Source organism: Acomys minous (assembly GCF_964271855.1).
Source record: "Acomys minous genome assembly, chromosome: 4".
NCBI classification, from domain to species: domain Eukaryota; kingdom Metazoa; phylum Chordata; class Mammalia; order Rodentia; family Muridae; genus Acomys; species Acomys minous.
In genome coordinates this window covers 39,678,902-39,823,080 of record NC_140486.1, presented here as the reverse complement: position 1 = coordinate 39,823,080, position 144,179 = coordinate 39,678,902, and the positions used below count along the sequence as shown (strand labels likewise).

General features: G+C 42.5%; 3 protein-coding genes and 1 long non-coding RNA gene across 7 annotated transcripts; 2 read left to right on the top strand and 2 right to left on the bottom strand.

Annotated features, from left to right (window-relative positions):
• Positions 1-40,342: 40,342 nt before the first annotated feature.
• LOC311595910 lies at positions 40,343-51,661 on the top strand. Of its 2 annotated transcripts, none has more exons than XR_014778611.1 (3): positions 40,343-40,569; positions 47,038-47,117; positions 51,365-51,661. It is a non-coding gene; the product is annotated as an uncharacterized lncRNA (long non-coding RNA). The 2 variants fall into 2 exon arrangements; XR_014778612.1 differs by having other exon boundaries at positions 47,003-47,117.
• An 8,091-nt stretch (positions 51,662-59,752) lies between these two features.
• On the bottom strand, positions 59,753-73,896 carry CDO1 (cysteine dioxygenase type 1). The gene is made up of 5 exons (XM_084779615.1): positions 73,497-73,896; positions 69,227-69,304; positions 66,377-66,531; positions 62,210-62,379; positions 59,753-60,473 (listed from the first exon to the last, which is right to left on the bottom strand). The coding sequence occupies exons 1-5, from the start codon at positions 73,664-73,666 to the stop codon at positions 60,444-60,446; spliced, it is 603 nt and encodes a 200-aa protein (XP_084635741.1). The 5' UTR covers positions 73,667-73,896; the 3' UTR covers positions 59,753-60,443.
• Positions 73,897-78,559: 4,663 nt separating this feature from the next.
• ATG12 (autophagy related 12) lies at positions 78,560-88,408 on the bottom strand (the record flags this gene model as incomplete). Its single annotated transcript, XM_084779616.1, has 4 exons — positions 78,560-80,690; positions 82,067-82,129; positions 84,547-84,683; positions 88,084-88,408. 4 exons carry the CDS (start codon positions 88,406-88,408, stop codon positions 80,631-80,633), a joined length of 585 nt encoding a protein of 194 aa, XP_084635742.1. The 3' UTR covers positions 78,560-80,630.
• A 94-nt stretch (positions 88,409-88,502) lies between these two features.
• Positions 88,503-142,251, top strand: AP3S1 (adaptor related protein complex 3 subunit sigma 1; the record flags this gene model as incomplete). 3 transcript variants are annotated; one of them, XR_014778801.1, is made up of 11 exons in its annotated part: positions 88,503-88,805; positions 100,681-100,772; positions 104,143-104,254; positions 112,906-112,977; positions 115,473-115,580; positions 130,863-130,996; positions 131,682-131,867; positions 132,618-132,711; positions 134,412-134,511; positions 139,680-139,773; positions 141,850-142,251. XR_014778801.1 is itself a non-coding variant. In XM_084779614.1 (7 exons), the coding sequence occupies 6 exons, from the start codon at positions 88,503-88,505 to the stop codon at positions 118,558-118,560; spliced, it is 723 nt and encodes a 240-aa protein (XP_084635740.1). In that variant the 3' UTR covers positions 118,561-118,565; positions 124,550-124,687. The 3 variants fall into 3 exon arrangements, 2 of the variants coding, with proteins under 2 accessions (XP_084635740.1, XP_084635739.1); XM_084779614.1 differs by lacking the exons at positions 130,863-130,996; positions 131,682-131,867; positions 132,618-132,711; ... (1 more) ...; positions 139,680-139,773; positions 141,850-142,251 and adding exons at positions 118,525-118,565; positions 124,550-124,687; XM_084779613.1 differs by lacking the exons at positions 130,863-130,996; positions 131,682-131,867; positions 132,618-132,711; ... (1 more) ...; positions 139,680-139,773; positions 141,850-142,251 and adding an exon at positions 124,550-125,157.
• Between the last annotated feature and the right edge of the window lie 1,928 nt (positions 142,252-144,179).

The window sequence follows — 144,179 nt, the reverse complement described above, 5'->3', positions numbered from 1 at the left end:
TCTGTATTTCCAAAGACCAGTTCATTGTCTATGCCATAATAATAAATAACATTACAGATTATGCCAGTGATAATGCATACACTGATGATATGCAAACGCTAGTTGCATAATCTACATACATTAACTCATCTCATGAAAACTATAGGATAGGCACTACGATTGTATTTGTTTCATGGGGATAGGGGAATCAGTGAGGCTAATGGATGAGAGAATGTGAAACTACTGTATGATTTATGTGGACTCCTGGGAGCCTGTACCTCACTTTGGAAGTGATCTGTAGACAGACTAAGAGGAAGAGTGACAGACGTATATGGGACTGCAACAGGGAGGACATGTCTTTGCTGTCCTTCCATGAACATATGCCGGATGGACTTCGACAGTACTTCCAGGACCTCTTCTGGTCTGAAAACCCTTGTTTCTGACATGGTTTTTTGTTTGTTTGTTTGTTTGTTTGTTTGGTTATCTTAAAGAGTACCAGGAGCCACAGAGGCTGCATGTACTTGCCCAGGTGTGGGGAGTTCCACGAAGAACTTACAGCTCCAGATGGAAGGATCCTAAGGGCTTTGTTTGGGCTGAGTAGTGGGAATGGCTCTAACCAGATGTGCGAGCCTGCAGGGCACTGCTTAGCTACGGCCCTTGCCCAGAGAGTCTCTGTGTCCATTCTCTGGCCACAGAATAACCACAGAATCAGCAGCCCAAAGCAGTAGCTTTTTTCTCCTTACAACTTCTGTGCTTCAAGCATTTCAAAGTTCTTTATCTATCTCTCTGCCCCGAATGCCAGCCAACCTTCATTCCCCTAGAGACTGGACTGGCAAAGCATCTATCTCTACACTCACAGGGCTTGTTGTTGGACTACAGTTTCTTACCTGTAGGACTGAGAGCTTCTGCCTCAGATGCTTGCCACATGGGTGCTTTATATGGGTATTTGCTGTTTCATGGTTACCCATAGATCAACAATGGCTCAGACAGCACAGTGGAAACATACACAGCAATATGATCACAGAGGTGGCAATCTGTCACCTTGATCTAATTTAACTGCTAGGAGAAGTCACCAGTTCTGCCTACCCTCAGGTGGAGGAAATGCATGCCAGAAGATGGCATTGCTAGAGGCCATTTAGAGGCTGTCAGCCAGGCTCTCAGGACACCCTCAAAGGCAGCTCCAGCAGGTCAGGCAGAACTGTTGTGTACACTGCACTGCCTTCCTCTAGCATGCAGATAGGGGGCATTGGCTCCTCTGGGTGACTTGTTTGTGGAGGTTTTTCCTGCCTAGAAGAATGCCTCCTCCTCTGGAAATGTCTGTCAGGAATGAGTAAATGACTCTTGTTATCATGTTGGTAGTAAATATAAAAAATGGCCAGGAGCAAGGCTAGCAAAATCAACTTTCCACCACCTTCATATGTAAAGGTTGATTCTTTGCTACTAGTTATCCCTGGGTGACTAGATCAGCAAATAAGTCGTTTTGAAAATTTGTTAAGGAGAGCGAGTGTGGTGATGCCTGCTTCTAATTCCAAGCCTAGAGGGAGGGCCAAGACAATCTCTGTGAGTTTGAGGCTAGCCTGGTCTACATAGTAAGTTCTCTGTCAATCAGAGGTACATAGTGAGACCCTGTCTTTAAAATGATAGCAACAACAACAAAGAAAAGCAAAAGAAAGGACAGTGAAGCAGGAAAAGCGCTCTTTCTGGAGCCGCTTTGCTGGCAGATGGAAACCCAGTCCGTTCCTGGGGGAGAGTGAGGCACCCAGCAAAGAACTGGCTCCCCTCGACTGTTGTTCAGAGGGAAGCAGCGGAAGAGCAGGAAGGATGCTCACAAGAGTGCTCGTGCCTTTCTCATAGTACTTTCTACTTTGCAAAACTCCCTTAGATAACATCTCTTAGGGTCCCAGTTTCTAGGAGGCACAACTGGACACGGAAATCAAATGAAGAGACAGATTGCAAAGAGAAATAGAAAATGTCAATATTGAAGTAGCTTCTAAGAGCCAAGCAAAGGGAATAGAGAAATGACTCCACTGTCGAGAGCCCTTGCTTCCTTCCAGGTTCAATTCCCAGCACCCACATAGTGGCTCACAACTATGTGTAACTCTGGTTGCAAGGGGATCTCAGACCCTCTTCTGGCCTCTGAGGGTACCAGCCACAAAAGTGATGCACAGATACACATGGAAGCTAAACGGCTACCTATACACATAAAATAAAAATTAAAAAAAAAGAGAGAGCCAAGCAAACACCACAGGTATATGTTGCATGGAGCTCCCAGTACCTGGCTGTTCCTCCTAGGAGCAAACACATAGAGACTTGAGCATAATACATGCTCAGAATGTTAGTTTGTCATTAATTTAAAACAAATAGAAGCAGGAAAGTGCCTGAGCATAAATAGCTACATAATAGGCAAGTTGGGCATTTAAAACATTGATTGTTTGTACAACCAAGCTTGGGTGAAGAAGCACAGAAATACTTGTCTGGCTTCACTTCCTATAAACTGTTATTAAAGGAAACTATTTATTTATTTACTTATTTTTATTTTTAGGTTTTTCAAGACAGGAGTTCCCAGTGTAGCCCTGGCTGTCCTAGACTCCCTTTGTAGACCAGGCTGGCCTTGAACTTACAGAGATTCAACCTGCCTCTGCCTCCCAAGTGCTGGGATCAAAGGCGTGCACCACCACCTCCGCCTCATAAAGGAAAAACACTTTAATGGGAAAGAGAAACTAAGTTTTCTCATCACAATACTCTGAGAAGCATGAGGACAAAAGAACCAGAACACAGAGGTAGTCTCTGCTCTTCTTTTTAGTATATTTCCAAACTCCTATTGCACAGAAACTTCAAAGCAAGAAAAAGGAGCCATTTGTAGGCTATGGTTTCACTAAAATTTATGCATCAGAACATAATATGTAACTAAGAGGTTCCAGCTAGGACATTTTTTAAGATGAAGAGATTTGCTCTTTAAAAAAAGGGGGGGGGAGTGACCATAAATATCTAAAATCTCAGTGAGTAACCATTCTGGCCTTTCTGTCCACAGTGGAGCTGCTGTTCACACTAAGGGTCTCTAGAGGCTTCGAGCACATTCCTGTGCTCACAGCTCACTGGTAGCTCTCTGGCTGATGGGCGTCTGGAGGCTTCCACTTGTCCCTTTGCTCCTGTGTTTGCCTCCCAGCTGGCCATGGGTCATGCTACTGTTTTTGGCTCTGAGTAATGAGATGAAGTCTTGGACTGCCCTCTCAGGACACAGGCAAAGACAGAACAAACAAGAGAATGAGAAGGAGCCAGAAGATTAGAACAGATTACTACAATTAGTTTGAGGCCAAGCAGAGCTATTCAGTGAGAAACTGAAGGAAGCCAGTTTGAATCAGGCATCTTGGAGAGGAGCTTGAGCCAGAATAGCCGAGTTGAACCAGCCAGCCAGAGTTCAGAAAGAGCTAGAAAGAGTGAGCTTATTCAGCAGCGAGTCTCAAAGTCTGAAAACACTCTTGGCCTTGATTAGGTTGTACGGAGGCTAGAAGCTTCCAGGACTAGGCCTAGGTTAGCAGATGGAGGCAGTAAGCCTCAGAGATGACAATTACATGAGGAGAATAAAAGTTACTTTTACAAGCCCTCATCAGATCTTAGTACCTAGGTATTGAATTTTCAGTCCCCAGAACTCCAAAATAAAATAAAATAAAATAAAATTTCTTTATAAATAACTTGGTCTTTAACAACACAAAAAAGACCAAGATAACCAATATGGGTGCTGGGAACCAAACTTGCATCCTCTAGAAGAGCAGCAAGTCTTCCTAACTGTTGAAACTCTCTCTTCAGCTACCAAACTTACCACTTTTAAGCCACCCCATTTTACCCCTAGTGCTCAAGGCCATCTCATAATGCACAATAACTTTAGTCTATGTCTAAAAGTCTCCAAAGTCCTACTTTTCCAACATTGCTCAAAAGTGTATGTGCAGAACAGTGTCAGTGTTGAGCACTGCGAGATTTAGAGGCACTCCCTGAGGAACTTTACCATGAATCTGAGGTTCCAGAATCCTATAGCTTTTCTACTGTGCTCACTACTCAATCGCATCCTTTCAGTTTCATCAATGAAAACAAAAGTAGATTCATAAAATGCTAAGTGCAGAGTCTGGACATTCTAGCAGTTTCTAAACCATGAGAACCCATAAGTTTAAAAAAAAAAGTTATATTGGTTGTCTCACAACCACTTGTAACTCCATCTACAAAGCACTTGACATACTCTTCTGGGTTCTACAGTGACATCCCCGCCCCCACACACATACACAGTGAGTATACACACACACACACACACACACACCAATACGTCTTTTTTTTTTTTTTAAAGTGGTATGTTCAGGTGTGTTGAGTTGTGAAGGGCTAGACTTCTGATAATTTATCTTTATTGTTGTCCTGGCTAGATTTGGAGACACACCTCTGGGTGTGTCTATTAGGGTATGTCCAGAGGGGTTTAACTCAATGTGGAAAGTACCTGTGAGTTTAGGGTCTTAGTCCAAATAAAAAGGAGAGAAGATTAAGCCAGGAGTGGTGGCACGTGCCTTTGGTTCCATTTAATCCTAGAACTCGGGAGGCAGAGGCAGGCAGATGGCTGTGAGCTTGAGGCCAGCCTGTTCTACAAAGCCCGTCTAGGACAGCCAAAGCTCCAGAGAGAAACCCTGACTTGAAGAGAGAGAGAGAGAGAGAGAGAGAGAGAGAGAGAGAGAGAGAGAGAGAGAGAAGACTGAAGGCAGCCAATCACTGCCATCTTATCTCTGCTCTCTGGAGACACATTGACTGTAAGCAGCTGCTTCACATCCCTGCCGCCGCAGCCAGAGCCACTCTTGTCATGATGCCTTCTCCACCAGGACAGTCTGTATCCTCAAACAATGAGCCAAAATAAACCCTTCCTATCAGAAGTTTATTTGTCACACATTTGATCCTAACAAGGAGAAAGGTAAATACTGACAAAGTCCAGCCTTTTGGAAAGTACCAATAAGCTCTTAGATCAATATTCCCTATGTGCCACCCCCTACCGCACAGTATCTTGATACCCTGATGTCTTCAGGAGCGATGCTTCCCCCACACCTAAGCAGAAATGATTGAATCCCTTCCAGAAGCCACTGTTCACTCAACCACTCTATCCAGCAGCAATTTTTTTTTATCATAATCAGCTATTTTAATATCCTGCAGACTATTGGGTGCCACCACATGGTCACACATAGCCCCTTAGTATTGTCTGAGATGGCAGGTAGTGAAAAAAAATATGAAATAAAATTCTTTTACCTGATTTTTACATTTATAAATCTCAAAGTAACTATATATACTTTAAAAATAAAGCACGTCTGTCTGAGGCACACAATTTCTTCAGTCTAACAAACAAACATCTTTTGAGAAAGTCTCCCCAGGAACTGTCAGTCTACAGATTGAAAAACAGCATTGTATTACAAGCACCTGGAAGCAAAGACTAGGTTTTATTCATCTTTATGTATTCAAGGCCTGATCCAGAGCCTAGCATAAAGCAAGTATTTACTAAAAAGTAGCTATTTGAGAGATGGTTTGTTTTAGCTGAGCTTTAATATTCATGAGATACTTATCACACAAGAGAGTATGCTAAGTACTTAAGCTTTGTATCAATCAGCTTCACTTTACTACAGTGAGACCCCAGCCAGGCTATTTTTCAAGCAAAGAGAGGTTTATTATTGGTTCATTCTTCTGGAGGTTCAAGTGCAAGATTTGATGGGCCCCATGGGTTTGGGGTCCTGGAAATGGTAGCTCATCAAGGAAAGAATGTGTGTTGAAGCAGTTACATCTCAAGCCGGTAAACGCAGAGATAGGCTCTAATGACCTAAAGGTCTTCCAGTATGTCCCACCTCTTCTGACTCCAAGGCATTTCTCAACACTGTCATGTGTGAGCACACCTTTACACAGGGACTGTTTTCAAACCATGGTCCATAGTGTAGAATAATAACTCAATTAGTTATCAAATAACTAGGAGGTAGATGACACTATCGTACGTGTTCTGCAGACTGCAAGGCAGGTTCAGAGAGCTTTGGGGATTTATTCAAGGTCACATGGCAGGGTACAAAGCAAGACCTGATTGTATGCTGTGAAATGTGACTTCCTGGCAGATAAGGGGTCTGCGGGTACTGATGACTGGCCATGTGAACAGAACGACATGGGCCCAAGCTTTCATAGAGCCGTTGTTCCCCTTATTCCTAAGCAATTTACAAGCCATCTCGCAAGCATGTAGCATAGTTTATGTACACCCAATCCTAATCTGATGTGTTTTGTGCAGTACATTCTGACCTAATCGTTGACAGGGTAAAATACCATATGAGTGAGTGATCGAAGAATAAAGGAGCCGGGCGTGGTGGCGCATGCCTTTAATCCCAGCACTCGGGAGGCAGAGGCAGGTGGATCGCTGTGAGTTCGAGGCCAGCCTGGTCTACAAAGCGAGTCCAGGATAGCCAAGGCTACACAGAGAAACTATGTCTTGAAAAAGAAAAAAAAAAAAAAAAAAGAATAAAGGAACGAATGCCCATTCCCTGAAATCTTTACACAGCAGCTTTATATAATCATTTTCTGACCTGGAGGGTTATGGTTATAGTATGAGGGCCCAGTGAATGAAAATTATACTAGAGCCTTATTCCAGTGACAGACAGAGCAAAGCTCATTGGTAGAAGAAAGGACTACATAAGGCAGAGTGGAGGGCAGCAGAGAGCAGCCCAACACAGACACGGCTCTGGGGACTGCCAAGTGTAGATGCTACGGGGGGAACTCAGAGAGAAATGTGGTAAATGTCCTGCTCTGGGGGGGGGGGGTTGTTCATTGAGGAAAAGAAAGCCGAAACCTCAGCTATACTCATGTCAAATGTGGCCTGAGCTAAAACCCTAAACAGAAAGCCTAGAACTGAGGTTTTGGGAAGCACAGACAGAAGCCAGATGGCCTCCCGCTGCAGGAAGCCGGAAATGCCAACCTTAGAACTGGCTGTGTTTCCATTCAGAGATCAGCAAGGACTTTCTCCATACACGTGGGGTAGGGGACAGGGGAGAACTGACAGTTTGTTCCAGTTGATTAAATACCAGCTATTCTCCGGCCAGCTCTTGGCTAATCTTTATTTGATTAGAACATTACTGAAAAAATTTTTCAGGACAAATGTTATATTCGAACGCGTGGAGGGAGGGACACAGGCGTCACGTTCTCCACTGTCCTCTATACTGTCTGATTTATTCAGATTACTGTCTCCGTGGGCTTAAGGATGAGCGACACTAAATTAAAGCTTACTTGGGTCTAAACCAGGGGTGAAGAGAACACACCCTAGAGGAGGAGGGAAGGGAGAGGCAATGCGGAGGAGGGCCGATGTCAGGCACACAAACAGCACACTGTTGCTTTCACTCATCTCTGACTGAAGGTTAGCAGCACCTTTCATCTAGTTATAGAGGAAAATTCACAGCAGAAACAGCAGCATCTGTGACTTTGACATCACTGAAAAAGAAACATAGTCTCTGGGGGCTCCAAGGATGGTTCAGCAGTTAGAGCTCTGGCTGCTCTTGTGGAGAACCTAGGTTCAGTTCCCTGGACCCTCATCAGGCAGCTCACTAGCAACTGTAATTCCAGTTCCAGGGGATCCAACAGCCTCTTCCGGTTTCCAAAGGCTCCTGGTTGTATGTGGTTCACAGAAACCACGTGCACATAAAAATAATAATTAAATAGATCTTTAAAAAAAAATCCTGTACCTGCCAGATGCGGTGGCACATGCCTATAATCCTAGCACTCAAGGAGGCAGAGGCAGGCAGATTTCTTAGTTCAAGGCCACCCTTGTCTACAAAAGTGAGACCAGGACACCCAGGGCTACACAGAAAAACTTTGTCTCAAGAAAAAAAAAACCTGTGTTATGCCCAAAATTTCGAGAGACTCCCCTAACAGACGACCCAAGAGCCGAGTCCAAGTGCAATGGCAAGGAAGTCTTTAATGCTGGTATGAACCTGGGCCACCCCTCCAATGCACTGACAAAGCAGATCCAGGGAAGCAGCCTTGAGTCTCAAGTGAGAGGAGTTTTTATAGGTTTTAGACAAAGAAATGGGTTTTACAGTATATGGTTAGATGGCATTTGGGCAGAAAAGCTGCAAGCAGGGAGTTACAAGCCTTGACGTTTCATGGTTGGGTAATAGGTGTAGGGGCAAGTTGGCCTATAGAAAAGATTGGTTGAAGCAGTCATGGGGCATCAGGAACTTTAGCCTGGCTTCTCCTAATTGGTTGTTGCTATGTGCCAGACCACCTGCTGGTCAGCTTGACCAGCAGAGAGTATATTTGGACTTTCCCAAGGTGAGCTGATTGTGTTGCTAGGGAATATTTCTTCTGTTTAGACTAGTTTGTGGTTTTTCTGGAATCTGGGTTCAGCCCTTGGCTAGGTTTAACGCAAAACGGAGTTTCTTTTTCAAAATGGAGTTTGTCTGGTCTTTTTACCTGTGTAGTGATGTAAATATGTTTTTGTTTTGATCCCAAGTGTCGATGTGAAATAGACTTGTGTGAGGGTGTGTGGTGATTTTGCACTGGAAACAGACTTGTGAGAGAACAGGTGATGTTTGTCCACTGCAAGAGGAACCAGCTCTTGTGGGCATGGTCTTTACTGATTAATAAACATCCAAGTATGGACTCTGAGAGGGGATATATATATATATATATATATATATATATATATATATATATATATGACCAAAACAAGAGGCATCGCTTTTGGTCTTGGCATTATTTCCTATTGTCTGGCTGTTCATCGCTCCCCTTTGAAATGCTCCTAGAGAGAACCACTCCAGCAAACGCTGGTAGGTTCTGGCTGCTGCTCTGTGTTCCGGTGGTTGCAGCTGCAGTCACCTTTGCTGAATTGCTACTTTGCTGTTTAATGGGTCTGCTGGAATCCTCCCAACCATGCCAGCAGACTCACTCCAAGAAACTGAGTCTAAAAAGGTCCCCTGTTCCTATTAACCTCCTTTCTCTCCTGTCTAGTGGACTGGAAGAGAGGTATAAGCATTAAATAACCCCAAGTAAAGCAGGTTTGAAAGACTTCAAAGCCTACAATTCTGTACCCAGAATTAATGGACTCATCAAAAGGACCATGTCACAAAGTGGGTTAAAAACATCATTGAACATAGTTTGAGACTACAAGACATAGGGCTTTAAATATTATCTTACCAGTTAAAAAGTGTCAAGTTGGGGCTGGAGAGATGGCTCAGAGGTTAAGCGCACTTGTCTGCTCTTCCGGAAGTCCTGAGTTCAAGTCCCAGTAACCACATGGTGGCTCATAACCATCTATAATGAGATCTGGTGCCCTCTTCTGCCATGCAAGCAGAACACTATATGAACAATAAATAAATAAATCTTAAAGAAAAAGAGTGTAAAATTAATTTCATAAGCAAATGACGTCCTTTGTTGTTAAGGGGAAATTACACACTGATGTACATGCTAACTTGAAGCATGAAGCTTACTTAGTGAGCTTTCACAAACGTTCCATCAACGCAGCCAAGCACATATCATCTAGAGCCAAGCTTGGTGGTTCACTCCTTTAAGCTCACCTAGCACCAAGAGGCAAAAACAAGAGGACTGGGAGATGTAAACTAGCCTAGGCCTTGTAATGACGCAGAAAGACAGGGGAGTTGGTAGCAGAAAGTACAACTTGGAAAGTGTACCTTCTTACATCCTACTATCCTGTGCTTAAGCTCACAGCTCATGGGTGCACAGGACATACTCTGAGGGAGCCACATCTTGGGTTCTAGTGAGTAAGAACAATTTCTAAGGCAATTCATCTCTATAAAGGGACAGCCTATTGAAAATTTGGGATTTCAGTACAAACGTTGTACAAACAAGTTCAAGATCAGTCTTCAAATATCTTTCTTTCTTTTCTTTTTTTTTAGGTTTTTTGAGACAGGGTTTCTCTGTGTAGCCTTGGCTGTCCTAGACTCGCTTTGTAGACCGGGCTGGCCTCGAACTCATAGCAATCCGCCTGCCTCTGCTTCCTGAGTGTTGAGATTAAAGGAGTGTACCACCACGCCTGGCGGCAGTCTTTAAATATCTTAAAGGAAGTAGCACCATCAAATTCTAGCATTTTACTAGTTGGAAGAGGGTGGGATTTGATGATCCATTTTTAAAATTTTATTTTATTAATTTATTTTTATTACATCTCAATGGATATCCCATCCCTTGTATCCTCCCATTTCTCCCTCCCTCCCATTTTCCCCTTACTCCCCTCCCCTATGGCTGTGACTGAGGGGGACTTCCTCCCCCTTTATATGCTCATAGGGTATCAAGTCTCTTCTTGGTAACCTGCTATCCTTCCTCTGAGTTCCACCAGGTCTCCCCATCCAGGGGACGTGGTCAAATATGAGGCACCAGAGTACGTGTGAAAGTCAGACCCCACTCTCCACTCAACTATGGAGAATGTCCTGCCCATTGGCTAGACCTACAAAAAGAACATTATGATAGGCAGATTTGGGCCCGGGGGTCCCCGCTCAAACTATGGCACCAACCAAGGACAATACAGGCCGTAAACTTCAAATCCCTACCCAGATCTAGCCAATGATGATCCATTTTTTATTGGCTGATGACAGAGGACAATGCTAACCATCTCACACGTGTTTTAACAAGTATTTTATAAGTTTTGGTGGTTTGAATAAGAATGACCCCATAGGCTCACACATTTGAATGCTTAGTCAGGGAGTGACACTACCTGAGAAGGATTGGTAGGTGTGGCTTTGTTGGAGTAGGTGTGGTCTCGTTGAAGGAAGTGTGCCACTAGAGGTAGGCTTTGAGATTTTTGGGGTTTGGGGGATTTTTGTTGTTGTTGTTTTTTGTTTTTCGAGATAGGGTTTCTTTGTGTAGCCTTGGCTGTCCTGGACTCGTTTTGTAGACCAGGCTGGCCTCAAACTCACAGTGATCCACCTGCTTCTGCCTCCCAAGTGCTGGCCACACCCGGCATGAGCTTTGAGGTTTTAAGAGCTCAAGCCAGACCCAGTGGCTCTCTCTTTTTGCTGCCTGTGGATCTAGACACATCTGCCTGTGTTCCACCAAATTGATAATGGACTAAACTTCTGAAACTGTAAGAAAACCTCAGTTAGATGCTTTCCTTTATAAGAGTTGCCATGGCTATGGTGTCTCTTCACAGCAGCAGAACAGTGACTAATAAGCTGGCCATGGTGGCGCACAGATCTGACTTCTTTCCATGCTCTCACTTATTTTGTGATGTATTTCTTGTTACTGTACTTGCTACAATTTAATTCTGTTTCAGTATCTGATTTCACAACATCTGGGTTTAAAGGAATAGAGTCTAGTTTTTCAAATGATCATAGGATCATCTTTCTTTCTTTTCTTTTTCTTTTTCTGTTTTTCTTTTTCAAAACAGGATTTCTCTGTGTAACAGCTCTGGCTGGCCTCACAGAAATCTGCCTGCCTCTGCCTCCCAAGTGCTGGGATGAAAGGCATGTGCCACCACCGCCCATCAACTTTGCTTTTTAATCTCAGTATACACATAGCTGTCCTTCATCAGAGGAAGTTTCTAGAACATGTACAACAGCTGCAGGCACTGGCTATAGCATAACTGCAGGAGCACTTTATTGCTGAACAATCAACACACACAAAGCACATTTGTGGGAAAGAACTTTAAAAAACCTTGAATCCCAGCACTCAGAGGCAATGCATTTTCTGTGAGTTCAAGGCTTGACTGGTCTACATAGTGAGTTCCAGGACAGCCTACATTTAAAACAAACAAATAAGTGAACAAGCAAACCCAAAAAGTATGTCTCACAAAAGCAAAACAACAACAACAACAAAAAAAAAGGGGGGGGGGAGGGAGCCGGGGTAGTAGTGGTGCACATCTTTAATCCCAGGGAGAGGCAGGTGGATTTCTGTGAGTTTGAGGCCAGCCTGGTCTCCAAAGTGAGTCCAAGACAGCCAAAGCTACACAGAGAAACCCTGTCTTGAAAAACCAAAACCAAAACCACACACACAAAAACAAAAAACAAAAAAAGGAAGGAAGGAAGGAAAAAAAACCTAGAAGATGGTCTGCTGTCACTTTAAAACTTGCTTGCTATACTAAAAGAGAGACAGACTATTAGGAGTGCGGGAAGGGGAAGGGGGGACGGGAACTATAATAGTAGAGGTGAACGCGATCCAAGTACATTATGTTCATGAACCCTCTACTTCCTATAATTACTATGTGCCGATAAGAACATTCGTGTGGGTTGGGGATGGAGCTTGGTCCGTGCAGTCCTTGCCCAGCTTGCCTTGTCTGCGCACTGCTCTCACTTCACCCAGCTAGCCGCCTAGGCTCCTGGACTTAGAGCAAGCTGGGGAAAGAGTACAGAACCTTCTTTTTTCCTTTTTCTTTTTTTTTTCCTGCTGCCACTCTAAAGGGCTTTGCACTCCCTAACATGGCAGCTGCTGAAAGCTGATTCTCCTTTGGGACTGCAGCTGAGTTCTTCAGAAGTTCCCTTGATGTTGCTCCCACTGCAACTCTGCTGGAGGAACCAGTTCTCCAACAGTCGCTCTGCGTGTTGCACTTCAATCTGCCTCGCTGCCTTCTCTGGTATCTGAGAGCGTTTATGGGTCAGAGACTCAGCCAGAGTTCCCATGTAATGGCCTAAAACATTCGCCGCTGCGTTCGTCCTGTTTATTACGCCACGATCACTTTAGTGGGTGGGAGAACAGAAGGCTACTTCCTTTCAGCAAATAAAGCAATAACCATCTCGGGATTGGTTTCTGGGTCTCCCAAGGACAACAAAGTCCACAGATGCTCAAATGCCTTCTAGGAAATTCTGCAGTATCTGCAGATAACGTTTGCAGATTCTAAGCCTCAAGTCACCTCTGGATTACATAGAATACAACAGCAGTGCTATTTAAATGCTTGTTGGTACTATACTGCTTTGGGAATAATTGTGAGACAAAAATCTTGTTCTCTAAAGATCTAAATATTTATTTCAAATATTTTCCATCTGGTTTTCAAAATATACACATATGGTATGATGCTTTATATAGACGGCCAATTATATATGATGAATGCTGCCTGCTTTTGCCACAGTACTGAAAACATTATTATAATTTACTAGTTATTACTGCTCATTTAAAGCTTTATTTTTATTTCAATTTGAAAATGAATTGTAATACCTACTCCATAGGCATTAGTTTTTTTTCTATTTATCCCATATTTTAGTGGTTTTCAATTAATATGTAGTTTTAGTTCTGTTTGTTCCATTTGTATAATTGAAATCAATTCTGTCTTTTCCCACTGACGGAAGTTTTTCATACGAGCTTACCTTGGTTTACATCTTTCTATACAAAAATTAAGAAGACAGCATAAGAATAGCTTTCTAGTTTGTAGAAGGATTACATTCAAACAGAGAAATACGGTGCCATTTCTGGTCAGTACCATTCATGCATTTGGTAAATATGATGGAGACTCATTGGAGTTACACATTTTAAAATAATAGTAATATTCACTTTTAAACATCCTCATCCTCAAAAAAAAAATCCTTATCCTCTTTCCCTGGCTGTCTCATCACACTCTTGGGAACATAAAAGATATTTCCATGGCAGTGGTATCACTGTGACCATGGCTAAAACAAGGGAGTGACCTAACACATAGGTGAGGTGCTTTTGAGACAGGGTTATACCGTGTAGCTCTGGCCATCCTGGAGTTTACTGTGTAGATTAGGCTAGCTTCTAACTCACAGAGATCTGCTTGCCTCTGCCTCCCCAGTGCTGGAATTAAAGATGTGTGTCATCACACCCAGTTCCATACAAGCTTACCACCTTCAGTACCTGCCTCACGCATCTTACCCTAGACTTGACTTCAGCACTAGGCCTGCGCTCCCTCATTCCTTCAGCCAAACATTGCTCTTGATGCTAGACATCCCGACAAGGAGCAGTCAGATAAACGGTACTGGCCTCAGAACTGGGTATCCATCGAGTACTGTAGAGAAAGAGGAAGCAGAGGAGGATCAGGAAGTGCCACAGTGGGGAGTGGGGGGAGGGGGGCTGCAAATTGAAATGGAATCCTGGGAAGTCTTGACTGACAAAGTGACATTTGGACAAAGAAGTTCTGAAGGCTTCATGAAGGACTGGTAATTATTTACTTGTCACTTGCTTATAATAAGGAGACATCACCTCCACCCAGCGGCTGATTGAATCCGATGCTGAGACTCACGGCTAAGCATTATTAGGTGGAGCTCGGGGTGTCCTGTAGAAGAGTGGGAGGGAAGGATAGAAGGACTTGGAGGGGACAAGAATGCTGCAAGATGACCAACAGAGTCAACTAACATAGACTCATGGGGGAATTACAGAGATGATGGAAGCACCAACCAAAGAGCACGCATGGACTGGACCTAGGGTCCCTACACATATGTACCTGATGGGCAGTTTGATCTTCGGGTGGGTCCCCTAGGAAACTGAGCGGATGCTGTCTATGGCATGGACCCTGCTGCCTGCTTTCTATCACTTCCCCCTAACTGGGCTGCCTGGCCTGGCCTCAGAGGATGAGGAGGAGCTTGGTCCTGATGCAACTTGATGTGCTGGGGTGTTGGGAGGGCTCCCCTTTTCTGAGGATAAAGGGAGGGGGGAGAAGGGTGGGAGAGTGGGAGGGAGGGCCCAGGAACCAAGGGGAAAGGGTACTACATTTGGGATGTAGAGTGAATATACAAATTAAAAAGAGAGAGAGAGAGCGAGAGAGAGAGCGGGGGGGGGGGGGGAGAGAGGGAGGGAGAGAGAGAGAGAGAGAGAGAGAGAGAGAGAGAGAGAGAGAGAGACGTCACATGAATTTTGGACTTCACTCAACAAAATCCAAAGATCTGACAAAATGAAGCCGTCCATATTCCATGTGGCAGCAATTAGACAGAGAGGGACTGAGTGTTTTAAATCAAGTCAGCACCTTAATAGTGGGCAAGGAGGCTCCAGTTTCCCAAGTCTTCATAACATCTGTCTCACTCAATCACATCACACGTCTGTCCCTTGCAAACAAACACCCCCCCCCCCGCCCTCAGAGTTTGCAACCTTGACTAAAACCTGAAGGAAACACATATCTTGAATTCTGCCACTCTCCTTTCCCATAATGCCTAGGCTTGACGTCCTTGGAGCGCAGCATCACCGAACTGTGCTGCAGGGGAATAGCTGCTCTGGTGAGCCCCTAGCCTGGATCCTGAATGCCAGATGAATGGCATTTGCTTAGCTGCTGGAAGCCTAGAGTGACAAATGCCAGTGGGTTAGTCTGATTGATGTTATCAGAACTATGTTAAGAACCCGCTATCCTAGTCTACACACATTATAACTTTCAAACATGTCAACTAAAATATGTTAATAAGCAGATTCTGGGCTAAAGAAGGCATATTTTTAGTCTCAGCAGAATCTCAATACAACAAGTTATTGCAGGCACTTGAACTCCACCTATCTGCTGGCACACAAGAAGGACAGAAATTTTCCACATGAGGAAGATCTTGTGTTGTAGGGAATACCAGCAAAGAGCTCCTGACAGGTGTCAACACCATTCCCAACACCAGAAGTAGCAAATGTGATTTGTCACGGCAACGACTTCACACTTTCTATACCAGGTAGATTTTTGTTTCTGTAACTATTTGTCTATGCCTTAAGAATCTTGTAAGCTGAAACCCAGTAGAAGAGTTACAGTTTCTTGATCCCACTGCAATTGCATCTAGCTAGCTTGTTATAAAATAAAAATAGCCGGGAGCATGGTGACTTTGAGGTACACATGCCATGCATGGTTGCGTGACAGACTCAAAGGCTTCTGGGTAGGTTTCAGCCCATTGCGTTTGCACCAGATTAGAAAACCTTAAGCCCAGAGGAGTCTGCAGAGCACAGGGAGTCTCCATTGTATTTCACAATCAGTTAAAGGAAAACAAAGTGGAGGGCAAGGGATTCTCAACCCTGACTCAACGCTGGTATTGGTTTTGGAAAGCCGAACTTTCACACAGTAGGACTCAGACTTGCAGCTGAAAAGTTAAAGGCATTTTAAAAAAGAAGTTAGCAAGTAACTGCTGAAGCATTTAGGTCAGTTGAGTGCTAAATTCATGTAAGTGGAAGAAAAGCTTATTGAGGGCATGCTGAAAATTGTGAACCAGAAGTGTCTCTTTGACCCTAAGGCTCCTCTCTTCTGTCCTTTCCCACTCTGTGGAGTTCAATCTACTCTCTATCATGCAATGCAGAGTTCCCCGTGACTGCTTTCTCTTTCACGTGCACCTACTGTGAACCAATGCAGAGGCACATGGAAACTTGCTTTTTAAAAGGATTCTGCCTCAAGCTATGCCTTTAATCCCAGCATTGGGGAGGCCAAAGCAGGTGGATCTCTATGAGCTTGAGTCCAGGTGAGCCTGGGCTTACAGAGCTAGTTCCAAAGCTACACAAAGAAACCCTGTCTTGAAAAACTGAAAACCAAACAGACCAAAAAAACCAAAAACAAAACAAAATGACTGCCTTCCAAATGAACTCTGGTTCAAACATTGCTTCTGACTTTCAGACGGAAAGAGAAGAAAAATGACTCCTCAAGAGGTTTTAGCACATGCTTCTCCTCTGACGGGGAGTTCTCAAGGGGTGCCAGTACTCCAGAGGCAGAGGCAGGCAGATTGATGTGGGTTCGAGGCCAGCCTGGTCTACAAAAAGAGTCTAGGACATCCAGGACTACACAGCGAAACACTGTCTCAAAAAAACAAAACAAAACAAAAACAAAAACAAAAACAGGTAATGGCTGGTGAGATGATTCAATGAGTAAAGGTGCTTGCAGCCAAACCTGATGGACCCAGGCCCAGGTGGTGGAAGGAGAGAACCAATTTTTTGCAAATTGTCCTCTGACCTCCAGAGGTGTTCTCTCACACATATTCATATATGCACAACCTTGATATTAGCCTCTAAAAAGTTAAAATAATTTTTTATTAAGGGACATATTTTCTAGCCTCTGTGACAGGAAGCCCCAGATGCAGACAAGGAATAAAAAGATATGATACCCAAGTTTCAGCTTATCCCAGAAAGCAAAATAAAATAAGAATATTTCTTCAGTTTGTTGACCTGGAAGATCCATGAAGATAAAACAATGCCTAGAGATGCTAGAGATACCTCTCCATAAAGGGAGAAGAAAAACTTAAAATATGTTGTTGTTAAACAAAATCCCAAATGTTCGATTTTACCAATAAGGACCTGGGAGCCTGATGCTACGGTGAAAGATTACTAGCTCAGAAAGCCAGAGAAAGCACCCAGCTGATCTTCCTACTCAGCTGGTGTCCCAAAAGGGAAAACAAATAACAAAAAACAAACAAACAAGCAAACAAAAACCTTCTCCTGTCTACAGTATCTTTAAAACTCTTCAAACTGAATGTTCATCCTTTTTACTTCTTATGTGTCTCTCTGTCTGTCCTCCCTGACTTCCTCTCACTCTCTGTTTTTTCCCCTCTGTTCACTTTCTGTCAACTGGTTGCTTGCTCTGCCTCTTGATTTAGGGTTAACTTTACTTAATCCTGTTTACAGAAAGCTCTTAGATTAAAGGTATGTGCTAGGGCTGAGCAACACCACAACAAGAAACAAGTTTTTCCAGTACACAACATTAGGGTTTGCAGTGGGATCAAATATCCTGCAACAAAAATGCTTTATAAAACAAATAGTAAAAGCTATTCTTAATGAAATACAAGAAATAATATATAGAGACAATACATAGAATTGAGAAAAAATTCAGGATATGAATGATAAATTCATATCACTAAAAGGATAAGAAATTAACATACATTTAAATGTGTAATGGACCAATAGGAAATCAAATAAATTAGGTCGCAATCAGTTAAATAAAATACCATGACCACAGAAACTCTTACAATTAAAACATTTAATTGGGGCTGGCTTACAGTTTAGAGGTTTAGTCCATTACCGTCAGGCAGCATGGTGGCATGCAGGCAGACATGTGTCGGAGATGTAGCTGGGAATTCTGCATCTGGATTTGCAGGCAGCAGGAAGTGAGACTGTAAGTCATTCGCTCTGGTTTTGTGCTTCTGAGACCTCAAGCCCCCCTTCCCCCAATGGTACACTTCCTCTAACAAAGCCACACCTACTCTAACAAAACAAAACCTCTTAATAGTGCCACCCTCTATGGATGGATCTAAGGGACACATTTTTACTCAAACCACCACAGATACCCAGATACAAGAAGCTAAAAGGACACCAATTAGATTCTACTCATGGAGGGGGAAAAGAAAAGGACTTCCAACAAATGTCAAATGTCAAAAGTTCAAGACAAATAATCCTAAAATCAAGAGCATTAAATAACTGAGGAGCAGCACCTGTTAGATGAATAGCACGGTTTTCAGAGAAGTCTCTATAGTTCACAAGAGATTGAGATGATATCTTCAAGGTGCTGAAAGAGAAAAATGACCCATCAATTACAAATACTATACCTTGCAAAATCGTCCCTAAAAATGATGATAAAAGCCAGGCCTGGTTGTGTACTCCTTTAATCTCAGGACTAAAGAGGCGGAGACAGACGGATCGCTGTGAGTTCAAGGCCAGCCTGGTCTACAAAGTGAGCCTAGGACAGCCAAGGCTACACAGAGAAACCCTGTCTTGAAAACCCAAAATAATAATAATAATAATAATAATAATAATAATAATAATAATAAAAATTTAAAGCAATAGAACAAAACATTTCTCATAACAAGAAACTAAAGGGATTCATTACCCACTAGCACAGCCCTCAAGAAATAATGAAGGAATTTCTTCATTAGAAAATCAGTGGTACAAAATCTGCCTAGCACACCCCCTTATGAAGTCATTGAATTTAATCCAGAATAGAGAGAGAGAGAGAGAGAGAGAGAGAGAGAGAGAGAGAGAGAGAGAGAATTTATTAGAACATGAAAACAAAAGCAAAGACAATCCATAGCATAATAAAAAACAATCATCTCTCTCTCTCTCTCTGTGTCTCTGTCTCTGTCTCTCTCTCCCTCTCACTAACACACATACACACACATACACACACACACACACACACACACACACACACACACACACACACTGCAAACAATGAGAAAAGGAAGGGAACAAGAAGTACATAAAATAAGCAGAAAAGAGTTAACAAAACAACAGAAGGAAGTTCATACCTACTGATAATGACCTTAAAGTGAACGAATGATTAATCAGTCAAAAGACATAGATGTAAATATTTTTTTAAATGCACAACTATATGTTGCCTACAAGAAATTCACTTTATTGGTAAAGATATACTTGACTTAATGTGATGGAAAAATGTGTATCACACAAATGGAAATCAAAAGTGTAAATATAAATCAGATTTTAAATAAAAACTATGAAATGAAAAGAATATACATTGATGCAAGGATTGACAGTAAGAAGATACAACAATCTAAATTAATTAAAAAATGAAAAAAAGAAGACATAACAATCATAAATATATGTTCAGGATCACCCAATTGTATAAAGCAAATATTGAATCTAAAAGAAAATATAGGTTCATGCAATAATAATTGGAAACTTTAACACCATTTCTTCAGTACACACAGATACACACTAAATCTGAGTTAATATAGAGCAAAGGGGCCTAACAGACATTTACGGGATGTTTCATTTGATACTTTCGCTCTAGTCTATCCTCCATTGTTGTGAAAAACACTGCGAACAAAAGCAGTTTACAGGAGGAAATGGTTTATTTGGCCTGTAGTATACAGTCCATCATCAAGGCAAGTCAAGACACTCAACATAGGAACTGGAGGCAGGAACTGAAGCAAAGACAGTGGAGAAATGCTGCTTACTGGCTTGTTTACTGCTCACATTTAGCTACCTTTTTTTATAGAACCCATGCCTACCTGTTCAGGTGTAGCATTACCCACAGTGGGCTGAGCTATTCTACATCAATTAGCAATAAAAAAATGCCTCATAGGTATGCCCATAGACCAAATCTTAAGGGGGAAATCCTTAATTGAGATTTCTTCTTCCCAGGTATGTCTAGGTTTGTGTCAAGTTGACAAGAACTAACCAGTACAGTGTCAAAATTAACATTCTTCTGATCAGCGTGGAACCAGGTAGATCACAAATCAAGCCTAAATACATTTTAAAAGCTTAGCTCTCAAACCACAACAGAATAAAAGTACAAATCAACAACAAGGATGGAAAATGGGCCAATACATGGATACTCAATCATATGGTCCTAGATGACAAATGGATGATTAAAAAGAAATCAAATATTTAAAGGAAATGAAAATACAATATCCAAATTGGGATAGGACAGAAGAAGCACTGCTGAAAAGTGGTGCGTGGGAATAAATATATAAACTTAAAACACAGATTTCAAACAACCCAACAGTGACCTTAAGGAGAGAGAGAGGAAGACAGAGGTGGGTGGGAGGAAAAACTCTGTCAACCAAGAATACTATAGCCTTCAAATCTGCCCTTTAAAGTGATGTAAAAATGAATTCTATTTCCAGTTACTCTCTAAAAGAGGTAAAAAAAAAAAAAAAAAAAAAAAAGATAAGTATTTAGTTAGAATAACCAGGATCAACAAAAGACCCAAATAAAACCAGAGACATCAAAGGAGATTTTTGAAATGATACCATGGAAACACAATGGAGGATCCGAGCAGTTTGTTTTACGCATATTTAAACCCAGCACAAATTTGGTGAAATTTTTCCTGGTGATAATTGACTCAATCCCATTGGTACAATAAAGTGTAAGATATGACTACATTGACTTTTTGTAAAACACATTTGAAACCTCTACCATAAAGATGGGGTCTATAGATTGAACACATGTTGATACTTCTATAAAATAGGTGCTATACGTAAGCAAGCTGGTGATAGGGGTCTGAGGGGTGGATCAGCATAGTCTTGGCCATCCAGATAACACAGAAGTCACCAGGCTATTAAACACATCCATTCCTAGCCTTCTTATACTTTTGGCTGTGAGCCTGGCCTTTAGTGCCTGAGCCATCTCTTCAGGCCCCACTCCGAACCTTCTGAGCAGAAAACAAATTAGACAACCCTGTGTGTTTAACAGTCCTCCAGTGCCTGTCTGTGAGTACAAGGACCTCTTGCCTCTCATGTATTAGAAACTTCTAAAAATCATATTTTAAAACCTAGAAAATGAATGCTAGAGAGATGGTTTAGGGGTTAGGAGCACTTTGTGTTCTGGCAGAGTTCAGTGCCCAGAACCCACACTGGCTGAGTCACAACTGCCTGTATGTAACTCTGAAGAGATGCCGAACACAAACAAACAGTCACAAAACTTAAGGCTGGAGATATCACAACACCTTACTTGAAAAAAATACCCCAAAGCTATACAGTAAGGCAAACAGCCCGGTGCTGGTACAAAAACAGATGCACAGACCAATGGAATAGAACAGAGAACCCAGAAGTATTTTCTATTCATGCAGCCAAGTGGCTTTGTTTGTCACATTGTTTATTTCTTCATCCATGTGCCTCTGTGTGTGCATGTGCACATTTGCAAACATGCATGACCTAGACCCTAGTTGGTGGCATTGGGGGGGCGGGTGTCTTTGAACATGTGGCCTTGTTGGAGATAAACCTTTCCTGGATGAACTAATGGCTAGAAGAATAGAAGAGCAGGTGAGGATTTTTGTTTGTTTGTTTGTTTGTTTTTTGTTTGGGGGGGAAAGCATGTAAGCAGATTTTATGCCACAAGGCTATTGTGATTCCTTTTGCTTCTTTGTTTTTAAGTCATATCTCATGTGGCTCAGGCTGGTTTTGAACTCACTATTGTATCTAAGTGTGACCTCCAATCCTGGTCCTTCTTTCTTCTACCTCCCAACTTGCTGGGATTTTAGGCATGCGCCCTCATGTCCTGTGGAGTCTTTGGGGAAGTACTTGGTGCCTTTGGGAATTTAAAGCTTCTCATCATTTCCCATTCACTCTATGTGTTTCATGCTTGCAGTTCAAGATGTGATCCCTCAGCTTCCTGCTCCTGCCTTGATACCCACCATCATAGCTTCATCCCTCTGGGACCTTCGCCCAAGTAAACCCTTTCTTCTATAAGTTACCTTGACCATGCTGTTTTATCATGGCAATAGAAAAGTAACTGAAAAAGAAAAAAGAAAAGAAAAGTAACTGATAGAATAGCAAGTATCCCCCTCTCTCTCAAGGGGAAAAAAACCCACAATATAAAGGCATGTGAATTTTTTTAAAGTATACCATTTGATGCTTTGTATAATCATTTTTTAAAATATATACACACAGAGAATTATAATTTGAATCTTAAATGTTCAGAATGGCACATATATTGAAGGCTTTGTCTCTCTCTGTCTCTCTCTGTCTCTGTCTCTGTCTCTGTCTCTGTCTCTGTCTCTCTCTCTCTCTCTCTCTCTCTCTCTCTCTCTCTCTCTCTCTGTGTGTGTGTGTGTGTGTGTGTGTGTGTGTGTGTGTAGGCACACAAGTGTGTGCATGTATGTATATGATTTTACCTGGAGATTGGGGAGGAAGCCATTGTTCATTAGGTGAGCGGTTAGGTATGGCAGGGTACAGCTTTAACCTCAACACTCAGGAGGCTGAGGGAGGAGGATCTTGAGTTTGAGGCCAGCCTGGGCTACATGGCAAGACTATGTCACAAGACCAAACAAGTAAATAACAAAAAGTTCACACACAGTAGCTGTTTCTCCATGATGAGAAAGATCAAGTGACTTTAATGTTTTCCATTTGTTTCTGAATTTTTCTGAATTTCTATAATTCTATAATATACTTACATGCATGACATAATTAAGCTATTGCAATTTTAAAGAGTTGAGAGTGTCACAGTACTAATAAAACAAACAGCATTTCTCCTTGTCTATAAACGGAACCCTTGGAACTAACTCTGAATTGTCTAAAGACTCTGCAAGGTATGTTGTATACACCCAGACACCAGTCCTCTGTCTGCCTTGCAGATATTTGTTTCCTGCCTTGGTGTGGTGTCCCTACAAGTTCAACAAAAAATACTTTCCTTATATATCCAAGGATTGGCCTGCACTATTGCTGGTGGATGCCCCCCAGTGTCTCAGACAAGGGGCTGGAGGTTTACAGGCTAATAGGCTCTATCTTGGCCGTACTGGCCTCCTGTTATCGAGTGTCCTCTGGGCAGCTGACTGCCCTGGAGGAAGGACACTGCTACCTTCCAGAGCCAGTAGTGACCTGCTTTCCCCTTTCTCTGCCTTTGATACAAAGAAATGATAAATAGGGATTAATTTCCCTAACCAGCCCTCCTTCTCAGGTCAGAAACAAAGAACAAAGAACTCTTGTACAGTTGCCTCCTTAGAAATCTCACTGCCAGGCCCTGCCAGGGGCTGCTGAGAGAGCAGCTGGACTCTGCCCACAAATAAATGGCAACAACATGACTGTGGCTTAGTAGGGGGATCAGGCAGAAATAGGCCAAGAGTCCTTATTGTGGCTACCCTGCCAATTCAAGTCTATCAGAGGTGATAGGGCCATACCTTCTCATCTCCCTTAGTACCCAACTTTGTTAGAAAAGAAATAATCCCTTCCAGTAAGCCCTACCAAGTGTCCCTTGGCAGAAAACCACCATTGTTCATTAAAACATCACCACCACCACCACTTTGGGAAGATCAGAAATGCTCTGTATCTTAATTGTGGTGAGAGTTTTATGGATTTACACACATGGCCCCACAAATCAAATAAACGCTTACATATATATGCACCTCAGGCTGGGGCATAGGTCAGTTGGTAGAGTGCTTGCCAAGCATGCCTGAAGCCTGGGACTCTCTTCCCAGAAACACATAACCTAGGTAGGCATGGTGGCTCATGTCTGTGATGCTGGCACTTAGGAGACAGAGGCAGGAGGATCAGACGGTCCTCCTTGGACCTGATAGACAGGTCCAAGCTGGTCAGACATGTTGGCCTGAAGCTGTGGGCTTATCAGCTCCTACTCTTTGTTTAAGATGACCAGCCCAAAATTAGGGGAAAGGGACCCATCTCAGGCCACTAAAAACACTTAAAATACTTAGTCCTCCAGAGAAAAAACATTATAATTTCTAGGATCCTTCTTTGCTCTACAGGGAGTCAAGGAGCCTCTCCCCCGCCCCTCTCTCTCTCTGTGTGTGTCTCTGTCTCTCTGTCTCTGTCTCTGTCTCTGTCTCTCTCTCTCTCTCTCTCTCTCTCTCTCTCTCTCTCTCTCTCTGTGTGTGTGTGTGTGTGTGTGTATGTGTGTGTGTACTTCTTCACCTTACTAAAGCGTGTTACCTGTTGTTGCCTACTATTTCTGAGATTTTCTTTTTCCTGCCTTTTAAGTCTTTAATTGGTGGAGGAAAAGAAACCCAGTCAAGACCCCTGGGTGGTAACGGTCACACCCTTTAAAAGGAGCACACTAGCTTGCCATGGTGGCACAAGCCTGTTGCCACAGCACATGAGAGGCTGAGGCAGGAAGATGGGTGTCTGAACCTCCATGCTCCCTACGCCTTGCCAAGCACTCATAGACTATCATTCATTGAACGCTCCCGCTGGAGGCATTGCAGCTACAGCAGAATCTAATCGGGTAAAAATGCCTATCACAAAATCACATCAAGCCTTCCTTTGAAGAAGGTTGGAGAGCCGTGCCAGGACAAAGCCTGGAGCTAAGAAAGTTCTCTCAGAAAAGCTACTTTCGTGATGCAGGGAGTGGTGTGGTGGGAGTGAGCTATGCCCTGTGTCTACCCCAGGAAAGGAGTTCAAGGAGGCCAGAGCACAGGAAGGTTCCAAACAAGGGAGTCTTGGCTCAGCTGTCCAGAAGAGAATAAGAGATAAGAACAGAGGATTTACACAGTAGGGATGATTTAGAGTCCTTCAGAGGTTGAACAGAATCTGTCATTTACCAGGTGAGAAGTGTCAGAGAATTTTGCAATTAACTAAGGCCATAGAAAGTGGCTGTCTTAGGCTAGAGACAAAGCGGAAAAGAAAAATATTTGTGTAATCGCATCAGCACCTCAGCCGCTGTACCATTCTGAGTTTGCATTTCCTGGCGTAGTTTACTTGGATCTTGTGATGGAGAACGTATCATCCGTACTTCCAAACCAGGACAGGCAAATGCAATCACACTTGTTAAGTTTCAGGTCATTCTGGTGGCCTCCGGCCTCTATCTAGCCCTTGGGAGCTGCACCATTAGCTCCCTTCCCTAGGGATGACATACGCTTCCCTGCCCATCCTTGGCAGCTACTAGCCTGTCATATGAGGTGACTGTCATCACTCCGGAGGTCCCGTACAGGAGCACATCCCAGGTGCCCTACCTGAAGCCACACCATTGAGAACAAGATGTACGATCCCTTACAAGGGACAGGTGTCCCTGAGATTTGCTTGGCAGCCACACCCCACCGGTAACCCCATAAGCAGGAAAGGAATGGGCTTTGAGATTAGAGGAAGTGGTTTCCCTTCTAAACCCAAAGCTAACTTTCCTGAACCGATCTCACCAGCTAGGAAAACAGCCTGGGCTTGCTCAGGAAGTTCAGCACTGGGCATGTAACCTGAATTTGACTTGGAAAAGAAATCAATTTGGTCCAGAGTAATCTGGCACGATGCAACTTCAACAAACGTCCCAATTAATATAAACCAATGAACACAAACTTGTTTCTAAATTAATAGCGCAGCGGCGGGTCATGAATAACAGCCTGGCTTTGTGTTGAAGCGGGAGGTAAACTGAGGAACGGAGGGCCAGGAGCCCTTAGATAAAGGCTGCAAAGTTAGCATATTAAAAAAAAAAGTTGGCAGAAAGGAAGGCTGGAAACTGCCCCACCTCCCTACCACCTCAAACCGAAGCTGGCTTGTAACAGAAATTCTGCTTTATGCAAACAACCCATAAAGCCTGTGGAGTAGATATAAAAGCCTTAATCCCTTCCACAGCCTTCGCTGTCGAGTCTCTAAACCTTAAACCTTTTCTCTGTTAGAGAAGATGGGTGCTGCCATGTGGATGCTGGGAATTGAACTCCAGCCCTGTGAAAGAGCAGCCGGTGCTCTTAGCTGCTAAGCCATCTCTGCAAACTTAAGACGGGAGCTTCTTTTATAATAACAACCTAGCTGAAGCTATACTCCATAAGGAAAACTGTGTCTCTGCCCCAACCTTGCCAGCCTAGCCTAAGTAGAGGGCTCAGGGCTACTCCCGTAGCACCTTAGCCTCTCCCCAGGGGTTCAGGGTCCAACAGAAGCTGGCCTGGAGCCTACACCTTTACCTCAGCTGGCAGTCAAAGAGTGGCCAGCAAAGGGAGAGGCTTCAACAGGCGGTCTTCTGAAAATAAGATTTAAAGATGCCCAGGAGAAATCTCAGCTTGAGTGAGAAATAGCCAGATGCTGTCCTGGCCCGTGCAGTGCTGCCATAACAGCTGGACAATCTACAGAAAACGGAAAATGCAGAGTCATTGGTTTTGGGTTCTGGTGGCTGGACAGGGCACATTAAGATCCGGGGGGGTTGGTGAAAGCCTTCATTTTGCTTTATCTCATGACAGAAAGACAGGCTCTGGGGAGAGGAGAAAGGACAGAGAGAAGACAGGAGGCCAACTCCTTTTTTTAAAATGAGGAACCCACCCTTGATCAATTCACAAGTCAGCAATGGACCCATGACAAAAGATACAGCTTTCAGGCCACTAGAGTCCGGAGAAAGACTAGGAATTTAAGAAAGCCTTCAAAGCAATAATCATGAGAAAGAATTCAAAGTTTGGCAAGATTCAAGAAGCTACATAAAATCCAGTTGGTATAAACAAATAGATTCTCTCCATGACACTACAATCAAACTTTTAAGAATCAGACAAGGGGGAAAAGAAACATCCATAAACAGAAAGAGAGAGAGGAGGGGGGAGGGAGAGAGAGAGAGAGAGAGAGAGAGACTTGAAGCAGCCAGGGAGCATGGAAGCCTCTAATTTTTACCAGTGCTCTACTGGCATCAGATTTCTCATCTGAAACCATGGAAACCAGAAAAGAGATGTTTTCCAAGCGCTAGAACTGTCAACTGAGAATCCTCTACTCAGCAAATTTTCCTCCAGACAAGGAAAGCGTAGCTGAGTTTGTCTCCAGTATATTTCCCCTTAGATGAATGGCTTTGCCTGGCATTTGTGAGGCCCCTGGTTCAATTCCCATTACTGAGGGGAGATGAAAAAACAGCTTTAAATGGAGTTGACACTTGAAGAAAATACAAGAAAGAAATTCTTAGAACCTCTAAAAGGAAGAAAGTTGGAAGTAAATACAACAGACTTTTACTGCTCCTTGAGTCCACCAAATTACATTTGATGGTTGAAGTAAAAAAAATGTCAACATTGTCTGACATGATTCTCCATGCATACAAAAGGAGTATTTAACACGACCAAACAGGAGAGGAACAAGGGACTAACATATCTGTACATCGTGAACTGGCTACATGCTACCAGTAAGTAACTTACATAGGTATACTAGCTAGATCAGTTGTCAAAAAAAAAAATCTATACAGAGGGTGTGGAGAGATAGTTAAGTGATTGAAGTCCTTACTGTACAACCATGTCTCTCCAGTGCTAGGAGACACAGACAAGAAGATTTTGGGGGCTTGCTGGCCTACTAGGCTAGTGGAAACAGTGAGCTCCAGGTTTAGTGAGAGACCCTGTCCAAAAAAACAAAAATAAATCCCCCAAAAAACAAAAAACCAAACACACAAGTGGAAAGTGATAGAGGAAGACTCCTGACATACGTGCCCACACATGGACACACACACACACACACACACACACACACACACACAATTGTTGAATGAAAATGGCTCCCATAGGATTATATGTTTGATATGTTTGAATGCTTGGTGCCCAGTTGATGGAACTGTTTGGGGAAATTTTGCAACTGTAGACTTGTTGGAGGAGGTGAGCCACTGGGCGTGGGCACGGAGGTTCCAAAAAGCTCACAAAGTTCCCAGTTAGTTTTCTGTCTGCCTTATCTCACGCCTGTGGAGCAGATGTGAGGTCTCAGGTCCTGTTCCAGCCCCGTGCCTGCCATGCCCCTGCTGAGCTGGTCATGTGCTCACACTCACCCTCTCACCTGTGAGCCTAAAATTAAACGCTTTCTTTTATAAGTTGGCTTGGTTGTGGTGTTTAGTATTGGCAATACAAAAGTAACAAGACAGACAGACAGACAGATACACATAGGCACATACACACACACACACCCCCCAAATCTATGTAGAAATACTCCAACGAATGTCAGATACGATATTCCTCCTCTGGAGATTCCCCCACTCTCAGGAGTTCTTTTGTACATTTTCTTTTTCTTTTTTCTTTTCTTTTCTTTTTTTTTTTGGTTTTTCGAGACAGGGTTTCTCTGTGTAGCCTTGGCCATGGCCATCCTGGACTCACTTTGTAGACCAGGCTGGCCTCGAATTCACAGCGATCTGCCTGCCTCTGCCTCCTGAGTGCTGGGATTAAAGGTGTGCGCCACCACACCCGGCTTTGTACATTTTCTTAATAAAGCTATATTTGTTCTACTTCCAAGAAAAATTTAAGGAAGAAAGAAGAGGAAAAGAAACAGAAAACAACAAAAAGAATGGCAGAAAAAAAAATAAAATTAAACTAAAAAAAATTTTTTTTCATGCAACACACAGAGGCAGGAAAAAGAATCCATAGGTGTTGAGGCTCAGGCCTGTGATCCTAGCTTGTGTGAGGTGAATTCGGCAGGATCAGGGGCTCAGGGTAATCCTTGGCTGTGAACTGAGACAAACTGCCTTGGGCTAGGTGAGACTCTGTCCCAACAAAACAAAATAAAGACTAAGGAGAAATGTACTAAAATGACTGAGTTAAATCAAACACATTAGTACCTTTTAGCCGTTATGGATGGGTAGGGCGGAGTCCCTCCACAATGCTATTATTTTGTGTTCTAAGCCTGCATTTGCTACAGTGAAAGCTTGTGTCCCCAGACATGCCCAGAGTGATTTAAAGCAACATTTCCCACCACGACCGTCTGTTCTCTGGATTCTGTACAAGGCAGAAAGTGTTCCCAGAGCCACAGACCTTAGAAACCAAGGTGGTAGTCACTCAGGTCCCCTTTCTTTGCCTTTCCAGGTGTTTCAGAATCCTGTTGCACTTTCCAGATGTTTCAGAATCCTGTTGCACTTTCTCCCCAACTCTTCTTCTATCTCATAGCAAGGGTGAGGAAGGTCTTATAACATCACCAGGAAGAAGGTTTCCAGCTGCGGGTACCATACCTGTGCTCTGTGTTGTTAGAAGGAGATTGAAACAGTCTGACAGGGTCCCTCTGTGATACAAAGCCACCCCTCTCAGCTCCTGTGATCTCTACACTCCTCAGCTGAATTTTGAGATCTGACTTCTGTTTACAGAGGAGACTGTTATCTTGCTAGCCCCACGGATTGGAGAAAGATCACTGGTTGGAATCACCATAGCCAAATTAATTAAAGCAAGCTTTTTTGTTCATGTACATGGAATGCCTACTTCCTAAGGTCAGCATTGTGTGTGAGGAAGAAAAGGTTTTTAGAGAGCTAAAGGGATCTCGGGTGGGGGCTGCAAATTGAGGGGAACAGGCAGGATTACAGGAACAGAACATAACTGGTCAAAACAAGGTAACCATGACAGATAGTCACAGCAAGGTAATCATAGGGGTCATGTAACCATGTGAAACAAAGGTAGGGTTGCAAGGTGGTAATAAACAACTTTGTAAAAGATTTATGTATTAATTTTATGTATATGAGTGCTCTATCTGCATGTACACCTGCATGCCAGAAGGGGGCATCAGATCCCAGTATAGATGGCTGTGAGCTACCATGTGGTTGCTGGGAATTGAACTCAGGGCCTCTTGGAAGAGCAGACAGTGCTCTTAACCACTGAGCCATCTCTAGCCCCATAAACAACTTTTTGAGATGAAGGCACGGTGGCCATTCCTCAAACAGGCAGGACAGAACCACTTGCGGTTACAGTTAAGGTGGGGCATAGCCCAGTCCTTGAGAAGCAGAAGTTTAATCACGAACAGGAATAAACCTAGTTTCCTAGTTCGTCTGTGTTATAAGATAGCTTTTAAGCCTAGGATGCAGGCAGGCAGGTTCTTCCCAAACACACTGAGTAAATGTGAACGTGTCTGTCATAGATGAAGAGAAACTTAGAGCTTCATGGAATTGACTTTCTACCTCTGTGCTCTGTATCCATAGATTCAACCATCTTAGATTTATTTACTTTTTTAAAAAATTTCTGACTGTATTGAACATACAGATTTCCTGTTATTATTTCCTAAACAATATAGTTCAATACTTAATGTAGAGCCACTGCAGTTGATATAAGTATTATGGAAGTGCTTTCGAGTTTCCAGGAGGATGTGTGTAGTTGTATGGAAATAGAATGCATTTTATATAGTTGTGTGTTTGTGGGGAGGGTGTCCTGGAAAGCGTCCCCATGAGCAGCTGGAATGACTGTAACCTTCCTTCTCCTTTGTGAGAGGCCGTGCTCACATTCGCCATTACAAGATGGCACTGACATCCTGTGTCCCATGCTAATAAACAACAAATCTGCGCATGTGCGAAGGGATTTTCCACTTGTTGTGCTCTGCCTCTCCCGTGGCGTCATCTCGCCCGATGAGCAACAGCCAATCAGGGACTGACACATCCTAGGTGGAGCTTCCGAGGGGGTTGGAAGAGCAGGTAGCTGGACAGTTGACAGTTGGGAAAGTTCCTATATAAGGGATGGGTTTCTACTGTTTGGGGTCTCCATTTTACTTGCTGTAAGCTTATGCTCTCCCTCTCAAGATGCATTAAAGCTTTACTGCAGAAGGATCCTGTGTGTGTGTGCAGCGTCGTTCTTGCTGGCGAGATGGTAACGCAAGCCACACTCCTTCCTCTTCAGCTTCTGTTAAAGCGGACTAACCTAGAGATCTCTAGAATAGAACTTTGCTGCATGTAAGGCGCGGCCACACCTGATAATGGCGGCGACCGTTACCACTTGGCGGCGACCGTTAACGCTCCCGCGCATACGCAGACATAAGCCCTCTCAACGCACCCCTCCCGAACAGGGGCATGCAAATGAAGCACTCCAACACGGCCCTCTCGACTGCAGGCATGCTAATGAGGCATGCTAATGAGGCATCCAAATGCAACCAATGAGACTTTGACACGCCACGTACAGACAGTATTTAAATGACGTGCTTGTGGGCATTCGGGGTCTTTCACTTCAGCTTCAAGGGTGCTCCCAATAAAGCGCGATTGCGAAGAATCCTGGTGTCTGCGTCGTTCCTGCCGGTGGGAGGGCGCAACAGCTGCAGACTTTGATGTGTTCTTTTCCACCCGTGAGAACCCTAGCATAACTCCAACACACAGGTCACTCGAAGATGAACACAGCACAGGATGGTTTTCAGTACAGTGTTCAACCATGCACGTTATCACTCTCCTAGAAGGTGGCCACTAATTAATCTATTACCCAACACAGAACACCATTAGTCCCAGCTGTCAACTGTGAGTAGAGGATCAAGTGTGGCAGTTAAGCGAGCTTGCCCTGCTGCATGGCTTAATGGCAAGAAACAAAAGAATGCTGGCGGTCATGTTCACACTGCTGGCCTTAGGTCCTTAAGGAAAGTTTGACTCATATTTAGACTCTAGTGTTTCTATCCCCCGGAAACTGGTTTCAATTTGTTTAGTTTTCTGAAGAATGAATATTTAAGTATTTGAAACTTGGCTTCTCCAATAGAGAAGCCTATTAGAGAGTCTTAGCATAAAATCAAGTTGGGCCTGGCATAAAATCCCTAGCTCTGCAACTGTAGCAAGTCTGGTGGCCTCTTGAGAAAGATCCTGCCTGATGGACAAAGCGGTTGCCAAGATGGCAGTCACTGGGTAGCAGGAGGCACTACTTTGGTGCCACGGCTTTTACTGCCGTCAGGTCCGTTTCCTTCCTTTCTCCCAGGCTCCTCTGCGTGTAGCTGTCTGCATACCTGTGCAAGAGGCTTGGGAGGTGGATCTGTAACCTTCACATTGGTAGGTAAGCGAATGTGCTGAGCGAGGGAGCTCAGGAACTCCTTTTATGGTAGCCACAAGCTGGTGGGGCCCAGGATGTTTAGAGCCCTTTGGAAACTGGATTGTTAATATTTTCCCCATTTTACAGAAAGAAGGGGAAGTAGACTAAGATTAATAACTTGCCAAGGTCTCTGGGGGAAATGGATCAGATAGTGGAGCCTCCAAGTCTGAGTCTAAATCTATCTCCTCTTACCTCATTGTGGCTCTTTGGGAAAGTACAGAAATACAGAAGTGGAGGGGGCGGGGCCAAGGGGCACGGGAGGTTGGGGGGATGGGACACTCGCGGGGAAGGGGCGGGTGTGTGTATGTGGCTCACAAGTCATCTCACCATTAGAAGACTTACATTTGGCAAGGAAGCTGGGCATGGCAGTGCATGCTTGAAATCCCAGCAAGAGCACGGCCTGAGTCAGGAAGACCACAAGTCCCAGGACAGCCTGGGCTACGCGATGAGCTTCTGCTTTAAAAACAAAGTAAAACAAAACATTGTTTCTTCTCAAAAATCATAGCAAAAAAAATTAATGACCAGTTGTCTTTCTAGGGTCCAGATAGAACTATTACTGACTATTTCTCTGAACTTTCTGTCCAGCTTTCTAGAGCGGCCCCACTAAGGTACCTCCAGGGCATTTGTCAGAGTTCCTGTAATCCACTCCTGGCTCTTAAGGGGTTAACCCAGGTCCCCTGACTCCACATACTACTTAAGAAGGGTATGTATGCTATAAGCAGGATGTTTCTTGACTTGCTGCCAAGCCTTAGCCGGTTGACCTTGTAACACGATCCCTCCGAATTCTTGCTGAAACCGACCCCAATCCCTTTGAGGCACCATATGGCGGGCGCTGAGTATCACAAAAGCCTGATTTGAATTTCTGGCCAGCCAGCGGGGCCTCAGAGGGTGAAAACTCTTCCAAGGCCTTGGAGCCCTTTCAGCGGCGGGTAACTGGATGGAACAGAGAGGCCTGGGCTGCAAAGAATGGAACCGAGCCCCACCACAGACGGTGCCTAGACAAGGAACTCAAGCAGAGTTTAAAACTGTCGTGCAAAAGAAGGCTGAAGTCCTAGCCTCGACTTGTGATATCAGCCATTCCACCAGGCAGACCACTGGAATGCAGTTTAACCGCCTCCTGCATGACCAAACTGAGAACATTGCGGGATAATTCCCCCAGTTTAAATCAACAAGGAAGGAAACAGGGGCGGTGCCCTGTACTGTGAGGGCTGCCAAAGCCCCCTTATGCAACTTAGGATGCTTTAACATAGAGATAAACTTCTGACTGGTATAGGTTTGGTTTGGTTTTTTTGTTTTTTGGGTTTGGTTTTTTTTTCAAACTAGGTGGGGCAGGCTTGGCTGCATTCTTTTGGGGTTTGGGAGTTTGCTGTGAAATTTTCGATGTTGAGTTCTCATTCTAAAGACACCATGGAAATAATCTTACTTGTCATTAAAGTAATATTTGTGATGCTAATTGACCCTGGACATCTTTTTGTTTGGAGATTAAAATTTTTGTTTCATGGAATAGTATGTTTCTCGCTGGGGCGCATGAACTAACTCTTGGGACATTATGAAAACATTTCCCTTGAAAAGTTAAGACTCTTCTTAAACGAGAAATATTTGGGGAGTGACTGGACTATACTATGTCCCTTGACTAGAAAGATCCAGATGAAATGGGAAGTATTAATATGTTTGTGAGTTCTTGAGTGGGCGTGAAGAAAGGAGATGTCTACACAGAAATGTCTTAAGCCAATAAGATACACCTCCCCCCCCCCTTTTTTTTGAGACAGGGTCTCTGTGTACCAGAGCCCTGACTGTCTGAACTTACTTTATAGACCAGGCTGGCCTCGAACTCACAGATATCTGCCTGCTTCTGCCTCCCAAGTGCTATGACTAAAGGCGTGCACCACCACCACCCAGCAAGATACACCTTCTTTAATTAGCTCAGTCTGTCTCCTGGATCCACCATCAGGAAAGATAAACTCATTTGGCATCTTCGCATGAACTCATAAGGGGCAGTAATTTGCACTCCACAAAGAATTTGCTTTATATATACTCCAAGTGTACTATGTCAAAAGATTCAATAAAGATGAATGATTTCAAGATGGAAAAAAAAGAAAAAGAAAAAGAAAAAGCTTCCAGCCAGGTGTGGTGGTGCACACCTGTCCTCCAAACAGATGCAGGCTGATCTCCGTGAGTTTGAGGCCAGCCTGGTCTACAAAGGGAGTCCAAGACAGCCAAGGCTACACAGAGAAACCCTCTATTGAAAAACCAACACCCTCCTCTCCCGCCAAATGAATAAAGAAATAAAAGAAATAAAAAAAGAAAATAAGAAGAAAAAAAACCTGACTTCTTTCTCATAGGCTTTATGGAGGGTCACAAGTGAGACAACCGGCCTGAGAGTTAGCTCCCCGACAGGCACTGGACCACGAGGGCTGTGCTTAGCAAGCATGGTGGAAGCAGTGCGGGGAGCCAAATGAGCAGGCAGAAGTGCTTGTTAAAAAGGAAGAACATCACTGTGCAGTGAGTGTCCTCCCGAGCACCGCCCACAGAGGTATCCCACACAGCAATCATGGAGTAAAGATCTGTAGATGTGTGTTCTGGGAAATAGTTGACAGAGATGATAGGACACTTGTGTAGACCAATGCATCTCAAGCCTTAACATGCATGACAGTCAGCTGGAAATATCGATAAATAGTTCATTCATTTGCTGTTGCCATGACTGCTCTGAGCACCAAGGTCCTAATTAACAAGTGGTAATTGAGGGGCTGGAGAGATGGCTCAGAGGTTAAGGGCACTGACTGCTCTTCCAGAGGTCCTGAGTTCAATTCCCAGCAACCACATGGTAGCTCACAACCATCTGTAATGAGACCTGGTGCCCTCTTCTGGTATGCAGGAAAAGCATTGTACACATAATAAATAAATCTTAAAAAAAAAAAAGTATTATGTACCTGCTCAGACTGCCTGTAGAGAGATGCCTCATCAAGTGTTTCCTCTTAGAAAGGACTCAGCATGCATTAAACACAATCCTAACTCCCCTGTTGACATCCTTGGACTTAGAGAAAAGCTTAGAGGCTTTTCAAACTACAGCCGTGTGTCTGTGGAGAAAGTCATGTTGCTGGGGTCATGAAGTGACACAGGGACATATGACAGCCCTTCCCTTAGACTCTCAGAAAGTGTTTCTACATATTTGTCTTCCCTTTCTTTCCTTTTATAAATTTAATTTATACAAAACAACAACAAAGAAAGATAAATTCAGCCTAGAGTGGTGGCTCATACCTTTGATCCCAGCACTCCGGAGGCAGAGGCAGGCCGATCTCCAGGAGTTCTAGGCCAGCCTGGTCTATGAATGAGTTCAGGATAGCCAAGGCTACACAGAGAAAACAAAACAAAATTAAAAACCAAACAAAAAAAAAAAAAGAAAAGAAAGAAAGAAAAGAAAAGGAAAGATAAATTCACTCAACAAATGCTGTCAAGTGCCCATATGCCATTGGGGGTGGGGGTGGGGGGCTAGGGAGAGTTACTGTCCTTTGGTGACACAGTTAAGTGAGATAACATCACTGCCCCTCCCCAGATAAATAGGCTGGTACAGCATATAGCAATGAGTGCTATGAAGAAATAATAAGTGGGGGAAAGAGCAAAGATTGTAAAAGTGTACAGCTATTTTGGTCAAAGTGACTTCAGCAATAAATATATTCTCATATATTGATCTCCTCAAAAATTGCTCATGCCTCAAGCCAGTCACTGTATCCCTAGTGTGTAATGGTGTGTCAGAAACAAATGAAATACTTAATAAGTATTTGGTGAATAAAAGAAAGGATGAAAAATGAATGAACGCCAAATTCCAATATAAACCTGAATGCAAAGACACACAATCTAAGAGGGTTGGTCTCTGAAAGACAGAACAGCTGGAGAGGACACCTAGAGTCTAGGAATGCTTGCTGTAGACACAGTGCTCGCTGTCTTTACTGTCCTGCTGTGCATATCTGAAACACCTTTGTTTTAATAATACCCGATCGCCTCCTCTCTTGGTGGTGACTGGACCTGGCTACGTGGACAGAATTCTGAGAGCTTGTTTTTCTAGGTTTCCCTTGGTCTTCATGGGAACTATCACAGCCTGCTCTTGAAGGGTCAAAAAGCTCCACCAGGGTCCATGTAATAGTGGTGGACTTGCTTGCTTGGTAATCCAGTTGTCCTACCACAGATAAAACGGTTCAGAACGTGTTAACACAATGGCAAGAAAAGAGACTCCCCTTAGCCCCTTTGGCATTCTTTCAAGAAGTAAAAAAAAAAGAATTTGGGACACTTCTCAAACTTTTGGCTCCTGACTGAAAATTACTGGATACCATAAACACCTCCACCACCTCCCCACACCCCCAAACTATAGGCAGTGAAACAGGTCATAGAACCTTCTGTGTACAAGCATTTGAAAGTTTCAGCTACGTTAAGCATCTTTGAGGTACCCTAGCACCAACTGTCAACAGAAAGGGGAAACCAATTTCTTCTTACAGACATGTGTGATTGTGGGTAACAATAAAGAAGAGAATAACATTGCAGGGCAAATCCCACAGCTCGGCAGAGTTAATGAACTGTCACTCCTCTGTAAGCACAGATAGACATGGTTTCCCTCCCACTGGACAACAGCCAAGAAATACATAGACAAACCAGAGCAGAAATGCATGCTTCTCTTCTTCTCTCACTGTCTTTCCAGTTTTGGTTTTTGCAGTTGAATACTGATACTTTTATCAGTGAGAACATCAGTAGGTGTCATGTGTCATGTCACTCTGAAGATTTAAAAAAAAAAAAAAGAAGAAGCAACTCCAACTTTTAGTGTCCTTTACTCTCACAGCACAGATGACTTCAGACACCAGAAATAGAGATTACACACACACACACACACACACACACACACACACACACACACACACACACAAAGTAAGCCAGTAAACATTTTTTCAGTAGCAGATACCAGACCTCTAACACTTGCTTCTTTGAGCTAACACCAGGTCCAATGAGCCAAAGGCCCGTTCCCCAAGGCTGCTTCCTGTCCACTTCCAACACCAGTGACAAACCCTAGGTTGTCCATACCCCGCTCCTCAAACTTTTGGTCAGACCTCTGTAAACAAGGGTTCCTGCAGTACTTGCTCAAGTGGATCACAGAGCTCAGGGAACATTCACACTCGTTCACTGGTCAGGTATACAGGATGCCCAGAGGGTACAGGCGAGGAGAGAGCGGTATGGAGACACAGGCAGCAAGAAGCTCCATGTGTCCAGGTCTCTGGAAGTCAGCTGTCCTTCTGGGTTTCAATGGGGACCTCGTTGCCCAGGCATGATAGTTACTACACTGGGTAAGGAAACCAAGCAAGATCTGCCTCGCATTTTTCTTGGCTTCTCTGTGTAGCATTCCTCCCTCTAAGGTACGGGCCGAAACCCGTCTAGAATGAGGAAGGCCTTGTGGTCCCTGTCAGTCAAGTTAGGTCAGCTACAGGGGTGTCAAGGGGGTTCCAAGGTTTCTAGGTGCACTGTTTGGAGAGGGATGTGTGCTCACGGTGTGTGCAGGTAAAGAAGCAAGTCTGCCAAGTATGCTATTGCCCTTGGAGGAGATGAGGAGAGCATCTGCATAAAACAGGGTCCCAGGCTCAACTCTCCCCCTTGCTTGCCTACCGCAGATAAGGCACGGTTGATTTATTTAAACACTTCCCTGCTTATAGTGTTTCTGCTGGTTGGCACTTCTCTTGTCGCTAACAGTGCTGCAGTAGACATTGCACCGGGTAGGATGCATTGGGCTGAGAGTGATCCAAACACCAAGGGGCTATAAAACAGTAGAGTTTTCGATCACAGAACAGGAATCCCAAAGGCATGGCAGGCTTCCAGTTGGTTGGTTCATTGACCCCACAGTACCGTCAGAATCCTCGATCCTTCCCATCTCCCTGCTCTGCCGTTCCTAGGACGCATTTCTGTTCAGGGCTGGCTTGCCTCTGAAGACAAAATGATATACAGCAGTGACCAGAGATATAGGCTCACGAATAAATACATTTTCCCATTATTATAATGACATATCTATGGCTGAGTAACTTTATAAAGGGAGAGATGGTTTATTTAGCTCACGGTTCTGAAAATCCAAGGCCATAGTATGTTACTTTTGCAAAGTGACAAAATACCCAAGACAAAGTAAAATATAATCAGATAGATAGATAGACAGACAGACAGATAGATAGATTGATAGATAGACAGACAGACAGATGGATAGATGATAGATATTTGATTGAGATGTCTTAGATATCTGGCTGGTATTTAGCTGTCCATGTAGCTGAGGATGACCTTGAATTCATGATCCTCTTATTTCCACCTCCAGTTGCTGCAGTTATAGGCACCTGGCACCATGCCCAGGTCAGCTCCCTCGTCTGCAGACTCTTGTCTGCCTCCAGGGATGGCAATCTGTCCTTCCTTTGACTTGCCTGCTTGTTCTCCCCTTCCCTTCCTCTTTCACTTACTCTCACCCCCTTTTCTCTTTCATTCAATTTCTCTCTTCCTTTCATCATCCCGAGGGGGGAGAGAGAGACAGAGACAGAATCTGTCTGTTTCTCTTTCTGTGTGTGCACGTGCCTGTCTGTCTGTCTCTGCCTCCATCTCTCCCTCTCCCTCTCTCTCCCTCTCTGTTCCTAGGTGTTGCCTCCTCTTACCTCCTCCTTCTCCTGTTTCTTTCTCCCTTTTCACCTTTTTCTCTGTGTATCCATTTCACCTTCCCTCTCTTACTTCTCTGAGATAAATTGCAGAGCTTCTGGATTGTGCCAGAATATTAGAAAATTCTATATCTAGGTTTTAGAGTTAACATTTACTCTTCTAGTTTGTGTATTCCTATATTAGGTTCATATGCTGAACATTTTTTTCCTCTTTGGTTTTTCAAGACAGGGTTTCTCTGGGCAGCCTTGGCTGTCTAGACTCACTTTGTAGATCAGGCTGGCCTCGAACTCACAGTGATCCCACCTGCCTGTGCCTCCCAAGTTCTGGGATTAAAGACGTGCAACCACACCCTGCTATGCTGAACTTTTAAAGTTCTTACAATAGAGAAAATAAAAAAGTAATAACTAAAAATAGTTTTCTCTCTATATATAACTATATTGGTATTTTCCTATCACAGTGAAAATATTAATCATCTGGAATCATCTTTGCTTGCATTGACTGTCTCTTCAGGCATTGGCTTTGTTTCTTGCTTATCATCCATCAGGCGTCAAGCCTCTTCCAGTGTTCCGCAGATGGCTAATGATCCTTGGCTGTGTGCTTATCTTTGTAGCCTGGCATCATGTGTACATGTACATGGCTGTGGGTTTGGCAGCTGCTGGTGATAGCTTGCCTTCAGGTGCTGTGGAGCAGTGTGGGCCTTGGGGCCGGAGCTGTTCCAACAACAATCTTCTGTATGATAGTCATTCCCTCTTCTTTGTAAGCCAGCAGCTACATGGAGCACAGTTCATCCCTAGAGTCGACAGAGCTTCTGCCCAGCTTCCCTGGACAGAATTCTCCAGTTACCATAACAGCACTGGCCTCTGCTTCACTGCAGCTATTGAATGCAGGTTTCTGAAACCAGTTATTTTCTACAACAGAAACTTTAAGAGTCTTAACATTATTTACGGGCTCAGTGGTTAAGAGCAAGTGTTGCTCTTCTGGAGGAACCAAGTTCAATTCCCCAGCATCTATTTCAGACAGCTCAAAACCACCTGTAACTCCATCTTTAGGGGATCTGACGCCTTCTTCTGGCCTTCCCAGGCAATGCACTCATGCACCCTACACACACAAACACACACACACACACACACACACACACACACACACGTAATTTTTAAAAATTGTTTATAATAGAGGTGCTTAAAATACCAATCACCTTCCTGGAGATTTTACAAATAGCATATATGAAGCACACTTATGCCAGTGTTAGTATATTTGATCTTTATTAAGTGACACATGAAAGATGAAGCCTCTTTAAAAATGGTGAGCACGGCTGTGCACCCCTATAGTCCCAGTTATTCCAGAGGGTAAGACCGAAGTGCTTAAGCCCATCAGTTGAGGCTAGCCTGGGCAACACAGCAAGCCATTACCTCTTAAACCAAGAATAGAAAACACACACAAACAATAAATAACGTAATGATAAAAGTTAATTGGGAGATAAGAGAAATATTCTCACGTAACCCCTCATCTAGTGGAGCTGTGACAGTGAGAAACATTGTTGTCATTGTGCAACAGTGAGCACACGTGTGCTAGGGCTGCTCAAAGCCAGAAAACAGCTCTCCATAAAACAAACACACTTTTAAAAATAAAGACCATTAAGCCGGGTGTGGTGGGCATGCCTTTAATCCCAGCACCCAGGAGGCAGAGGCGACGTGTCAGACTCACAAGCAGCTTTATCACACGGATCATAAAATCCTGCAGGTTGCGAGGGAGGGGGGAGTTTGACCTTCTTTTGAAGAGGGCTTGAATCAAGTACAAGCAGGGAGACTTAGATCTTAGAAAAAGACGAAGTCTCGTAAAGTAAGTGAACTATGTTTTCACAGAACACTGAAGCTACTTTTAATCATAGTCACAGGGAGCTTTTGTTCTTAAAACGTGACAGTTTTTCCCAGTGTGGACCTAAAGAGACGGTGCCATATTTGCACCATAACGATCAGGTGAGTTAAATGGACTTGATTTTTGTTTTCTGGGTAATTCTCACAGAATAGGTTGTCATTTAAAACTTTAAAATCTCTCTCTCTCTCTCTCTCTCTCTCTCTCTCTGTTTCTGTCTCTGTCTCTGTCTGTCTGTCTGTCTGTCTCTCTCTCTCTCTCTCTCTCTCTCGTGTGTGTGTGTGTGTGTGTGTGTGTGTGTGTGTGTGTGTGTGTGTGTGTGTGTATACATACCATTTGTGTAGCGGTCAGAAGGGCAACCATAGGTACCAGTCCTAACTTCCTCTTTGAGATGGGATCTTTTGTTCTCCACTGTGCTGCACCAAGCTAGCTGGTCCTTGAGTGCCTGGCCTTCTCCTCTTTCCACCTCCCACTTTGCCATAGAACTGCTGAGATTGCAGGTATGTGCTGCTACGTCTGGTTTTCCTGGGGATCTACACTACATGGGTTTTGGGGCTCTCCTGTTTCCATGAGAAGTGCTTTGGGCATGGAATCCTTTTCAGGTGCCCTCTCTTTATGAGAGAGTCTCCTATGTCCCAGGCTGGCCTCCTTGGCAAGGGCTCCACTATCCTTTGCATCTTGTCCATTTCTATTGGCAACTCCTCGTCCAGATGTCCTAGCAAAGCTCCAACTAATAATTGCCTGTATCTCTGTCCTTTGCTTCTAGGGAGTGAGGGAAAGGTGTGAGCCCTGGCTATTGGAAGAACCCCCTTCTCTCTATAATATCCTATCCTGTGGTATCTGTAGGACTCCCATCCATCTTTAGTTCCCTGGTTTTTGAGACGAGGTTTCATGTGATACGGGCATAACCTCAAACTTGCCGTGTGGCTGATGATAGCCTTGAACCATGTCTCTGGTTTCCAATGGCTGAGATCATAGGCACACGCCTGCCATGTGTCTGCATCCACCCACTGGCAGAACTTGCCACCCTCACCTCCCATAGTCCTTAGTTTAAATGTCTTTCATGATTTTTACCATTATCCTTTTTAGAAGTGAGGAGGTATCCCAAAAACAATGGGCAGAGAGCTAGGCAGTTACTGATCAGTACACCAATTGCCACAGTGCCTACAGAACGTACTCACATCCCTGGATCTTCATACAGTATGCTCCCTAGAAGTGATTTTTGCCTCCCAAGATAATATAGTGGTCACTATAGATGGAGATGGTGTTGGAGAGTCTCACGTAAAGGGATGGCACCAAATAGTCCATCTAGGATTTCGGGAATGACAGGTGATTGTGCATAAGCATTCAGAGACCAGGGGAGGATGCTAGGAGCTTCCTGTATCATTTACCACAAGGCTCATTGAATCTGAAGTTCTCCATTTAGGTTAGGCTAGCAGGCCCACAAGTTGCTGGGAGCCACCTGCCTCTTTCTCCTCTCCCTCCTCCTCCTTCTCCCAGCCCTGAAGTTACAGGTGTTCATAGGCCATGCCTAGTTTTTTAGGTGGGTGTTGGGGATTTGAACTCAAGTTCTCTTGCCATCACAAGTACTTGTACCTGCTGGGACATTTCCACATCCCTGGGGAAATAATAAGTGAGGTCAATCTGTCCAATAAAACTCATATTTGAAATCCAGATGATAAAGTTAGTATTTTAAGCCCAGCTGCTTTGGTCACTGGAGGAGGCAGTGGGTTGTCGGATTTTTTTTTTTTTTTAAATTCTGTCTTGCACTGTTCACTAAGTTATCTGGTCTGTGGAAAATTTAGAAATCTTGGGAGGTTCTGTGGAGTTAATTTTTAACTCTTTGGGGAGGGGTTTCGAAACAGGGTTCCTCTGTGTAGCCTAGGCTGTCCTGGAATAGCTTTGTAGACCAGGCTGGCCTTGAACTCACAGAGATCTGCCTGCCTCTCCCTAGGTGCCATCCTGCTCAGTTTAATTCTTGAACTGAACAGTGAGTGAGGAGACCACAGTCCATAGAAGTAGAATATTCTAGAACAAGCCAGTATCAGAGCGAAGCAGGAGCTCAGGTGCTTGCCTGGGTGTGTTCTTGCTGCTGTTCCTAGTGTAGTGCTGTGATGGGCAGAAGCCAGAAGACAATGTCTTAGGAGTTAAGCACAAATATACACCGTAGCAAAAGCTCCTTCCCCACACAGTCATGTGGCATTTCTTCAATGCCTGCTGTATAAACCTGTAGCAGCAGAATGTTCCAGATCTCTAGGGAGTGTTATCTTTACTCCAACCTCCTACAGCAACAGGCCCTCTGGGGCATGAGTCCAGAAAACTGTAACCAGAAGTGTCCTCAGTTTCATTCTTTCTTGTTTGTTTGTTTTTGTTTTTCTAGACAGGGTTTCTCAGTGTAGCCTTGGCTGAGCTGGACTCACTTTGTAGACCAGGTTGGCCTCGAACTCACAGTGATCCACATGCCTCTGCCTCCCAAGTGCTGGGATTACAGGTGTGTGCCACCATGCCTGGCCTCAGTTTCATTCTTAAATTTGGCACAGTGGCCTTTATTTATTTATTTATTTATTTATGCTTGGTTTTGTTTTGTTTTTTTTCTGAGAGTTTCTCTGTGTAGCCTTGACTATGCTGGACTCGCTTTGTAGACCAGGCTGTCCTTGAACTCACAGTGATCTGCCTGCCTCTGCCTCTCAAGTGCTGGGATTAAAGGTGTGCACCACCACACCCAGCATACAAAGCATTTTTAAAGGGAATCTGATACTCAGGCTGGGGATGTGACTGGGTGGAGTGCTTGCATAGCATGCACAAGGCAATGAGAAAGTCATCCGATCAGCTGGATTTGATTCTCAGTGCTGCAGAAACTCCTCCACTTAGTGGGTCATCCTTCCTACCTCAGCACCCGGGAGGTAAGCTCAAAAGTGCCATGTCATGTCACCCTCTGCTGCTAAGTGAATCTGAGGCCAGCTTGGGATACACTGAAACCCTGTCTCAAAAAAGTAAGGTTCTGCCAGGCATAGTGGCACTCAGGAGGCAGAAGCATGTGGATCGCTGTGAGTTTGAGACCAGCCTGGTCTATACAGTGAGTCCAGGACAGCCAAGGCTACGTAGAAACCCTGTCTGGAAAAAGAAAAACAAAACAGAAACCAAAAAAAAAAAAAAAAAAAAAGAAAGAAAGTAAGTAAGGGTCTCGTCCTCCACTGACTGAGACAACTGTGCCGTGACAAGCAGCCTGAGCAAACCCAAACCCTGGAACCCTCACCTTGCTGTGTTTCTGAGATTCCACAATGATTGGCTGTCTACTTTGACTTGTCCCCAGTGAGATCTTACCAGGGAAGATGGAGGTGTCAAGGTAAAGAAGGAGAGAAAAGAATCCAGCAGACGCTGTTGTTACCAAAGCTGAGGAAAGTGAGCAATTAAGACAACAAAAATTGCCTCAGAGGTCCATCGACTAACAGGAAGTGCGCTAAGCTTCCCATCCCAGGACTGTCAGGGTTGCTCTTGGTTGCTAATGTCATGAGATTAAGAAATGCTTATGGGATGAGTACAGCTTACCTCTGGGTGGGAGGTTGTTTCCAGACTGTTAGACTGTGAGGGAGCTGACCTACTGAGTGGGCTCATACTTAATGTGGTCATAATATGATATTTATTGGGAGTGATGAAAAGTGGGACTTGGTGTCTAGCAGAGGAAGTAGGTCGCCACTCATGTGTCCTTGGGGCTTTGTCCACTCCTGGATCCTCCTCCTCTCTGTTCCCTACTCAACAAGAGGCGGAGTCCAGCCTCTTCCACCCGCTTTTCTATTTGTTCTGTGGCCAAGATAGTCTATCAAGTGCCTGAGGCTAAGGGATCATGGGACTGAATGCCCTGAAACCATGTCCCCAAACAAATCATTTCTCACTCGGATTGTTTACACGAGGCATTCCATTACTGCAAGGCAAAGATAGCTGGACTTGAAAATCCTGCACAGAATACTGCAACTCCTGGAAGAAACAGGAAACTCCAGTATAACAAGACAATTGCTAGTTCCTGGTCCATGAACCCTTCATAGCCAGTCTACCTGAGGAATATATTATTCTTGTTTAGTTTGTCAGGGCTGGGGATTGAACTGATGGCCTGTGTACACCAACCAAGTGTTCTAACACTGAGTAATAATTTCAGCCCAGGATTAGACTATTACAAAGAGATGGGGACATTTAATCTTATTTTTTTCCCCCGTTTGTATCAGTTTTTTTTTTTCATGGTTGTTTTTGTGAAACATTGCAAGATAGGTTAGAAAAAAGGACAATTCAGGGATGCAGGAAAGGAAAGGAACCCCTTTCATCCCAGAGTTTGGTTGACGTCTTTCACAGGCTGAGAGTCAGGAATTCAAGAATAATTAGCATTTGCTGTGAAGGTTACAGACAGACAGGGATTCTGGCTCATCTAGAGATAGTCATATTTAAGGTCTGAACATTTGTGGTCACATTTCTTTCCCAACTGTAAACTTGAAATTTTTGGAGAATCTTAAAAATAAAACTATAAGCCTTGTTTACTGTAAAAAAAAAAAAAACCTTACCTTTTTTTTTTTTTAATTTTCTTTCTTTTTGGTTCTGTGGAACTCTGGCTCTCCTGGAAGTCACAGAGATCCACCTACCTCTGCTTACCAAGTGCCAGGATTAAAGGGATGAGCCACTACATCTGGTGCTAAAAAACATCTTAACTTCCTTGCAAAACTCTTTGTGTGAAAGACACTTTTATCTACGAATCCTCTCGAGAAGCCCACGGTCACTCTGGGGTACGAACAGTCCCTTTCCCGAGCGACTCCTACAATGTTCATGCTGAAATCTAAAATTAAAAAAATAAATAAATAAACACTAGTTGTGCATCATGCTGACTCATCCTGAAATTCTCTTCTGCAGTGCACTTAAGAGCCACAGCCTCGCTTGAGTAGGAGAGAAAGGCTCTGGGAACTCAAACTACTACAGGCAGCGGTGCAAGGCTGGGTCTTGGCCTCTGCCCCACTACAGCTCCGGAGTTGGCATTTACTCATTTTGCTATCAGATTCCTGCAGCATCTCACCTGCACGTGTGACTCCTATCTACTCGCATGTGTGAAGAAGTTAGTTTAAGCGGTCCCTTGACGAACAATTTCTCATGCGTACTAGGAAATACATAGTTAAATTATGGGATTTCATAAGAAGTTCTGCTTAGGCCAAGGCAAACAACAATCAATCCAGACAATAAGTAACAGTAGAACGGAAAGAGGTGAGACGTTTATGTCCTTATCAACTGCACTCATGTGGCTGCTGTCTTTCGTTGCTCCTAATTCATGTGGAGGAAGGTGTAGTTTGATATGTGGGTTTTGAAGAAAGAAATGTCCCCCATATGTTAGAGTGGGGATGTTCTCTCTTTCAGGAAAGGCTTTGTGCCCAGGGACAGCTGTGTGATGGGAGAAAGTGAGGCAAGAAGCCTACAGTGATTCTGCTAAGCCAGTGTCTAGGCTAGTCAGTGTCTAACTGAAAAGCAACAGATTAGTAAAACACTTGGCTGGAATTCTGAAGCCACAGTAAACAAAGGCTATCATTAGAAAATAAAGTTCCTTTATTGTTTCATTTTGAGATGGGCGTCCCCCTATCTTGCGCAGGCTTATCTCAAACTCCCAAACGCACATGCAATCCCTGCACTTCTGTAGTCCTAATAGCTGAGTGTGCTGGCTAGCCTTATGTCAACTTGACACTAGCTGGAGTCATCTGAGAGGAGGGAGTCTCAACTAAGAAACTGCCTCCCGAGGATTGGGCTGTAGGGCATTTTCCTAATTAGTGACTGATGGGGAGGGCCCAGCCCATTGTGGGTGATGCCACTTAATGTCTGGTAGTTCTGAGTTCTATAAGAAAGTAGGCTAGGAGTGGCAAGTCAGTAAGCAGCACTCCTCCACGGCCTCTGCATCAGCTCCTGTCTCCAGGTTCCCACCCGGTTGAATCCCTGCCTTAGCTTCCTTCATTAGACTGACTCAGGATATCTAAGCCAAATAAGCCCTCTCTTCCACAAGTTCACGGTGTTTCGTCATAGCAATAGTTACTGTAAGACACTGGGATTACAGGAGTATGCCATCACACCCAGGGTGATACTTTTAATTCTGTCTGGCTTCTAACACTGTCTCCCTGTTTGCTCCTAACTCAAAATCTCAGAGATGGTGGGAAGGTGAATTCCACAGAACCAGTGAGCATGGATTTGACTGTTTTATGGCCAGGTCACTACGGCCCTAAACACATAGCATTTAAGAGTTGAGCTGTGGTGACCGAGCTGAGAAGATACCTTGGGGCTAGGTGGCCATTCTCTTCCTATTGGTCCCTTGATGGGTAGTCAAATGACAAGCTGGTGGGGTGGTGGCCCTTGCAGTGTTGGGTGTCCTCTTCTTTATGGGGGTCACAGATGAGGGTGTTACACTCTTTATCAGCCAGTTGTAAGCTCTCAAAGTTTTAGTTTTACCATACTCGTTCTCATATGACACCGTATGTCTAGGCTGCTTTGGTGAATTTATAAGTGGTGCCTTTTTATCTTTAGGAATAAGTTATTTATCAGTCCGTGCTTCGTGACAGGTGTCGGCGTCCATGTGCACAATGAGATGTGGACGCATCCCGCCTCTATTATGGACTCAAACTGGAGCCAGACACCACGGGTAAAATAAATTGCCTCAGGCAAGACACAACCTTACACTGGCTTACACAGCATGTGTGAACTTAGAGCAGGCTCACAAAGAAGCACCTGGGTGGTTTGGAGAATGTCCCATATATGTGTAACCAGCCTCCTTCATCCCGTTTTGTTGTCCAGTCTAGCATGGCTGCCAGCGCTTCATGATATGACTGGTCATTGGTCCATCACTGTGTCTCTAATTCTGGCCTCAGGGAAAGAACACCACAAGCTCCTTAGGGGCCCAATCCAATCTTCCATTGAGTCCGCACAGCCCATCAAGGACTAAGTTGGTATGAACTCTATGTCATGGAACACAATGAGATGAACTAGAGACAGAACAAAGTCAGGGTAGGTTTAGATATGGCTCCTCTGAGACCTCAGGCTCAGGACAGTTCTAGGGTTTATCACAGGGCTGCTTCTCCTCTCTTTGTGACAGGAAACTGCTCTGACCCTTTATGCTAAGGTTTGAACTCCATGTTTGTATTGGTTAGGTTTTCTGTTTGTTTGTTAAACTACACACAAATCTAGCAATGTCTTCAAAGAGGAGAACCCCAATTGAGACAACGCCTCCATCAGATTGTCCTGTAGGTGCTTTTATGGTTAGTGCTTTTTATGGCAACGGAGAAGCACGCTAGGACAACATTTACACTGCTTGTGCAGAGGAAAGAATTTTCTTCTCTTTTCCATTCCTCCTGCCTTGCCTCCCTCCAATTAGCCCGTGTCTGCCTTCTTCCAGAAAGACTGATAGGAAATGGGTGTTTATGAGAAATCTCCTGGCCCATTCTTCCTCCCACCCACCCTCATATGGTCCTTTGATCCCGACAGGATGTTCATAAAGAAAACAATCCAACATCAATGCCTTCCCAAAGTTTGTCTTACCTAGTCTTGAAAACAGGAAGAGCAGATGTTTCCCGGCAGCCTCATTCCTCTCTGTGGTCCCTTCCACAGAATGAGGTGACTATGAGGAATCTTGTCTCTCCTGTAGGATTCTACAACTAGTCTTCTTGGCCCCATCTGGAAACACACACAATCAGTAAGGAGAAAAGTAATACAACTGTTTACTATTAAATCTTCAGAGACATAATCTATACTAAAGTAATAAGAAATCTTCAGAAGGCTGGCTGTGGCGCACTCCTTTAATCCCACCACTGGGAGGCAGAGGTAGGTGGATCTCTGAGTTCAAAACCAGCCTGTTCTACAAAGCAAGTCCAGGACAGCCAGGGGTACAAAAGAAATCCTGTTTCAAAGCTCCTCCAGCAACACCCCCCCCCCCGAAGAAATCTGCAGACACATAAATCCAATTCATATGGTCATCCAGAACATTTAGCTGCCTTCTATCAACATCTGTACAGAGCTTTCCTGCTTTTTTGATTTATAATTAAGCTACTAAACTATGTTGGACAGAGAAGAGAAGGCTTAACAGTGAAGAGCACTTGCTGCTCTTGATTCAGTTTCCAGCGCTGACATGGAACCTCATAACCCAATTCCAGCCCCAGAAGATGTGAGGCCCTCTTCTGGCCTCTGTGGGTACTGCATACACCTGGTACACATACATGTGTGCAGATAAGACACACATACACATAAAAAATAAAAACAAATAGGTCTTTTTGTAAATCTGAAAATGTTTCTCAAGCTTAGTTTTTCCAAAAGTAAGGCTACTAAAACTTTTCTCCCAATTTAAAAAAAAGTATTTGTTTTTATTTTATGTTCATTGGTATTTTACCTGCATGTATGTCTATGCAAAGGTGTCAGATTTTAGAGTTACAGACAGTTGTAAGCTGCCATGTGGGTGCTGGGAATTGAACTCAGGTCCTCTGGAAGAGCAGTCAATGCTTCTAACCACTGAGCATCTCTCCAGCACCTGCCCCTCCAGTTTTTTAATAATTGTAATCAAAGTTACTAAAATACTATAGAATTCTGTAACACTTATTCGTCTCTTGACTGAAGACATCTATGCTTAGAACCTGTTTATAAAAAGTCTTTAATTGTGGTGTTTTTGATGATATACAGTTTGTATCTCTGTGAGTGCCTGTTGTCTGCCAAGCCCAGAATGCCCATTTTGTATAGCTTGCTATAACACAAGCATGCTCATCTCCAGAAGGCAGCAGAACAGACTGCACATTCCAGCTTTATATCACATAAGGGCTCACGTGGCCCCACATAACTTTGCCTGTTATGCATTCTGATATGGCCACAAGCCTGTGAGGACTGGGGAGTGGAATGTGGTGGTTTGAATGGAAATAGCACCCATAGGTTCCTAGGGATTGACACTATTAGGAGGTTTGCCTTTGTTGGAGGAAAGGTGTCACTAGGGATAGGTTTTCGGGTCTCAAAAGCCCAAGCCTCATTCCTCTCTGTGGTCCCTTCCACAGAATGAGGTGACTGAGGAATCTTGTCTCTCCTGTAGGATTCTACAACTAGTCTTCTTGGCCCCATCTGGAAACACACACAATCAGTAAGGATTGTGTGTTAAATCTTTTCCTTTATAAGAGTTGTGGTGGTCGTGGTGTCTTCACAGCAATAAAACCCCAACTAAGAAACCTGTGTGGCCGGGTGCTGTGGTGCACATCTTTAATCCCAGCACCCAGGAGGCAGAGGAAGGCCAATTGATGTGAGTTCAAGACCAGCTGGTCTACAAAGGGAGTCCATAACAGCCAAGGCTAACACAGAGAGACTCTATCTTGAAAAACCAAAAAGAAAGAAAAGAAAGAAAAAAGAAACCTGTGTGGTTTTTGTGTTTGTTTTGTTTTGTTTTATTGATACAGGCTTCCTCTGTGTATCCTTGACTGTCCTGGAATCCCTTTGTAGACCAGATTGGCCTTGAACTCACAGTGATCCACCCACCTCTGCCTCCCGAGTGGCTGGGATTAAAGGCATGTGCCACCATGCCCGGCCCAAACCTGTGTGTTTTATGTCACATGTCTGTATGCATCTGCTCATGGTTTGGACTTTTTCTGAGTTGTAAACTCAAGTGTTCCCTGTGCATTTCTTATCCTGGAGTTAGATGCAGTGCCAGTGTTTGAATCTGAATGCAGACCATAGCAGCTGGGTGTTCACCACCACTAGTTGCTGTATCATTTCATTTTCTGTGAGTCTAACTAAATTTAACTGTAGTTCAATATCTACAAGGCTGGTGGGAAAACTCTATCTTCAGTTTTACTTGAGAAAGTTCCATCCTTCAGATTATGCCACAATTGAGGAAGCACAAGAGTATAATGTTGAGAAAGTTTAGGAAATACCTTTAGGCTTTGACTCATCTTGATAACCATGGTTGCTTATGCTTAAATCTGTCTGATTCTTTGAAAGATCCTACTTTGTGATGTGGCTAGAACATACTGATCCCAGAGACAAGCCTTCCTTCTGTCCTTTCCAAAATGATTAATAGGGTGGATCTCATGTTCCTGCCACACACACACACAACATATACAAACACACACCTCATATACACAAACACATCACACGCACTACCCACATACATTACACACACAGTGCACATACACACTGCACACACAAACATATACCCACCCCATATACACAAACACATCACATACACTACATACATATACTACACACAATATACATGCCCACACTACATACATATAATGCACATACACACCACATACACAAACACACAAACACCACACATACACACATAGTCACTACATATACACACACACCATCCATCCATACTACACACACACACACACACACACACACACATATACATACAAACATACAGAAACACACACACTACCACAAAGACCTCCAGAGGGCCGTCTCCTCCCCCTTCCCAGCCTCTTTCCTGAACACCATAATCTTTTCATCACAATAGGCAGAAAGGGGCCAGAGAGACTGGCTTGCTGTGACTTTAGCCCCTAGGGACAAGATCACAAAGGTGTTGTTCTCACATAAAAATGAGAGAGGGAGAATACAATCAGGAAAGGCTCTCAAGGGCTGATTATCTTCCTGACTTTTCCAAAGCAGTTGAAACAAGACACAGACTAACATTTGCCAGTGCAGGTTAAAAGTGCAGGTGTAAGTGGACCAGGGAAGCCGCGCCCGTCTCTGAATTGGCTGGTGTGCTTGGTCATGGTCTGTTGGTGAGGACTAACCAGAAGCTCTCTGAGTGAAGAAAATATCTCATTCCATGGTGCTGGCAAATTTCTGTGGTTTGGATGCTACCCTTATGACCAATTTCATTTTTACTTAATTACTTTTTGTTTTGTTTTTCAGACAAGGTCTGCCTACGTAGCTGGCCATTCTGGAACCCACTATGTAGAACAGGCTGTCCTTGAACTCAAAGAGATCTGCCAGCATCAGCCACCCAGATTCTGGCATTAAAGGCATACACCACCACACCCAGCTAAAATTGTGCTATGTGTTTGTTTGTTTTGTTTTGTTTAAATAAGGTCTCTTTATGTAGCCCTGGTTGTCCTCGAACTCACTATATAGACCAGACTGGCTTCGAACTCACAGAGATCTGCCTGTCTCTGTCTCCCTAGTGCTGGTATTAAAGGCATGTGCTCACGCCCAGCCCCCGTTATGGCTAATTTTTTTAGAGTGCTTTTATTCATAATTGCCAGAATCTGGAAAAAACCTAGATGTCCTTCAACAGAAAAATGGATAAAGAAACAGCGGTACATTTACACAATGGGGAACTACTCAGCTATCAAAAACAAGGAAATCTCGAAATTTGTAGGCAAATGAATGGAAGTAGAAATGACCATCCTGAGTGAGGTAACCCAGACCCAGAAAGACATGTGTGGTATATACTCACTTATAAGCGGATATTAGCCACATAATACAGGATAACCACAGTACAACACACAGACCTAAAGAAGCCATATAACGAGGACTCTAGGGTTCTTTTGTACATGAATGTAACAAAGAAGGCAGCCATCCAAGGAAGGTTGTTTGATTTCAGAAAAAATGTAAATAAAGGTCAGTAAGGATGTACTAAATATTTCAGAGTAGCCTTTTCCCAGAACTTCCTCAGGACAGACCAATTTAAACACAATTGCCTGGCACACACTGTAGATTATATCTGGGAAGGTACAAAAATCAGGGCAGCAGGTCATATCCAGATTTAGGCATTATGGCTAATTTTTAAACCACGATTTTGCTTGCAAATTTTCTGAATATAAATCTCTGAGAACTGTTTGACTCTCTGGCCAAATAGCACCACTTAAACACTTAGGCTAACCCTAATGTCCTCGGCTTCTTCACTTGCCACAGCACCTGCTTGATTAAACCCTTACCCAAGTGCATTTCACCTTCACAATTCCATAAATGCCACTATTTATACCCTCAGACATTTGGTCAGGAGAACTCTGTATTGATGCATTATAATCATATAAAGTTGTCCTTGGGACTGAAGCTGCTTCTTGTGGCATGCCGTGCCTGTCAGGGCTGAGAGCATGGAAGCTTATCCTTAGCCTTCAGTTGCTTCAGGCTACTTTCCAGCTCTGAAGGAACTTCTTTCTTCTCAAGGACTTGTCCTGATGGCACTTCTCTGTAAGCGTGACTGACGCATATCACTCTGGCATGTGGCTGCAGATGTATTACAATCGATGGACACATCCTGAGCGTGTGGTGTGTAAGGAGGCCCCTCAGACTGCAGAGGGAGAGCCAGTCTTCTGTCGGTTACATCCCTGTGAGTTATTTTTAAAATATTCCGAGTATGATGGCTCAAAGCTGAAATTCCAGCACTTGGAGTTCAGGTTGGAGAATTGCTGAGGTCAAGGTCAGTCTGGGCTGCATAGTGAGTTCCAGGGACAGCCTAGGGTACATCGTGAGTTCCAGGGCAGCCTGGGCTACAGTGTGAAGTTAGTAACTAAAGCAGGGCTGGAGTATTAGCACAGAAAGGAACGTTTGCCTGGCATGCATGAGTCCATGGGTTTGGTCCCCAGCATTGCAAAATGTAGCATCCAAAATGAAGTCTCCAGCCACGGCGGCACATGCTTTGTATGCCAGCACAGGAGAGGCTGAGGCGATCGTTTCAGGCTTGAGGCCAGTTTTCAGGCCCACTAAGATTTGTCTTAAAAAAAACAAAAACAAAAACAAAAACAAATAAACCAAATGCCTCTCCATAAACAACATATGGGACATGTTTTTCATGTAGGCCTGTCACATCTTCAGCCACACAGAAGGTTAAACAATAAAAAACTGGGCCAGGCATGGTGGCGCACACCTTTAATCCCAGCATGTGGGAGGCAAAGGCAGGAGGATTGCCAGCCTGGTCTACAACAGGACAGCCAAGGTTAACAAGAGAGACCCTGTCTTAATAAACCAAAAATAAATAAATAAATAAATAAATTAAATTTAAAAACAAACAACAACAACAACAACAAAACTAAAGCAAGCCGGGTATGGCAGCGCATGCCTTATAATCCTAGCACTCAGGAGGCAGAGGCAGGCATATTGTTGTGAGTTCGAGGCCGGCCTGGTCTTCAAAGTGAGTCCAGGACAGCCAAGGCTACACAGAGAAACCTTGTCTCAGAAAAATGAATAAATAAATAAAAATAAAAAAATAAAAACAAAAAAATATTAAAGCAAACACAAAGGACACTTCAACGTCCCTAGGAGGCTAGTGCAGAATTCAAAACTGACATTGACCAGACCCTTACTCTTCTCACCAACCTCGGCTTCCCCGAAGGCCTTCTTGTTTGTGATGGGTCTACTCCATCTGCGTGACAGCCTTCTGAGTGCACCGGAGCTTTGCATGACGTCACTTAGCCAGGGAGCAGAGGGAAAATGGCTGAACCGCCATGTGAGGACTTGTGAGCGCAGGTTCTGCTCTACAGGGTGTTCTCCCAGCAGGGGCACCTTGCTCTAACCTTCTGCAGCCACCCCATTCCCTGGGTTCTGTTATCTCACTTGGCTCAGCGAAGAGCAATAGTAAGTGGTGTTTGTAAAATGGCATTAGCTTCCCTGTATCCATTGCAGAATTGTTTGCAGCCGTAAAAGGTTTGGACATATCTAAGCATTAAAAAAAGACCCATCAGCCCCAAGGGTCCTTAACTAACTTTTATGTAGTGGAGTCTTGTGGAAAGAGCACTGGCTCCAGAATATGAACCTGCCTATAAAAGTGGAGGAAAGCTATAAGGAAACACATGAGACTGTATGCTGGCTTCCGGTCAAGGTGGACATCAAGTACCAGTGACTGGAATGCGAGAAATCCCACCGTATCCTTTCTACGTCTTTTTACTGCATATACTCATTGTGCGCTACCATTTCAATGCACAGAGACATCCATTTTTTTCAAATATATATTTTTTAAAACAATCAGGGTGATGAAAGATTTTTCTTCTAAACAATCCACGAATGTTCAATTCTGTATCATTAAATGCATCCACAGTGTTGTGTACCTCTTACCATCATCTATGTCCAAACATTTCATCAATGCCACCACAACCTCTGTTGCCACCTAAACATGAAATCCTTAGTTTCCCCGACTCTGGTCCTCAGTAACCTCTCCTCTACTTTGTCTCCATGGACGTGCCTCAGCTAGGCACTTCAAATACACAGGCTCTACAATATTTGTCCTCCTGTGGGCTGGTTTACCTCATTCTCCCATGTGTATTTATTTTTCTCTTTAGAAGAACACCTGCCCGTTGGATAAATAAAGTTATGAAAGTCTGAGGGTGGGAGGCGAGATGGCAGGGAGAGAGAAGGGAGGCACTTCTAGGATAAGTTGGAGACCTGCAGCAGTGTAGGCTTTTGGGAGGATGTGGGGGTGACTCTAGCTGAGACTCCTAGCAGTGGGGGACATGGAGACTGAAGTGGTCACCTCCTATAGCCAGAGGGAGGGGGCTACCAACCCACCCACAAAAAATCTTCAACCCAAAATCTGCCCTGCCTACAAGGAATGCAGAGATAAAGATGGAGCGGAGAGTGAAGGAAGGACCAGCCAATGACTGGCCCAGCTTGAGACCCACCCCATGGGAGAGAGCCAACCTGACACTATTAATGATACTCTTGCTCTGCCTAGGCAGACAAAAGCCTAACATAACTGTCCTCTGAGAGGCTCCACCCAGCAGCGGACCGAAACAGATGCTGAGACCCACAACCAACTGGTGGAGCTCAGGGAGTCTTGTGGAAGAGTTAGGGGAAGGATAGAGGGACCTGGAGGGGACAAGAATTCCACAAGGAGAGCAACAGAGTTAACTGAAGACCATGGGTGCTCACAGAGCCTGACCCACCAACCAAAGAGCATGCATGGACTGGACCCAGGCCCCCTACACATAGATAGCTTATGGGCAGCTTGGTCTTCATGTGGGTCCCCTAGCAAGTGGAGTGGGGGGGCAGCCTCTGACATGGACTCTGTTGCCTGCTTTTGGATCACTTCCCCCCCTATTTGGCTGCCTTGTCTGGCCTCAGTGGAAGAGGAGGTGCTTAGTCCTGATGTGACTTGATGTAGGGGGCGGGCTCCCCTTTTCTGAGGAGAAGGGGAGGAGGTAAAGGAGAAGAAGATGGGAGGGAAGGGTGGGAAAGGAGAGAGGGGCCTCGATGGGATGTAAAGTGAATAAACAAACAAACAAATACACCGGTCAGTTAAATAAACAATGAGAGTCTGAGGTTTCCTTAGCAACAGAGGGGACTTTTTTTTTTTTTTTTTTTTTTTTTGTCCTTTGTGAAATATGTGGCCATGCCTTGGACAAGACAGCACATGCTTCTGATGTTTCTAGAAACCCCACCATAATCTGTAAAAGGCTAAGCAGAGGGCTAGGGGTGTGGCTCTGTGGTAGAGTACCTGCTGAGCATGTGCAGGGCCATAGGTTAGATCTCCAGCAGTGATTAAAAAAAGACTTCAGCCATGCTGGGAGGTCAGCCATGCTGGGAGGTGTGTTCCTGCAAGCCCAGCTTTAGGGAGGTGCAGCCAGTGAGTGGTGGGTGAGTTCAAGGCCAGTGTGGGCTACCTACAAAAATACTGTTTACCTTTAAATCTCAGCACGAGGGAGGAAGAGGCAGATAGGTCTCTGTGAGTTAAAAGCCAGGCAGGTCTACACGTTGAGTTCCAGGCTAGCTAGGGATACATAGCAAAGCCATGTGAGCAAACAAAGAAGCCTTGTTAACTGCTGGCCTTTCCTGCTTACAAGTTAATGCCATCCTAATTTCACAAAACGAAGCCCAAAGGCTTTTATTTCCTGTGAGTCCCAGTTTGCATATGGCTCATATAGGTCATTACTTCATTTGTGAGCTTTTTTGTGTTTGTTTTGGTTTTTTGAGACAGGGTTTCCTCTATATAGCCCAGGCTGCCCTGGAACTCAGAGATCTGCCTGCCAAGTGCTGGAATTAGACATGTTCACTGCCCATACCTGATTTTGTTTTCTTTTTTGAGATAGGGTGTCTCTGTGTATCCTTGGCTGGTAATCACTTTGTAGACCAGACTGGCTTTGAACTCATTCCCAGAGAGCCACCTTACCTCTTGATCCCAGAGTACTAGGTTTAAAGGTGTATACTACGACCCCCAGATTTATGTGCTGTGTTTTTGAGAGTCTCATGTAGCCCAGGCTGGCCCCCAACTCACTGTGTAACTGAGGAAGATGCTGAACTGCTCCTCTGTCTCCGCTGCCCCACAAGTGCTTAGGGTTATAGGTCACATGCCACCACACAGATCTGAAACCAAATCTTTACCAAGGGCTCCCAGGAGCCTTTAGAGGGTCTATGAGTCCTTTCTGAAGTTGTGTGCAAATTGTGGTTGGTTTCTTTCTGATGTTCTTTTTATTTTGTGCCCAAGATTTTCAAAGTCACCAAAAAGACACTAAATAGGATAATTTATAAATGCTTCTGCTTCTCATGAAACACATTCAAAAATCCCTTTAAGGCCCATCAGCTTAATCTGTTTAAATGTGTGATGAATGCACCCATGCCAAAAGATAATTCACTGACACAGGTCTAACTTAAAAAAATCAGTGGACATAGTCGGGTGGTGGTGGCGCACACCTTTAATCCCAGCACTTGGGTGGCAGAAGCAGGAGGATCTCTCTGAGTTCGAGGCCAGCCTGGTCTACAGAGCGAGTTCCAGGACAGCTATAGTTGTTACACACACACACAAAAAAACCTGTCTCGAAAAACCAAGGAACCAAAAAAAAAAAAAAAAAAAAGAATCCCTGGAATTGACATACTTAATGAAAATAGCATTTAATATGGTGGGTCTCAGGGAGGACTGTACTATCAGGATACGTGACTAGCACAGCATGTCCATGAGAAATGAGTGAAAGACAGGCAGAGCATCCTCAAAAGAAAGAGCCGCTCTCTGGAACTGGACAGACAGTGCCTGGAGACTGTGCCCTCGTGGACAGAAAATTCCTCTCTGGGATGGGAAACAGTGGCCTAAATCTGTAGGACTTTTGTTTATTTGTTTGCTCAGTATTTTGTTTTGTTTTGAGACACACAGTAACCAAAGTAAATGTTGAGTTCTGCAAGGCGCAGCTCCTGTAGGAACCCATATAACAGATGGAGGGAGGTCAGGGCTAGGCACGGAGACTGGGGCAGGGGAGGGCAGTCTGCCAGCAGGGACATCTGGGCTGGGCTTTGGATTCACAAGGATTCTTGAGTTCATATGTTGTCATGCTTGTCACACATAGGACATGACCATATTTGTGTGTTATAGGTGGTATCTATTAAAGATTTAAGTATACCAGGCTGGCCAGATGGCTCAGCAGGTAAAGGCATTTGTTGCCAAGGCAGAAAACTCCATTTCAATGCCCAGAATCCACACAGAGAAAGGAGAGAACTAACTCTTACAGATGTTTTTCTAACCTCCATATGCACACACATGGACATAGTGGACACGGGCGCACACACACACACACACACACACACACAAACACACACACACACACACACACACACACACACACACACTAAAGTAACTAAGTGCAATACAAATTAAAATATAAGAGACCACAAGAACAGTACACATTAAAATACTTACATATAGAATGAGTATAAAATAAACAAAACCACTTATTTTTGTCTTAATATAATGAGACCAAAATAGAAGTCACTGTGGCTGCTTCACCTGAGAGTGATCTAAATACAAGGAGAGTGAGTTTAAGGAGGTTGCTGAGATCCAGTCCTGGGTGTAAAAGCTAGATTTCCGACATCTTGGTTGGGGACTTCTGGCATATTTCTTAACTCAGCAGGTCCATATATGCGGAGGAATTGTGTTGCCTAGCAATTTCCTGCACTATAAAAGCTTTCACCTTGGAGGAAGACTTGTTCAAACACAGGATGTTCTAAAGGGATGGAAAACACTTCATCTTACGGGGATGCTCTTTAGCCTTAGGAAGTTCCTGAAAGCGACCAGATATACTAGGTTCCTTCTGCCTCAAACATGTATAAGCAGTAAATGACTGCTGAGAGGCGCTCTCTCAGACCAGCTGAGACACCTTAAAGGGGCTGAGGCCAGTGGAGTTATGGGTAGAGAAGACTCATAGGCCAGCCGAATTGTCTGAAAGAGGCAGACTGGGGCAGGGCTGTCTGGAAAAAAGCCAAGACCAGTCAAGCTGCCTGGAAAAGGCTTAGGCCCATTGAGCTGCCTGAAAAGGACACTCTCTAACCCCCTGAGCTGCCTACAGGCTAAGCAGTGGGCTCCAGGTTTCCAGCATTCATGAGCTGTCACTTACATTGGGGTAGGCTTTTGGAGATGCAGCTGTCTTTGAGTCACTTCTGCCCGTCAGGAACCCCTCACGCACGTACATTCTAGCAAAAACCCCAATACAACTCACTGGTTCTGGACATTGGACTTTGTCCTTACTGTGTCTATTGTTAGTTCCCCATCTGGGGTGAGCAGATGTCCGTTCATGTTTCCCCAGGAATGGGGCCACATTAACAATCTCTCTCATACTTGATTTCAGTGAGATTTGGCTAAGACTTTTGGACTTTGAAATTATAACGGGATGAGGAGACCCAGTGATGGTGACCATGTCTGTTTGCCATGTGAGGTAGACTGGGCTCACTGAGGGCCAGAGGATAGACTGGGATAAATAGGAAGGCTCCCTGCCAACAGCACCATCCTAATGACCTATTAATGTTACTGTCTGGTTAAGAGGTATGATTAAGGGCACATTATCTGATCACATGTCAGATGGAGACATTATCTGAATCATGAGCTCCTCAAAGTAGAAAATGGAAATGGAAGATAATAGAAATGATGACGTATACAGGGGAACCTGCCATTGCTGGCTTTGGAGATAGACAGGGGCAGAGTCAAGAGGCCGGGGAACCCCAGCAACTCCTACTCAGAACCCACAGAAAGGGGCAAAGTCCTGGTTAGCACTGTGAAACGGTTAGCCTTTGACAGCAAACTATAAATCTGCATTGCTTTAGGCCACTACATTTGTGGTTATTTGACCTTCACAACCCTGTGTCATAGAAGCGTCATTTGGAATGGAGGTATAGCTTAGTGGCGAAGAGCTTGCCTACCATGCAAGAAGCCCTGGGTTTGATTCCCAGCGACACACACACACACACACACACACACACACACACACACACACACACACACAAAACGAAGTACAGAATATCGTTTTTATATTGTTTCGGTAATTTATCCAATTCTAAGAAACTATCACACACATATATTTTAACTACAGTTATCTAAAAGGTGATGTCTACTTTTTCTCAAATCCAGTTTTATTGAAGTTGTTTGGCAGTTTTGATGGTAGCTCAAGGTGAGTGGACACATTTACACTAGTTTCAGTTTTGCTTTGCAGGAGGTCTGGGTACATGTACATTTCTAAGCCCCCTGCCCTTCGCTAGGAAGTAACAAAACTGCTATTATGTCCCTATTCTCTACAGGATAGGAATTTGTCAAATAGGGCTGAAAACAAAAGTCCTGATTTAAAAAATTCTCGTCAAATATTAAGAACATACAAAGTATACTAAAGGTTTCTACATTTAGTCTTCCAGGTATGAAAACAGACATTTGATAGTTTGTGGTTTCCTACTTTTACTTGTTAATTATTAGAGTTCAGAGACCAGGGTGTTTCCTAAGGCCAAAAGAAACCCGAAACACCCTCCCCACCTCCCTACCCCCCTACCCTGCCTAGAGTTTCCATGAAATCATTGGACAGAAGAACGTGGAGCAATATGATTTGGCCATTAGAAATCAATTGACTTTTTCTTTAGTGGAAATTTCCTCCTGCATAGCTCAGGATACTATTTGCTTCCTTAGCACACCCACTTTGCAGCAGGACTGTGCTTATTTAACTGTGTAACTGGACAGCAAACGGTGGGTGGCCTCTCTGTCCAAGGTAAACATTCAGGGGACCTGGAGGCAAAACTTCGAAGGGCTTGGTATGCCTTAGTTGTTCTCCAGTGAGCCTGACATCGGCTGTAAGAAAGGAGAAAAGAAATCTGTGTAAGAACTTCTGCGTAGGGCATATAATCTTGTTCTAAGTCAGTGGTTCTCAGCTTGTGGGTCACAACCCCACCCAAAGACCCTGGGGAAACACAGATATTTACATTATGATTCATAAGAGTAGCAAAATTACAGTTATGGAGTAGCAATGAAAACAGTTTTATGGCTGGGGGCCCCCGCAACATGAGGAACTGTGTTAAGGGGTTGCAGCATTAGGAAGGTTGAGAACCACTGGTCTAAGTGGTCTAGTTTCTCAAGCAGAGCTGAAAGCCTGGCCATGGAGTCGTATGGCTTTGTTCTTGCGATAAGAAACTCTTTGAGTTCTGACATGGAAGACAAATGCAAGCCGAGGATTACAGCAGCCTGTCTCCATGGACTTCACTCATGACTAAATGAAGTTCATTCCATTTTTATTTCATCAATGGCAGAAGACTATCCTACCATAGTAATATTGGTTGCCTTATGGGGGAAAGACTTGTCCTTCAAGGATGTCTTAGCATATCCCAATATATTTGCGGTCTAAAAACATTTCAATGGACATGGGCTTCAGAAAGTCTCAGCGAATGTAATTTATTGATGTCCCAGTAGACTAGACTCTGAACATTGTCATAGTTGGAAACAGGTCAAATAAAGGCTTCATTCTTATTTCACAAGTGGAGAAAACATTTTCTTTGGGAATTAACACACATATTGAAATTTCTCAAGGAACAAGTCTCTGCACCTAATTAATTTTTAAAAAATAGCCTGCCGTGGTGGTGCATGCCTTTAATCCCAGCACTCGGGAGGCAGGGGCAGGTGGATCGCTGTGAGTTTGAGGCCAGCCTGGTCTACAAAGTGAGTCCAGGACAGCCAAGGCTACACAGAGAAACGCTGTCTCAAAGAACAAAAACAAAATAAATAAATAAATAAGTAAATAATCTTCAAAGATAATAATTGTCCTCAAAGAAATAATTAGAATTAGGCCAGAGGCATTAGATCTCCCTGAAGCTATAGTTAAAGGCAGTTGTGAGCTGCTGGATCTGAGTGCTGGGAATGAAATGCAGGTCCTCTTGCAGGAGTTCTTACCTCCCGAGCCATCTTTCCAGCACATTAAATAATACTTAGCACATTAAAAGCCTTCATGCAGCCGGGTGTGGTGGCACACGCCTTTAATGCCAGCACTCGGGAGGCAGAGGCAGGTGGATCGCTGTGAGTTTGAGGCCAGCCTGGTCTACAAAGCGAGTCCAGGACAGCCAAAGCTAACACGGAGAAACCCTGTCTCAAAAAACAAACAAACAAACAAACAAACACCCTAAATAAATAAATAAATAAATAAAGCCTTTGTGCGATGCACTATGGCCAAACCCTAAGTCATGTACCTTTTTTTGGTTTGTTTTTTGAAACTCATAGTGATCCACCTGTCTCTGCCTCCCAAGTGCTGGGATTAAAGGCGTGCGCCACCACGCTTAGCTTCATGCACTTCTTTAGACTTATGTGTACAAGTGCTTTGCCTACATGTATGTATATGCACAATGTGCATTCCTGCCTATAGAGGTCATAAGTGGACATTGGCATCAGATCCCTGAGAAACGGAGTTAAGGATGGTGTGGACCCCATGTGGGACCTGTGATCTGAATCTAGGTCCTCTGCAAGAGCAGCAAGTGCTCTTAACTTCTGAGCCATCTCTCTAGCTCCTTTGAAGTCATTTGAACCCAGGAAACGGTACTTACAAATGGAGTCCTGACTCCAAATTTGCTGTGGAATGTCATGGTGACTTTGTTTTTATGCCCTGTTCTTTGATCGAAGGCGTGGCACGTGTCGAAAGGTGGACTGTACAAGTGAAGGCTCACGGCAGGCTCCGTGTGGCTCACGTTCTCTACTCGGTGTAATCCAATAGAGTCTGAAAACACGAAAGGGGACACAAAACAACGAAGGAATCAAGATGGCAGCTGAAGGCAAAAGTTTCTTAATCACCCACAGTCTTTAATTGACGTTGGTGAGTATGGAGTGAATATACATCAGAATTAAACAGCTTGTTATGTATCGTTAAGTGCCATGCAGGCATCCATCTGCAGACTACCTCAAATTACAGTCACAGACTACAACAAGATATAATATAGTGAGAAACAAAACAAGACAAAAGAAAATATTCATAAGAATGTAAAAGAACAAAACAATCAAAAACAAAAAACAAAAACTACCACTAACAAAATCCAACCCCGTATTTTGAAACTCTCAAGCTGCTAAGGAATTGGCAGCACCAGGCACTTCCGGAGACAAGTGAAGACCAGGCCCAACACGCTCACTAGGGAAAGGCTATTTAGGAAGTAGGGTCTCAAATCCCATTTCACCTTCTCTCCATACTCCCAAGCCTGAGAAGGACAGAGATTTGTTATCTCGAACTAGAAAAGAATACAACCGTGGCAGCCAAGGCTGGTGGATATCTTGGTAAAAGCAAGTGAGTGAAACAACAAGCCAGGCATAAATGGCGAGAGCTCTGTTCTCCTCACCAGCCATCAGGCAGGATTTCTGTCTCCGGGCAGAGATGCAAGCATCTCCTTAAGGAGTCTCACCAGCTCCCACAGGAAAGCCCCACACATCCTGCCACTGGGACCTCCTCTGCTAAAGGGCTCTACCCAACATAGAGAGGGGGGAGGGGAGGGGAGAGGAGGAGAGAGGAAGGGAGGGAAGAGGGGGAGAGAGGAGACAGATCCTGTCAACAAGCCCCATCCTGTGTTCAGAGCCACCAAGTGAACTTTTTTTGTCCCTGGATTTTACACATGAGCACACAACTGAGTTAGCCTCTAGTTCAGAGGACAGAGCAGCCTAGAAAAGCAAGCTGAAACAGGACACCAAGTGGACCTGGGAAAGTCTATCATTAGCATTTTTTTTCTGAGACAAAAATACCCAGAGGGGAGAAGGAAATCAAAAGAATTTTTTGTTATCTATTTATTTATTCTTGTAGAGAGTGTCTCAGGCAGTGCACCGTGGTTACCTTTACCCAACCTCCTCAGTGCTGGGCTGGTTTAGGTAGGCCTGAGGACTGAAGCCAAGGCCTTGCATGCTAGGCAAGCACTCTACCAGCTGAGCTACACCTAGGCCTGAAAAAGGCTCCTCAAGAGAAAAGCACAGCTGGATGTGGTGGTGCACACAGGTAGGAAATGCTGAAGAGGCAGAGGCAGGAGGATTGCCAAACACAACAAAACCTGAACAGAAGGGCTTGGCAGAAAGGGTTGAGGTAGACTCAAAGAATCAGAGGGCAAAGATTAAAATAATAGGAAAGAGAAAAAGATCAAAGGACAAGTTCGGGAAGCTTCCTATCCAAACAAGAGGCCTTTCAGAAAGAGAGCCCGCAGGGACAACATGAGGATATTTCTTGGGTTAATGGGCACAAGTCGACTGCCCAAACCGAACTAACCAAGCAGCTGGCAGAACAAGGAGTCCTTAGGTGACCTTATGACTGTGAAACCACATGGGACAGGATGAAGGCACCACATGGGAAGATTCCAAACATTTCCAGAAGATCTTTCAGAGAGATTCAGAGAGAGAGAGAGAGAGAGAGAGAGAGAGAGAGAGAGAGAGAGAGAGAGAGAGAGAGAGAGGGCGCTAAGAATCAGGAAGGCAGTGGATTTTCAACAGGAACAGGGTAACTAGAAGACAAGACACAGCCTTCTGAGGGACAGTGACTGACAGGTCACAATTCACATCCAATTAACTCATCTATCAAGCTGTAAGATTTGAATACAGGGTGTTTTTCTTTTGTTGTTGTGTTGCTGTCATCATCATCTTTAGATCGTAACCATGTTCCTCCCTAATCTGTAAAACGCAGAGGCTGGAAACTTGCAGCTCTACTCTCTTTGAGTGATTAGTCTACACGCATTAGCCAGTACAGCTCACCGCACATTTTACCAATTGGCAGTGAAATTGTCCTGATGCTTTTTCCATTGAAGTGTTAAGTTTTGGGGTTTTTTAAAATGTTAATTTCTGCCAAAGCTCTCTTCCATACCCAATGTACATTTTCAAAGGCTCTGATTCCAGCTGCAAGCAATCATCTCACTGGGGTTGGTGACCACTGCTGCCCTTTAGTGTTCACCAGGTCCTTACCAAAGCTCTTTAATTCCGTGTCTGCAGCTCCCTCCTTCAATTTACATCCTTGGCTGCCACAGGCCTTTCCATTGGAGACCCTGGCAAAGCTCTTTTCCATATCTAATGTACATTCTCAAAGCAAGCAATCATTCTAAGAAGCTTTTTGTTTTCTTTCCTTTTTTCTTTCTCTTTTTCTTCTTTTTTTAGTTTTTCAAGACATGGTTTCCCTGTGTAGCTTTGACTGTCCTGGACTCGCTTTGTAGACCAGGCTGGCCTCGAACTCACAGCGATCCGCCTGCCTCTGCCTCCACAGTGCTGGGATTAAAGGAGCGCGCCACCACCACCCCGCTTTCTTTCTTGTGCTATGATAGAGGTGGAAAGTTTGTTCTTATAAAGGTGGCGCGCCTTCTATATGGGAACCCTCAAATATTGGAGAAAACAAATGAAAATGTCTACAGAGGAAAACCACAGCCTCATGTGATATGAATAGAAAACATTTCCCATACAATCTGATCTTTGTGAGTGATGTGCGTTCCTCTAAAAAAATTTAAGCCAAACAGCAAGGCCAATACTAGACATTAAGACATATGAAGGAAGTCTTGTGTGTGCCAGAGGAAGACTGTAACATTTTATTTTATATAACCAGGACAGCATCCTGATTAAAAGCATATGTCTGGACTGAAACTTCTTGGAAAATACTGGCTAACCATTTAAAAGCTGAGTGACTGCAGACAAGTTATTTAATTTTCATATGTACTGGCAATCTCATATATAAATGAGACTAAAAATTATGACTCTTACATGCTTTAATGAATTTTTGGAAAGTTACATTCTTTCCAAAGATCTTAGAAATAGCAGTAAGTTCACTGCCTCTCCTGGGAAATAGTTGGCTACTCCAAAAGACATTTAGGGGAGAGAACAAATTCTTGATAAGAGAGCTATAAGTCACTGCCCAACAATATACATTGCATAGTTTCCCTTGAGAAAAGCCTTCTAGGTATGCTATCTGCAGTTAAAAAAAAAAAAAAAGGCACCAACTAACGTTCTTTAATCACTTCCAGAGCATGCTGCATTTTCTAATACAGACACACTCTATGTTTCCCAAGTAGACACAATTCTTTTGCATAAATTCTATCCTACATTCTCTGTTCTAAGCGTGGGCAAGTAAATAGCTTTCCAATGAATGATAATCTTCATGCATATGTCTTGGTTTGTTTTTCAAGACAGGGTTTCTCTTGCAGTCCTGGCTCTCATTGACTCACTTTGTAGACCAGACTGGGCTCAAATTCACAGAGAGATATGCCAGCCTCGGCCTCCCAAGTGCTGGGGTTATAGTCCTGCGCCACCATGCCCAGCTCATGCATATGTTTGAAGTGAATGATTCCAACCCTGCTTTAAAGCCTTAGAAACCCATTGTGTTTAGGCTATTTTCCAACCACTTCCCATCAACATGCATGATAAGAGCTCAGTTTCTTGGGCTGGAGAGATGTCTCAGGAGTTAAGAGCACTGGCTGCTCTTCCAGAAGTCCTGAGTTCGGGAGGGAGGGAGGAAGGAATGGGACAATACCAGGATGGGATAACAATTAAGATGTAATATGAATAAATTAATAATAAAAAAAGAAGTCCTGAGTTCAATTCCAAGGAACCACATGATAGCTCACAACCATCTGTAATGAGATCTGGTACCTTCTTCTGGCATGCAGGTGTACAGAAGACAGAGAATTCATATACATAAAATAAATAAATAAACCTTAAAAAATAAAAGAGCTCAGTTTGTCCTACGTGATCATAGACAAAGTATAAAATGTTACCATTAATGTAGGCACACTGGTTTTCCCTCAGGGTTCTTTCAGACTTCTTGATCATCTCATTGGATTTTTTGTCAGGCCAGTCAAACAGTGTCTCCTTTAGATTTCCTTGCAGCATCTTCAAAAAGCAGTGGGAGTCCGTGTGGTCGTGAATACTGCTATATAGGCACAGAATGACAAACGAACTCAGTAGCTGGTCCAGTGCCCCATTGATTGAGCTGAAGCTGATCCACTTCAAGAAGCCTTTAAAGCTATCAGTTTACAATTCGGCATTGCTATTACTCTGGACACAGAAACAACTCATCCATAAGAAGGCATGTAACGTACAGTCTTGATGTAAACACGTACTAGAGAGCAGTGTATGTTTGAAAAGTGATGCCACAGTAATATGGCAACAAAACACAAAACTCAGAAACCATTTCTTTTCTTTTTCCTCAGTGCAGTTTTTTTTTGTTTATTTGTTTTGTTTTGATTTGTTTGTTTTTGTTTTTATTTTTTTCCTCGGTTTACAGTTGTCTTTGAGACACAGCTTCATTATGTGTAGATAGGACTGGCCATCTTCCTTCTTCAGAAGGGAGGGTCACAGGTTTGCTGGGATTATGGGTGAGAAACAATGTCCGGGGTGGGGTCGGGGGAGGACGCAGCTTTTAATAACTCATTTAAGCTGAGCTAGAATTTGGTAATGAAAGAATATTAGGACTGGAAGACTGCTTGCATAGGATGTGAGGTCCTGGGTTTTATCTCTGGCATCACACAGACAGACACACACACAGTCTCTCCCTCCCTCCCTCTCTCTGTCTCTCTCTCTCTCTGTCTCTCTCTCTCTTTCACACACACATACACACACACATACTTGTCCATTAGAGAAGTTTTTAAAAGAACAAAGTAAATCATCCATAATAACTGACTATACTGACATCATTTACTATTTTATTCCCTGTGGGCCTTTTCTTTCCTTGTTTGTATGTGTGGGGGAGAATTTATATGTTTGTATATGCATACTTATCATCCTGAAGTGATGACAGAATGAATACATAGTGCTAACATCTTACAGGCTTGGAGTAGCCTACGTGTGACAATCTTCTGATGCTGGTGAGAGAAAGCAAACTGTATATTAAGTAGAAAGGAATTTATTTATATGATCTTAGAACAAACAGTACTTAGGTACATGAAGTCATAATAGCTGCAAAGTTGATTAATATATTCAAGTGTATATAATTGTTAGGATTTACATCATGATGAGTTCTGTTAATGTTTAAATGCACCATAAAAAGAACTCTTTCTAATAGGACCTAACTGATCCTTGCTCATCTGTCTTTAAAAACTACTGAGAGAACGAATGACTGCTCCCCACCCCATCTCACCCAGTGCTCATTTCAGCGTCTGTTTACTCTAGACCTAACACACTAGAGCATTCTGCTTTGGCATTGCCTTCCTCTCTGGGTCTGGGTAATTGTTAGACAAAACCTGACAAATCTGTTTTAAGATACAATAATGTTCAGTTGGTAACAAGGCTGACAAGGGTACTGACTAGAGGCAAGGAAACAAATGTTAAAGCATCAGTGTTAGTTTAAATTGCACTCCTGGTAAAGAAGTTAAACAATTAACTAGAAGTAGAAAGAGTTTTTTTTCTGAATTTGTAACATGTTTTTCTGCCTCCAAATCTGGCCCAGTTTGGTCTTTGGTCCCACAGTTGTTGACACACCTCACATACCACAAAGGTCAGGGTTAAGCACAGTTCCAAAACCAGTTTAACTCCATAATAGACAGAGAGGTTAAATTAAGGTGAGTATTTTCCTCTTTGAATCACTACTCATTTGGGAAGGAGGCTTGTTTTTACTTTTATTTTTCACATTTATCAGTGTGTGTGTGTGTGTGTGTGTGTGTGTGTGTGTGTGTGTGTGTGTAAGAGGTGGTTTTCTTGTAAAAGTTGGTTCTTTCCTACTCTGTGGATTCCAGAGAATTATCAAGCTTACCCACTGTGCCATCTCCTTGGCCCTGGGCACTGGTTTTAATGCACGTAGTTCATGCCAGACACTGTAAGAAATACCTTGAATGGAGGTGGGGTACAGTTCAGCATTTAGAGGGTACACTGTTTGTCCAGTGTGCATGAAACATATACTAGATTTCTAGCATTGCAAAACATGGAGTTATCTTCAGAACATTTAAAACACCATAACTTACACTAATTGAACCTTGAGACAATAGGTGCTTTAAAACAGGTTAAAGCTGGTTGTGGGGTGGGGCGATGGTGGTGGTGGCACCCATCTTTAATCCCAGCACTCAGGAGGCAGAGGCAGGTGGATCTCTGTGAGTTCAAGGCCAGCCTGGTCTACAGAGTGAGTTCCAGGACAGCCAGGGCTACACAGAGAAATCCTGTCTTGAAAAACCACAAAACCAAAATAAATAAATAAATAAATAAATAAATAAAAATAAAAAAAACCCAGAACAAAACAAATACATAAATAAACAAACAAAACCCAAAATTAAACAAAACAAAAAACCACTCACACAAAAAAACAAAACCACATTATAAAAGCAGTTAGCAGTTCAAGAGGTTGACAAAATGTGCAAAACAGAAGTGGAGTATATAACCTTTACTTCATGAAGAAAGTATCACAAACGCATATTCACCTTAGCAGAGCATACCCACCAACATGCTGACATAAGCTTTTTGTAACTACCTGGAACTCACAGAGATCTCTCTGCCTCTGCCTCTTACACTGGGATTAAAGGTGTGTGCCGCCATGCCCACCCAGAACATAGATTTGTCAAAGGAAAGTATGAAAGAACTCCTGAGGGGAGGAGGAATACCCAAAAGGAATGCCTGGAATGAGTGAACTGTTGCATTACCTGCCATGACCTTCACCCCAGCACAGAATCATCAGATTAAACTTCCCGTTTCCTTGATCCACAAGATTTCGAGTATACCTGAAAAAGCAAACATATTCCAGTGGGAATCTGATCGCTGAGATAAGCACTAGGAAAATTAGTGTGACAAAGTATCATTTACTAATTATTAACTGTAGTTATTATAAACAAAGTCTCATGCAACCCAGGCTGTGAGCTCAGAGTCTGCTGCTGATGGCTTTAAACCCCTGGTCTTCCTGCTTCCACTTACAAAGTGCTGAGATTCCCAGCATTCCTGTTGTGCTCAGTCTTACTTTAGGTTTTCTGCTTAATAATCTCTCATTCAAATGTAGAGGTTTAGTAGGGCTTACGATTTGGTCTTTAAAAAATATTTATTAAATATTGAATTTAATTTAAATTTAATTAATTTTCTCTCATTTATAACATCCTGACCACAATTTCTCTTCCTTATTCTCCTCCCAGGGAAATGCCAATCAAATCAAAACAACAACAACAACAACAACAACAACAACAAAACAAAAACAGCACCAAAAAAACCCAAAACCAAACCAATCTTTTACCTTTTCAAAAACTGTCAAGGAAAGGAAAAATCTCAGAGCCATAGGAACTCATTTAAGCAAACCCACTCTCTCACTGCCAATAGCCCACACCTACTTACTGTTAACGCATATGCCTGAATTAAATCTATACTTCAGTTTTGCTCACACAGCCATCTAAAAATAATGATCAACAGCTTGCTTCCTTTAGCCCCAATAAATTGTCAGCCACTTCAATATGCATTATTTTTCCTTTCTGAGAAACAACAGAGACATTATTTAAAGAAAGCAGTGCTTAGCGTCCAGATGCACTTCCTAGAAATGGCAGATGCCATGCAAAGGTCCTTCCGAAGTGGAACCCCTAGCCTGCTGTGCGTTGGAACGCGAACCCTCCCCCCAATAGGCTACCTCCGTCAAACTTGAACATGCGTTCTGAGTTCAAAGACCAGAACAAATGAAATCTGTTTCCAACAGTGGAGTTTTGACTTTTCTGCATTTTGGAGCCCCACCCCCCAGGTCCAGGGAGAATGATGACAAGACCTTTCTGTATTTTGAATCCCTGACTTTACTGAGGTATCTGCTCAGTGTTTCTTACAGGTATGAAAAGATAAGAGGGGAAAAAATAATGCAAATTTCATGTTTCTCCGTGCTTATCAGCCTCAAACTAATAAAAAGTAGCTTACTCATGGGAAGATATCTGGAAAGTTCTTAACTACTCCAGGAAAGAATGTTGCTATTGTTTGGGGGCATTTCTCCCCTTCTAGTAGCTAAAGTAGGCTCTGAGGACCGAGGTTTCACTGAAGGACTGTTCTAGAACTCTGCCAGGTTTTACTACTGAAGCGCTGACACAAACGCATTCAAAAGCACTCATAAGGAAAAGTTCTGCACAAATAAGCTGAGGGCTGAAGAAAGCACCAGAACAAAGGTTTCATTAGGTCAGAAGACTGAACCTTTCGCTATTATAGTTGACAGGGGAAAAGAAAAAAAAAAAAAACCAAACCAAAAGTTGTCATTTGGTCCAAATGGTCCTGTTGTTAGCATCTACCCAGCAAAGTCCATCGGCTGTGACACTCATTTTAGACTGACGTTTCTAAGGTATGGGAAGGGTTGTATACGTCTGTTCTGGTAGTGTTTGTTCACTTAGTCATCTGTTAACTCGCGCTGTCCAGGCTGCTTCCAGCCTTGTCCTCCCTACCATCCCCCAAGCTCAGGGCCAGGAGCTTGCAGGACAGGAAATCTCCGGAGACTTGCCAAGTACTATTATTTTCTTTTTAGCTATTAGTTTCCCTTATATTTGAGCTCCTTATGACCCAGGACAGGGCTGTGCACATAGACTTTAAGTCATAGTAAACAGGGTTCATGTACAACACCCCACTTCTCCCAAGAACCCGCTGTCTGGATATACTGGAACACACATAGCCTTGCTTCCAAGCCCCAGATCGTGTCACAGACTGCAACCCTTTGAGGCATGAAGGATCACAACACTGTAGTTCACCCACCAGCTCTCTCCCTCCTTACTCTATAGCCCACCCAGGACTTCACCTTATCTTAATGCCCTGTGCCTTGGATCAAACAAAAGTCCCCGGCAATGCCATTGTTCTAGAAAGCAGGAGTCGTGTGCAGCACACCTGGCTAATTTCACCTGGGCAATGCGATATCTAGCCAGATATGCTACTGTAATAAAACGATTTGTCTAGAGCAGTGGTTCTCAACCTTCCTAATGCTGCCACCGTTTAATACAGTTCATGCTGAGATGATGCCACCAGCCATAAAATTGTTTTTATTGCTATTTTGTAACTGTAACTTGCTACTGTTTTGACTTGAAAAACTCTGTGTTTTCTCATTGTCTTAGGCAACTCCCTTGAAGAGATCATTCTACCTCCAAAGTGGTAGCCACCCATAGGTTGAGAATCACGGGACCAGAGGAAGTTGCTTAGTGCTTTTGAGCTCAAGCTTTTAAAATTGTCACTGAATAGAGGAATGTGGATTCACAAAAGTTTGGAACAGTATGATTTCTGAATGTACAGCCAAAAATTAATTTCAAATAAAATGTAATGTGGAATAAATTGGAACCAGGCAACATTTGCCTGTGTCATCACATGACTACATAGCAATTTTGGTTCTTTTTTTTTTTAATTGTGTGTATTATGTATGTGTGTGTGCATGTGTGTGGCACAGTGCTGGTGTAAAGGTCAGAGGGCATCTTCCCTGAGTTTTCAAGTAGCCCAGGCTGTGAACTGTGAGCTGTGAGCTGAGGTTTGCCCAGCTTGTCTATCTCCACCTCCTAAGTGCAAGTATCACACCCAGTCTCAATTGTTTTTCATGTTTAATAATCTTTGATTCAAATGTAAAGTTGTAATAACAAATATTCAACCAAGATACTTTATGTAAAAGTAAACAAGCAATCCATCTCATTAGTATGCATATTTGCTTTCATGATAAAATTGCTTGCTAATTTTTAAAAAAAATTATGATTGATTTTCAGTAATAGTAAATAGTTGATTTTTAATTTTATGCACCTTCATACATGGAGCTATGTAAAAGTTTTTCAGGCCAAATGGGCTGCAGGTGGGCCTGGTTCGGTGGGGCTCCTTAACAATAATGCAGAAACAGACCTCGTATAGTATTAACAATAATGCAGAAACAGACCTCGTATAGTACCCAACTCCTTTCCTGCGGGTCTTCCTGGTAAAACTGAGGTAAGAACAGCTTTGCCTCACACCCTGTGAAGTGACCGGAGGGGCACTTGGCCCACAAACTGGCAATGATCAGACAGCACTTAAGAACTAGACATGTCAAGTGTACCAGACCCAGCCCGGAGCAGTGACCAGAATCAAAGGAAAGTGCTTAAGATCGCTTCCCAAACTCAAAAACGTCACCCTCTTTGTCCTTCGCGTTTACTACTCACAAGTCCCAAAATACAGTTGACATGGTCTCTGCTGACAAAATTTTATTGTACACATCGCATGTTAAGGAGAAACGACTTCCAAGGAAAAGCCGCATTCCCGCTATCCTTTCCTCGAGTCAGTTCCCTTGAGCTAGCCGCAGTCTTATCAAGCACCGAAGTTTGCTCTCTTCTACATAGGAACCTCTCACCTTCGTGGTGACTACAAGTTATTCTAAACCCAAAGGGCTGCCGATCTTTCTGACTTAATCCCTAAGTTAAGGCTACCAGAACCTCAAGCAAGTAGTTTTCCCTTCCAGATCCTGGGAAACAGGGCAAGGGAAGGCCAAAGGCTTGGGGGCTGCAAAAGCCATGGTGTGCCCAATTTGCAACCTTGCCAGTGGGTGAGCCAACACTCAAGTCAGGGAGGGGAAATTAGCTTGGGATAGAAGTAACAGCTGGCAAAACCCGGGCGCTGTTTTACATTAAATTAAGCGTTCCAGGGTTGGTGAGAGAGGACTGACTTGGGGTTCTATCTCCCACCACCACCCTTTTCTAGATGGTTGGCGGGGTGATCTCCTGGAACGTCTGTGGTCAGTTCTAGGCATCTGAGCCGCCAGGGCCGGAGCATGCCAGGTGGCGGAGGGGTCCCCGTAGCATAGTGCTAGCGGCAGTGCGGAGGTTGGGTGTCGCTGTGTTGGAGGCTGAGGGTGGTGGTGTCCAGGTCTTTTGAGCGACAGAGAGCTGGAAACCTGAGAGCCCTGCGAAGGTGGCGGTGAGCTCCCTCCCAACCCTGGGGACCTAGCTTTGCAGAAGTCCCCGAAGCGCTCACCTGTACTGGTCGAATTTGGCGTACAAAGCCCACTCAGCTGGATTGCTCTCGTAGGCTTCCAGCACAGCCTGCACCTCCTCCACGTTGACCTCGTCACCCGCGAAGAGCTCATGCAGGATGCGGATGAGATCGGCCAGGGTCCGCGGCTTCAGCAGTTCGGTCCGTTCCATCCCCGCAGGGCTGGGGCGCGCCTCTCCAGGCCAGCTGCAGAGGACGGGAGCACAGAGGACCTGGGCTGCAGGCTAGACAGGCGCACACACAGGGGACCTAGAACGCCTGGGACCCACAGCACTAAAAGCTCTCGCAAGGATATTGAGACTCAGGTCTAGGAGACACCGGAGACCAGCCTAATGCATGGACTGGCTAAGACCAAATCTGCGGAACCCGCCCTCCCGGGGCCTTTTTAAGCTCTTGGAGTCATCTAGAACGTACCAACCGCCTTCAGGGGGTGGAATTCAGGCGGGGAGAGACCCGAGAAAGAGGCCAGAGGTGGAGAGAGCCAGAGGGAAGGCCCTGGCATAGTACCAGGCTGTGTGAGCGCACTAGCCCTCTCAGAAGCCCCACGCTTGCCTTTGTCCCATACTTGCCGCGAGCTTCGGGCAATTCCTCCCCCGCCTTAGCGGCGGATTTTGGCTGCCCATCCCATCCCTTTCCCGACCCCACCTCCCAGGCTTGGCTTTGAATGTTCGCTTGTGTGTTTTAGATCTCTTGGGGACAGGGGGATGGGGTGAAATGAGGAGTAAAGGGAGCCCATCTTCCAAATGCCCAGGGAAATAGTGGGACCCATTCCCAGGCCAGAGGGGTTATTTTGTAAATTTAAGTGGCCCTCATATATGCTCCAGGCTTGGCGAAAATTAATCTTTGTTTTGAGAATCACTTTGTAGCTCCAGCTGGCTGGCTAGCTGGTAGAAGACCAGGCTGGCCTTGAACTCAAAGATCCTCCTGCCCCTGCCTCTCCAGTGCTGGGAGTTTTCTTTCTTTTCTTCTTTTTCTTTCTTTTAAATGTAAATGTGCAGTACTGTATTGTGAGAAAAATTTGACAAATACTTTAATTTCTAATTAAGAGTGCATTCCAGGTGCTTTGATCTTCTGGTGCCTGGTAAAATACATCCAGTGCAAGAGCTGCAGGAGCTAATAACAGACGGTAAGAAGAGGCCTTGTGGTGGGGCTGGGCCTGGCTGCTGTGGTGCTTGTCCCTGTGCAGTCCTTTAGATGACTTGAATCCTTCAGTTCTAGGCACATGCACACAGCAAACAGTTCCACTTCCCGGCACCTAGCATGCTCTGGGAACAGCGTGGATCATGCATGATTGAAAAAACAAAACCCTAACACAGACACAACTCTAAGTTATATTCCTTCATTCCGTTATAAATAATTATTTGGATTATTAAAGGTATGGACTTCTGTGCCCCTGGCACCTGCCACTTCACACGCATGACATTTACTTGGGCTGCATGGTATTCATTTTCGAACACTTGCCATACCACTTATATGCCATTAAGGAAAACCATGGCTGTTGGAAGACAGGCTAGAGGCTAGGTACGTGGCTTACTATTGTAATCCTTGTCCTTGAGAGGCTGAGGCCCAAGTGCTGTTTGTGCACAGCCTGGGCTGTAGCCTTAGGCCGTGTCTCACAGCCCAAACAACGAACAAAAAGCAGAAAAGCCAAAGCAAGCAAAACACACACCAAACACCTTTGTGGAATGTTCTAGAAGGTGGTTAGTAAAGTTGTTTGGGATCAAGTTAACATGTAGCTTTAATTGCTTACTTAAGCAACTATCTTTGTCTTTGAGCTCATTTTACTTAGTATTTGGAATGTAAGTCCAAAGAGATGCCTTTGCATTTTATTTTCCATCTGAGTTTCCTCTCGTTTTCAAAGCTTTTTTTCAAACAGCCACACACATTATTCTCCTTGACATCCATTCATTTTACTGTCTACACAGTCCAACTCTCTCTGATTTTATATGACCAGCACATCCTCTTAAAACCTGCTTGCACGTCAAATGCAGTGTTTCACACGGTCCTCTGGAGGGTATGCTCAGCCTCTGGAGGGTGTCTCTGCCTCCATGCAGAAACACCCCACTCAGCAGTGCCTGCTCCTCCCTTGAGTCAGTCTTCAGAGCTCTTTTTTGTAGACCAGGCTGGCCTTGAAGGCATAGATACCTATCTCCGCCCCCAAGTGCTGGGATTAAGGGTGTGGGTGTGCGCCTCCACACCAGGCTCCAGAGCCCCTTACAAACCAATCCCTGTGGAAATCAGGAACAGGGGTGGCAGTGGAGTGAGGGAACCTTTCACTTGCTACAAATATCTCACAGGGCTGGTAGATAGCTTAGCAGATACAGGTGCTGCTCAGGCAAGCCTGGGGACCTGACTTTAATCCTTGGAACCCAGGGAAAGATAGGGTTAGAAAACTGACTCAGCCAAACTTGTTCTTGCCATGTCTTCTTTGACTTCTAGCCCCATTCGACACTTGTCCTCACTTTTGGTCTCCTCTACGTAACACTTTTCCTTCTGCGCTGGAGCAGTAACCATGGCATTTCTCAGCAGCTGGAGTAGTTGCTGACCCGAATCACAAGGGGCGTACAGACTTCTAGGCTAGGCCCCACTCACTTTTGAGTGGGCTTACCCCATCAGCTTCCCCCTAGATGTGACTACAGACAGAACATGCGGCCCCCTGACTGGCACCTTCATCTCCCTCAGTTGGGGAGCATGCACAAAGGGTGGTTAGAAACCTGAGTAAGGGCTAGAACAATTCAATTGTTTTTTGTTTTGGTTTTGTTTTTCTTCTTTGGGGATCCTGGACTTCTGAGTTCAAATTTAGTAAAGGGTACCAGAATTCTTTCTAAGAGCTGTATATTATACTTCATCTTCTGATAGTTAACAACATTAATATATATGCAAAATGTCAAGATCCGAGTAGTACTAAGGGCAATGATTGTAGCTTTCTAAGATGCTGGCATGTGGACAGCACTCAAATGAACTACAAGTATTGGAATTCTGGAAATAATTTGTTTACCCATGAATACAAAGCACTTTATAAAGCACATACTCTAAGCCAAGCACTGTTCATATAATCCAAATCCCCATGTTTGAAGTCACTGCCCTCAGATGGTTTACAGTCTCAGGGGAGGGTTGAGACACAACAATGCACATGGAGACATGGACAGGCACTGGTGGTATATTTATACAACGAAGAAATATAAAGCAAGGGAATCTGGGTTGTGAGGTCTTGGCAATTTAGAGGGTGTTCAGAAGACTTCCTTAAAAGTGATATTTGAGCAGAGCCAGAGATGTCAGGTGGATCTATCTTGGAGATACTCCCAAGCGGAGGAAACACTTAAGTGCAAAAATCCTTGGGGTACAATCTTAACGTCTGAATTAGAGCATAGACTGGATGTGACTGGCAGACTGTAGGGAAGGGAGGAGGGCTGCAAATACAATGGGCTTGTCAGGAACAGGGAGATAGAAGAGAAGAGAAATAAACGAACTCTAACAGGTTCTGGTTTGGAAGATGAATAGAGATGCTAAGAGACTCAAAGACTGGACGTGGAGAAAGGAAGGATGACACGCTTTGGGAATGCAGATGGGGCACCTGGAAGCACACGGGACAGCCAGGGATGCAGACGCACAAGTCACAGGATAGTTCTGTAACCAAGAGGCCCCTGCCCCCAAACTGAACATCACTTCCTGGAGACCAGAAGTAAGCAATGTTAGGATTCATGTTCATTTCCTATGATGTAAAAAGAACCATGGGAGTTAAATTCTTCTAAGATTCTCCTCATGGCCTTTCACATTTGGTCTTTCATGCACTACAACTAAGAAAACAAGTGAAACCAGTGTTGTCCAATTTTTTTTTCTTTTGCTTTCCGTTATTTCTAAAACTAGAAGAAAGATCCCAGCACCCCCAAACCCTTAACACTTAAATTCAAGTAGGGAAACCTGCTTATTCCACTGCAAGTGTCATGGATCAAAGTTAACACTTCATTTTAGGTTTTGTTTTGTTTTATTTTGTTTTTTTGATACTGGCACCATAATCCCCTAAAAATCAAAGCATGGACCCATACGCCACTCACCAAGAACAGCAAGCCTGACTTTCACTACTGTGTCAAGGTTTGCGTTTAGCTACTAAAGGGTCATAAAAAGTTGGGGCTGGAAGGAGTGAAGGGTCAGTGAATTCCTGGAGGAGCCATAGGAAACCAAGAGAGGCTAATCCAGTCAGGCTGCATGAGGCTGCAGGGGAATATTGGGACAGAACCCAAAGTTTTCTCAACGTTTCCACTGTCATTAAGCGGCATGCAGCTGGCTTTCTTCATGCCCAAAGCTTACCCAACATATTATAATACTGGGAATATAAGTGGACGCTCCATAGCAAGCCTCTCATTCCATCCCCTTTAATATGTCGTGCCGCCCTTTGTAACTTGCATGGAACACTGGTTGACTAAGATATGCAATCTCAAGCAGTTTACAAGGTTCAGTTTTCTCATCTGTTAGAGAACACGAGAGTTAGAAACCCTCTCAGGTTAAAATGTCTAGAAATCAGACTCCAGAAGTATCTGATCTTATTTTAACCAGTGGTAAATCTCTAACTTGTTTTATGCCCTAATATTCAAAATCTCACTCACTATGAAATCCTTAGCATACATAACTTTAAGGACAGGAGTGGAACAGTCTATATATGTCAAGTGTACTTTGTGTGCTTTTGTGGCTCTCTGCACAGTGAGATAAAGTGTGACATTACTCACTTGCATACACTCGGAAAAGTGGAAATATAAACTGAAGGTTCAGTCCTCTTTCCTCTTACATTTCAGTTGCTCTTAAAATACTTTAAGCTTTCTGGTCACCTCCTCACTCACAGGCTCCCTTCCGGCTTACAACTGTTATACTGTCAGTGCCAAAAATTACTTGGGCAAAGACCAATAGACAATGTCAAACAGTTTGATAAAACTTCCTGAGTACTAGACACTTACACAGTCCTCATGGCTACTGGAGAAGAAAACAAGTAAGGTATACATATTTAGTTAACTTTTGATTTAATGTGGCAGTAAGTTATTCTGATAAAAATGTCACAAATGCAAACTCAAGTTTATTTTTTATTTCGTAGAGGTAATAAGCATTGTCATCTCAAACATCAGCAAATAATCAATTCAGCACATTTTCCCTGTTAAATATCTACCATTATGTTCTTTCAGTAATCTTTTACTAGACAAAGCTAAAATAGATCTTTTCCCTATCTAACTGATATTGCTGAAAAGTCAGTATTTCGAAACTTTGAGCATGCGCGGTGTTTTCTAAGCCTGTACTCGGTAACTCACTGTGCCCATCACTCCTCTGTACATTGCATTAACTCATGCCAAGGCTACTGAGAAAGGGGATGTCCAGACTCACAAGCTTGGGCAGAAGACAAGTGACCAGCACTGTCCCACAGCATCCTCCATGGCAGAGCTCTACTCTAAAGCAAGCTCTAGGGTTTAAGAGCTAAGAGCGAGCCAGGTGCAGAACTGCAAGCCTGGCACCCAGGAGCCTGAGGCAGCTTATTCACAAGTTTCAGGTCAGCGTGAACAACACAGCCTATCTTTAAAAAAAAAAAAAAAAAAGGTGGTATAGGTCATTAAGGTTTTTTTAAAATGTATTTTTCATTAAATTTCTATCATCTTTGAAAGCAAACACTTTGACTTCTTGCATATTTCAAATCCTATAATCCTGTCTCTCTCTGTGGCTCACACTGGGTTTTTTTTTTTTTTTTTTTTTTTTTTTTTTTTGAGACAGGGTCTGTGTTAGCCTTGGGTATTCTGGACTTGCTTTGTAGACCAGGCTGGCCTTGAAATCACAGCAATCTGCCTGCCTCTGCCTCCGGAGTACTGGGATTAAAGGTGTGTGCCACCACACCCAGCCTCTGGTTAGAAATCTTTAAGACACATATGGAGCTGGGCAAGGCTGTCATACCTTCATTCTCAGCACTCAAGAGGCACAGATCTGGTTCTCACCTAGGCAAATCTACATAGTAAGACCCAGTCTCGGGGAAAAAAGCAAGGGTCAGGATGAATCGGTAAACTTGATGAGATCACCTGGCTTACCAAGTCAGTTCCTTTGACACAGGTAAGACTGTGGAAATACACTGGGTAGGGCTCAAGAATCTTTGTGTGAAAAGTTTTTTGTTTTTTGTTTTCTCCCCAAGACAGGGTTTCTCTGTGTAGCCTTGGCTGTCCTGGACTTGCTTTGTAGACCAGGGTGGCCTCAAACTCACAGAGATCCACCTGCCTCTGCCTCCCAAGTGCTGGGATTATAGGTGTGTGCCACCACACCTGGCTGTCAAAAGTTCTTTTGTAGTGCAGTCTGGTTTTGGGACTCCCGATTTTCCTGTCCAGGTTTCCTGAGCACTGAGATCAAGTGTGGTTTTCAAGGTCCAGGATGAGGCTCAAGATTCACAATTGATAGGGCTTATAAGAGCTAGGACTCATTTGCTCAAGATTTATGAAACTTTCCCAGCATGATTAATTTTAAACTATGCACATCCTCTTAAGTCTTCTAGTCTGTCAACATAGTTGCTCTCCTGATTACACATTAACTAGAAATTACCAGTAGGTTCAACAATCTTTCCTCCAATTGCCTGGCAAAGATGTGAAAACTGTCAAACCTTTCTGCCAACTGGGCTGCCCTCTACTGGACAACTTAAGTCACTACGGATAAATCAGTGCACTTGGTTTTAAGAAGCAACACAGATAAATGTAAACATTCCCCTGAAGGAGTTAAGAAATAAAACTACCTCAAAATACAAACCCTCCAGTAAATTACTTTTTACCATGGAAACAACACAGTGCCGATTCCACAAGTAAATAACGTCAGTCATCCTGAGAACCTGCAATAGAGAGAGCACTCCAGTCTCCTTTCTAACCTTGCAGGCAGATCTGAAACAGGAATGCGTGGTAACAGGCACACTGTAATGTCAGTCTTTTATGATGATGTTATGGTGACACAAACCTCATTTTTAGTCCATTTACTCTATGGTGCTCTCTTACACATAAGCACAAGTCCTAGCAGTCATGCTGAACATTTGATAGCCATTAAGTCTCTCCCCACAGTATCAAAACTCTGAGTTTTTTCTTCTGTGAAAATACCAAGTTGTTCATCTGTGTCTCATCCCCACGCCTGTGATTTGCAGTAATGTAGGACCAGTTTACCATCACTGCCAAAACACTACAAAAAAAAAGAGAAAAAGACAACATATTAAACACTAATTCTGATAGCTTAGCGTTCTATGGGGCTGGTGAGATGGCTCAGTAGTTAAGAACAATGGCTGCTTATCCAGAGGTCCTGAGTTCAATCCCTAGCAACCACATGGTGCCTCGTGACCTATAAAGGGATTTGATGCCCTCTTCTGGCATGCAGTAGTACATGCAGACAGAGCACTCATTCATCAAAATAATACTAATACTAATTACTACTACTACTACGACTAAAAAAAGTTTAATAAGTTCTATAACATACTACCTTTCCCCAAAAGATGCCTCTTTCTATCACACACAGTAATTATAAATATTTGCCAGGTGTGGTGGCACATGCCTGTAATCTCAGCACTCAGGGAGGCAGAGGCAGGAGGATCTCTGTGAATTCTAGACAATCTGGTTGAGTACAGGACAGCCAGGGCTATACAGAAAAACCCTGTCTCGAAAACAAAAACAAAAACAAAACCAAAAAACAAACAGACAAAAAAAACACAGCCAGGTGGCGGTGGCGCACACTTTTAATCCTAGCATTTGGGAGTCAGAGGCAGGCAGATCGCTGTGAGTTCGAGGCCAGTCTGTTCTACAAAGCGAGTCCAGGACAGCCAAGGCTACACAGAAAAAACCCATCTCGAAAAACAAAACAAAAACCACACACACACACACACACACACACACACACACACACACACACACTCTCTCACTCACTCAACAAAGCCAGTGTACCTTGGGCATGGGCTTAAATACTTTCACTGCCTTCACAACATCTCTGACCGTGAGGTATTGTCAACTCTTTCTCAGATGTACTAGTGTATCTATTAATGGTTAGATTACTACCACGAAGGCACAATGAAGCAGCATTGTTGAATAAGGTCATCCTAGCTCAGTTTTATCCATTTTTTGAAGATCTCAACTACAGACAGTAATGAAAAATGCAGAAGTGATACAGATTAGACAAGATTTCTAAGAAAACCAAAAGGTGACTTTAAACAGAACTTATTTTCTGACTGTTTAAGCTTAACTTATTAAGACTACTCTGTTCAAGGTGTTCACGACAGAACAAACTTCTTTTCCCCTACTGCCAATTAAGATGGCATGCTCTCTCTCAAAGATGTGAACTGATAAATGGGCAGTAGTGGCACACGTCTTTAATCCCAGCGCTCAGGAGGCAGAGGCTGGCAGATCTCTGTGAGTTCGAGGCCAGCCTGGTCTACAATGTGAGTCCAGGATAGCCAAGGCTACAGAGAAACCCTGTCTCAAAAAACAAAACAAAAATCAAAACCAAAAAAGATGTGAATTAACAACCCACAGTATCAAAGAGACATGGTGCCCACGGGGAAGGTTACTTACCTCATATAGAGTTCCAACTTCTTGGTCTGGGGAAGGGGCAAAGGATTGATTCACATAAATAAACTGTATGGAAGGAAAAGGAAATGGATGTAAAGTGGTACCTAAAACACAAGGCCTTGCCCCAGCTTTCTGTAACTAAGACACTTTTAATCAATATGTGTGTTTATGCCAGAGGTTGACACTGGATGTCTTTCTTGATGGCTCTCTTGTCTTTTTTTTGAGACAGAGCCTCTCTCTGAGTCTGGAGCGAATTTAATAATAGCTAGCTGGCTGGCCAGTGAGATCCAGGATCTGCCCATCTCCTCAACCATGCACTGGGGTTACATATACAAGCACAGAGCCTGAATTTATGTAGGTGTGGGGAACCTGAACTCAGGTCTTCATCTTTGTAAGTGGAAGGCACTTTGTAAACTGATTCACTTCTCCAGATAAATACATTTTAAGTATATTAGTTTTTTTTTTTTTTAAGACAGGGTTTCTCAGCTGGGCGGTGGTGGCACACGCCTTTAATCCCAGCACTTAGGAGGCAGACAGGCGGATCTCTGTGATTTCCAGGACAGCCTGGTTTACAAAGTGAGTCCAGGACAGCCAAGACTACACAGAGAAACCCTGTCTTGAAAAACTAGAAGAAGAAGAAGAGGAAGAAGAGGAGGAGGAGGAAAAGAGAGAGAGACAGAGAGGGTTTCTGGCTGTCTTGGACTCACTTTGTAGACCAAGCTGGCCTCGAACACAATCTGCCTGCCTCTGCCTCCCTGAGTACTGGGATTACAGGCGTGTGCTACTACACTCAGGCATATTGGGCACTTTCCTAGGGTATGTTACATATCCTTTTTTTTTTCACCTTTACTACTTTTGAAAAATTTCAGGGATACTGGACTTTACTTCAAGCTGAACACTGCAAATATTAAATTACTTGCAGACAGAAAGAATTAATTGTTCCAGACTTCAGTTTAATCTGTTTTAAATTAAAATATTTCTAGTACTTAAAAAAATTCCTAAAGCTATTAAAGCCAAAGGTCCCAGTACCAGAGGAGCTTTTTATCAACTTCTTTTTTGAAAATAAGATTGGCAGTGCTCCACTGGCAATCGGTTAGCACTCGGTACTTATAAAAAATAAGACTGGCAGGTAACATTCAACATTCACTTCAAGATCTAAGAATACAATATTTTAGGCTTAACAATCTTGTCTCTTTTTAAAAAAAGAAACAGTATGAGAATAGCTAGTCAACAGATATTATTTACATAACAATAAACATTGGTTAGTTTCCCCCTTCAGTCTGAATGAAGCAGTTAAAGAGTTGTGGCCCTAAATACAAATAACATTTCATGGCCTATCCTATGTATATGAACAATACTGAAAATAATAGCATCTGTATCTCATGGGGCTATTTGAAAGATACAACACTCTCAAGTAACAGATAATGTCCAACATAGCTATGGCTTTAGTGATGATTCAGTTTATGAGACTGTGGACAAGATCGCGGTCCCGTAAGATCCTGTCTTCCTGTGCTGTGCTGTTTTAGTTTGCATAACCATACTCTAAGACGTTTGCACAAGTACAAAATTGTCTCAAAATGCCTCCACTGTTAAACGGTGTAGAGATAGCTCGGTTGTAAAGTGCTTGGTGAGCAAGCATAAAGACTAGAGTTCTATCCCTCATATACTTCACAAAAGTATGGCAGGGTAGAGCATGCTTGTATTGGCAGCACTGGGGAGGGAGGCTCCCTGGGAGGAATCATTAGCCACCTAGCCTGCTTAGTGAACTTTAGGCCAATGGAACTGCCTCAAAAAACTAGATGGCAAATGAAGCATGGCACCCACAGTTTTTCAAAGAAACAAAACCCTTACTACAACTCCCACCCTGATGGAGAGCTCACTATATACACACTACGAATAGGTATAATCCTCTTAGTTCTCTCACAGTATGTGAGAGACCCATTGCTTACCTCAAGAACCACAGGGCAAATGTAATGCTGAATCAAAGTAAATTAAACCCCAAACTTTACTAATGTTCAGAGAATATAGTGTTCCCTGACAAACATTTCTGCATGGATACTCAGTGATATTTTAAGGAAATAACTAAAATGCCAGGCTTAAAAAAAAATCCCTGAGAAGCATTAATAGTAACAATAAAGATGTTAGGGGCAGTGAGATGACTGACAGGGTAAGACCTGAGATGTTTCCAGAAACACAGTGGAAGAGCCCATTCACTCCCAAGCACTGCTCTCTGACCTCTGCACGCACATCCCAAACCCACCAGAGCTGAACATAAGAAAATAAAGCAACTGTATTAGAGAGCAAAGTGAGTCCAAATTTATCTCACTTCAGAGCTTCTCAAAGACTCTTCTGATTAAAGTACATATAACTCACCAACAAAGGCATAAAAAAGAGATAACAGAAGCAATTGTATGTATTTACTCATGGTCGCCTAAGAACTAGTCTGAACTTTTATAGGGAAGCAATTATTAATGTTTTCATACCAACTGTTCCGAGGCCACAAGTTTAAGAAACTTTTTGATGAAGTCAATGAGTCCTTGGATGGTTCGGGTTCGCTCTACAGCCCATTTCTTTGTTTTCATTATAGGGGTGTCTCCTACAGCCTTCAGCAGGATGTCAACTTAAAAAAGAGAAAGAGAGAGAGAGAGAGACGGTGAACTGTACTAGAACATCTGATGAGACTGATGTCAAACAGCTCAGATAACTTACATCTTTTATCTACATAGTTTATCTTATTACTCTGGAAGTACGCTAGAGATATAAAAATATTAGACTCTTTTCCCTTATTTTTCTCCTCTATCCTACAAAGTTCTTCCTACAGGATCAAACTTTTTTGATTTTCGAGACAGAATTTCTCTGTGTAGCCTTGGCTGTCCTGGACTCACTTTGTAGACCAGGTTGTCCTTGAACTCACAGAGATCCACCTGCCTCTGCCTTCCTGAGTGCTGGGATTACAGTCTTGCACCACCACACCCAGCTATGGGATTAATCTTTAAGACAATTTTAAAGATAAGAAATTAGCTGGCCATGATATAAAACAATACCCAAACATCGAAGAAAAAAAGGTAGGTAAAGTAGGGTGGTAGTGTAGGGGGTACTGCTGTTGCCACGGTATGGCAGACCTTTCTGGAGAACAGTATGGCAGTACGGATCTAGTATTCAGATACACCTCGGCTCAACAGTATACTACTCAGAGTCTTAAAAAGCTTGAGATTCATAAAGATTCACTTTGAAGGATGTCTGTCACCTTCATCAAAGTAGTTATCCTTATATGACACAGGATGTTTAACACACACATAACCTCAACTTCAATAAGAAAATACCACAAGACATATTCATATAGTACAGAGCATACAACAAAATGTTTTCATAGCAGTGACGTGGTTTTTTATAAATACCAATTTTTTATACCAATATATTATACCTAACTTTATAAAAGGCCCTGATATATATATACACACACACATACATACATACAAACAATCAGGGCCCAAAAGAAGTTTCAATGATTCAAAGTACAGATATATGAATGAAGGCTGACAACAAAAGCAACCAAAAGCAGCTTTGAAAGACTGTACTACTGCTATCAGGCCCTTGCCTGTTCATTTGGTATTCAAAGCTGGGATGAATTTATCCTGAAGCCAGGCATGGTGATAAGGTTTTTAATCTCAGCACTTAGGAGGCAGAGGACGGTGGATCTCTGGGAGTCTGAGGCTTGCCTCACCTACACAGGGAGTGCCAGATCAAGTTTCCTCCTGAAATAAAAATACAGGCCCCGAGAACACACGGTGCTATCTTATCCTCCTGATAAACAGCTAGGTAGGGATCCTTTCAGTTATTTTTGGGAGTAAGGGTAAGTTGGAAAGGAATATAGGTGTTTGGGTTAGCCTATCTTTCAGACCCTCCTCCCTACCTGCCTCGACCTCTGGAGCAAGCAATAACTCAGCAGCAATTAGGCACTGAGTTGTACTACTGAAGAAACAAGAGCCAGAGGGCGAGCAGCTAGAGAATTATTTAGAATAACTACAGCTGAAGTCTTAATTCCCCAAATGACTTGCTTGTAGCTCAGAAGCCTGACTACGGGTTAGAATCAACTGGCGGCAGTTACTATACATAGCACTTAAGTTAAAATCTTTTGCAAAGTAGGACCTTAGCACTGGTGTTCAAAAGTTTGGCCAGGCAAGCCTGTAATACTGTGCCACCAGGGCCAATAACCTTCATGTTTCAACAGTCCTTCTTCTGTAAATTCCCGTGGAAATGCTAAATATTTAAGCCCTTCTTATCAAGTTGTCTACAAAAGAATAAAAATAGGAATTTGATTTGTTTTAAAAAATGAAAGGACGCCGGGCGTGGTGGCGCACACCTTTAATCCCAGAGGCAGAGGCAGGCGGATCGCTGTGAGTTCGGTCTACAAAGTGAGTCCAGGACAGCCAAGGCTACACAGAGAAACCCTGTCTTGGAAAAAAAAAATGAAAGGAAAGAAAACATGGACTCAAACACAGTCATCTCAGGCAGTATCTTAGATGATAGGCCACCTCCTCCCTTGTTTGGGGTTTCTTGTACAACAGTATCAGTGTGAAGGGCTAAATCTCTGACTTAGACATTTGGATTTTTATATCTTCATTTATTTATTTGGGCAAAGGCTGGCCTTGAACTCAGAGATCTGCCTACCTCAGGCTCCCGAGTATTGGGATTCAAAGTTTATCCCCCCAGCTGTTGTGGTGGCCCATGCCTTTAAACCCAGCCTCGGAGGTCAAGGCAGATGCAGATGGAGCATCTGTGAGTTCGAGGCCAGCCTGGTCTACAAAGGAAGTCCAGGACAGCCAAGGATACACAGAGAAAGCCTATCTTTGGGGCCGGTGGGGTGGGGTGTGGTGTGGTGTAGTATATCTCTCCACTCTGTTTGGTGTTTCCATCTTAAAGGAAACCTTTGAAAGTCAACTGAGCTACAGAACACCTGCATCACTCAGGAGCAGAGCTGGGAGACGACAGTTCTTCTCCTGTGCAGCATACACAGTGCTGGTTTTTCTTATAGTCATATCTAACTACAGTGTTCAGGGCAAGTTAACCTGAATTTCCTTACTTTCAGGGGGAACACATCCTTAACACAGAGGGTAAGGACAGCTAGTTCAATTAATCCAACGACGCACAAAGGCATGGCCCCCACCCCAAACAAAAAGGCAACACGTATACCTTCAGTTTGCCCTTAGCATTCTCCAGTGTCTAAAGAGTGAATTCGTGTTCAGTTGGAGGAGGAAACCCCTATGGAAACCGTCAGAATTCATGGCTTGTAACCCACTGGTTGCTCCTGTCACCTGTCACGTTTTTATTCCAGTAACTAGTCCTGGGTTAAGTACCTGGAGCTAGAGATCCCACTGGGCTCCCACCTTCAAAGTGTTTGAAGACTGCCTACCTCAAGGATCAGACGCCTTAACAAGTGCAAAGGATGGCGAACCCGGGCACTACCTGGATTACTTACCCCCTCAAAAGGCATGACGACCTGTGAGTGCTTTTGTGAAACCAAAACAGGAGCCACACTGTTATGCATTGTTATTACGTCTCTACGCTTTACAAGAATACATTTCTGTTTCCTAAACCTAGTGTATCCTGCAAACTACGTTTTTGAACCCATGCTGAACTTGTAACCTCATGATGTGTGCCCATCCCTTTGCCTTGCTAAACTCCTGCCCTGGGCCCTGTCCCCTACTGTTCTGTCTAGGTGTTAACAGCTGTTTTCCATCAACCCTTCCCTATAAAAGGGATCTCAAAAGCCAGTTAGGGTCTGCTCTCTGAAACCCCGACTTAGGGGAAGGCCAGTCCCTTGCGCACTTCTAAATACAGCTTGCTTTTAATCACAGTTGTGGAAACGGTTTTTCCCCCCATAGGCCTAACACTTTTGCTCCATTCTAAGAGTACCTCAGGGACACGCCCTTCTTTAGTTTTCGGTTCTTTATAGAGCACTACTCCTAGAAAGCCTATTAAGTCTCCTGCCTCCGCCCACAAACGGAAGTTGACATTACTTTTTTTCTTGGTGTCACCGGGAGGTTCTTCCGTCCCCGGCGAGACTGCGGCCGAAGATGGGGGTTCGGGGGTGGCTGTTTCCGGGGAGAGCTCCGAAAGGCTCTCGCCGCCGGCCGCGGCGGCTGCGGCTGAAGAAGGGAGCTGCAGCAGGGCCTCTGGGTCTTCCGCCATCTTTGCTAGCTGAGAGTCGATAGCGGAAGTGATGTAGCAGCGTGCAGGGGTTGGGCCTTGCCCCACCCAGCGTAGCAGCAGGCTACGGGCAGGAGTGGGACCTGGTTCAACAGTGAACTTTGGGGTGTCTGCAGAGTAGTCCCTACGGATCATCTGTTGGAGACCCGGTAGTTAATGCAGTACCGAGTGTCAACAAGTCGCAGCGAGTTCCAGGATGCTTCCGTGACGACCCCTCCGCGGAGCCAACATGGGGGCACGTACCCCTTCCGTCAACTTGGCTTGGCCCGGAGACGCTTCCGTTTCCTTCTGGCCTGCCCCGCCCAGGTCCCGCCTCCAGGCCCCGCCCCGTAGCGCGGGAGCGCGCGCGCGCGTGCGGGAGGGGGCGGGTGGGGGAAGCAGCGGCAGCAAGCTCCCGGAGGCGAGGCTCGCGCGCCCGCCCCCGCCCTGGCCCCAGCGCCCACCCGGTCGGCCCGGCCCAGCCATGATCAAGGCCATCCTCATCTTCAACAACCACGGGAAGCCGCGGCTCTCCAAGTTCTATCAGCCCTATGTGAGTATGCCCCTGCCGCGGAGCCGGGCGAGGGCGAGCGCGGGCGTACAGGGCAGCGCCCAGCGGCTCCCTCTGAACGACCCTCGCGACGCCGCGGCCCTCTCCGCGCGCGACTTCTCGCGCCGCCGGCTGTCAGCTCGGGAGGTGGGGAGCCGCTGCCACTCCCCGCCGGCAGCCCCGCCGCCAGTGGGCGAGGAGGTTTCTCCGCCTCGAGGGGCGCTGCCCACCTGCCGGGTACCCTAGCCCCGGTGTCTCGGTCGAGCCCCTCGGCCCCACACCGCGACCACCGCGCCGCGGTTTCCTGTCGGGGCGCCCAGCCCCGCTTCCAGTCCCGCTCTCCGCCGCCCAGCCTGGCCAGGTGGACTGCTTTCTGTCGCCCGCGGACAGATGGGCCACTGTGTCCGCCCTAATCCTCTCCCAGCTCAGCAACTTTGGCTCGCCGCGCGCCCTGGCCGGTCTGTCCCGGGTGTTGCCGTACGGAAGCATCCGAAGCCGGGTGTGACTTCCAGGTGACTATTGAAAAAAATTTAAGCGGAGGACCTGAGGTTTCTATTGGGCTTTTAAACCTGCTATCTGATTTTACTCTTGAAATAGCCGGCAGCATAAGTGGTCGACCCATTAGAAAGGGACTCTGTATCTTGGAGTTAGCTGTTTCCTTTTGGCATAGTTTTTCTTTTTAAACCCAAACAAACGGACATTTGCCCTGAGTTTTAGTTTAAACGAAATAGCATCTGTGAAAGTTCTCTTCTAGAACTGTGAACATTGTTTAACATGGCTAGGAACAGATGACTTTAAAGTCTCGAAGATAATTTACAAGCGATTGAGGAGAGGTAATAGGTTTCTATGCCTTCCCCCAGGGCAAAACTAATAGTAGGTCATGCACTGAGCTGTCATTTGTAGGGTGAATGTGAGCTGTGTAGCTGTTGTGCTGTCTTCGGGTCCTTTGCTTATAGCCAGACGTGGACTTGCAATTTAGTGTTGAAAATGTGCCAAGACCAACACTTTATGCGAATGGCCCCAGATGGAAATTATTCATGCCATTAAAAATGCAACGTGAAAATGTCAGTTTGCCTAAAGTGATAATGCAGCCTGTGGAGGTGTTGGTGGAAGTGAGAAATGGAGCTGTTTCATTTCCTTAAGTTGCTTTGCTTTCCCTGATGATAAAGAACACAGTGCTCTACTTTTGTGTGGTTTTTAGTGTAGTATGACTTAAGTGCTAATGGTCTGCTTAAAAATTCTAGGTCTAGGTCAAGCCGGGCGGTGGTTGCCGCTCGCCTTTAATCCCAGCACTTGGGAGGCAGAGGCAGGTGGATCGCTGTGAGTTTGAGGCCAGCCTGGTCTACAAAGCGAGTCCAGGACAGCCAAGGCTAACATAGAGAAACCTGTCTCGAAAAACCAATTTAAAAAAATTTTTTTAAATTCTAAGTCATTCTTGACTCCAAAATAAAATAGTAGTTATTCCTTCTGAGGAAAACAATGCCATTAATTTGACATCATTAACTGATTGCCTAAAATATTAACCAGCCCTGTTGAGTCCATTTGCTGTGTAGAAAGGTGTGTTCCAGTAGTGAATCAAATTTCATAATTGAAAGTAATCTATTTCTTTGCTTCTTGCACTCTACTGCAACCCTTGTGAGGCCAGTATTATTTTTCATTCATTAATTCAGTCACCAGTTTGTCATCGAATGTTTACTTCATGTCTGCCACATGTAGGCTCTGTAAAGGAACAAACATCTACCTTCTGCTTTGTAGGGGTGTGTGTGTGTAACATGGCTAATAAAATAGCCTATATGATTTACAGGTACCAACAGTAATAAATGATGTGGACAAACTAAAGCAAGGCCAAGTAGGGAGTGTGAGGATGATAGTTTAAGATACTGCAGCCAGCTCCATTTACACCAAGAAGTAATTTTCAAGCAGAGTATTGAATGTGGTAAGAAAAGCAGCCTTGCAGAGATGCCTGGGGGAAAGGGCACTCCACCTCGAGGAAAATGAGTGCACAGACCCCGATGGGAAAGTTCAGTGTTTGGAGAATGAACGTTAGGAAAACAAGCATTGCAGCTGGTGACTGTCAGGAGCCTTTGTTGGAAATGGCATTTGTTTGTGTATGTCATTACAATTTAGTCCATTTGTATTGCCTGAAATTCCATTTGTGACATGTCCCAAAATCAAATCCCTGTTCGTTGCCTAGCCCAGACACCATGTTCCTGTTTTCTGAAGGAATTTGCCTATTGCTGCTCTTGTCTTAGAATTTTAATTTTATTTTTATTTTTTTATGCACTGTTTCACGGCCCATAATTTCTTGTGGCATTCTATAGAATTTTGTATGGAAGTTAAAACTTGAGCATACTGGTGTCATCCCCGCCCCCAGCAGTCAACATTAAATCTTTAATGTATTCAACTTTTTAAAAAATTAGTTTTTATTTGTGTGTATGTATATGTGCCTGTCCCCCAGCCGTCTTCTCTAGCATCTGTATGAATTCCTAGTGAATGCATAAAATGTGGATTAAAATTGATTCTTTACATTTCCTTCCAACTTGAGCTAGGCATGGTGGCGCACCCCTTTAATCCCAGCACTGGCGAGGCAGAGGCAGGTGGATCACTGTGAGTTCAATGCCGGCCTGGTCTACAAAGTGAGTCCAGGACAGCTAAAGCTAATAAAGGAAGACCCTGTTTCAAAAAAAAATTTTTTTTCCTTCCAACTGTTAAAATGTTCTTTTTAAGCAGAGATTTCCAAACCTATGTGTTTAGCTCAAGAGTAATGAATTATAAAAGTAACTCCAGCCATTCCTGGGTTACGGTGAACAAGTCTCCAAGCATTACTCATATAGGCTGGCAGGATGGCTCAGCCGCTGAGGAATTTACTGCCCAGACTGGTGACCTGAGCTCCATCCCCAGAACCCACTTGGTAGAAGGGGAGAACCTCTCTTTCCTGTTGTCCTGTGATCCTTTGCTGTTTCCCTCACACAAATAAATCAGTAAGATTTTTTTTTTAATTTAAAAAGTAAGTATTCAGTAAGACCAGCAGTTTCAAGTTAAATAAATTAAACAAAACGTAGGGATAGTTCAGGCTAACGGTTCTGAACCCTGACAGGATGCTGAGGTTTGAGCTCAACACTGACCGTTAGTAATAACAGTTTAAAGATGGCTTAACTTTGGCAACGTTTCCCTACTGCAGTGGGTTTTCAGTCTTCATTTAGGCTTCCTCAGCACCTAACATTTGTGTGGTCATCCTACTACTTTGTAGTGTAGATTTTGTGCTCTATAGCCTTGGTCATGCCTCAGAGCCATTTGTGACACATGAAGTAATACATGTGTTTTGCCAGTCTTTGCTGAGACAACGTTTTGGCCCATTCTGCTAGTCAGACACTGAGAATGGGTGGACTCAGTACTTCCCATTTTCTTTTGCCTGCTGAGTCCTTAAGATTGTTACTCAAAAGTCCTGTGTGTGTGTGTGTGTGTGTGTGTTTGCTCGTGCGCACGCATGCATTTTATCTTTCAAGTGATACTTAGCCACAGTAATTGGGCAGTAGTAACTTTTAGTTTCAATAGTTCCCTGGAAATTGTTAATGCATTACTGACATTTAAACCAGATATATTTTACATATCTATTAAGCAAGAAAGCAGCAACAAAACTTCCTTAAGTTATGAGTTCTGTATTATTGGTAAATCATACATAATATATCCTTTAGTGAGTCGTGTTAATGAAGTAGAACTCTATGAGTTGTCATCCTTGTTTCCACATACTAAAGATTACCACACATTTAGAGTACAGCAAGGACAGTTCTATCCGTAAAATACGAGTTAGTTACCCCACAGTATCGTTGTAAATGGTGTTTAAGTAACAGGCCGTTTAACAACTTCAGGTCCTAGAGGAGGGCTCTGTTCTTTCAGTCCTTAAAATATAAACCAGGAAGTTTTGAATGTTTGGTTTTTCTTTAAAACATCGTTAAGGGCACAGTGGCATACACGTGTAATCCCAGCACTCAGGAGGCAGAGGCAGGTGGATCTCTGTGAGTTCAAGGCCAGTCTGGTCTACAGGGCAAATCCAGGACAGCCAAGGCTACACAGAGAAATCTTGTCTGCAAAAAGCCAAAACGCCAAAAAGCAAAGGAAAAAAAAACCCAAAAAACAAAAAACAAACAAAAAAAACCCCAAACATAAAACCTTGGGAGGCAGAGGCAGGCAATCGCTGTGAGTTCGAGGCCACCCTGGTCTTCAAAGTGAGTCTAGGACAGCCAAGGCTAACATAGAGAGAAAGAGAGAGAGAAAAAAACGAAATTGCATCTATGCCTATTGGTTTCCTTTTTTAGTGACGTAAGACACTGTGGCAGTTAGGATAGTTAAATGCCTCTCTTTTCCCCAATGCTGGAGATGAAACCCAGGGCTTGATGTGCACTCTGGCATGCTATACTGCTTAGCTGCACCCTAGACTGGTTGTTACTCAGTTGTGGCACCAGCTGAATTCCCAGTGCTTACAGCTACTAGGGAAGCTTAGGTAGGTAGATCATTTGAGCCCGTGAATTAGAGACCAGCCTAGAAAACATAGTAAGGTCCTGTTTTAAAATTCAAGGCAAAATGAAATTTAAAAAGGCAACAGTTCTGAGTATTAAAGTATCAATATATATTATTACATATTTCAACTCTTTAGAGAAAAAAATTCCATATGATTTCTTTTTAAAAACATTTTTTAAAGATTCATTTTATGCATAAGAGCATTTTGTCTATATCTGTGTATATGCACCGTGTGCCCAGCTGGTATCTGTGGAGGTCAAAGATGGTGTCCTGGTGTTACAGACGGTTATTAACCACCGTGTGGGTTCTGGGAACTGAACCTGGGCAAGCGCTTTTAACCATTGAGCGGTCTCTGCAGCCATCCATATAATTTGTTTTCCTTTGGTATTATAATTCTTTGGGGTAGGTAAAGTGGATCTTAGGTGATAGGAACAGGTGCTCCTGGGCAGTTCTTACAGGGCAAGAAGTATATAGTAGCAGGTGGATGCCAGCGCAGACTCAGCGAGTCGTCGGCGCCCTTAGAGCGTGCTTCTTGATTTCTTACTTGGCACAAAAATTAGCTGTTCAAAGCCGGATATTTTTTTTCCCCTTACAATTCAATTCAAGAGTTTTGTTCCTGTAACCTAGAATTTGTCCCCTGCCCTACCCCTTCAGACAAAACAAAACAGCAACAACAAAGCAACCACCGACAACCTGGCTAGACATACCCAACCAAGACCAGTAATGGCTTTCTTTCATCAGGATCCAAGCTTGGGGCTAACAGTGAACATGGAAACAGAGATAATTGTTAAAGCGGAGTGTGTGTTGATTAGCAAAGTAAGGGTCTACATTGATATTTAAAAAGAATCTTATTGTTGGGGCTGAAGAGATGGGTTCAGCAGCTAAGCACTTGCACTACTCGGTCAGAGGACCTGAGTTTGGTTCCCAACATTACTTGATGACTCACAACCTTCAGTAACTCCATTTCCAGGGGCTCTTGCACCCTCTTCTGGCCTCACCAGGCACATATACATACATGTAGGCAAAACACATAAAATTAAATAAATTTTAAAAAATAGCCGGGCGCGGTGGCACATGCCTTTAATCCCAGCACTCGGAAGGCAGAGACAGGTGGATCTCTGTGAGTTCGAGGCCAGCCTGGTCTACAAAGTGAGTCCAGGACAGCCAAGGCTACACAGAGAAACCCTGTCTCAAAAAACAAAAACAAAAATTAAAAATAACCATGTGTTAATGTGTTAAATTACGTTATTATAGTTTAAGAACATGCATGGCTGGGTAGAGAGCTCAGTGAAGTGATTGCCATGCAAGCATAAGGACCTGGATTCAGCTCCTGAGTGTTTATGTAGAAGGCCTCGTGTAGCAGGATGTGCCTCCAGTCCCAGCACCAAGGAAGCAGAGACAGTAAGAGCTCTGGGACTTGCTCGCCAGCTATCTGAGTTGGTATAGGAAGCTCCTTGTTCAAGGTGGAGGAGGAGAGAAATGGCTCTGGAGTTAAGAGTACTTGTTCTTACAGAGGAAATAGGCTCAGTTCTTAATACCATATGGTGACTCAGAGCTGTCAATAACTCCAGTTCCATGGATTCAACATCGTCTTCTGACCGCCATGGGCACCAGGCACACACATGGTGCATATATATGCACACAGGTAAAATAAGTCATCACAAAAAAGAAAAGAAATCGAAAAATCATTTTTAACAAAGTATTTTGAGGTGGAGCACAACTAAGGACACAATTAAAGATGTTGACTTCTGACCTTAAAATGCAGGAGCAGGCATATGTGTGTGCGCCTAAGCATACATACACAAGTGCACACGTTCATAAACAAAATGCATTAATATATGCTAATGTCACACTAACAGCTTGCAGTGCTAGGGATTGAACCCAGGGCTTGCTACATGCCATACAGGTGCCTTGGTTTTTTTTCTTACACATGCTCTCAGTATGTCATTGAAGCTGGTCTTGAACACATGATCATGCTGCCTTTGCCTTCTCAGTGCTGGGTTTAACGGCATGCTTACCCAATGTACTGCATCCTGTTCACAGATGGAACTCACACATGAAACCAGAGTAACCAGAGTATATTAAGATCCTTCCCTTTTTTGCTCCCACAGAGAAGTCTTTGATGGTTTAGTGGGAGTTACAGTATTGCTAGCATTTGGGGTCTTTGTACATGTGGATGTGCATTTCTTTTGCTGCTGATAGTCCAGAGGGCTCAGTTTATATAAAACTCCCCCATTAGGATAAAGTACAGCTTTTCTTCCCTTGCCCATGGTGCCTCCTCATTCTTCCTCTTCCCCAGTGTTTTTACCTGAGGTACAAGTAAAAGACTTCCTTCATGGAAGGATCAACCAACTCCTAGAAAGTTTGTGGATTAGGAGGGATAAAAGGATATTTCTGGTTACCGGGTATGTTCTGAGGTTCTAACTGGAGGCACCTCCAGAGTAGGACCTTAGGGAGGAAGAACAAGCTGTCTAGAGCCTGCAAGGCTCCTTCCCATTTCACCTTTCTCCCCTCCCTTGCCCATATCCTAAGAGGTATGTATCACCCCTAACCACAGTCTACGAACATTTGTCCTTATACCCACAAATAAGTGTAGGCTTTATCAAGGAAGCTTCTATTTGCAACAAAGACTATTACAGAAAACCAGAACCAGTCAACCCGCAGGGTTGTGGAGCTCACTTCCAATGAATACATCTTCAAAACACTCATACTCTTAAGAGTTCAGGGAACATTTCAGAAAGATTGTAGGAGCCAAGGGACTGGGGAATTTTCTGTGAGGTTGTGTTTCCTAGTAGCACAGGAAGCTACATCCATAAAGTCTCGCCCACATGGCTGCACAGATGTGAGCTTGAAGGATGACATTAATGAATTGCCAAACTGGACAGAGAAAAGCCCATAAGGCTCCAACTCTACAGAAACAACTATAGCAACAGAGGAAAGCTGAGAACAGGAAAGGTAGACTTCCCCGGGCAAGAGCACACCAATTGGTTGTCCAGTGGCAAATGGTCAGCCCTGAAAATATATATACAGGCAGCATTGTACCAACTGAAGAGGCTTTATTTAGAAATGCATATGTTTATACATGTACTTATATGCATACAATAACAATTTAAAAAAGACTGAATTTGAAGGAGAGTAGGGAGGGTATATGGGAAGATTTGGAGGGAGGAGAGGAAAGGGAGAAATGTTATCAATTTATAATCTCAAATATAAAAATTAAAAAGAGCCTTTCCCAAGGTGACTACTTTTATCTTGGTTATCACAGCATTGAGTAAATAATGTGCTTTTTTGGCTGAGTTTTTATGTGTAGACATGATCTGTTTGGTTCTGATATTGTGAATAATTACAATATGGGAATAATTATTTAGCTCTCTCTTACAGCATCTCAGTCACAGCCCCTCAAAGCTAGCTATTTTATATTTTTTATTGTATCACCTCTCAGTGCCCGCACTGGTGTTTTACATAAACCATCTTAAGCTGAGCCATGTTGTAAACTTTGTTTGGGCTTTTTTCCTTTTGACATTTTATTTTCCTGGAAGATAATTGCTTTTCCTTTTAGCTAGATTTTTTTATTTACTTATCTCCAATTTATGTCTCTGCCAGCATGTGACTGTCAGTTTCCTGTTCATGAAGAAATCTCTCTTCTAGTCTTTTGGCTAGGACCAGTCTGCACCAGTTGCTTGCCAGTCATGTTTGGACTACGTTATCTGAGGAATTCCTCTTGCCTGTTTTCTAAGTTAGGGCTTCAGTTGTTTGATTTTTTGATGTCTTATGATGGAGCCAGTAACTTCTTGAGTAAAAAGTAACAGAAAGTAGATTTTTTACGAGACCTTATAGTTCTGAAAGTCTTTTAATAAGTACATTGGTTAAAATTTAGAATTCCAGGTCAGAAATACTTCTTCCATGATTGCATACTGTCCCACTTTTCTGTTTCCAGTGTAGGTTTTCAAAAAGTCTGTAGTAATTCTGGCTACTTCTTTTGTGTGTATGATAATTTTACTACTTTACCAGGAAATGTATAGACTCCTGTTTCTAAAGTTTTAGAGCTTCTTGCTTTGAGACTGTACACATCCACAGTGTGGGGTAGTCAGGGCTTTCATTCTGGGATCTCTCATTGTCTAGTGGAATCTCTTGGTTTCTTTGTGTTCTGTTTTGATGCATAGATTGAACCCAGGGCCTTTGAGTCTGCTAGGCAAGGGCTGCCACTGAGCTGTCTATATCCCCACTCTCTCTATTCTTTTTGAGTATTTAATTCTTTATTTCTCTAGACGATTGTAAATTCTTAAATTGTTCTTTTTTCGTCTATGTCTCCAGTCTTTTCTGTAGGCATGTCTCTGTGGTTTTTTTCTAGTTCATATCCTGAATTTGCAATTTTCTTGTGTTTACAATTTTCATGATATTCTGAGTGTTCCAGATGCAGAGCTTAGATCCTGCTGTTAGAATTTGGAGCCTGCAAAGGAAGCTCAGGCATGTTCTTTTAAGCGTGTAACAGGAATAGAAATGGCACCGAGGAAACAAGGGGGCAGAAAGGACAGCTTTTCCCCTCAGAGTCAAGAAAGCGTGAACAGAGTGATAGTGTTTACTGAGACTCAGAGAGGTAGATAGCAAATGGTCAGGTGAGCAAAGTGTTTCCAGACAGAGGGAGGAAACTGAAGAGAGCCATGAAAATTCATTGTGGCTGATCGGCTCGGGTAGGGGAGAAGCAGCAGGTGAGAAAAATTTATAGGTAGGTTTAAAGTAAATTTGGAAAATGCTTATGGTATGGAAGGGATTGTTGTGTGTTAATTTTGCATCTTTCCATTTTGGTAAATATGATTACCACCCCCCCCCCTTACACAAACACACACACTCTCACACCCACACGTGTATGTGTGCCCACCTCACTATGTGAAAAGAGATAAAAGTTTTTTATCTTTTTCTCTAGTTTGGATCCATATCAGTTTTTATTTTTATTTATTTATCTTAGAATCTGTTTTTAAAACAGATAGACTCTCAAACCCTTCTGTGTCCTGACCCTCTTCATAGGATGCCCTCAAGGAAGTGGGGATGTCACCCCACTTCCATTTAAACTCTCTACCAGGAATCCCTTCACCCCACCTTTCTATTTATTGCTGTAATTTATTGATCTTAAAGTCTGCATAACAGACTTCTGTTGGGTCAAAGGGCGATTCCAGAGTTCCTCCCCACCTCCACTTGCAGGGCCCCTAGGGGCCAGGTGCTGAGAGGAGCCTCCCTGTACTCCACCTGTCTTTCTACAGGGGCCCAGGTGGGGCTTCATTCCGTCCAGAGGGTATCTATTTCAGTTAATTGGAGTTGGGAGAGGGATCGTGTTCTACTTTTGCATCATTCCCAGAGCAGGGGAGGGATGTGGGCACGTTGAACACACTTCTCTAGCTTGGATACATTCAGGTCAGAGCTGCCGCTGTGCAGCCTGCCAGTGTCATAGAAGAGCCATTTACCTGTGTCTGATCCCTCCGTTCAGAAGCTTATAGTCTTTATGTACAGAGATGCGAAACTGTTGTTTTACGATCTTTTCATGAAAAGATTGAAAACTTAAAATAAATAACTTTCATTTAGTTGCTGAGTTTTTCCTACCCATTTGTAATATAATTAGAAAGTAGAATTTTGGTGAAACCATTCCTTTAATATTTGTTACTCATCCTTTTGAACTGATTTTTTTCTTTGATACCTGTGTAGCCAAGCTATCAGCTGACTTTCCATTTAGTTACCTTGAAATTTGAACCCTCTTACTTCAGACTCCTCCATACTTGGACTGCAGGCATGTGCTACCATTGCTCACAATAGTTTGTTTCTATTACAATGTGTAGTTTTGCTTAATTTTTAATTTTATGCTAATGGAATGATTATGTGTCATTGTGCTACTTGGCCTTTCTGTTCCAGCTGCAGACTGAAGTGGGTCTCTCCCACATTCCCATGTTGGAGCTCCAGCCCTAATACTGTGGTATCCAGAGCCTGGGAAAGAGTTGAGTTTAGATGAGGACATGAAAGTGGGGCTGTCCGCCACTAGTGTCTCCATAAGAGATACTGGAGACTTTGCTTCTGCCCTTTTTCTTTTGCCCTGTGAGGACCAATGAAAAGGAGCTCATCCACAGGCTAGGAGAAGACGCTTCTACCAGACATGACTGCTGGTATCCTGATCTTGGACTTGAGCCTCCAGGACTGCCACAAAATAAACATGCTACTTAGGCCACCTGTCTGCCTTGTGCTGTCACGACAGGTTGAATCAAGGCACTTTTTATTTCTTAATTATGATTTGAAAATTAAAATGTTTAAGGGTAAGAGTATATCACAGTTTATCCATTCTGTGAATGGAGAATATTTGGATTATTTCAGCTTTTTTTTTTTTTTCCGAGACAGGGTCTCTCTGTGTAGCCTTGACTGTCCTGAATTTCAACTTTTTAAAGGGTCATTTTTAAGTGTTTTCCTATTGGACATACTAAGAGTTTGTTATATGTAAGCTATTGCTAATACTTGTTTTTTGACCTCAAAAATCTGGTTTCGTAGGATTAGGAGAGTATGAGGAGTAAAAATATTGGTTAATGAAACTTGTGAGATGTTAGTGTCATTTACTCTTGCACTGATGGACTGAGAGTTTCTCTGCATCAGATTCTTGTCGAATTTTATACATGTGCGAGTGTGGCTCCTTGAAGTATTGCCGTTGTTGCTTTGACTTAACTTTTAACTTACTGAATTACTTTGAGGCTTAGTATCTTTACATTTGTTTATGGACCATGATATTTTCTTAACTCTGAAGTTTCTGTTCATGCCTTTGCTCACTTAGTGACTTGGGAAGCTAATTCTTTTTTTAGTGGCACATGAATTGCTTGGTTGAGTTTAGAAAATATCTACTGAAACAGTTTTTGGGTTGGGGTCCTGTTTAAGTAAGGATGAGTAAGATGGACTCACAGGCACAGTTTGTATTTTATCAAGTCCAGTTACCTGCAGGCTTGAAGCTTCCCTCGTCCCCACACGCAGACATAGTCACTGCAGTCCCCTGAGTTAATCTGATGTTACTTGCCGGCTACAGTTTAGCTATTTGTAAAGCAGCTCTCTGACTAGCTATTATCTGCTTCCTTTTTCGCCAGTGTCTGAGTGTTCTGTTTCTCATTTGGTTTTGAAGCTAGAAATAAAGTTACTTTCATTGTAGTGGTAAACTATGATTTTTTTCCCCTTTTCCTAAAATAAAGTTGGGTTTTGCTTCTGTAATTTGAATCTGTTTTCCAAGGACTCTTTCCCCCCTTTTTCCAGATTAAAATTACAATCTTTTATCTTCAAAATATCTTAAAATGCTCTTAATCCTGTAAACTTGATCCTAATGCATATGAATTACCTTCCTCAGAGTGAAGATACACAACAGCAAATCATCAGGGAGACTTTTCACTTGGTATCTAAGCGAGACGAGAATGTTTGTAATTTCCTAGAAGGAGGACTGTAAGTACAGCATTTTATGTGGGTTTTTCTAATTTCCCCTGTGTGATGATAGTGTATACTGCTAACCAATGTATGGTGAAAATCACTCATAATTAGGCATAACTCTAATCTATAGACTTTTTAAGATATGCCATCTTTCTAAAAAATTTAGTGTTATTTTTTATAAAGTTAATATATTCATATGGTAGAATTTACTTATTACAGGGAAATATAAAATTTTAAATTACTTTTCCTCTCCCAACCTTAGCCTTTCCCCCAGTTTCATTTGTATCCTTCTAGAAAGTACATCTTATATTTACTGACATATAAATATATATTCTTAAATATTTTACTTATGAGATCATACTTAGTGTTCATTGCATGTTGCTTTTTTTTTGCTTAATATTTTGTAAAGTTTTTCTTATAAATATATTTGGAGAAATGGAGCTTACCTACTAAAGGTGCTGTCTGCCCACCTTGATGACTTGCATTTTGTCCCTAGGTCCCACATAGTCATTTGACATATGTACATTCACACATACACACAAATATATAAATTTAATACACTTAAAAAACTGTAACATTCTTTCTAATGGGTATAATATTTCTACAGTGAATGCACATAAAAATTCAGATCATATTCTTTATTTTATAGTAAACAAAGTCAAAGTCTGTTATTCACATATATGTGTATACCTTTATAAATATTTCTTTCTTTTAGTTTTTCATTATTTGTAGAATTAGGAATCAAACTCAAGGCTTGTGTATGCTAGGCAAGTGCATCATAACTGTAAATACTTTATAATGAATGGATTCTATTGAAAGCACTTTACTTCTAAATATTTCTATAAGTACTTCCTCCCCAATTATATAATTAATACACTTAATATTTTCTCCTTGAGACTTAAAACTATTAGCTAAGCCCATGAGCAATAAGATGAAGATTGTTTTTTTAAAAAAAAAAATTAGGGCAACAGAACCCATTTTTGTCTGACCATACATTGTTTTTTATCGTGTGGGAAGAAATTTATTATTTCAGCAACTGCCTCATCTATTTGCATTTTAAAAAGGTTATATAATGCTGTACTTAAACATGTAATGCATATTTATGATTTCTAGATTTTGCTGTTAGCTCCCTCTAGACTAACTTAATGCCAAACTTAATGTTTATGTTAAGTCTCTGAAGGAATCTGAAGGGATCTTGGCCATAGATACTGGTTCTCTCTCATCTTTTTACCTTATTTTGCAGGATTCTCGCCTCCCATAGTGCATTGCACATGGTGACCGTGAGAACCAGATTGATACAAAGAATGTCCTGTTTGGATGGACCTTTATGCTTTGAAATTGCGATTCTTTCCTAACCATATTAAAAAAAAAGGGGGGGGGGAAGCAAATACTGTACCCATCTATCCTTGTTCTAGTTTTGAACCTGGCTAGCTAGTTCCCTCGGTCATATTGTTCAAATTCTTGGAATTTCATTTTCTCCTACAAAGATATAAAAAAATTGGAAATTTCTGTTTGTAATTTTTACATATCGTATTTCACCTCTGTACTGTCTAGTTTTGTGTCAACTTGATACAAACTAGATTCATTAGAGAGGGAGCCTCAAATGAGGAAATGTCTCCAGAAGATCTTAATTAGAGATGGATGGGGAAGGTCAGCCCTGTGTGGTGCCATCCCTGGGCTGGTGGTCCTGGGTTCTATAAGAAAGTAGGCTGAGCAAGTCATGGGCAGCAAGCATGGGTGCACTAAGCAGCACCCCTCCATGGCCGTTTCCTCAGCTCCTGCCTCCAAGTTCCTACCCTATTTGAGTCTTGCCCTGTTTGAGTTCTTGCCCTTTTTGGTTTCTTGCCCTTATTTCCTTCGGTGTGGAAATGTCAGCCAAGTTAACCTTTCCTCCTCAACTTGCTTTTTTTGGTCATAGTATTTCATCATAGCAATAGAAACCCTGGCTAAGACAACTTCATATATGTGATTTTGTATCAATATTTAAGTTTAAGGTGAGGTTGTGTTTTTAAGTTGTGTGTTTATGTACTTGCCTTGCCGAGGTCCTTAGTTTCTCAGAGCATTAATGAGTACTTTGTAACACATTTTTCAGAAGCACAGTCTTCTTTTAAAGGAAAACAAACAAAAACCCAACAGTGAACGTGCTGATGTGCTCATTTCACCCTTTCAGGGAACAATTATAACTGCTATCATAGCCAGTCTCAGAATATTTAATGTATACAAAAATACTTTTAAATTAAATTAAACCCTTTCTAGACAAGTAACCTAGCATAATATTCACACTCCTTCATTTTCCCCCAAGACATTTCTATTTTTGCTCTTGCAGGACAAGAAAGTAGCATGTACTTAGAGAAGTGGTTTCTATAGAGCTTGTAAGTTGAGTGTTATATTTAGAAAACAGAAAAAAATGCCACACCCTATGTGTTGGGAATGCTCTTTTAGTTTTGATTGTATATAGCCTGCTTTTAAATTATGTTAATGTTTAAGTGGTTTTGAGAAGGTGAATTTACTATTATAAAGTTGCTAAAGTATATTTGGAAAAATATAAGATTGCTCAGATGACTTCTAAATTATTCTTATAAAAATGATGAATTCTAGTTAATATGAATATATGAATAAAAGCATTTGATGAAAGAATTGAGTATACATTAGCCTGGTATTCTTACATTTAGACTTAAAAACAATGTTTTTGGACCTTGATGCTCAGTCTGTCTAAAGCTTAAGAAATACTCTTTCTTTTTTCTAGCTGATACTCAGTTTTAAGCTGTGTATATTACTGTGACCATGAAGTTATATCTTGTAAGCACTTGCACAAGCCTTGTGATCTGGTTCTGCCTGTTCCTTCACCTTCATTGTTTACTAATCTTCTTGTCTACTGGCCTCATATCTCCCTGAAAGTGCATATTGTCTTGATGAAATGGGCCTTGTCAGTCATTGCTACCTTACCCCAAGGTGCCCCTGTCTTCATTTTTCCGTGGCCCACCCCTAGTGATTAGATGTCAGTCTAGATGTCTCTCAGTCCATTCTGAAGTGGGAAATACATGGATGTGCGGGACCTGTCTGGGTTCTCTGTATGAAGCTTTCCCCCTACCTGTTAACTTTTTTGTCTCTTTACCTGCTATCAGTGCCTGACACATAGTACTTACTCATTGAATACTTTAATGAATAAACTAACTAAAATTAAGCACTGGCTTCCTTCTCCTGACATTTCTGAAGAAGATTGCTGTTTAATTTACTTAGTTTCTAATGTAAGTTTACTTGAATGCTATGCCATTGTTACATTTTGCTTTATAAAAGTTTTTAACAAATGTGATTTTGCTTGAGCTAATGAAATATTCTACATTTTGTTCCCTACACCATATCAATTATTTTGTTTTTCATTTAGATTAATTGGAGGATCTGACAACAAACTGATTTATAGGCATTATGCAACACTATATTTTGTCTTCTGTGTGGATTCCTCAGAAAGTGAACTTGGCATTTTAGATCTAATACAAGTAAGTTAACAGTTGCATCTTACTACCTTTCATTAATTTTTTGATTACATTTTTACAAACTTAAGATTAAAATTTTATAAAGTGCTGTTTTGTTTGATAAGAAGTGTTCCATAGTAGATACTAGGTTTGTATGCTGTGATATAGTGCTGGACAAAAATCAAGTTAGAGGAAAGCTTTATTTTGGCTCATAGTGCTGGAAGTTTCAGTCAACCAGCTGATCCCATTGCATCTAAGTCTTTGAAAAGGAGTAACACAGTGGAAGAGCATGACAGAAGATCCCTGCTGTCCTCCTGGCAGCTGGGGAGGGCCAGGACAAGATAAACATTCCAAAGACACACCCTAGTGGCCTCTTCCTCCAGCAGGTTCCACCTCCTAACAGCCTGGTTAGCTATGAACTTATAAGTGGATTAATTCACCTAGAAAGACAGTGCCCTTGTGATCCAGTTCAAACCATATCAAGGGATGTAGAAACTAAACTGATTAGGACTAATTAAAACTAATTTCATCATGCCTTTTCTTCTGTTCACGTGAGTTACTGTAAGGAGCCCAAGATTGTGAGTCTGTCTACATGTCTCAAATCTGACCTAAAACAGCTCTCTTGGTCTCCTGAAAGCTTTTGTAATGTCTGTAGAACTCAAGGTTAGTCATCAGAAAACTCAAGATTGTGAACCTTACTTGTTATGATTGCTTCAACTCTTTAACTTAAATCTTGCTTCTTCGTCTTCTTCATTGCCTTCAACCTTCACAAGTTACAGGTTGTGTGTGTGTGTGTTTGCTTTTTTGTAGCATTGTGCCTACAGATATTCTGCTTGTTTCTTCCAGGATTTATTTTTTAAACATCTCCAGATTTCATCTCATATTACCAGACTAGTCTTTCTCCTACATGTTTAGTTGTATTCATCTCTTTCTCTCTCCCATGCCTTGGGGAATTTGTCAACTTTACTCCATTTGCAAGCTGATAAGTTAATCTACACTTTAAACAATGGTGCCAGAAAATACCTTGCATCACTAACAACAAAAGCATTATCCACAAAACAAAACATGCCAAACCATGCTGAGATTTGCCTGTGTCAGTTCTCAGCTCCAGAAAGGTGCTGCACAGGAGCCCGGTGATGTCTGCACCATCAGATCAGCTCACATAGGGGAGGCACCTGGGCTTAGGGAGCTGAAGTTCTCTCTGATGGGGGAGTCATGTCTACTCTGGAGGGGATGAGAGTCTCTAAAGAGAAAAGTCAGCTTGTCCTTTTCCCTGGAGGAAGACACTATTTTCAGGGTGACAGATGAGCTATCCAGCACCCAGACAGCAGTTGCCTCTGTTCCCAGGATTCTAGAAACCTCCAGTCTGTAGACTTTTCAGAGCTGCTTGTTACTCATTGGCCTTCAGGAGAAGACTGCATGTGTGAAGGTTCTTGGAGACTTCAGTGTTCACATGTGTAAGTGCACGTCTTCAGAACTTGGCCTTCTGCCCCAGCTTTTGTTCATATCTCATTTTTATACAAACTGCAAGTCAGTCCACAATCTCTTTCAGTTTCTTCTCTCAGCTGCTTCCTTATCTTTCTTCTTTATTATTAATTTATTTATTTTTCCACTTATAACCTAGTTGTAGCGCCCTCCCAGTTTCATCCTTCCTCCTCCCTCCCCTCTTCTTCAGGAAAGGGGAGCCGCCCCCCCACCCCAGCTCATCATGTCCCTTCAGGACTGAGCTTGTCCTCTTTTCCTGTGGCCTGTCAAGGCAGTCCTGTCAGAGAGGGGAGTGATAGAAAAGCAGGCAGCAGAGTCCATGTCTGGGACAGCCCCCAGTCCCCTTACCAGAGGACCCACATGAAGCCTGAGCTGCCCATTGGCTGCATCTATGTAGAGGACCTAAGTCCAGTGCGTGCATGGCCCTTGGTTGGTGCTTCAGTGTCCTCGAGCCGCCGAGGGCACTGGTCAGCTGGCCCAGCTGGTCTTCTTGGGCAGCTCTAGTTCTCGTACTCTAGGTCCCTTAGGTTTTAACATCTGCTGTGTTTTTCATTCTCCCTGATCCTACTGAGGTCTTGCTTGTCCTTATTCAGCTTTGATCCTGTGAGTAGTCTACAGTGTACGTAGCCTTCTATGCACATAACTTTTTGGCCTGTTCTCATACATCTGGAAATACGTAGAAGAACAGCACAATCATGTTTACTGCCCACTTTAGATCCACGGTCACTGGAAGTGCTTAGTGCTCTGCACTGATTATACTTCATCTTTGTGATCCAGGTTTTCACTCTAATATCACTTCCTCCCAACTTTAGTTAGACCTCACTTCCTAGAGCACAAACAAAATTGAAGCAGGCAGCTGAGAACATTGGCAGGCTCTTGCCGTCCACATACCTGTCGGCTGTGTTCTGTGTAATGGTTGCACTCACTGTGCTCCCAGCTGAGGGACTAGGCCTTCTGTAGCTGTCACTACCTGCTGTTGATGTTTTCTTATCTGAGTTCTACTTGATTTGTTCATTATGAGAATCATTAAGACATACACACTAAAAAATAATTTTAATATAATTGCTTCAGATAATTGTATTGGATCAAGATTATCAAGAGGAAATACACAGAATTCATATTTTGTTTCCTTTCTGAATAGCACACAAATAGAGATGCGGCCTCAGTAAGTCATATGCTGGGAAAGGCTGCATGTAAAAAGGTTTCTTTGTCAAATGAGTTACGGGTTTTAAATCTGCAGGAAGGAAGCATCCCTTGATTTTAAATGAGAAATTGCCAAGCAGAAAACTTAGTAATAAATTTTGAGTGACCAAGCTTAGAAATAAATATAAGTGGCAGGACTAGAGCTTTTGTATTGAAATTGTTAGTAAAGTGAAAACTGTAAGTGATAGTGGAACTGTTAGTCTACCACTTTACTCTTTAACCTATAATTCTGGTTTTTGTTTTATTTTTAAGACAGGGTGTCATTATGTAGCCCTGGGTGGTCTACTTACATAGGTCAGTCTGGCCTTGAACTCACAGAGATCCGCTTGCCTCTGCCTCTTGAGTGCTGGGATTAAAGGTGTGTGCTATCACAGTTGACAAGTCTGTGATTCTTTTTTGTTTGCCTTAAGATGTATTTTATTTTTATGTATATGTCTGTGCATGCTTGTGCATTTCAATAACCAGGGAAGCCAAAAGAGGGCTGGATCCCGTGGAACTCTAGTAACAGGCAGCTGTGAGTCCTCCGTGTGGATTCTGAGAGCTCGTCTAGGACTTGAGGAAGAGCCTTACATATTCTTAACCTCTCTCTCTCTCCAGCTTCCAAATCTGTAATTTCTTACACTGGTTTTGAGTACTTGGCAGGTATCAGTTATGTGGAACCACAAAGTAATCATGGTAAATATTTGCTGTCTGTCTGTTTCTCCCTTTTCTCCTCCATTCCTTTCTTCTAAAATTGGTGGTGGTAAAAAAAATGATAATTGTAAGATAAACATATAGGATAAAATAGAATATAATTTTAAAATAACACATAAGCTCTAAGCAGAGAATTGAAAGAAATTTTGAGCTTCTAGTAGCTATGAGTCCAGATCCTTAGCTGTTTGTGCTTTTACTCTGAGGACCACTTTAGAGTCAGTGTTTTGTTTCCCTGTGTACTTTTCTAGTAAAGAAAAGTTTTTGTTTTTTGTTTTTTTGGGTTTTTTAATGTTGTTTGCTTTGTTTTCGAGACAGGGTTTCTCTGTGTAGCCTTGACTGTTCTGGACTTGCTTTGTAGACCAAGCTAGCCTCAAACTCACAGATTCCCCTGCCTTTGCCTCCCAAGTGCTGGGTAAAGGTGTGCGTCACCCGGTGAGAAGGCCGGATTTGGTTTTGGTTTTATATGCCGTAGTAACAGAGAGGGAACAATCAAGACTGCATCTTGCATTGCCTTCTAACTGAGGTCATTATCACACATCTAATTTATTTTACACATAATTATGCTTTATTCTAAAACTTTGTGTTTCTACAACACACAGATAATTAGAAAACACAAAATAATAGTCTGCTTTGTTTCTCTATTGGCTAGCCTGGGTGAAAAGAGTGGTAGATGCCTTCTACATTTAACTGCTTTTTATTTTCCTAAGCTAGCCGTTCATTATGAGTCTCTTGAGTTTAAACAAGAGAAAGCTCATTTAAACCTCAGTCTGCTTTATTGAGAAAGACTAAAATGGATGTGACTTTTCTTAGAGGTAAAGCAGAAGTGCTCTGGATTGTGATGCTGTGGCCCATCTGATGAGTGTTCTGACAGGAACGCTGCAAGAGGAGGAGCTATCAAAGGACAGGAATTCTACACCAGGACTGAAGCAGCATGTACTGTAGGAGGAGGAAAATGTCTGTTGTATTTTCCTGGTGTTTTTGGCTTTATTGCTCAAACATTAGTAACTTTGGTGCTAATGGGATTTGAATTTTGTATTTTTGTCTTTGTGTTAGTGATTAAACCCAGAGCCTTACATGTACTCAGCTTGACTCTTTCCACTGAAACATGTTCTGCCCTGATACTTTGTTCTGCTATTAGATAAAATGCAGAAAAGAATCTTTTAGGAGAGTTATATCATTTTGCTTATTATAAAAGTAGGCTTAGAGTAGCTGGAGAGATGGTTCAGGGGTTAAGAGGTGTTTTGAAGAGGACTCGAGGTCAGCTCCCACCTTCAGTGGCCACCCTTGGCTGTAACTCTGCCTCAAATGGGGTCTGTCATCCTCTTCTTGCTTCCTCAGGCACCCACACACGAGACATACACTCACACAAATACAAAAATAAAAATAAAATTCTAAAAAAGGGCTAGAACTATTTTTATAAGACCTTTTGGTGTTATTACACATCAACTTACTGTGTTACCAAAAGAAAGAAAAATTCTGTGATTTACCTAACACGTAGTGACTGTCTTTACCCTGAGCATGCTCTTTTTTTTTTTTCTCTTGATTTCCAGTTCCGTTATTGCTTAAGAGAGAACACTGGACATGTGTGAGCCAGTTACCCTAGTAACATGCTCAAATGAACAAAGTTAAACTGAGGAGCTCATCATTTTTGCTTCTGTTTCATCAAATGGCTAATCAGATATTATTTAGAACTGATTTTTTGGTTTTTTTCTTCCTCTAGTTATGAAACTACAACTCTAATGTAAAAAAATTTAAAGTGGAAAATGAGAAACCTAGAAGAGCTGAGACAAGACCCATTTGTTCTTGCTTGTTCCTTAGAGAATAGAGCAAGAGAACAGCAATATATCTTATTAAACATGCATTTGTAATTTTGATAATTCAAGTGTTTAAAAGGCACTATTCAAAGAACCATTGAAAAATACATATTTTTATGCAAACATTTGGTGTTTTTAAAGTATGCATGTGAGCCGGGAGTGGAGGCCTTTAATCCCAGCACTCAGAGGCAGAGGCAGGCGGATCTCTGTGAGTTCAAGGCCAGTCTGGTCTATGAAGCAGTCCCAGGACAACCAAGGCTACTCAGAGAAACCCTGTCTCAAAAACAAAAAAGTATATATGTGTTCCCGGGTTTGACTTTATGTGTTGTGTAAACTCTGGAAGAAGCATTTAAATACATTCTGTGTCCATGTTCCATTATGTCACTCACTGGAACAGTAGCTCTTTGTTTGATTTAATTGCACATAAGTTGATAAAAAGAAAAAACTTTTTTATTAAAATATTTTTTGTTTCTTTGTTTTGAGATACATTCTTTCTATGTAGTTCTGACTATCTTGAAACTCACTGTGTAGACCAGGCTGGCCTCAAACTCACAGAGTTCCTCCTTCCTACACCTCCTGATTGCTGGATTAAAGGTGTGCGCCACCACATTGGGCTCCTTTTCTAGTCTAGGTGTGTACTGTTTTGATGCATACTGAGCATATGTAATAGCTGGCCGTAAGTGTCTTTTCTGTTGCTGCATGTGTACACTGGCAATGTTTAAATATTTACACACTAAGAACAGAAGCTCCTTAGAAATTAATGCTGGGTTGTTGAGTTATTTATAAGCAGTCACACTGCCCTCAATCTGTGTGTCATGCTGCACAGATAATGGAAGCAGGACAGTGGAAAATCCCACACTGCTGCTGTGGTTACATACTATCCTTAGACTTACCACAGCACTGACCTGGTTCATTTGGAATGAACAACCTGAGTTCAGTTAGGAAGAACCATGGCATGGAATGTATGTCTAGCTTAAAGCTCAGTGTGTAAGGCCCCCTGCGATTGCCACACCACTAGGCTAGCTTTGGGGGGGGGGGGTATTTCACTTGTGGATGCTGTACTAAATTAGTGTATTATTCATGAAGTTAGTTAAGCTCTGTGGTCCTGGATTTATTTATTTATTTTTGTCTGAAAAATGAAAATGTACTTGTTTTGAAGATACTATTTACAGAGGCGATGGGGGGCTGGTTAGAGAGGTCAGTCAGTTCAAGCAGTATGGTATCTTGTATCTGGAAGTGTTCAGGCTCTGCTTTGTGCTAGACTCTAGTTTTCTTTTAATGGGGCAAATAGTAATACCAAAATAGGTGTGAACATTGATAAAACATCCTGTATAATGTCTGTGGTGTTGTCAGTTACCACATTTTATCAAATCATGTATTTCTAAGAAAGGAATATAAATGCTGAAGACTGAATTGACAGTTCTTTTTTCTTTTTTTTCTTTTTTTCTCTTTTTTTGTTTTGTTTGTTTTTTAAGACAGAGTTTCTCTGTGTAGGCTTGGCTGTCCTGGACTTGCTTTGTAGACCAGGCTGGCCTCGAACTCACAGTGATCCACCTGCCTCTGCCTCCCAAGTGCTGGGATTAAAGGCATGTGCCACCACTGCCCAGCCGACAATTCTTTCTTCCATGTCTTATTTTTTGAAATGTTTATACATACTTTCCCCTATATGCTGTACGGTGTCTGGGCATAAGTTTTACAAGGTAGCACATTTATATAATAAAAAGGGCTTAGCTGGAAAGATGACTCAGTGGTTAAAAACATGTACTAGTTTTACAAAGGACCTGAGCTCAATTGCACGTCAGGTGCTTTAAGCTGTCTGTGGCCCCACTGGATTGGACACACGCTTCTAGACTTTTCAGGCATTGTACTCACATGTACATGTGTGTGCACATACGCGCGTGTGTACGCACATGTGTATGCAAATAATTAAAAATAAAATTCTTTTTTAAAAGTAGGCTTAATTGGAACAATTGATAAGCAAAGAATACTGAGTTGAAAAAGATCCCCTAGTCTTCCCTTTATCCTATAGTGAGTTATACTGCAGTGTGTGCTATTGACCTACCAAGTTGCCTGGTGCCTGTGTAAGTATATTATGAAATCTTTGCACAGTAAGCTTCATTTAATGACATTCCTTAGGATAGACTCCTTTGTTGTATGTCCTATGGTAGGTAGGTGGTGAGAGAGTCTAAGCCTCTGAAGACTAAGCTGTCTCGTAATAGATTCTTATTAGCTTTTGTATGATGGATTTTCAGATTTTTTATTAAAGATGAAATGCAAGGATGTTCTTGTGATAAGGGAATGGGACCCTCTTTATATGTGGATGTGTCACTTTCCTGACTGTGTCTATTATTAAACTGAGTTCTAATCTGGTATATTTTTTTTTTGAAGTGAAAAAAGGTAAAAATATGATTTCTTCAGTAAACTAAAAGCAGTTTATCTCCTCCTAACCTTTGACTCTCTCTCTCATTTTAAAAAAAGATTTATTTATTTATTGTATATGAGTGCTTTATCTTCAGAAGAAGGCATCAGTTCACATTATAGATGATTGTGAGCCACCATGTGGTTGCTGGGAATTGAACTCAGGACCACTGGAAGAGCAGGCAGCACTTTTAACTCTGAGTCATCTCTCCAGCCCCTCCTTTGACTTTCCTAAAGACAGAGGTTAAGTCCGGTTTTATATTCTCAGTATATAAGTAGTTACTTACTAGGTATGGAGCTATTAGAGTAAAATGGACTCTAAACTTCCTATCTTTTTTTAAAAAGTGAAACACAAGGGGGCGCTATTTACCATATCACGTCTAGGTCTTATTTTTAAAACTCATTCTTTGAGAAATTATAATGGGATGGTACTTTATGGTCCAGATTAGAATCTCTAAGGTCCTTTAGATTAAAAAAAAAAGCTTCATATACTTTTGCAGATAGATTTTTCTAAGTATATAACTTGTAGGCTCTGGGTTTCTAAATATATTAAAATTTCTAACTATATTAAATAATTTTTGCTGAATGAAAAGAAAATTGGTGAATAGGTTTTTGAAGAGGGTCTGATGCTTCCAATCACACTTAATGTTTGAATCTTAAGAATTAGTTTCAAAGCCGTGTGGGGTGGTGCACACCTTTAATCCCATCTCTTGGGAGGCAGAGGCAGGTGGATCTCTGTGATTTCGAGGCCAGCCTGGGCTACAAAGTAAGTCCAGGTCAGCAAGGACTGTTATACAGAGAAACCCTGTCTCAAAAAAAAAAAAAGTTAGTTTTATAGCCGGGCAGTGGAGGCACACATGTTTAACCCCAGCACTTGGGAGGCAGAGGCAGGCAGATCTCTGTAAATTTGAGGCCATCCTGGTCTACAAAATGACATTTTGTTTTTTATTACAGTTTTGAATGTTCAAAAGGAGGTTCTGATAAAAGGAATGTTTGCCTGCCTGCCTTACAGATAATAAGCTTGAATGTACTTACATATCTTTTTGTTTTCTTTTCCCATAGGTATTTGTGGAAACATTAGACAAATGTTTTGAAAATGTCTGTGAACTGGATTTAATATTCCATGTAGACAAGGTACTGGTTTTTAAAATATCAAATAGTTTATTTTTTAGGAAAAACGATAATTTGCATTTGTCAGAGTAAAATGGAATTTAATGAGCGATGATTTTTATTCTACTAAGATTATGTTTAGTATGAACCAGGCTACTGTGTGCTTGCAGGGAAGTAGTGAGACCATGCCCTAGCAGAGTTCATATCTAGAAGGGCAGTATTGGTGGGAACATAGTGGCCATAGCCTGAGCACCTGTGATTGGAGGAAATTGCATTTAAACTGGATTATTAAAATGAACAAATGTTCTATGAACAGAAACAGAGGCTAGAAAAGTAGAGAACCATATTGGCAGAAATAAAATATGGGCTGTTTTTAAAAGAGCGGATGGTATTGATCAAGAGGACTGATTTTGAAGATCAGCTGTTACTACCTTGGAAGCACTTTAATATTTTAATATTAATATTTTAAACACGTTTCTCTTTGCGATGTTGTTTTGTTTGTATATGTTCGGGGGAAGGCTTTTTTCTTGCAGCATAGAAATTCAGGTTTTAAGAATTGAGATTTAAAGCAAGCAAATTAAGAGCTTGTTGGAGTAGTCAGAAGGATATTTCCACCAAGGGAGACTAAAGAAAGAATTGGTCAGAGTTGATGGCTATTAAAAGCTGACGTGAAGCCGGGCCTGGTGGTACATGTCTTTAGTCCCAACACTCGGGAGGCAGAGGCAGGTGGATATCTGTGTGTTCAAGGCTAGCCTGGTCTACACAGAGAGTCCAGGACAGCCAGGGCTACACAGTGAGTCCAGGACAGCCAGGGCTGCGCAGAGAGTCCAGGACAGCCAGGGCTACACAGAAAGTCCAGGACAGCCAGGGCTACACAGAAAGTCCAGGACAGCCAGGGCTACACAGAAAGTCCAGGACAGCCAGGGCTACACAGAGAGTCCAGGACAGCCAGGGCTACACAGAGAGTCCAGGACAGCCAAGGCTACACAGAGAGTCCAGGACAGCCAGGGCTGTGCAGAGAGTCCAGGACAGCCAGGGCTACGCAGAGAGTCCAGGACAGCCAGGGCTACACAGTGAGTCCAGGACAGCCAGGGCTGCACAGAGAGTCCAGGACAGCCAGGGCTACACAGTGAGTCCAGGACAGCCAGGGCTACACAGAGAGTCCAGGACAGCCAGGGCTACACAGAGAGTCCAGGACAGCCAAGGCTACACAGAGAGTCCAGGACAGCCAGGGCTGTGCAGAGAGTCCAGGACAGCCAGGGCTGCGCAGAGAGTCCAGGACAGCCAGGGCTACACAGTGAGTCCAGGACAGCCAGGGCTGCACAGAGAGTCCAGGACAGCCAGGGCTACACAGTGAGTCCAGGACAGCCAGGGCTACACAGTGAGTCCAGGACAGCCAGGGCTGCACAGAGAGTCCAGGACAGCCAGGGCTGCGCAGAGAGTCCAGGACAGCCAGGGCTACACAGTGAGTCCAGGACAGCCAGGGCTACACAGTGAGTCCAGGACAGCCAGGGCTGCGCAGAGAGTCCAGGACAGCCAGGGCTATACAGTGAGTCCAGGACAGCCAGGGCTGCACAGAGAGTCCAGGACAGCCAGGGCTACACAGTGAGTCCAGGACAGCCAGGGCTGCACAGAGAGTCCAGGACAGCCAGGGCTACACAGAGAGTCCAGGACAGCCAGGGCTACACAGAGAGTCCAGGACAGCCAGGGCTACGCAGAGAGGTGAGAAGGAAGTTGGGATGTCTAACCAGGGTTGCTGAGTGATGGAGATAATGAGACCTGAGAGGAAGAGACCCCAACAGATACTAATTGTGTACATGAGGTTGGTGGTTTGTTTGTTTGTTTGGGTGATATTTTGTTTTTCAGTTTTTCAATTTATTTGTTACTTTATGTGTCTGGATGTTTTGTCTGCATGTGTGTATGTGCACTACATGCATGTGTGGTGCCTGAGAAGCCAGAAGAGGGTGTCTGATTGGATCTTCCAGAACTGGAGTTACTGCCAGTTGTGAGCTGATGTGTGGGGTGCTGGGGATTGAACCTGGGCTCTCCAAAAGAGTAGCCAGTGCTCTTAAGTTCTGAGCACCTCTAGCCGCTGTTTTTATGTTTAAGAAAGGCTTGATTCACACCCTGAACAGAACGGAGGGAACATGCACCTGAAGCTTAGGAATTGTTTATTTCTGTGAGGTTTCCACTTAATATATTTGGATCAAAATTGACTGAGGTGGATGAAACCTCCAGAAAGTGGTAATGCAGATGAGAGAAAATTCTGTAGTTAATATTTATCACTTATTTTGGCTGCTATTCTAGAAAGTCTCATTCAGTTCTTTCAATAATCTTGTGGAGAACTAACATCTCTGAGCGCTGTATAGGTTGGACAGTTGCCTGCAGTTTCATGGTTCTGATGAATGTGGAGTATGAACCTAATTACAAATTATTTCAGCAGATCTTAGAACAAAATTACTGAAATAGTGATGCTTTTTGTAGTGAATTGTCTGTGTTTCTGTTAATGTTTCTTTTAGGTTCACAATATTCTTGCAGAAATGGTGATGGGGGGGATGGTGCTGGAGACCAACATGAATGAGATCGTCACACAGATTGATGCCCAGAATAAACTGGAGAAATCTGAGGTAAGACTGGAAATGGTGTCTAGTGAGGGCTCTGAGCATGACTGTGCGCTGTTAGGTGCGGCTCTGTAGCTGCACGGGTTGTCCGTTAGCACCAGCCTTGAGCTACAGCTGGAGTGCCCATTCAGCTTCAAAAAATGAGTGCCCTCGTTTTAGGAGGTCAGAACGTCCCAAGACTGCTGACCTCCAAATGGCTTTACCCTGCTTCTAGAGGGGGAAGGAGAGGAAGCCATGCTTGGTAATAGGTGGTTAGCCAGACTACACATGGAGACAAGAGAGTCAGTACCTTCATCTTTTTAAATTCTTCCCAAAGGTCAGTAACAAGTTTATACATTTTAATATATTCTATAGTGAAACGTGTTTGTAGCTAACTCTGTGTTGTTAGACCCAGCCTTGGAGTAGGGTGAGTAAGGGTATTTGTCCCTCAGGGCTGGGTGAGGCCCTGCTGTAGAGCTTTGGTCACTTCTCTTAGAGCTAGGCTTCAGATCAGTGGCAGGCACTGCGTCCGGACTGTCAAAGTTTGTGTCCTCTCCATGGCCACTGCTTAAGGTGCACGCTTAGCAAGGTGAGCAGTCTTGATACCTTATTCGCCATTGTACCTACTTTTAGAGACCCTCTTTTATAAATTATAAATGTTGTCCTGGCTGGCCTGGTGCTCACGGGGATTTCAGAGTATGTGTCACCATGCCCAGCCATTAAGGATACTCTTATATTTATAGCTCAGATTGGAAACAAGACAAAACAAAAAACAAAAATGCTACTACCACCACCACCAAAACACATTATACATAATTAACACTTGGTCAGTTTCAAGTCAATATTTTTATAGAAGGAGTGGTGTGGCTTACATTAAATTAATTTCAACAGGTGAGTTCTGAAAAATATCTTGTTCATACTTAAGGTTCAGTTTGATACACTTTTATGCCCACTTTAATTGAAGAAAGTACAGCATATGAGTGAGAAGCAGTTGAAGCTCCTTATAAAAACACTTTCCTGTGTTTTAGGGTAAAGGTAGTCTTCCATTTCTCATTGTTTCCGCTTGCCATCCCTGTTGGTTTCCCAGGAGAGGCTTGTGATGGTGGTGAGGACCATAAGGTCAGGACCCGCAGTGCAGCTGTGCTGTGCATGTTCCACCACTTTTTTTTACGTTACTGAGTTTTCAGAGCAGAAAACATGCCATTGATTATTAGGAAAAGTTTTGTTTTAGATCACGGAAATGAACTTTACTATTCAGTATATTTATTTGCAACTTTTAGTGCAGTAAAAGAAAAATTGTTAACTTGAATCTATCATTTAAAGTTTTAAAATGTTGACTTGAAATGTATGCAAACTGTTCAACATTGCTTCACAAAACTCCATAAGTACAGGGTTTGAATGCCAAGGCCACAGTAACATAATGCATTAGTAGGTGGCCTAAAATGAAGGGTGAATTTGTGACTCTGTAATAATCCGTGAGCATACACTAGGCACATGACTGGCTTTTCACATTTCAGGGACTCATTTCCTATTAGTGGTGGTCCCTCCTTTCCTCCCCTTCCTTCCTTCCTTCCTTCCTTCCTTCCTTCCTTCCTTCCTTCCTTTCCTTCTTTTCCTGTTTCCTTTAGTGTTTTGTATAGTATTTGCAAAATTCAAGAGCAGGAAGTACATTTTGGGTGTCTGGTTTTCTACTTTCCAGTAGACTATATTAAAAATGATAGTTTTCTTAGGTATGGAGAGTGGTAAGATGCAGAATTTACATTTTTGGTGGGAATACTATAGTTTTATAAAGTAACTATGCAAAAATATGCTTTCACATGCATAATACTGTTTAAGTAGTTTAGAATATTCACAAATGTTCCTGATGATCATCCACTGACCACATTTTAGTATATATAATCAGCTGTTATCTGGTGCTGAATTAGTTTTCTGTGCGTATGTGCTTTGCAAGAAGGTATGTTTTAATCAGATAATGATTAAACCACCAAATTGTGTTATTATGTATTTCTCTACATGTGACATCCTATTTCTCAAAATAGTATTAAAACTATGTTGATTTTGTGCAACTTGTTATTAACTGAACCTTAGTTTTCAATGTTTGGAAGGCCACACACTAAAATTCAAGTCTTCATGGGCTTTAGTTTTTAGTTAATGTCAGGTATTTAGACCTAACCAGTGATTCCACAGATGAATTATTTGAAAGCAAAATATTTATGTAAGTAATTTTTTTAATGTACAAGTGCTCTTCATGTATACCTACATGCTGGAAGAGGCCATGCAATCCCTTTATAATGGTTGCTGGGAACTGAACTCAGGACCTTTGAAGGACAGCCAGTGTTCTTAACCGCTGAGCCATCTCACCAGCCCAAGAGCAAAGCATTAATATCTTCATATAGTCTACTTAAATTATTATAAAACAAAAAACAACAAAGAAGGCCTAACTAAAATTCTGATTGGTAAAAAGAACTGATGATATTTTTAAGATTTATATGAACTATTTTAGGACTATCTTCTAGCTTTTGAAAGTCATCTTAAATGTAATTAAGGTATGACCTTTAAAGTATGAATTTATCTAGGTTACCTTGCCAGAAATCGGTGACTTTAAGGTAGTGAGCTTCCAGTGGCAGAAGAGAGTGACCAGTTTAGTTACTAAAGGAGAGAGGCAGAAGCGTGCACAGCGTGTTTTCATCTGTTATGGTTTATTGTCTCTTTGAAATTTTGGGAAAGGAGGGTTTAAGCTGGGAGGTGGGGATTTGGGGAATCCTGAGAGGCATCCAGTAATCTGCCAGGGAATAATGGAATTCTGGGGGTGGTAGAGGGCGGGCTGGGAGGCTTGTTGGAATTATGTATTTTATGTTATTCTTAAGGTGCATAAATGGGTCTGAATTGAGTTACTACTTTTTAAGTCAGTCTTCCTTTTTTTTCTGAACATCCTGATCTTTCTAGCTCTTTCCATTCTTCTCTCTTGCAGACCTTTATCTTTCAGTCTCCCAGACAGGACAGGTAGACAAGGTATTGCTGGCTTTGAGAAAACGTACTTAACAAAGGGAAAGCAAAATGATGTCGAAGGCAATTCTTTTTAGGCCAGACTCAAAAATTCTTTGTGTTAATGAACCCATGTAGTCCCTGTAGCCTATTTTCCTTGTAGTTTCTCCATCTTTTATTGGACGTAGTGTATTTACTAGTATATCATTGGCGTCATGTTTGTTCTGTTTTGTCTGCCTGCATTGTAAAAGAAAAATTTTAATTCTTTGTTTTTTTAAATATAAAAACATGGTCATTTAATTGAAAATTGCATTTGTAGAAATGACAATTTACTTTATATAAAAAGTTAATTTTAAGCATTCCCTTAGCAGAACCAATTTCATTTTAACATTGGCAATATATATATAGATATGCCTGTAGTTTTTTTAAAAAAACAAACCTCTATATTAAGGGTCGAACATAAAGTTACCTGCTGGTTTGGAAGCTGTGATTTGAGTTTTCCATATAAAGTTGGAAGCAGTGAAGGTTAGAGTAATGACTGAGAAGTAGTACCTTTCCCTCATAAAATGGTTTTCAGTTCCAAAATCTTAACAGAATCATTTCTACAGTTTTGACTTACAGGTGCATATTAACAGTGGCTAACAAAAAGACCAAACTTTCAAAAGATGAATGAAGTGCTCTAAAAATAAAATAAAATTATATATACCAAAATTCTGAACATCCAAAAACACATTGTATTATAAAGTCTATTGGAAAATATTTGAAAAGTTTTTAAAAGCTAAATTTTCTTGTTTATGCCACACAACATGAACCCACAACCTCCCCATACTCACCCACCCACCCTGACACACACACACACATACACACACACACACACACACTCCTTTGATTGTTTTTGTTTAATACCGTAAATTAACTGCATTACTGTTTAAAAAGCTTTATGGTGGTAGTGATGATGAGTACAGTTGTTTTGTTTTTGTTTTTAACAAAATCATTTCAGAAAAAAATTAAGATGCTTTAAACTTCGAGTTGAACATTTCCAAATCAAAATAATTTACTAAGTCCTGTAGGAGATAAAATGCTCTCTAAGCCAACAGTCATTACCTGTCCTGACTAGCTAGAACAACCTTCGGGAGAGAGTCTGGCACTGCTGTTCAGTCATGACATTATTACTCTGGATGGGTCTGAGAAGTAGTGATGCATAGCAATAGATTTATAATAATAATAATTATAATGTAAATCTTATGCTAAGATTATATGCTATTATCATGAAGCTCAGATACAACGTTTGGTCCCTGTCTCTAAGTATTATTTTCTGATATGGAAAATATATAATGACCTCATTCACTTCATTGATTGAGATCACCAGCAATTTCTATGTTCTAGTAATTACTTGTATTAAACTACTTTCTAGCAAAAGAGCCAATAACCACTTAGATCTTTTAACTTCTATCCATAAAACTAGTAATTGAGTTTAAAGAAAATTAGACACCTGTTTTAAAAGAGTAGAGAATAGAAAAGGTGCCCTAAAACACAGATGTGGGAAGTCATCACATGAGTTGATACTTTCCCCTTAACTTGATAGGAACATTTATTTTGTATTTTTACAAAATTACTATGAGGACCCCTGAGGTCATGTGCTATGGTCAAAACTACCTATAATCAGCCCATGAATGTTATTAGTCTGCTGTGTTTATTTCTGTGTCAGGTATTATAGCTGTGGGGCTAGGTGTGGTGGCACGCACCTCTAGTCCCACCACTTGGAAGATAGAAGCAAGCAGAGTTCAAGGCCAGCCTGCACTTCATAGAGAATCCCCAGCCGGCCAGGGCTGCTTAGTGAGATCCTGTCTCACTAGGAGAATAAGAAAGAAAGAAACACAGAAGAGAGAGACATTAAAACTGAAACTGAAGATGTCATACAAGTTGATGTTTTTAGGGCTTAAACATTTTTGAACGTTGAAATTTCGCTAAAATTGTTTATGAAGTATGAGATAGGTCTAGCCCATAGATTGTCACCAGAATTTCTAATGTGTTTGTAGTTATGATGTTAAGCACTGCCTTCAAAGCAAGAAACAAACCTGTTTGGGCTTGCTTGTTTGTTTTTGTTTTGTTTTTTTGAGATACAGTCTGACTATGGCTCAGGCTGGCTTTTAACTGAGTTCTGGGATAAAAGTCATGTGCCGCTGTGCTCTGCAGGTCAATAAATTCCTACATTAAAAGTTAATCTGCCTCACATTAAGAAATTAAAAGATTTGATACCTTCTGTTCTACTAAAAAAACATTAATTTAAAACATCATTATTTTGTTAATGATTTTGAGTCTGAAACCATTTAATACCATGTTTATTAATGTTGGTCTTATTTATTTGGGTGCTAGGTCAAAATTGTGAATGTTCATATAGCAGTTTCCAGAAGGAAGGGTGAAGAAATACTTTAGTTTGTATATATTATCCCAACTACCATCTTAGAATGCTGTATTTCGAACTTAAAGATTTTAAGATGGTAGGATGGTATTTTACACATTATAAATAATATGTCCATAAACTATTAATTTCTATTTCCCTTCAAGAAAATTGATTACTGCATGAGGAAAAGGAAGTTTTTAGGTTCTTTTAAAAATATTTCAGCAGTGCTGCTTTTTCAGTTTTGCTTGCACATATTTTGTTTATTTTTGGGTCTGGCAATTTAAAAACAAAACCAAAAACAAATCATATCCATCCATTACTATCTTTGTGATTCAGGTGCTTGAAATTTCCAAGAGTATGTCTGTACAAGTCTTCTATCTGTTTGGCCTCATTTTGGTATACTTGCAGACTTCATTTTGTTTTCTTTCTCTTAATTCTGTTAATTTATTTAATCTCACGGGAGAGAAAACATGACCATTTCTTTTCTCTGTGGCGCCTCATTCTCTCATCCAGTTCATACTCTTAGCTGCTTTGGGTCCATATTATTTGTTTTTGTTAATGGAGTGGCCGCTGCTTAGCTGCCATGGTAGTGCGCTAGTGTAACAGACGGAAGCAAGTTATTTCTCCAGTAAAACTTCGTTTCCTTATTTTTCCTCTGTGTCCATTGTGCAGCCTTAAATCTTTATGAGCTATGCTGTACTGTCAAGATAGCTTTTTTTTACCTTTTAAAATTACTATATATATATATATATATGAATGTATGCCACTGAAAAGTGAGGTAAATGTAATTTCTGTAAATGTTGCTGTTGGAAAAGTTATTAGTAAAAGCTTATCTATTTTCTTTGAGTACATCTTTAAAAAAAAACACAAAACAACAATAACCAAAAACTTAGCTAAGATGAAAGTAGTTTCACCTGTGTCAGAAAATGTATTTTTCCCCCCTAGTGGGAAATTACCTTTTCCACATTTTATGTTTTCCACATTTAACAGTTCATATAAAACTGTTAAAGAATTGACAGTCATGGACATCTGAAAATCAAACTTATTTCCTGCCTTGATGTTATATGAGTAACACCGTCTTTTTGTTTTAAGTCATAATTTATTTTCAAACATCTGCAATTCATGTAAGCGCTATGAAGCAATCAGCAGACCTGCTTTTCTTCATAGAAGGATCTGATCTCTAAATATTAGCTTAATTGCACTTAAGTATATATTTCGTTGTTTACTACTATTTACTTTTCCTGATATACATACTACACAAAAGTATTGAACATGCTTGAGAAATAATTTGATTCTGCTAATTCATCTGCGTGTTCTAAATAGTTCCCGTCCTCTGCATGTCTATGGCTTGCTGCATATGTGTAGAAGAGGGCTAGATTGTTGCACTTAGAAACTTGTGGTTTTGCATAGGACTATGTGGCACGTAAATGCCATTGACATCAGTTTCTATGGCGATTTTATGTATTTTCATTAGCAGCTAAGAGATGACACCATCTTTGGTTGCAGAAATGGTTTAATGAAATGTAGCAGAATGTTTTTCTTTGCCTGAGCTTAGTTAGCTATACACATGGTATCATAGAAAACAAGGCTTCAGGGTAGTTAATACAGAAAAATAGGTCTCCTGTTTATAAAGGTAAACTATAAATAATGTGTAATGTGTAAAATAAGACACATATTCTTTCACAATAATAAAATCTTTTAATAATTTATACCTTTAAAAATATTTACACTCAAATATTTTTCTGTAGTCGACTTTTCATATGTAGCCCTTTATGGAAATTCCACACTAAAATAGTAGCAAATTGATCTTGGAATTTGAAAATTTATCAACTCCTTGACCTGAAAAAATTATGATAGTTCCAGATGTGTACGACTTTAAAATAATTCCGTTTCATTGCAGACAATGTGCTTTTGGGACAAGAAAACTTACAGGGTAACATATCTCTTTGCACTGGATTCTTCTTTGTTCCCAAGTCATTCTAAATTTTGATATCTAGGACTTTTACTTGAAGTTATCAAATTAAAGATCTTTTTGAATATGATATATTCAGTTACATTATTCTGAAGATATGATATTTAGCTGATTCTTTTGCATCTTTGGGGGGTGGAAAGAAAATAGGGTATACCATGAGCTTCATTCTTCCAGGTAGGTACAAATGAAGAAGTCAATCAAATTTTCAGTCTTGTATCACAAACAGCCTTCATTAAATTACAGAAAATGAATCTCCCACCCTATCTGGACTTGGGTATGGAGCTTTCATCCATTATCACCCATATCATTCATTGCCTGTGTGGACCATATCTATTATTAATACAGTTTTACTAATTTTTCTATTTCCAACCCTAAATTGATAATCCATGGCTTTTATTTTTATTGCTTAACAATGTTTGTATCCTTTATTCAGCAAATAGTTTACACTGGCCTATTTTGTATCAGTCAAGATTTTTCTCAGGTAACAACAGCTTTATTATTATTATTATTTTAATTAAAAGAGGTAGGATTACAGAAGAAAAAACTTAAATTGGGAAAAGGGAATTTAAAGCTATTGCATCTCTCATGGATATTGTCTTCATATATGTAATTGATCAGAAGGGAAGATTTTTTCTTTGTGTGTTTTGTGTAAAACAATGCCATTGAACTCAGATGTATTGGTTGGCTTTGTTTTTTATATAGTCTGAATTTTTTAAAAACGTTGAAATTGTTGATGTATGTTAAATCTTGACAATGAAGCCTGTTATAACTCAAAAAATTAGATATCTATATATTTTTCTTTCACTTTTGAGCTTAGTTTTTGTCAAATTATTTAACAAATTATAAATGTTTCCACTAGAAGAAGCCAAGTATTATACATTAATGGTGATAACTGTAGATTTAAATTCATTTTGTTATATAGATTATTTTTTCTCCAAGTTAGTATGGTTGAAACTCAGCATGTGTTGAGTCTACTTCAGATGACAAAGTATGTTTATTCATTTGATTTCCACTAACTGCTTGCTCAGGAGAGTATCCATGCAGTTTCAGCTTTGGGTAGAATTATTCTTTTTTGACTAAGACTTCCCTAAAGGTGTGATTTTTTTTAAAAAGTGTTTTAGACCTTTCTTAGAAAAGTTAGGAAGAACCCCCACAGTATTAAGGTTTAACAATGACTGAAGAAACTAAATAATTACTATTTTATCTTACAGACATACATTAATGATAATTTCCATTTTAAAATAAAAAAATCTGTCATGATTGTTTCAAAAGATGTTTAATAAGGAAACTAATAAACACCACTCTTCTAAATTCATGTCTGTTAAATTGTAGCTAAAAATTTAGCTTTTATTTGAGCATTGTGTCTGGTATCTGGGTAGCACACATATCTTGTACTTAAATCTTTCTTTACATTGTTATTGCATGTATTCACTGTATTTTCTAATGTCTCAACTGTTTTCTCTTTATAGATTAGTATTTCAAAGTAACCATCTCATACTGATTCAAACTACCATCTGGTCTCTAAGCTTGTTATGTGAAAACTTTTTATCATTGTCTTCCATTGCTAAGTTTGTTTGTAATGAGCTACACCTGAGTTGTACATTTTCTTTTTCTTTTATTTGCTTCCGTATACAGGCTGGCTTAGCGGGAGCTCCAGCCCGTGCTGTATCAGCTGTAAAGAATATGAATCTTCCTGAAATCCCAAGAAATATTAACATTGGTGACATCAGTATAAAAGTGCCAAACCTGCCCTCTTTTAAATAAAATATTAAAAAGGCCACTCCCAGGTAAAACCCAGAGGGAAAGTCATCTAAGTTTACCATGCAGTTGTTTACCAAAAATAGAGGAGGAGAGTCTTAACTTTGCTCTTGGATTTAAGTCAAGGTACTGTATAGACGCTGCAAAAAGTCAGTGTGGAAGTTCAATGTTGCTTTTCTTGCTCAGTGATTTTAAAGAAATTGAGTATTTCCAGTGTGATTTTTTTTCTTTTCTTAATTGCATTCCTATGCCCACATAAGGCATGCCTCTATATATTGGCTATTACAGTAATTCCAAAAGTGAGATGTTTCTTTAATTATGTACAACCCAAGATGTTGATGTTTTGTATGGATCACAGTGCAGCATTCTCTAATTCTTTTGCTGTTTGTCACAATTGTTATTTAAAGAACCAAGTGTGTATTGCATGAAAACATGACCTTTTCCTTAGTTTAAATAAACTCCAAGGTAACTGGACTTCTAAAGTACCATTTCGTTTTGCTTGGTATCTACTTTAGCAATAATTTTTTTTACAACCTTCTGACTCAACAAAGTAAATAAAAATATATTTTACCACTGTTAAGCAACTGTCAGTGTTGACTTTGTTAATTCACACTCATACTTTTACTCCTCAGAAGCTCTCTGAATTGTTCGGGAACTGCTGTGTCACAGATTGAGTGGTGTATCTCAGTGTGCTTATTCTGTGTGATGAGACTTGCAGTGGGAAGTGGTGTGTCTTTTTCAAAAAGATTAAAGAACTGTTTTGTTTTTCTAGAAATATCCTTGCCTTAAGCTCTTTGCCTCCCGTTCTTGCCCAGATAATGAACAATGACGCCAGCAGATGGCTGGTTTTGAGGATAGTGTTATAAAATCATAGCTAAACTACCTGATGGGTCTTGGTTGGTTCATTTTGCCTTTTAAGTTCTAGCATGTGTTCTAATTTCTTGTCATGGGCCCATATTTTCTCACGTGGTCTTACCTCAGGAGCTGACGGTTCCTTCTCAGGCTAGACCATGGTTTCTTTGAAGCATTTCTTCAGATTTGTTTCATATATGAATTTTACTCTAAGAACTCTGTAAGAGAGAAATTACTTTTTAATATTTTTCAAGCTTTGTCTCTTTATTTCACCACTTTAAGCAGTAAGGCAAAACAATAACGTATTGAGGGGTTTTTTTTCCCTTACACTGAAGCATATTTATTTTTCTGTGGAATTGCAGACTCCATTCATACTGATGTAAAAAGGAAATTGAATCTTTGGTTTGCAGTTTCCATCAGTTCCAAGATGGTAAAAAGACTTAGAGGAAAGTCATACAAGTGGGACTTTGTGGGGTAAGAGTGATCAGGAAGAAAAATAGTGAACTGCTGAGACTACATCCAGGGATTTGCTTAGGATAGTTGAGACACTGCAGGAGCCAGTAGTAGAGGGAGCAAAAGACAGACCTGGGCTACTTGATGTCCCTGTTGTCAGTCTTTGAGGTCTCTATTCATGGCTGACATACCATAGAGCAAAGCCAGTAACGTGAAACTTTTGGGTGTTTCAGAATGTAACAAGGAACATAGATTACTCATGTTTATACTTTCAAAGCGTGCTAGGTTCTTTCTTGTCTTCTGACTCTTCAACCTATGGAATTTCATGGACTAATTGTCCATTTTTACCTTTACTTTCTAAAGGTGATCTAAAATGTCTTTACTTTTCATTATTCCAAAACTTGACAACCCAAGTAAATATGAAGAAAAATGAATGCAACGTTTTTGAAGTTGAAGGGCTCACAACGTGCATAGTAAAAAAAGACTCATCCTAGTGCCCTAGTTGGCCTGGTGCTATGTAATAAAATAACATACACTGGGTAGATAATAAGTGACAGACATTGGTTTCTCACTGTTCTGGACACTAAGACATTTCAGATCAAGAAATCAGCAGATTTTTGTCTGGTAAGGGTCTTGTGTTTTAGTCCAAACAAACACCTCTTATTTGTGTCCTTAGAAGATAGAACGGACTAGGGAGCTCTCTGGGCCCTCTTCAGGACACTAATCTCATTCATAAGGGCTCCGTCCTCATGAAATAATTACCTCTAAAAGGCCTTTGTACTTTTGGCATTGGGAATAAGCATTTCAACATAAGAGTTTTGAGCAGTGTCTTACTCCCTTTGAGCTGCTATAAAAGCTCATAGCTTATAAACTAGTGACACTTGTTTTTAATAGGTCTGAAAGTTTCCATTCAAGATGAAGCCTTCAGCATATTTGTTGTTAGGTAAGATCACATTCCTAACAGAAGGCACCTACTTGCTATGTCTTCACGTGGTGGGAAAGCGCAAACAGGCTCCAATAGGCCTCTTCTTAGTGTGAGTGGAGTGTGTGTGTGTGTGTGTGTGTGTGTGTGTGTGTGTGTGTGTGTGTGTGTGTACACATGTACATTACAGTGTATCTGTGGAGACCAGAGGACAACTTGGGTGAGTTGTTCGGTGTGTGTGTGTGTGTGTGTGTGTGTGTGTGTGACTGAGTGAGTGTGTGTGTGTGTGTGTATACACATGTACATTACAGTGTATCTGTGGAGACCAGAGGACAGCTTGGGTGAGTTGTTCGAGGACTGAACTCAGGCTTGGCAGCAAGTGCCTTTACTCCATTAGCCGTCTTAATGGCCTTTCATCAGTACTCTTTTGATGTTGGTGGTTTGTTTTTCGAGACAGGGTTTCTCTGTAGCCTTGACTGTCCTGGACTCGCTTTGTCGACCAGGCTGGCCTCGAACTTACAGAGATCCACCTACCTTGCCTCCCGAGTGCTGGGATTAAAGGCATGCGTCACCACGTCCGGCCCCCTAGTTACTTTTTAAAAGTTCCATTTTCTATATTATTTATTGTAATTATTGGGGATTAAGGTTCGGCTTGGTTCATCATTGATGTTAGGCAAGCGTACATTCAGATCATAACACCAAACACATTAGATTCTAAAATCTGTGAGAAATTAAGGATAAGGAAAAAAAAACATACATTAGAAAAAGACTAATGATAAAATACAAGGAGAAATGACTTTATAATTTCTGAAGAAAAAAATTTGGCACAATTCTGTGCCAGTCAAGTTTTCAGTTATATATGAAATGATAATAAATATATTTTCTTTTTTATATAAAATATTTCTTTTATTATTTATTTTATGTATATGAATGCTTTATCTGCATGTACACCTGAAGGCCAGAAGAAGGCATCAGATCTCATTATAAAGGATTGTGAGCCACCATATGGGTCCTGGGAATTGAACTCAGAACCTCTGGTTAAGAGCAGCCAGTGTTTTAATCACTAAGCCATCTCTCCAGCCCAATAAATATATTTTTGTACATGTAAGCTTTAAAAATGTATTTCTTTTGCTTTCTTATTACCATCTGAAATATGTAGACCACCAAACTACTTTATAAAATAAGACACGAGATAATCTATTCACCAATAGGTACAGCCAGGACGGAAAATGAGGGAAATTCCCTGTGCATCTGTAAATCTTAGAACCAGAGCTTTGCAGCGGACCTAAATGACAGTTAGTCTTAATTGAAACAGGAAAATAAAGGTTTCCAGGAAAAATTTCTCTAAGGAAAATGTAACCCGTGTTTGCATGGGTTCTGGGATTAGTTGGCTAAACGAGGTGTGCGGCTGTGTGGATGAGTGTCAAGGAAGATGAGCAGATACCATCTTTAACAGAGCCTTCAAGTCTTCAGTATGTAAAATGTCTAACAAGAAAGAACCAAAGTATATTGTAAGAATTAGAATATCTTTTGTGGGCCTAAAAGTAGTAGGGAAATTTTTTTAAAAAAGAGTTGGTAGACCGGACATACCAACATTATAGTAATTGGTAAGAAAAACAAGTCAATAATTTTAATACCCAATAAATACATAGCAACCCTTGGCCTCTCTGTTAGTCAGGGAACACAGGTGAAAGGAACACAAAGGTCAGTGATTCTCCCCCTTCCTAATGCTGCGATCCTTTAATACAGTTCTGCAGGCTGTGGTGGCCCTCAACCATACAATTATTTTTGTTGCTACTTCATGCATGTAGTATTCCCCCCCAACCATTATAAATTGCAGAATATCTGATATGTGACCCCCAGAGAGGTCGAGACCCATTGGTTGAGAACCATTGTATTAGATGTTATTTCATCTTGGCAAAAATTAACAGAACGGACTTATGTCCAGTGGTAGAGATGATTGGAGGAAATGAGAAAGCTCTCATATTGATACATGGGTTATGATTTAGTGTAACATTTAAAAAATAATATATTAAGTTCTGTGTGACATTTTAATGAAAAATAAACACATACAAACTTATCTTATTTGTATCACCTTTTGATTCCTATCTTGTTTTGGTTTTAGAAACAGGATTTGTATTTCCAGTGCCAGCCTTCTTAATCTTCCTCTCAGCCTCCTAAGTGCTGATGCGGCAGCTGTCTCTCCACTCCCAGCTGATACCCTTTAATAGACAGGCTTTTTATATTAATTTCTACAAACAAAATAGTATGAAATTAATTGCTTATCTATAAGAAAGTGGTTAAAACGTAGCAACTGCTGTACTGTTCTTAATAGCAAAAGAATGGGATGACCCGGTGTCTGTCAGCGATTCGATGAAAGGCCATATTATGTCTATACCACGCACTTCTATGGCACTGCCACAAAGAATAAAAAGGTCCCTGGATATTGCCAAAAAATAGCCCTTAGAGTACACTACTTGGTGAAAAAAAGGAAGATAGGCAAGTAGATCTGTGGTATGTTATATGTATGTAACATATAATGTCTATCTTCAGAAAAACTATATGTAGCAAACTATTGAGAGTTTATTGTGAGGAACTGGGTTACTTGGTGTTGTAAAGGCTGACAAGGCCCAAGATCTGCAGCATCAACTAAACACGCCACTCAGGAAGATCCGCCACTTCTGTCTTAGTCCTAAGGGAAAGCCAGTCTCCCAGCTCAACGGCGGTAACACAAGAGGAGGGATCCCCTAGGGGCCAGGCAGGGAAGCCATAAGATATTAGTTGTCTTAAAAAAACAAATAATGAGTACATGTATTTACCCATTTTTAAAATACAAAGGTAAGTCTTGCATAAGTAAGTGAACCTTCTCAAAGGGTCATCATTTTGAAACCATTTTATATAGTTGTTATATTATTAGAAACCCCTAAAGGTTGAAATTGAGCCAGATGAACTGATTTATGCATGAGCTGGTACTATTACTGCCCAGAGAAGAAGAAATACTCCACATAACTTTAAAACACGTGGCCATGCATGACTAAAGACAAGCAGACCTGTGCTCCCACCCTCTCACTGTTCTTGAGACTGGGTCCATGCTTCCTTTTAAGTGATGGATCTAGTTCGTACGTCTCAGCCCTGAAGATGACAGTGTACTACTACAAATTTCAGGTTGCATCCCAATTGTAACTACTCTGGCAGTGTGACATCATTTAGAAGAGATTAATAAAATCGTGGTGTATGTGTTTGTTTCATATACATACACACATTACATACATGTGTACACATACACACATATACATATGGTATTCATCTGGTAAATGCATTCTGTATATGTGTATTCTGTAATGTCTATCTTCAGAAAAACTATATGTAGCAAACTATTGAGAGTTTATTGTGAGGAACTGGGTTACTTGATGTGTGGGTGTGTAGGTGCACATGTGTTTAGAGGCCAGAGCAGTATATCTGATATGTATCTTCCTCTGGCACTTTTCCTCACTGCTTTGAGAAAGTCTCTCACTGAGCTAGAAGCTTACCATTCTGCCGAGTCTTGCTGATAGGAAGCTCTCAGGGCCCTTCTGTTTCCACCACCACTACACACCACACACCATCACCCCTACCCCCCAGTGCTGGAGTTACAGATCTATGCAGCCATGCCTGGTTTTGTTTGCATTTTATTTTTGTTTATTTTTGCTTTAATCAACCTCTATTCACACAAAAGTTGTGAGAGGAAGGATTTAACTTGGCTAATTAAAAAAAAAAAAAAAACGGCAAGCAAATACGACATTTCTAGTTTCATGAACAACCTAAAAGGAGAAATTGAGAAGTCACACACGTGATACCAAAGAGCAAACCTGATTTCTAAATTCTCCTCTAGGACTCATGCTAGGACCTTTGGCTAGCTGTGAAGACAGTGGCCTCTAGTGGACAATGAAAATCATTGGTTTTTAAATTTTATTTTGATGATAGATGACTTCAAGGAAACAGTCTTCTAGACACACCAGGGCAGGTAACACATGAACTCAAAGATGGGCAACATGCACAGACCTGCACAAGTTCAACAAGGCAAAAATCTCAGCACAGAGAAGAGGAAGTGGATACAGGTTTGACCTTAACCAAGATGCTATCTACGCTTGATACCCACTGCTAAAGGGAAAATCAGTTTTCTCCAAAGGAGTGTCACTGGGCGTATCAGCCACAATCCAGGGCAGGCCCGGTGCCGGGGCTGTGCAGCAGGATCAGGCTGCAAGGAATTCTTCCTCTTGGACCATACTCCTTGAGCACTCAGTAGTACTAGAGCTGCCAGAGACGGGAGAAGATACTGTGTTTATGGGCGTGGCCCAGGAGGAGAATCTTGTCTAGGTGTTTGCAAGCAAATCCTGCCACCAATGGAGGGAAGTTGTGTGCCGTGTGAAAAACAGTTCTTTGAGCATCTGGGCCCTGACTGTGGCCAAGTGCTGTATATCCAGAACAACTGGGATTCTACCAGGCTGACTGATCATAGGCAGAGCTGGCAGTAGTCGGTAGTAAGATGGAAATGGTGCGTGTGGGAAATGAAGGACCAGCACTAGCCGCAGTTTACTTTCCTCTTAGCTCCTGAGTCTGTCTTCTAATGGTTAGAGCCCTTAATTGTACAAATGGACATCAATGGAGGGATTGCGGGTGAAGAGGGTGTGTGTGTGTGTGTGTGTGTGTGTGTGTGTGTGTAGGGATCCTTAGAAAACCAAGAAATCATTACTGGCATAGCCAGTGTGTGATAAAATGCATTCTGATTGTTCTCTGCTACAGGGTCATGGCAGAGTCCCATGTGGCCACATAGATACTGATTATGCCATGTTGCCATCCCTTTGATCTGGGAGGGCCCTTACTGCATGGTCACCAGCTTGGACATGATACCCTACAAAGATGGAGCCACATTCTCCAGGATTAAACCAATGGCTAAATCTGTAGCCATGATATGATTCCATGTCCCCAGTAAGTATACTACATAGGTCTCAGGTACCAGAGAGGAGAAGAATGAGTGGCCCCCACTTCCATACCAGTCTTCAGGTTACAGCTCACTGGGTAAGACTTCAAAGCCAGACGTTAAAAATCAGTCTCAGCAGCTGGGCGTGGTGATGCACCCCTTTAATCCCAGCACTAAGGAGGCAGAGTCAAGCAGATCTCTGTGAGTTCAAGGCCAACCTAGTCTACAGAGTGAGTTCTAGGACAGCCAGGGCCACACGAAGAAACCCTGTCTTGAAAAACCAAGACAAATAAACCAGTCTCTCCAAACAAGAATTTGGGGCATAGCTCTGATAACATTGGTGACGAGGAAGAATAAAGGTATCTACTAGATTACTGCTCACATTTTACCACAGATGGCTAGAACTGACCTCAGTCAAAACGTCACTGACCTCTTTCATGTCAGCCGCCCACCTTTCCCTTTACACTGTAGAATGAGCCAAGGCAGAGCCTGAAAGAACCTCATACACCATGCCTCGTGAGGATTCATTATATGGGCTCTGGACTGGAATACCTACTGTGCTGATGTGAATAGGACTGGACCGTGGGGGCTCATAGATTTGAATGCTTGGTCATTACGGAGTGGCACTGCTTGACTGGGATTAGTTAGGCAGTGCGGCCTTGTTTGTAGTAGGTGTGGCCTTTTGGGTGTATAGGCTTAGGGGTTTCAAATGCAGAAGCCGACTCAGTGACCCAGTGTCACGCTCTTCCTGCTGTCAGAGGATCCGGAAGTAGGACTGTCAAGCTGCTTTTCTCCAGCGCCACATCTGCCTGCACGCTGCCATGCTTCCCGTCTTGATGACTCCTCTGAACTGTAAGCAAGCCCCGGTTAAATGGTTTTCTTTATAAGAGTTGCCGTGGTCATGGTGTCCCTTCGCAGCAATAGAGCATCAATCTACTTTCTAGTCCTAGCGTGGTCCCTTGTAAAGCAATCCTCCTAAGCCTGGGTTTTCTTGTCTGAAGTGGGAATGTTAGTGGTGCTTAATTGATTTCATCACTGATGGCTGCACACACCAGCCCACATAGAGTGCTCAGTGCAGTGCCAAGCACGGCAGCAGTGTTCAGAGGAATGGCTCTGTTGATGATGCTGATTTATTTTCAATGTGTGTGCCACAGCTTCAGAAACTATATGAGGGCTAAGAAAGTGTCTTTTATTTTGAAGGATTTATACTGCCCAAGTGTTTTCGTTTTCTTTTTTCCTTTTTTGTTTTGTTTTTCAACACAAGATTTCTCTTTTTTTCCCCCCTTTGAGACAGGATTTCTTGAACTCAGCTCTGCCTGCCTCTGCTTCCCAAAGCCTTTGTCTTAGCAAAGCTCCTTAATTTTGGTTTGCTAAGATCTCTCTTCACCACAGTCCAGCCCTCCCAGTGCTGGAGAGGGGCTGCCTGCCACAACACAGAAATTAAGATCACAGTGTTTTCCCAGTGAGGTCATTTTTGTTTCAGGAGGCGGGGATTTTAGTGCTTATGCTTGAAGCCTTCTTTGTAGTGCCTCCTCCACGGCCTGGCAGGTGGCTTTATTGGTGCTTTCGCGTTCGCATGGAAGCAGAAGAGCCACTCCTACTCCGGCTTCAACTGTCGGCTGAGGAGTCACGAGAGATGCATGTGAGACTTCCCCCTAAGTGGACGCTAAAATACACAGTTGCCATAGTTGGGGCGTGGGCATCACTTACCACCCCTCCATGCTTTGCCCACCCGAGCCCCAGGGAACTGGCCCCACGCTCATGGCTGGAGCCTGCCCTTAGAAAGCTGACAACAGAGGCTCTAATGAGATGTCATTTCCTGAACATATGGTGTATTTATGCTAGTTACTTGTAGAAACAACAGCAGCCAGATCCTGGCTAAGCTTTTTCACCCTTAAGCACTTTAGAGTGCCCCACAACAAAGCACAGAAAGGTCAGGACCCAGAGTTATTTTTAGAGTGAAGACAGCCAAATTGCATTAGCAAGCAGAAGTCATTTTTATTCGCACACAGGTTGCAGCGAGCCTGTGCCGCCTGTGTGCTGTTCACAAGAGCAAGGAACCCTCACGTCTGGTCGCAGTAGCCTTGAGGCTCCGAGTAGACTGTGAGAGGGCAAGGCTCGCCTGCTTTGCAGCCTGGCCGGTTTGAAACCCTTGCAGATGTGGTTGTTTAGCTGAGGCAGCAGCAGTTGGCCGCAGCCTCTCTGTGGCATCATTTGATCATCTCTTCATGAGCTTCTGATGAGCCCTGCCCCCCCCCCCGTGCAGCCCCTTGGCACCCCAATAGAGACTGAACTTCAGATCCACAGAGGCTATAAATGGATGTTATGCTAAGCCCATACATTTATGGTAATTTATTTAATTATATGGTAATACAAAATGAATTAAGGTTACTCACCAGAATGTGGGCCATACTGTAGTATATGGTGTTAAGTTAAAGTGATTTAAAAATCCAGTCAGCAATACAAACAAATCTTGGATTTGATTTTTGTTCATTGAAATAATCGCAATTCAAAACTGCATGATATATGCTTTCATTTCTATGGCTTTCCAGAGAAGACAAAAGGATGGGAGCGAAGAGCACAGCAGTGTCTCCACCAGAGCTTGGGGCTAGGGGAAGGGGCCGGTCTCTAAAGGACAACAGGAGAAATGTGGTGAGTAGGAAGCTGTTCCGTGTTGCCATTTTAGTGGCAGATGCTCATTTCTGAGTGGATGTCAAACCTTATAGAACTATATACCACAGAGTTAATTTTACCCTGTACAAATTCAATACAAAATAAATGACATTAAAAGAAATTTTTTAGATTCTTTTTGTCTCATATTGCTTTGCTTGGACTTTTTTTCTTTTAATCTTACTGGTTTTTTTTTTTTTTTTGCTTGTATGTTATAGTCTCTAATTTTAGAGTTTTTGTCAGTTTTGTGCGTGTGATGAGGCTGTGTGTGTGTGAGGCTGTATGTGTGTATGTGTGTTTGTGTGTTTACATTCATGTGTGCACTCATGCTTTTCTCCTGCTCCTTTCATTTTTTTTCTTTTGTTTATTTTGTTTTATCTTTCTCTTCTTATTTGCCTATTATTTTCTTAAGGAGAGAAAGAAGGCAGGGAGTTGTTGGGGAGGAAATGATGGAAGGGAAACTGTGATCAGAATATATTGTCTTTATTTTCAATTAGTAGTAGTAGTAATAATAATAATAATACAAGTTGTTAAAGAATTGCAAATTGCTTACTTGGAGTTTGAAGGTTCTAGGCACTTTGTGCCTTGTGGATTCAGAGTCCAGGAAAACAGTGCTTATACTAGGTATTTAAAGAGTGCAATACTGAATTCTAGAATGTACCCTAAAGCCCATAAACAGAGGCTTAGTCTCAAGCCTCCGGTGCTGCTGGGAGGTGGTGGAGCTTGTAGAAATGATTGGAAGGAAGTTAAGTCACTAAGGGAGGATACCCTGGCCTCTGCTCTCCCTCTGCTGCCTGGCCTCTGTGATCTGAGCAGCTTTGTTCCCTCTGCTTTCCTTCCCACAATATTCTACCTCTCGCAGACTCCCAAACAACAGCACCAATCAGCTGTGGCTTAAATGACTCAGGCTTACCTTTTCCTCCGTTGAGTGTGTGTTATGTCATCACAGTGACAGAAGTCTGACTAGCAGAGCAGAGGTTTAGTACAAGAGCTAGATTATCCAAGTAGAGAACAAGTGAGAGGGCAGGAGTGGGCTGTGCTGCTGTTCACATGCAGGGCCTGGTGCTGCATCTCTAGACTCCACGTCTGTTTCCGAGAGAAAAGCTGGTTGAAAGCAGTTGGAACCAACTGTCACCAGCTGCTTGGGTGGCCGACAAGAATAGAAAAAGCAAGAAGGACTACCTCTCCCCACCCTCTAATCTTGTACTAGGTGTACAGATGGGGAGCTAGCTGGCAGGGGCTTCTTTGAAACAGTTTGCAGAGTCCCAGCTCCAGTGTTTACAGAACAGGACATAGAATGAGGGATCTGGGACCCAAACTCCACCTCCAGTTTCGTACAGGCAGATTAAGAGGCAGGGTGTGCTGGCCAGTGACCACGCCAGCATCAAGGTTGTAGGTTATCAGGAATAGTCACATGCTTAGGAAGTCACTGTTGTCCAGTGTCATCCTTAAAGATGAGCAGGGTGATAAGACTCAAGAAGGCAAACAGGAATTTTGCTGTAGTCATGTCTAAGAGCTAAGTCACGGTGACCATGAGTGTTTCCTTCAAGAGACCATGAAAGGAATGTGCTAACTGGAGTCTGCTTGTCAGGATGGCTGCGTTTACTCAGTGCTTAGGCATGGCCTGTAAAACAGTGCAACTGGCTCCCTGACATGGTGCCAGGAGTTGCATCTAGCTGTATGCCTGCTCTTATCCACTCGTTTCTCCTAAAATGAGTTTTACATGATTATGCAAACCTTAGAATGTTTTCCTGAAGCTTATCTGACTCAAGGTCCCTTTGTGACCTTTCAGTTTCAGTAAATACAAATGAAGTTCTTGATATGCAGCTTTGAAGTGTGTTTATGACAAGGTGATCCAAGCAAATGGATCTATTACTCAATAAAGAATGACATTGCCAAATGAAAGTGAAGTGGTGTGTTCTGTTCTGTGGGATGTGTGTGTGAAGATGAAAATACTCTCGAAAGGGGATTTATTAACTTACAAAGAATGCTGGCTGTCCACAAGATTAGCTCATAGAGTAACAGCATGGGGAATAGATCAGCTGCCTTGGTGGTGCTGGTTTGTGATCCCCCTCACTTAGTGTGTGAGGGCAGGAGAATCCGTAGTTCAAGAGTAGTTTTGGCTGCCCGAAAGTTCAAGTCCAGCCTGTGCTGCTAAGAATCTGTCTCAATAAAGCAAAAATTAAACAACAAAGTTGACAATTCAATTTCCATATACAACACAGGCAGGAAGCCACACTACTCCTCTCTGGTTTGATGTTTATCGGTTTTCAACCCAGGAATCAGTATTTGCTGAAACAGTTTGGTCGTGTCCTTTATAAAGAGTCCATTTTCCCTGCTTAAAGATTTAATTTTTATCTACTCTTTGTGTGTGTGTGTGTGTGTGTGTGTGTGTGTGTGTGTGTGTGTGTGTGTAGCTGGAGCTGCTCCTGCAGTTGTAAGCTACCTGGTGTGGGTGCTGGCACTCAACTCAGGTCACCTGGAAAGCAGAGAGCGTCCATAACCACCGAGCCATCTTTCCAGCCTCTATTCCTCTTGTTTAATCCACTTTCATGAAATGAGATTTATAAAATATCAGGAAAAAAATCACTTACCTACTTCAAGTATATTAGCTTTCCTCGCTGGAAGAGCGGAGACAGGTAAGCAGGGCTCTCAGAAGGGCAGCTACTGAGAGGGAGAGGTGAGTAGAATGTTGTAATGTAAACTAGACCCTAAAGGTGAGCACAGGGACACAATAATGCTGAGTACTTGATAAGTGGAACTCCTCCACTGTTGGATTGTCTGACTTGGCCAATTTGGAGAGGGGGGTCAGGGAAGAAAGACTTAGAAACCCTTGGATGTTCCAGTGAAGTATAATTGAACAAAGCATTTTACACCACAGTTCTTAAAACTCACCGAAATCGGGGTTGAAGAGATGGCTGAGAGGTTAAGAGCACTGATTGTTCTTCCAGAGGTCCTGAGTTCAATTCCCAGCAACCACGTGGTGGCTCACAACCATCTATAATATGATCTGATGCCCTCTTCTGGTCTGCAGGTGTACATGCAGGCAGAGCACTGTATACATAATAATAAATAAGTCTTTAATTAAAAAAAAAACACCAAAATCTACACTAGAACAGAAAAATAAAAAAGAGTCTGCCCTCCCTCACTGTCCACCCTTGCCCCCAAAAAACCCAACACAAATAAATAGCCTTTCCATCTTCCATAACATACAGACATAGACAAGAGCCCAGGCTACAGACTCCAAGCGACACTTAAGTACTATGAAATCAAAATTGGGAGGAAAATGAAAGCTAACCCTGCTTTCTAAGATGTTTGACTAGCATTTTCCTGAAACAAACTGTTACAGTATGAAGGCATCTTTCTAGGAAGAGCTCTGCTTATTGCAGTCAGACCTGGCTTGCCCAGAGAAGAATCAGGGAATGTTCCTAGGCAAAGCTTTCCACCACATACGAAAGTGAAGTGGCCTGAAGGCTCTGCTGGTGTGTCACCACCATCCCTTCTCCTCGCTAGCCTGATGAGACAAGGCAAATTTGAGGGCTTAAAGCTTAGGCCACCACATTGCCCCTCAAACCCCAGCAACTAATGAGAAGTCCCCCTCATTTCCTTTGTCTAGTTGATATTAACCTGAAACAAAGCTGTGGGCTACTTTAAGACCTCTCCAGCCATCTTCACCCTTGGCCCTACCTGACAGTAAAGGACTATTAGGACAGAGCAGAGAGCAAATAGAGACTCCCACAGAAGGAAAGAAAGCAGAAAAGAGCAAAATACACTGAAAGACACACAAAAATGAATTCAGAAGCTGAGAAAACCACCTGCCATTTCAAAGGAAATTTAAGATACGTTGATTTCTCTAAGAACTTGAAGAATTGGCAGGAATATTTAACCGGTGTAAGACAAGGGGACAAACGGACCTGTGGGACCTGAAAGAGATGAATGAGAAAAGCATACCATAAAAGAGTCACAAAAGAGGAAGGAAAATACAAGGTGAATGAAAAGCCTGGGGTAAATCTAGCCTCGAGAAGAATACAATATAAGGTAGAAAAAAACAGAGATCATAAAAATCAAATTGAGAGTATGATAGTGTGATGAGATAGCTTAGCAGGCAAGGGCACTTACTGCCACCTGGATTCAAGTCTAGGGGTCCTGCAAGGGTTCCATGACATCCACATGTCTACCATGACATGTGTCCCACCCTCAACATACTAACTAACTAACTAACTAATGTAAAGGAGAAGGTAGGGACGGGATGACAATCAACGATGAATGATGGCTGTGTCACTGGAGTAAGGCTCAAGTTCAGCCTGTCAGGCCTCTTAAGAGCCAGGCCCAGCCACACTCTAAACAAACAAGTAACAATGAAATTCAGGAAAAGGACATTAAGTCAGTGTCACTTTAGGAAGAGGAACAACGAAGTCTTGTGACTGCTCCAGTTTTCCCAAGTCCACCTTCAGAGCCTGACATGCACTTTAGGTTTAAAAAGAAGGCAAGAGGTAAACTAAACTGTTCCTGGCCAAGGCGTGGCCCTGGCCACCTTCAGCTTGCTGCCAGTCTCTCCCTCGAGGCGATCCTGAGAGGTTGTAAGCCCCTTTCTGCACACAGGCTCTACCTTTGACACTAGGCTTCAACCTTTTCCTCCTAGTGTACCATGGGTGGGGAAATCCCAACTTGTCAGAATGTCTATACATAAATTAGTATACGCACATATGTTTTGCTCCATTGGCTAAGGTGTGAAGGAAGAAAGTGGCACTCCTCGGGACAACAAGGGCATCCAGCACTCACTTTCTAAATTCCAATAGCAAGTAAAGAGACAGATAGGTCCTTAGGAAAATGATAGATTCAAGGGTTGGGACAGGGATATACAAGATGACCCCAGAGCATCTTCAGAAAAACAAGGATGTGCTCAGACAACATAACAACTGGTGTGTGTCAAAGAGACTCAGGTGCCAACTCCAAGAGCTCCCCACGGCAGACACAGGTTGAGCAATAAAATAAATAACTTAAGTTTAGGGTTCTAACCTGAAATGCAAAATTAATATCTTCAAGTCCACACTGACAAATAAGTGGTTCAACAACAAGAGTTGGCAAATCTGTAAAAAGAATTCCATGTAAACTTGTGTAGATAACGACCCCCTCTCCTCTTCCTTCAGTTCAAGCTGAATAATGTGACTTCCTTCCGAAGAACACACATGGAGAGGGCCTTGAATAGGAAGATGGCAAGTCCTGCTCAGCTGCTTAGTCAAGGTCAGGAGTGTGGGGAGTGTTGATGGTTAGGGCCCTTGGGGGTGATATGCTGATGAGGTGGTGGTTGGATGTTATCATTGGTCTCCAAGCAGGTGCTTGTCACACCCTGCCCAAGAATGGAGTACTCAGAAAGGGAAGAGAACACAAAGGAAGTGTGTTTGTCAGGAACACACAGGAAGCTTTGTCAGTTCAGAATTAACCTTAAAAAAAAAAATTTAAAAAGAGATTGCCACACAGGATTTAAATATCAGATTTGAGCTCTTCGCTAGGAGTAGGATGCTAGCCAGGGTCCTTAGAGCCCTGAGAAATGTTGGCAGCTTGGAATCTCTTGGAGAAGCAAGGTATGGCGGCGCTTTAGACACAGAATCAGGCAGAACTCTTGTGAGTTCAAGGCCAGGCTGGTCTACATATGAGCTGAAGGCCAGCCAGAGATAAGAGTGAGTGTCAACATACAGACAATAACAAAGCAAAAAGCAAAAGTCCCTCTGGGATGCCAGCTGAGCAGTCCCTTGCAGAGCACGTCTGCAGGTTGTTAACTGTAGCCCATGTGAGGCCCAGGCTTCCAAAGTTGCAGGCCTGATGTCTGCAGCCAGTAGTTTCAGAAGTAATGGAGCTGGAAGCAGCTGCGGGGAAGCATTGGTTTCTGTGGCCCTGCTGAGTGCACAGTCTTGGGAGACCGAGGCAGCAAGAAGCCCTCCCTGAAGCTGTTGCTAGAATCCGGGAGGCTCAGAAGCCTCAGGAACAAGGAAGGAGCTTCCCATACGCTTGTACCCAGGGAGTCTTCTCCTCTGCCCGTAAGGCTTTAGCCTGCCAACTTTCAGAATGCTTCAGATTGTGGGGAGGAGACGACTGTTACCCAAACTATGAGAATGAGTATTTCCTGTTATTCCTTCCAAAAACCTCAACCCCCAACCCAGTCATGAGGCGGGCTGGGGGAGGCAAACTCATTTTGAGGCCATCCTACAACGTATCTTGAATTCAAAGTCTTGCCAAGACTATCTAAAACAAGGAAGCAGCTATAGCGTAGAAGGAGCTAAGTGACACAGTGGCTTAATGGGGCTCAGTGTCACACAGGGCATCCTGGGTTAGTAGAAGAACATTAAGTCAAAACCAAACAAAATGTGGCTTTTGCTAACTCTAGTGAACTGGTAGTGTTTTCGTAGTTTAGATGAACGTGAAATGGTGTAACTGGGTACTGGGTTCAAGAGTCTGTTCACTTCTGCAAACTTAAAGCTATCTTGAAATGTAAGAATATTTAAAATTAACCTTTAAAAGCCCCTAAGCATATATAGAATGAACTTCCTTCCTTACCTTTCATCCGTACTGCTATCCTTTTTATTCTTCTGTGTGTGTGTGTGTGTGTGTGTGTGTGTGTGTGTGTGTGTGTGTGTGTGTGTGTATACCTCTAATGCCTCTAATACTCTCTACCACATTTTAATATGTCTGCAGAGTGCAATTTATAAAGATTATGTGAATTTTTGAAAGATCTAAAAAAATGACCATAACCCATCAGTGTATTTGAATGTAATTATGTTTTTGTTGGTGGGGGTGGTTTTTGTTTTGTTTTGTGTTGTGGTTTTTTGAGCCAGGGTTTCTCTGTGTAGCCTTGACTGACCTGGACTCACTTTTTAGACCAGACTGACTTCGAACTCACAGAGATCCAACTGCCTCTGCCTCCCTAGTACTGGGATTAAAGATGTGCGCCACAATGCCTGGCCATGCTTATTATTTAGAAGTACAGTGTGCCAGGCAGGCTGGCCACTAGTCATGACTGCATTGTCTCCTACACCAGCCTTTTGTCTGGTGACCTTGTTGTCTGGGGTCAGATTCATAAAAACAAGACAGGCCTGTCCTGCTTTCTGCCATTTATCTGTCTTCCTACAAATTACTGCCAGTAGAGATTCAAAAGTATCTTTTGTCTTGTTACCTTTTTTTTTTAATGTACTTTTCACAGCTGAAGATGCTGTAGAAAGGCAGCTTCCTTTAGACTTCTTATTCTTTGCATGTTTTGCTTGCAAACGATGACATACAGGTTAATAATTTGTTGTCTTGTTACTGGTCTGTCTTCTGTTACAGGGGTCCTGTCCAAACAAGACACTTGAAGGCTGAAGAAAACACTGATTCCCTTCATCTGTACACCAAAGCAGAGAAGATGGCCAGATCTCAGTTCTTAAAACTGAAGGGTCATTGGTAGCAGGTTCTGTGACCTCAGAATTTTAGTCCTGAATCTTGGATTTTGGCTCTTCATGTAGCAGGGAAGAGATGCAATAAGCCTTTGTACTTAGCCCTAAAGAAGCCTGCCCAACTCCAATAGCAAAATAGATAAACCAGGAAGTATTCATTTTGAACGATTGATTCCATGCTATATTCCATTAAGTGTGCTGTCCATATGTTTTAAAAGTTGTGATTTAGCATATTAAAATCAAATTCACATGCAACTTTTCAGAATTCACCTAAATTTAGCAAATACACATTTCTGAAATGTTGGTATACAAGGCTCTGTGCAGGACACCATACTGACTGCAAAAGTGGCCCCCAGCTTTTCTGTCAGGTAATGACTTTATATAAGATGTCACTTATCTTGCAAACTGAATCTCCTCAGTAACATACAGAAGAGGGTGCAACAGTTTTTAGAAAACACAAGTCCTTCATCAAACAGCAAAGGCCAATGGGAGAGTCTGGCTCCTGCCTCTGATGCCTTTACTCTCCTCCTCATTGCCTTTGCTGTGTGTCAGGCTAGAAGCCCACAGACAAAACAGACTACAACAAAATTCCAGAAGAACCCAAACAGATATCAACCAGTGGAGAAGAAATACTCAAACATATCTATATGATATGCATTTCATTTTGGATCTTTTATGCGGTGGGCATCTGTACCAATGTTTTGATTAACCCATATGTCTGGCCCAAGTTTTCAGGAAATCATGACCTTGGGGATTAAATGAATCTGTGCTGTTGTCCCTTCGATCAAAGGAGCATGCTGAGCCAGACGCAGTGGCACACGCCTGTGATCCAGCACCCAGGGAGGCAGAGGCAGGAAGGTCTCTGGGAGTTCGAGGCCAGCCTGGTCTACAAAGTGAGTGCAGGACAGCCAAAGGTACACAGAGAAACCCCGTCTGAACCTCCCCCGCCCCCCAAAAAGAAGCATGCTGAGAAGGCTGGTCTAGTAGGGACAATGTGATTGCCCACTGGACACTCACAGGAAGGCTCCACACAGACATCAGGAAGTTGTTCTTCATAGACAACCACAGTCAAAAGGCTTAGAGAACATGTAAAAATACATTTCTAAGACTAGAAATAAAACTAGAAGGGAACATAAAAAATGTAGGCCTTAGTTTACAGAAGCAAATCAGCCATTTGCCAGTCAAGGTCCACAGAGTCCATGAAGGACCACGAGCTACCATAGATACATAGGACTGTGGGCTGAGGAAGAGCTGACTGACATTGCTTACACAGTTATCAGTGGTAACTTGAGACACTTGTGCTCATGGGAAAATCCAGACCTTTTCGTACAACCAAGAAGGACTTAAAGAAACCAAGTGGAAAAGGGATGGAAGTGTCATCTCCATGAAAGTCAAGTGTCACTGGCTGTGGTGGCAGGCTGAGGGGGAAGGCCTGGGACTCTGAAGCCAACCTGGGCTACATAGGGCTTCCAGGATAGTCCGAGCCTTGATATGAGACTTCCTCTAAAAAAGAACCCGCATTTCTCCAAACGCAGACACAGAGCAAACCAAAACACTGACTCTGGTTATAAATAATGGCATAACATCCTATTTCTATTCCATGCGTTCCCCAAACTGTCTTCCGTGGTCACAAGATCTACAGTGCCAGTATTTTTCTTTTGTATCTATCTAAAATCAAGCTTTAAAGTAATTAGGGGGAAAAGCCCAAGTAAAAGAAGAAAAAACTCAAGAAAAGCAACTTCCTAAAGGAGGAGAGAATTAAAGGTGGATTTGGGTTTGTAGGATTCGTGTGACTCTGGCTGGGAGAAGAACGTCATTTGCCAGTTGGCTTGATGCAACCTTGATGAACGCATGAGGCAGATGTCAGAGATGCTTCCTGGAATTAGCTATAGTCCCTCAGGATTTTGCAGCTTAATCACCTATGAGATCGGAACTTGCCCTGGCTTCTGGCTTCTGGACCCGTGTACATTCTCACTCACAAGTGACCTCTTGGAGTATGCTATCTCCTAAGGGGCTCAAGAGTGCATCATGTTCCTGGCAGGCCTCTTGTTGTGATGTGTTCCTGGCAGGTTCTGCTCCTTCGGGGAAGACCTGTTATTGCTCTGTTTGAGCCTCCCCCTCCCCCTCTTACTTCCTGTAAGTCAGGCATGATCTCCTCGCATGTGCAGAATTCCCATTGGATTTTTCTAGAAAGGGTCAGTGCACAGCTAACATTTATGGGCC

What these genes read in the sequence shown, in the direction of transcription:
- CDO1 (XM_084779615.1), bottom strand. Translation starts at nt 73,666, where the DNA reads ATGGAACGGACCGAACTGCTGAAGCCGCGGACCCTGGCCGATCTCATC. An exon ending in GCCAAATTCGACCAGTACAG is followed by an intron (nt 69,305 to 73,496) that starts GTGAGCGCTTCG and finishes TTGCTTTTTCAG; the next exon opens with GTATACTCGAAATCTTGTGG. An exon ending in TTGGAGTCAGGACTCCATTT is followed by an intron (nt 60,474 to 62,209) that starts GTAAGTACCGTT and finishes CCTTTCTTACAG; the next exon opens with CCGATGTCAGGCTCACTGGA.